We start from the raw sequence: 113,772 nt of genomic DNA on the forward strand, positions 1-113,772 counted from the left end.
CCCTCTCTTGCCTGGGATTATGTACCATAACCCACTAAAACCATCAGGCAAGGCCCCTACGAATTCCATTCAAAGCCCAAATATTTGTCCAAGTCCAAAGATTTGAGGTTATTGAGTAAGGTGATGACCTGGAAGAACTTCAGCCTAAGGCGTGGTCTCTTATATGACACATTTAGTATAACGAATACAAATCTTAGCATTTACAGAAGAGTCCATCTCTAACCCTGGGTATGTTTAAAATGCGGGTCTACCCTTATATCCAAACGTGCCTTACAGTTTCTAATTCTACTGTAGTTTCTAATAAGAAAATCTTTACAATACTCAGCAAAGACAGACTTTTAACATTTATATTTGAAAGTGAAAATGTACTTTGGGGACCTTCAAAGTTCAGGATGAAAACAACATATGCAGGGTTTGCAGATGTAGTTACATAGGCTACTAGTTTAAAATGTAACTTACAGAACAAAATAAAGTCTGAGACAGGGTTCAGAATCTTTTACCCAAATAAAATCAAGTGAGAAAATTCTGTATGTGAAGCAATAGCTTCCACTTCAACATTTGCAGAGTAAGAAATTATGGTAGCAAATGATGGATTAAAATTTAATTGCTAATATGATTTGTACTTGAGATGCAACTGAGGAGGTAAAAATCCTTTTGCTACTGATAAGTATGTCAACTTAAAAATGGAAATAAATGAAAGGATATAATTTTTTAAAAAATCTAATATTGTGCCCACACACACATGATTTGGGTCATCAAGAAAGATGCATGAGGGTAATGTCATCATTCACAGTACCTATATATTTAAAAAAAAATTTTTTTAGTTGTCAATGGACCTTTATTTTATTTATTTATATGCAGTGCTGAGAAACGAACCCAGTGCCTCACACATGTAGGCAAACGCTCTACCACTGAGCCACCACCCCAGCCCCAGTACCTATATTTTTAAATCTTAAAGCACTGGAGTATCTGAGAAGGTTACAGTTTAGTTAGATAATGAAAAACTAGTTATAGTATTAACCTCTGTGGCTGCAGGGAGCAGCGGCAGTGGTGGGTGCCAGGCACTAGGGGGCGATATCAAGGCTCTGACAGTCAATAAAAGCTGAAAGTAGACATTTCCAATATCGGAGGTTGATCTAAATCCAGCAAAACTTTGGAGACATTTTAAACGAATAGCATTAAATTTAAAATGAATGATTAAGTTTAATAGGTAATGTGGGCATATGGCAAAAAAAATTTTTTTAAGTCCCTAGCTACTGTTGCCAGTTAAAACATCTTCTCTGGAGATGACCACTATTACCTGTTAACTATCTTTCCAGAGGAATTCCAAGCCTGAGTGTTTGCATGCATATAAAAAACTGTACTTGAACATAGGAAACTTTAGTTATTTAAACACTTATTCACCCTCACTTTTTCCAAGATGATTTATAGACAGCTATCAAAGTACTTTTGTTTTTTCCTCAGTGTTATGGTTTGGATCTGGAATGTTCCCTACATTGTGTTGAATGCAAAGCAACGGATGTCTAGAGATGGGTCTTTGAGGAGATGATTGGATCTCAAGGTCTCTAACCTCATCTGTGAATTAATGCAGTTGATGGATTAATACTTTGAATAGACTACTGGGTGGTAACTGTAGGCAGATGGATCATGGTTGGAGGAAATCAGCCCTAGGGGACATGTTCTTGGGAACTGTATCTTGTCCCAGGTCCCTTCATTTTCCCCTCTCCCTCTATCCCTCCCCGCCCCTGGTTTTCAGCTGCCATCAGCTGAGCAGCTTTCCTCTGTCACATCCTTCCTTCCACCATGATGCTCTGCTTCCCCTCAACACCAAAGCAATGCAGCTGGCAGACTATGGACTAAAACCTCCAAAAGCAGAAGCCAAAATAACTTTACTTCCTTGAAGTTGTAATTGTCAGATATTTTGGTCATAGCAACAAAAAGCTAACATACTTAGCCCTCTCAGTTTGTTGTCCTAATTCCTAACTTTCTTCCCAATTCCCAAATTAGGCCCATTTAAAAAAAAATAATTTGTCTACTGTTTCCATAATAGATAATAAAAGCCATAGTATTGGAGTGCTTTCTATGTGCCAGGCACTGATTATGCCTTTTCCATACACAGTATCATTTACTCCTTACAACTCTGTGAGGCTGGTGCCCCTCTCTGTGCTCAAGAATCATGGAGGCTGGCAGTTAGAAGGGTTATCAGCATGAGCTCTGGAGTTCCTTTGCCCAGATCCCAGAGAACCAAGTCCGCTTGGATACCACCTAGGACACAAATTCCATAATAAGCTGTTCTTGGGAGGCTGCCCATGCTCTTTGATCTCTGCTCAAGCAACAAGATAAGGGAGGTCCTACCACTGAAGTCTTTGGCTTTGTACAAAAGATGTCCACAAGGTTAAAAATAAATCCTGAAGGGAGGAGGGGAGGATTAGAGCTAGAGATCCACCCCCTTAGTTTTATAACCTCAAAAGAGAGGTATTGTTTTATTTCCAGTTAGTGTTTTGCTCTGCTTATAACTGCATGCAATCATTCCACAAACATTTATTAAGTGCCACTAATACAGTGTTGGTGCTTGAGATGAAGGATGTCTTCCCTCATTTTATTTTCAATAGGGAAGATAGACACCATCTCATATAAATATGAGTATATCCCTTTTATCAATATGTAGATGGGAAAAATCTCATATAAATATGTAGATGGGAAAAATCTCAGGATTTTGCATTTTCATTCAGCTGGGATCACTTTAAAGTGAAACTGTCCTTTCACAGATCTTTTTGGACTAAAACTCTTTCATTGAAGCTGTTTTACATTTTAACACTGTGGAGAACTGTGTTTGCAAATCGGTGACATGGCAGTGAGGCTGAGCTCTGTGTTTCCTTTGGCAAAGTCAGTGTTTTTAAAAAAACTGAGTGTGAATTCCTGTACCTGGAGCAGTCACCCTTCCCGTTTGCAGGGCTGGACTGCACCCAGTTGCCCTACGCTCCTGTGTTTACTTCATCTTTAGCTTTCAGCTTCTGTTGTATGTAGAAGACACATTTGATGGGATCAGATACATGATCCCCACATATTCCCTGAATGGAAGGTTTTACTTGCCTCCTATTTTCCTACTGTCACTAACCTCAGTTTCCTTTTGTTGCCACTTTTGGGTTCATCATTAAGAGATGGTGGGGTGGCTTTTTCTCTGAAAACTCTCTTCCCTGGGTGCACTTCACCCCCCACCCACCCCAGTCTGTTGCAATGGCCACATTCACACATTTATGCCAACACTCCAGGCATATCATACCCCATCACACAACCATCCCAACTACTTCTTGGAAGGGGTTTGATTTCCTCGGATGTAAACCTAGAAGTTGAAGTGAGGTCAGTTTTCAGACTCATTTTTGAATTGGTTTGGCATAAACTTAGAGCACAAAACATCTCTTTTCCCAGGGTGTTTTTGTGCTTTCTTTGTCTTTCCCTTGTGATAGTAAGCACTTTTTTTTTCTTTTTCCCTTCAAGACAGGCCTTGCTGAGTTGCCAAGGGTAACCTTGAACTCAGGGCTCAAGTGAGCCTCATCACTGTGCCTCGCCAGCAAGCACTTCCTCAGCCTGGCTCTGAGAGTGTGTCTGGCTTCTGCAGAAGCCTCTAACTTCTGCCCATGGTTGAGCTTTCATTTTTGATTCCCTGATTTCTGGAGAATAGCAGAGATTTTTTTGTTTTTGCTGGACTGTTCGGGACTTCTTTCTGCCACAGGTAAAAGTGCTTCCCTCAGCACTCACATATTGGCCGGCCTCTCCTGGCTCTCCACAGAGGAGTCCTCTGACCAGTGTTCCTGTTAATTCCACACACCCCTAGTTCCCAGAACTGTTCTTTGAGCATGGAACTTGTGCCCCAGATTCCCTTTCTAGCTCTGAATTTCCCCTCTTCAGTCTTTCCTCTAACTTTGTTTTTAAAGTATTGGTGCTTTGTAAGTATACATAATAGTGGGATTTATTGTTACCCATTCATATGTATAATGCCTTTGAATAAGAGATAAGCCTGTCACATAGCCTTTTGCTGCTTTTATTTTTAAAAAGGAAACAGACAACTATAACTTCATGAGAACTTACTATGTAGAGTAAGCCATGCTAAATGCTTCTTTGGTGTTATGTAACCTCCACAAACACTCCATGAGGAGGAACTTGGCCATCCTGACTTTACTGATGACAATACTGAGGCACACAGAGGTCAAATGAACACTTTCCCAAGATCATGTCAACAGTCAGCCTAAAGCTACCAGGACTTCAGCCCAGGTCGAATGAAGCCAGAGATCACATTCTTTGGAGCTACTCTGTCCTTTCTTTTCAGTAAACAGTTTTCCTAACTAAAAATCTCCTCAAACTTTTATTTTTTTCTTTCTTTTTTTGGAGGGATAGGGAGTGATGGTAGGTACAGGAGATTGAACCCAGGGGCATTTTACCACGAGCCACATCCTCAGTCCTTTAGAAACAGGGTCTCACTATGATGCTCAGGCTACCTTGGAACCTGCAACCCTCCTTGCCTCAGCTTCCAGAGTCTCTGAGGTTACAGGCATGTGCTAGTGCAAACAGCTTCCTCATCCATCTCATGGCCACTCCCACTCACCTGGCCTAACATGGAAGTCCCTTCTCCTGGTCAGCAGAAAATCAGATTAACTGAATGTACCATCAGTTATTTTTAGAAGACAGTATGCCCTGTCCAGCCCATACCCCCCAAGATACACCATGACTTTTGGATGTAGAACCCCTGGGTTGTGCAGCATTCTCAAACTATTGTTGTTATAGCTGGGTATTAGAAAACAAAAGCAACAAGTTCCTGGAATAGTCACTCAACTCTTGGTACCCCCATCCTTATGGGTTGCTGAAAGATGAACAAAGACATCTATTATATCTTTCTTGTTTGTTTGTTTGAGGTGGGGTCTAAATATATGGTCCAGACTGGTCTCAAATTCCTGGGCTCAAGTGATCCTCCCACCTCAATCTATTACCTCTTTGAAGGGGAAAATGTTGAAGTAGAGATTAAGGATCTCCTTTTTCACTGTGCCAGCAGCATGCCTGTCATTCCAACTACTTGGGAGGCCGAGACAGGAGGATCACAAGTTTGAGGCCAGCCTGGACAACTTACTGAGAGCCTATCTCAAAATAAAAAATAAAAGAGGTAGAAATGTAGCTCAGTGATAGAGTGCCACTGTGTTCACTTCCCCAGTAACATGGGGAGCAGGTGAGCTCGTTTTCCCAAGGGCCAGAGCACAATGTCTGTGTGGGTTCATCAGCTCCACCACATAACTCCTGATTTGGAAAGTCATACCCCCAGGGAGGGAAGATGGCCGCTGCGTAAGGGGGTAGCTGAAGTGCTGAGCCTGGTGCTCAGAACAGCGGCGTTAATAGAGACTTCGCCCAGCTTGTTAGAGCGCCTTTCACCATTAATCTGTAGTGGACCACCCGGCCAAGCAGCAGAAAAAACAAAGAGATTGAAAAAGAGACGCTTGGCTCCCGGACGCTTTCCTGCTCAAAACCGCGGGCGCTTTGCGCCCATCTGCTTCCTCTTTCACTTAGCTCCCGGCAGAGAAGCTGAAGGGGCAATCAGCAGTGGATTGTAAGTACCTGAGGCAAAGAAAGCTCAGTACACCCTGCCCTTTTTTTTTTTTTTTTTTTTTTTTAATATTGTCTATACAGGGAGAGTTAGTGGATTGGAATTGTTGGCGGGGCTGTAGTTTCGGGGCCGAAAATCCACTCCGCGGGAGCCGCCATTTGCTTTCTGCACGCTGTCTTGATGGCTCTGTCTACATAGCCCAGCTGCTGCAGCTAGAGACTGGAACTGGGCTGCGTGCCGAACCCTGTCCTCCGAAGGCTGGACCACGGCCTCAAGTGCCTCGGTCGCCTGTTCCCTGCTGCACCTTGGGGCATAGCCTGCTCTGGGGTCATTCGGCATCCCTCTGCAAGGGGACAGGCGCGGCGGCAGCAGCTTGGGCCCTCCGCGGTGCCAGCCGCTTGGGCCCCCCGCGGCGGCAGCCGCTTGGGCCCTCTGCGGCGGTGCTGCTAAGGTCGCAGACAAGCGCGACGCCAAAGAGCGCGGACCAGAGGTGGAGGCGACGGCAGCAGGATTTCAGTTCTAGAAAACTGGACTGGAAACAGTAGCAGCAGTTTGTATAACCCCAAGATCTTGCTTATGCCAGGAAACTGTAAGGGTAACATGAATATCATTGAGGAGGTCTAACATGACGGCAGACGCAGAGGGATCAAGTCTCTGACCTCTTCAACTGCGAGGGCATAGGGAGATGTAAATTATCTAAAGCCTATTTGCTCAGGATTACTAGACAATGCTGAGCTGACGTGGAGCTAGGGTGCACACTTTGGGCCCCTCAGAAAACACACACTGAGCACGAATTGGCTGCATTTAAGCCCCGGATCGCCTGCTTCTCGTGACTCAGCACTAACGATCCTGCTGAAATAACTAGTCTGCCCACCTGATCTCACAGAGGTAAAAGCCAACTGAGCACCATAGCCAGACCCAGGGAATCAGGAGTGAAGTGGGACTAGCGGCATAGAACCCCCAGCTATCGCTCCCACCAGGGCTGACAACATAGGTCCCTTGCACCAGCTACCAGGGGAGTTGCTACCTAAGGGCAAACAAATTTGCTGGGGGTCCTCAGCTCCAAGACCTACAAACTTAGGGTCCGAGGGAGGCAAACAGAAAGGGTGTGCCCAGGCATCAGTGAAAACAGGGCTCCCAGGAGCAGCAGACCCGGCGTGTAGCCAGTATTGTGGTGAGCGTCACAGGTGAGCGGGGCCTGGCTTGAGGAACCACAAGAGAAGGACCTAGACACTCAGGACTGGAGACTCGCACAGTCTGGGAAGAAGAGCTGAGGCACAGTGATTGGTTCCCACCTATCACGAGGAGAAGCCTGGCCCAGTGGGCATAGCTCCACCTACTGGAAGAGAAGTTAATCGAGCTCTATGACTGCATTTATTATTATTACTATTTTTTTTTAATGATTATTATTAGTAATTTTTTTTTATTCTCACTTTTTGTAGTTGATATTGTTGTTGTTCTTTAACTTTCTTATTAATGGTTTCAATTTTTTTAATTCTTTTTATTCTATTATTATTATTATTTTTTAAACTCCAATTTCCATTTTTCTATTATCATTATAATTTTTTTTTGTTTGTTTTAAAATTTTTATTTTTTCGTTTTTTCTTTCTTTCTTTTCACTTTCTTTTCTTTTGTCTTTTCATTTCTTTTCAATTTTCTTATTCCCCCTCTCTTGAATTCCACCTGCCTACACTCACTCTATTTAGTAACTTCTTCCCTTCCCTTCTAATACCTCTCCTCCCAAGCATCAAATAAATTTATAAGAGTAAACAGTAACTCAGCAGTCAAACAGAACAAGAAGTATCATGAGCATAAAAAAGCAAGGAAGAAAAGGAGTACAAACAATGAAAGACAGCCTAAATATTCAGGAGGACCTGGAGTCATCAGAAAAATGGCCATATAAAGAACTCAAGGAACACCTTAGACAGATGGAAAGGAACCTTAAAGAGCACATTGAAAAGGAATTACATAAACAGATAAAAGAAGAAGTTAAGCATCTTTATCAGGAGATAGAGATTATAAAAAAAATCAAACAATAATTCTAGAAATGAAGGAAACGATAAACCAAATTAAAAACTCAATCGAGAGTATCACTAACAGAGTGGAGCAAGTAGAAGCCAGAACGTCAGATAATGAAGACAAAATATATCATCTTGAAAAGAGTCTAGCCGACTCAGATAGACTGGTAAAAAATCACGAGAAAAACATCCAAGAGATTTGGGATAATTTAAAAAAATCAAACTTACGAATCATCGGGATAGAGGAAGGCACAGAGATTCATGCCAAGGGAATGAGTAACGTGCTGAAGGAAATAATTACAGAAAACTTCCCAGAAATAAAAAAGGAAACAGATATACAAATTGTAGATGCATACAGGACACCAAGCACACAAAATCACAGTAGACCAACACCAAGACACATTGTTATGAAGCTATCCAATATACAGAACAAAGAGATAATATTAAAAGCTACAAGAGAAAAGAGGCAGATTACATTTAGGGGTAAACCAATAAGGTTGACAACGGATTTTTCATCACAGACGCTGAAAGCGAGAAGATCCTGGAACAACGTATTTCAAACACTGAAAGACAATGGATGCCAACCAAGAATTCTGTATCCAGCAAAATTAAGCTTCAGATACGACAACGAGATAAAAATCTTTCATGACAAACAAAAGCTAAAAGAATTTGTAGCCAGAAAACCAGCATTGCAAGGCATCTTGAGCAAAACTCTACACGAGGAAGAAATGGAAAACGATAACCAAAACCATCAGCGGGAAGTGCCTCGGTAAAGACAGAGGACGGGGGGAAAGCTAACCATGGAGAAACAATCTAAATTAGGGGAAAAAAAAGAGATAAATAATCAAACATGGCAGGAAGTACTAACCATATATCAATAGTAACTCTAAACGTTAATGGCTTAAACTCTCCAATAAAGCGACATAGGCTGGTAACATGGATTAAAAAAACAAATCCAACAATATGCTGCCTCCAGGAGACACATCTGATTGGAAAAGACATACACAGGCTCAAGGTAAAAGGTTGGGAAAAAATATACCATGCACACGCTCCTCGTAAGAAAGCAGGGGTGGCCATTCTCATATCGAATAAAATCGACTTCAAGACTAAGTTAATCAAAAGGGATAAGGAAGGACATTATATACTGTTAAAAGGAACCATTGACCAACAAGACATAACAATTATCAATATTTATGCACCAAATAATGGCGCTGCGACGTTCATAAAACAAACTCTCCTCAAGTTCAAGAATCGAATAGACCACAACACAATAATCATGGGTGACTTCAACACACCTCTCTCACCATTGGACAGATCCTCCAAACAAAAGTTGAATAAAGAAACTATTGACCTCAATATCACAATCAATAACCTAGACTTAACTGACATATATAGAATATATCAACCATCATCAAGTGGATATACTTTTTTCTCAGCAGCACATGGAACCTTCTCAAAAATAGATCATATATTATGCCATAGGGCAACCCTCAGTAAATATAAAGGGGTTGAGATAATACCATGCACTTTATCAGATCATAATGGAATGAAACTGGAAATCAATGATAAAAGAAGGAAGGAAAAATCCTACATCACATGGACAATGAACAATACATTACTGAATGATCAATGGGTTACAGAAGACATAAAGGAGGAAATCAAAAAATTCTTAGAGATAAATGAAAATACAGACACAACATATCGGAATCTATGGGACACAATGAAAGCAGTTTTGAGAGGGAAATTCATCGCCTGGAGGTCATTCCTCAAAAAAAGGAAAAACCAACAAATAAATGAGCTCACACTTCATCTCAAAGCCCTAGAAAAGGAAGAGCAAAACAATAGCAAATGTAGCAGAAGGCAAGAATTAATTAAAATCAGAGCAGAAATCAATGAAATTGAAACAAAAGAAACTATTGAAAAAATTAACAAAACAAAAAGTTGGTTCTTTGAAAAAATAAATAAGATCGACAGACCCCTAGCCATACTAACAAAGAGAAGAAGAGAGAGAACTCAAATTACTAACATACGGGATGAAAAAGGCAATATTACAACAGACGCTTCAGAAATACAGAAAACAATTAGAAATTATTTTGAAAACCTATATTCCAATAAAATAGAAGATAGTGAAGACATCGATAAATTCCTTAAGTCATATGATTTGCCCAGACTGAGTCAGGAGGAAACTCACAACTTAAACAGACCAATATCAATAGACGAAATAGAAGAAGCAATCAAAAGACTTCCTACCAAGAAAAGCCCAGGACCGGATGGGTATACAGCGGAGTTCTACAAAACCTTTAAAGAAGAATTAATACCAATACTTTTCAAATTATTTCAGGAAATAGAAAAAGAGGGAGCTCTTCCAAATTCATTCTATGAGGCCAACATCACCCTGATTCCGAAACCAGAAAAAGACACCTCAAAGAAAGAAAACTACAGACCAATATCTCTAATGAACCTAGATGCAAAAATCCTCAATAAAATTCTGGCGAATCGAATACAAAAACACATCAAAAAAATTGTGCACCATGATCAAGTAGGATTCATCCCTGGGATGCAAGGATGGTTCAATATACGGAAATCAATAAATGTTATTCACCACATCAATAGACTTAAAGATAAGAACCATATGATCATCTCGATAGATGCAGAAAAAGCATTTGACAAAGTACAGCATCCCTTTATGTTCAAAACATTAGAAAAACTAGGGATAACAGGAACTTACCTTGACATTGTAAAAGCTATCTATGCTAAGCCTCAGGCTAGCATCATTCTGAATGGAGAAAAATTGAAGGCATTCCCTCTAAAATCTGGAACAAGACAGGGATGCCCCCTATCACCACTTCTATTCAATATAGTTCTCGAAACACTGGCCAGAGCAATTAGACAGACGAAAGAAATTAAAGGCATAAAAATAGGATAAGAAGAACTTAAATTATCACTATTTGCAGATGACATGATTCTATACCTAGAAGACCCAAAAGGGTCTACAAAAAAACTACTAGAACTAATAAATGAATTCAGCAAAGTGGCAGGGTATAAAATCAACACACATAAATCAAAGGCATTTCTGTATATCAGCGACAAATCCTCTGAAATGGAAATGAGGACAACCACTCCATTCACAATATCCTCAAAAATAATAAAATACTTGGGAATCAACCTAACAAAAGAGGTGAAAGACTTATACAATGAAAACTACAGAACCCTAAAGAGAGAAATTGAAGAAGATCTTAGAAGATGGAAAAATATACCCTGTTCCTGGATAGGCAGAACTAACATCATCAAAATGGCGATATTACCAAAAGTTCTCTATAGGTTTAATGCAATGCCAATCAAAATCCCAATGGCATTTCTTGTAGAAATAGATAAAGCAATCATGAAATTCATATGGAAAAATAAAAGACCCAGAATAGCAAAAACAATTCTAAGCAGGAAGTGTGAATCAGGCAGTATAGCGATACCAGATTTCAAACTATATTACAGAGCAATAGTAATAAAAACAGCATGGTACTGGTACCAGAACAGGTGGGTGGACCAATGGTACAGAATAGAGGACACAGAGATTAATCCACAAAGCTACAACTATCTTATATTTGATAAAGGAGCTAAAAACATGCAATGGAGAAAGGATAGCATCTTCAACAAATGGTGTTGGGAAAACTGGAAATCCATATGCAACAAAATGAAACTGAATCCCCTACTCTCGCCATGCACAAAAGTCAACTCAAAGTGGATAAAGGAGCTAGATATCAAATTAGAGACTCTCCGTCTGATAGAAGAAAAAGTTGGCTCCGATCTGCAGATTGTGGGGACGGGCTCAAAATTCCTTAACAGGACACCCATAGCACAAGAGTTAATAACAAGAATCAACAAATGGGACTTTCTTAAACTGAAAAGTTTTTTCTCAGCAAGAAAAACAATAAGAGAGGTAAATAGGGAGCCCACATCATGGGAACAAATTTTTACTCCTCACACTTCAGATAGAGCCCTAATATCCAGAGTATACAAAGAACTCAAAAAATTAGACAATAAGAAAACAAACAACCCAATCAACAAATGGGCCAAGGACATGAACAAACACTTCACAGAGGAGGACATACAATCAATCAACAAGTACATGAAAAAATGCTCACCATCTCTAGCAGTCAAGGAAATGCAAATCAAAACCACCCTAAGATACCACCTCACCCCAGTAAGATTGGCAGCCACTATGAATCAAACAACAATGAGTGCTGGCGAGGATGTGGGGAAAAGGGTACTCTTGTACACTGCTGGTGGGACTGCAAACGGGTGCGGCCAATTTGGAAAGCAGTTTGGAGATTCCTGGGAAAGCTGGGAATGGAACCACCATTTGACCCAGCTATTGCCCTTCTCGGACTATTTCCTGAAGACCTTAAAAGAGCACACTACAGGGATACTGCCACATCGATGTTCATAGCAGCACAATTCACAATTGCCAGACTGTGGAATCAATCCAGATGCCCTTCAATAGATGAATGGATAAAAAAAATGTGGCATTTATACACCATGGAGTATTACGCAGCACTAAAAAATGACAAAATCACGGAATTTGCAGGGAAATGGATGGCACTAGAGCAGATTATTCTTAGTGAAGCTAGCCAATCCCTAAAAAACAAATACCAAATGTCTTCTTTGATATAATGAGAGCAACTAAGAACAGAACAGGGAGGAAGAGCAGGAAGAAAAGTTTAACATTAAACAGAGACATGAGGCGGGAGGGAAAGGGAAAAAAAAAGGGAAATCACATGGAAATGGAGGGAGACCCTCATTGTTTTACAAAATTATATATAAGAGGTTATGAGGGGAATGGGATAACAAACATGGAAGGAAATGAATTACCGTAGATGGGGTAGAGAGAGAAGATGGGAGGGGAGGGGAGGGGGGATAGTAGAGGATAGGAAAGGTAGCAGAATACAACAGTCACTAATATGGCACTATGTAAAAATGTGATGTGTAACCGATGTGATTCTGCAATCTGTATTTGGGATAAAAATGGGAGTTCATAACCCACTTGATTCTAATGTATGAAATATGATTTGTCAAGAGCTTTGTAATGTTGTGAACATCCAATAAAAAAAAAAAAAAAAAGTCATACCCCCGACCAGCAACACCCCCATAACTTGGTCTAGATGCTGCAGGGAAGAGCACATCAGGCTGGTGTGTGGTATAAGAAGGGAGAAATGGAAACAAATGACCATCAGCAGCTCCTGGGAAATCTGGTGAAAGCAGGATGAGAATGTTTTCTCAATCAGGGAAACTTAGATGCCAGCAGCAAACACAGGAGCTTGCATTTCCTAAGAAACCCACTACTAGGCTGAAATCAAAGACCCCCACCCCACCCAACACAAATGCTTCTTGCTTCCATTTCCTGTTGATTGTACATGAATGTTTTACTAGTCCAGTACTTCTAAAGAGGATTTAGTGAGGCTTTTAGCTTAGTGCTGAAAATAGAAAGTTTTGTGCAGTAAAGTATTCCAGAGGTCTGTTACATAACTTCAGTCTACGTTAAGATTATTACCAGCAACACAACCCTCTGTTGACTGTGAAAACTAATAACACATTTTTTTTGAGTAGCAAAACTCTTTCCACTCACTACCTTCTGAACCTCAAGAATATAGGAAAATATATTTTTTTTGCAAGTTAATAGGTGCACATAATAAGAACCCCAAATAGTACAAAAAGATATATGTAAAAACCAATGTGCTCTTTAATTTCCACTTCCCTAGTTTCAACTTCTTGGTATTTGAAGTCTACCCAACTTAAAAAAATTCCAAAAGAAGTTGGTACTTCTAAAAACAAGCTTCTGGTGTGATTTCGTACATCTACCAGAAAAACTAACATGAACAATATAAAATACTGGGGAGGATGGCGAGCAATTAGAATTCTCATTACTGCTGCTGGGAGTGTATGTTGTCTAGAAAAATTAGCAGCCTCTGTTGGAGCTGCACATATCTGTGTCAAGCAAGTTAATACGTTAATTCTACTCCTGGGTAGAAATGGGTACAAATGTCCCCCAAAAAGATATGTATAAGAGTGTTCATAGTGACCTGTTTATGAATGCTCCAAAATATCAACTACCCAAATGCCCCTCAATGATAGGATGAATAAATAAACAGTGGCAAAGTTAAGCAGTAGAACGCTCTGCACAATGAGGGTGAACAACTTGTAACTATGTGCAACAACGTGGATGAATCACAGTATTGAGTAAAAGAAATCAGATATGAAAAGGTGTATCGTGAGAGTACTTTTTATCATGCACAAAAACAGGCAATACTAAATTATACTGTCAGGAGTCAGACTGATTATCCTAGGAGAGGGGAGAGTGAGTGACAAGAAAGAAATAGGGTGCTTTTGGGGTGCCCATAATAATCACAGTAATGTGTACATGAGGGTCTTCAGCTCATGAATATTCATCAAACTGTACATTTACTGCTTGTATACTTTTTATGTCTATCTTATACCCCAGTAAAAATATAAATAAATAAAAATAAACACAACAAAATGCCATAAAACAGCTTCTTGGCCTTTTGTGGATTCTAGGAAAGGCTCAAAAACAAAGCCAAACCCAAACAAACCAAGTCTATATTATTTATGTTTAAATAACTTATTTATTCTTGTGGGGTTGGGGATGGAATCTGGGACTTTGCACATGCTAGGCAAGGGCTCTACCACTGAGCTCTACCCCCAGCACCAGTATAGATTCTGAATACAGTCATTTATTTCATGGTTGGTAAGTGATGAACCAAGGAAATGGTGTTTATTCTAATAATTTTCTTTTTATAAAAATATTCTATTTTGTGGATGGAGTTGGAGAATAACATTCTAAGCGAAATAAGACAATCTCAAAAAACCGAGGGCCCAGTGTTTTCTCTGATAAGTAGATGCTAATCCATAGGGGGAGCATGGGATAAGTGGATGGGGCAAAGGGGAGCGGGGGAGGGTGCAAAGGGATAGGAAAGAGGTGGAATGAGACAGACATCATTACCCTAGGTACATGTATGACTGTACAAATGGTGTGACTCCATGCACAACCAGAGAAGTGAAAAATTCTGCTCCATTTGTGTACAATGAATTGAAGAGCTTTCTACTGTCATGTGTAACTGATTAGAACTAATAAATAAGTATTCCATTTTGAAAAATAATTTAAATATATATATATACAATATCCAAAATTTAAAAAGTCACTAATTGTTAAGGAGATTAACTATGCAGTCATAATCTCAAATAAGAAATGAAAAAGAAAAATTAAATCAGGCCAGGTGACCGACACTTGTAATATGTTATAGTTAAAGTTTTGTCCCAGGGTTTCATAAACTGACTTCCAGAGCACTCACGTATAATCGAATCAAGCCTTTATTAAAGCACACCGGTGGCGGCTGACCAGAACATAAAGCTGTTCCCCTGATCAGCCCCGAACAATTGCAAGGGCACTCCTCATAAGCCTGAAAACCGCAAAAGGGATATTTGGGGGGGGGGGGAGGTCTAGCCAATGCAAGAAGCCAGGTTACAGAAGCAGGACAGTGCAGTCAAGTGGAGGGAAGCCTAACCAATCACAGTTAGCCCAGTCACCCCAGTTGCAGAAACAGAGCCCCATTACCCTAGTTACAGAAACAATGCCCCATTAGGTAGTTACATGTTCTTAAAGGTTTCTATAGCAAAAGGAAAAGAACATCTTGCTCCAGTTATGACTCTTCTACTTGGCATGGTTGTTTTACAGGATGAAGTCATAAAACAAAATGGAGTCACATTTGCTTCTACTATCACATTCCCCTCTGGTTTTAGTAGGTTTGATGTCAATCTTGCACATCATTTGGCCTCAGTTTTTGTTTCAACCTTCTGTGTCTAAGGGACTAAACTGGGCTCGCAAGATCATAAGTCTGACCTCACCTACATTTTTTTGTATATGGTTTAGGAGGGATTTTAAGAGGCAGGGTCCTACAATAATACCAATCAGGAGAAGGACTAGGGGCCCAACTATGGCTGAAATGATGGTAGTCAATCAAGGGGACCATAAGAATAGGTTTTGAAACCAGTTGCCTGAAGTTTTTAGTGTTTCATCTCTTTCATTTAACCTGTTTTTTACAAGTGTCAAACTGTTCTTTATTATCCCAGAATGGTTTGCATAGAGACAAGTTTCTCTTGGAGCCATACAAAGTCCTCCTTGTTTCAGAAAGAGACCATCTAGACCTCATCTGTTTTGTAAGACTATTTCTGTCAGAGAGTCTAGTGAAACCTTTAGTTTGGAGATTGACCTTTTTAGTTTTCCTAAATCTATATCTATTTGACAGCTGAGGGACTTCCAAAACCAGTCAGGAGGGGAACTACAATGGGGGTAGCCAGTCTATGTTGATAAATCAGTGGGGCCTGGCCTTTTAATAAGTCCAGGTGTTCTTTTCTCTTTACTCCACCAAAATAGTAGGTTACATAGTTCAGAGTTATTGACAGGTTGGAGATTTAGGCAAGGAATTCGAAATGGGACCCAGGAAGCACAATTTTTGGGGAACGAGGAGTTGTTCCACTTATAAGTTGGGTTGTGGAAGCAAGTGTCTCTTTCTGGGAGATCACCCAGTGTAATCTTGGGAGTAGTTTTCCAGGTACATCTTTCTGAGCTAGACATATTGCAAACATCTATATTGACCGTAATTTTTCCCCTAATATTAGGGACCTCCAACTGCTGTAAGGGAAAAGGGCGATGACCATTCTTGCTACTTCCAGCTGAAAGGGGGGCGATGTGCAGTGGGCAAGCAGTTTGGAGTCCCTTTTTAGAAACTGAGTGGGTCAAGGAGTCCATGGTAAAAATCTGGCTCAGGAAGAACAGGATGTAAATTCACCTGGGGTGGGCACTTCTATGAGAGAAACAAAAAGACATGAGTGCTGAAGTAAGATTAATACAAAATAGCAGTTGTAGCATCTGGAACCTGTCCATGAATATCATGAAACTGACAGAAATTAATAATTGTTTACCAGGAGGCAGAAGACCTGAGAAAATGTCCCCATAACAAGGCCTAACAAAGCCTAATAAGGCACTTTTTTAGGGAACATAAATCTTTAACATTGTCAGAATTATCAGGAATGTAGACACAACATTTAGTTAAATTAGTTAATGTCATCTGATTTTTGTAAAAATACCTTTTGGGCATGACCTCTGTGTTCAGTAAAGATCCTTTTGTTACTTAGGGCTAGATAATTATATTAATAAACATTGGTTACATCTACCTGTGTAAGAAGTTAGGAAGATCTGTAAGCCTTAAACTGACTAAAAACTTCTGGCAGTTTTTTATTGATAGTTATCAGGCATTTTTGCCTAAGAATTTTTCTTTTGTTGCCTCCAGTCTTACTTATTCTTGGGGATGCTAACACTAGGGTACATTTTAAGTTACATTAAAATAACTGTTGTGTCCAGGAATAGCTGTGCTTTGGTTTTAACTGTTTTTGCTAGGTGTTCAAGACCAAGCTGGTCAGACTGACCTTGTTCCTATCTATTGGTAAGAGTCAGCTGAGTTTCCTTGGAGGACATTTTTGGGGAACGTGTGAGTAGCACATATGAGTCGCACAGCCAAAAGAGCAAGCAAAGGTAGGCCAGTCCTCCCATATGCTCAAATGCACACAGCTCACACACACAGCCCATGGATGGCTTGAGACATGAGCCCTACTTTATCTTAGGTCCTGTTCTTTGTAGAGAGGAGAAGAGACAAGATTTCATGCTGTCTAGAGATTACTTTGTGGTATGGTGTGGAGTGGGGACAGAAGACAGATAATACACAAGTAAATAAATAACATGTATGTGTTAGGTGAGAAAGGAAGTGGAGAAGAGGGATGGTTTGGGCCATGAAGGCTGCAACTTTAAACAGGGTTGAAGGCCACTGTGAGGACTTTGCTATTTATCCTGCAAGAGCTCGGGGTTATTGGAGGAGTTGTCCCTCCTTTATATGTATTTAAAATAACCTTTAAATTTTGGAATAGTTGGAAAGATAGCACAGGTAGTTGAACTTTTCACCTGCTATGCAGGGCCTCATAGGACCCTGCACCAGTTTACAGCTTAACTATAGAGATTTCTAAGAGTGAGCTGCCCTATCCAGGTTGTTTCCCCTGTTGTTATTGTCTTACATTACTGTGGTACAGTCTCTAAATTAAAAAATCAAAATTGGCATGTTTCTATTAATACACTCCAGACTTACTTAAAAAAATTTTTTTTGCCAGTTTTTACATTTATATCCTTTATCAGTTCTAAAATTGGGTCCAAGATATGACCTTGTAGTTAGTCCTTGTGTCTCTCTGATCTGTGAGTTTTTCCAGTCTCTCCTTGGTTTTCATTACCTTGACAGTGTCGAGGAGTATTGATCGGGTATTTTTCACAGTGTTCCTCAGCTTAGATTTGTTTGATATGTTCCCTATGTGGATTTCTGGTAAGAATCCCCAGAAGTGAAGTGCCCTTCTCATCACATCACAACAGGACCACATGACATCCACCTTTCAAGGTGATGTTAACTTGAATCATGTGATTATAATGGGGTCTGTTGGTTTTCTCTGCTGTAAAGGTTCCTGCCCACCCCCAACTTCAGCACTGGAGTTTAGGCCAAGGGACCCTCTACAATGGATTCATGTAGCCAGTTCTTTTTTTTATTTTTTTATTTTGAGATAAAGTCTCACTAAGTCTCCCCAGCTGACTTCAAACCGTGATCCTCCTGCCTCAGTCTCCCAGCTAACTGGAATTATACGAGTGCACCTAGTTTAGAGTAAATATTTCCCCCTTTCCATGCTCTTATTCTTTGGAAGCTAGTCAGTTGAGTCCACTACACATTTAGCTCACATTTTAAAAGCCCCATTCTGGTTGATGAGGTGAGATTGCATTGTAGGAGACAAGGGAAGAAGCAGGACTCCAGATGAGCTAGGGGAGCCACGGTGGGGGCAGGAAGAAGTGTCTGGCTATCATTTTTATACTCTCTAGCAGGGAAGCCCAGAGCAGTTCTTTAGCAATGTGAGGATAAATATGGATGTAGCAGTAGATTACCCTGCAATCACTTCATTCTTGCCCCTTGGGGCTGTTTGGGGCATTTTATTTCCTGCTCTTTGCATCTTACTTAAGGAAGATTCTGGATGGAGATGAGAGAAGGGGAAGTTAGTTTACTAACTAAACTTAGATAATTAAGGTAAAACATCAGCGAAATTGAACTTCTGCTACTTTTATACTTAATTGTTTTAAATTTATTGTTCAACAATTACTAATCAAGAGTCTAAAGGCTGGGGATATAGCTCCGTTGATAAAATGCTTGCCTCGAATGTACAAGGCCCTGGGTTCAATCCCGAGTGCCACAAAAAAAGAGTCTATTATCTGTTCCTAGAGATCAGTAAATAATAATTATTAGGTAAAAACACAGCTCAGTGTCTGAGTCTCAGTAAATACTTGTTTGAATGATCCAGAAGAAGTGAGGCAACAAGAGATTTCCAAAGGAATGGCCACTCACCTGGCGGGACCACAGGAGCTCCTCTCTGCCCCATTGAGCCGCCGCTTGGCATTTCCTCTCTTCTTTCTCTTTCTCCTTGGAATAACTGCTTTCAAGGATCAGCTCTTCCCCTCATCTTGACCCCAAGCCTGGTAATTTCCTTCTAAAGTTCTTTTAAGCCATAGAAAGAGAAAAGCCCTAGAGAAATTAAATCTGCCGACAGCCTTGTTCACCCAGCCTTATTTCCTTCTGAAACAAGATGAATGCTACTTATTTTGCTTTTCTGCTTTGAGTGTCTGGCAACCTGCCTTTAGCACCGCAGGGAGTGATGGAAGAGTTACTCTTTTGATCCCGACCTGCTTTTAGAAGTCCCTGTAGTTAAATTATAATAGTTGCTGTGTGCTCATCTTAGGCCTTACACAGTTGGGGTGAGAAGCTGAAACGATTCTGCAGTTCTTCCAATTGCAATGTGCGTCTTTCCTTGTCTCTCTTTTTGTCCCTTAGAATGCATGTCAAAGTCCTCCCTGGTAAATCTTTCCTTGACCACTCCTTTCTTACTTCATCTCAGAATAGGAATTCTGGGCTGGTTGGGGACTCCAATCCCCTTCTGTTAAGGTGTGAATGTTTATGTCTCTCCCTGCCAAATTTATATGTTGAAATTCTAACTTCCAAGGTGATCATATTAGGAGACAGTGACTTTGGAGGTGATCAGGTCATGAGGGTGGAGCCATCATGAATGGGATTAGTGCCTGTGATGGCTTGCTTGGGTGTGGTCTGAGTGTTCTGGAGAGTCCATTGTGATTACTGCTTGCTCACCAAGGTGGCACTATTACCAGGTGTGGTGGAGACTTTAGGACGTGGTGCCCAGTGAGTCCTTAGGTCACTGGGGTGTCTCCTTGGGAAGGATGATGGGATGCCAGTCCCTCTCTGATTTTCCATTGGGCCCTGTGAGCTCTGCCGCACACACAGAGGAAAAAACAGCAGTGTTTTCTACAATGTGGACCCAATGGAAATTGGTTTTATTTCTCTTATTCTTCATGCCTGAGGCATCAGCATACCCAGAGGAGGCAGAAATAAATCTTTCCAGAACATAGCCAGCTGAAGTAGCCCTTCTGGCTGGATATTCAAGGGAGCAAACACTTAGACCCTTCTGACCAAATTATTCTGCCTAGTGACTATATTGTGGGAGAGGATTCTTGGGAAAACAATGAAACTATTAGGATTTTCAACATGATTGGTTTTTCAACAATGACCTTGAGTAAATCTTTCTGAGTCTCTGTTTTCTTACATCAACATTAATGGAGTTGAACTAGCAAATATATTCTCCTTGGGCTTTTAAATGCTATATATCTATTTTGGTATCCAATCTGAAAGAAAATCTGTAAAAAATAAGTTGAGTAGGTCTAATAGTTAAATATAAATACTCTGTATTAAGCCAGATCCTGTAGTCATTAAAATTTCTGAAAAAATTAATGGATTTTTCCTCTCTATTTTTTATTTCAGTCATTATGTCTAACTTGTATTCTCATCTTGGGACCTCAAATGTATATGAAATATGATATATATCTCATGTGTGATGCGATTCTAAAGTAAGGATCTTTTCAGTCAATTTAGTATTTGATGTTATCTGCTACTTACCAACATTTGAATGTTCTTCTGGAGTCTTGAAGAATTTCCCATTTTAAGAGTTCTATCATTCTAAGGTAGATACCCTCAAGCTTACTTTCCCACTTTTCCTAATTGTTGGGAGGTGGCAGGCCTGTGACTTAGGTTCCACTAATGAGACACACAAACTTGGGACTGAGTGAGAAGCAAACAGTGTGTGAAGCCAAGAGGAACCAGTAAAGAATTCTTTTCTGGCAGGGGCTGCGTTGCAGGCACAGTTTGGAGAGAAGTGCTCATGTCTAGTGTCAGCAGGGTGTCAGAACCCAGCAGTGGGGTCACCCATAGGCTGATTTGGGTGTTGTTCATTCATATCAGCTTGACTCTGGCTGCCCTGGGGGTTCTGTGAACTTTCAAATAAATTTTAATAAGTCCTTTATCCACCTAAACTAGATTAAGTTCTGTTGCTGGCATATAAGAACACTGACTGATAAGAGTTCATTTCCCAAATTATCCGTTATGCATTCAGGAGCTAAGAATTTACTTGTTCAAAGCAAAATTTCATCCTCCATTTGTCTCTTCTTAACTCAGACTTTTTTGGAATCCATAAAATACTATAACTGGTGCCTTAGTAACACTCATTTATTTAACAAATCATGTGCTCAGAGCTGAAAAGGATCCAGTGAGGCACAAGCTGGTTCTAAAGTCCACATCTGCTTTAAGACTGAGCATCTAATTCTAGATGACTTAGTAGTAATGCCAAACATTAATGAGGACTCACCCTGCTTTAAATACAAGTATTAGCTCATTAAATCCTCCCTACAACCCTGTTGTTTCTACAGAGGAAGAAAGCAAGGAGCTTGCCCAAGCTTGGGCACTAGACCAAGGCACCTAGCTACCAAGCAGCAGAGCTGAGATTCAAACCCAGGCAGTCTGGCCCCAGACCCACACCCTTAATACCCCTCTACCGCAGTGCATTCATGTCACTGTGACCATGTCGATTCAGTTGAGGTCATTTATGTTCTTCATGCTTGAACTGCTTCCCTCTCACTGTAAAGCTGAAAGCCAACAGCCACAATTGAACCAGGAAAGAGTAAAGACTCCTCCCCTCATTTTAAAGATAAAACTGAGCCCAAAACACACAGCCTGGCTGAGAGGGACTAGAGCTTTTGAAAGAATTACTTTAAATGCTTAACCTCTCTGCTCCTGTCCCTAACCTTTTGTTGGTTTATTCCAAACACAATAGTCAAGTTGATCTTGTCCCTTCCCTGTTTAAAACTGCCAGAGTCAGGCTGGGGACTTAGCTCAGTGGCAGAGTACTCGCCTAGCATGCACAAAACCCTGGGTTTGCTTCCCAGCACTACAAAACAAAACAAGAACATCACAAAATCTAGTATCCTCTCATGTTGCTGAGAATAAAAGCCAAAGTCCTTGCTAAGACATAAGCCCATGATCATCTGATTCCCCTTATTTCTGGATGTCATCTTCTCTTATTCCCTACCTGCCTCCTTGTGTGTGTCCCTTGCAACCTTGGCTTCTTGGCTGGTCCTTGAATTGGCCAAAGAAACCCCTGCCTCAAGTTTTGGACTCTCTGAGCTGCTTTTCTCCAGGATATCCACATGGCTATTGTCCTTACCAACTCTAGGTCCTTTCATGAAAGTAACCTTTTTTTTTTTTTTTTTTAACAATCTGGCACTCTTTTAATTGTGTTTATTCCAAACAGTTTCCACATCAAAATGAATGTTTAAAACAAATAAATTTGATATAGTGAAGTAGTCCATCTTTGGTCCTGATGTTTATTAAATAGAAAGACTCAAAAATCATCCAATTATTCTTGGAAAATGTGCATGAATGTATGGTATTTGGAACTCTATTTTAGAACCCAAATGTCATAGACACCTTGACACACAAATTATGCATGAGAGAGGTTTAGAAATGAGTTACTAATTATTTGGGGGGGGCATATTTGATTTTAATTTCTCACTTTGCAAAATGGCTATAGATTGAGTTTTATTTTATTTTATTTTATTGGTTGCTCAAAACATTACAATGATCTTGACATATCATATTTCATACATTTGGTTCAAGTGGGTTATGAATTCTTGGTGTTTCCTGGGGTCAGGCTACCTATTGTTAACCTCACTTCACTGATACAGGTTCTAAGATGAACAAGGACATCCTGGGATGGAGGGTGTAGCAGGACACATGACTTTCACTGCAGAAACTGGGTTAGTCCTGGAGCAACTGGGACAGTTAATGCCAGCACCTGTGATGGTGCCCTTCTCTTAATAGCCTTAAACATTTGTTGAACAGAATGAATGAAGGAGTAGGTAAGAGAAAGACTCTGGCAAGTAGGTAAGAGAAACATTTTTAGACAGGGACAGGTGGTTTATTGCCCTTAAAATCAGAACATGTAGATAGGTGTACCTGTTCACTATAGCAGCTTATAAGGCTTCCTCGGGATGGAAAGAGGCCCAACTTCCATGAAAGTGGAATTAATCTTTCTTTTTTTTTAATTATCAATGCATCATAATTTTACATAATAGTGGGTTTCATTGTGATACATTCCTACATGCACATGAGGATTAATTTTTCTTAATCTCCTGCTCAGTATGATTTACCAACTTTGCTGTTATTGAAAATGATTAAGGATCATGTGTCTGCACAATCTTAAGTGAACAGATAGAATGATTGTATCAGCTTTGCTTTTCTTAGACTTAAAAATAGTTCTCAGATTTTAAATGGTGATGATGCATTTTTAAAGGTGCATCTTTTTCCATTGCTCATGATCTTCAGTCCCAACTCTCTCCTCTGTCCTCAAGGCTTCCTCCCTCTATTCCAGTGTGGATCTTCCCCAGGCTGCCCCTGAGCCGTTCTGCTTGCACAGCTGCCATTCCCAATGCCCCTCTCTTCCTTCTACCAGACACCTAACTTCAGCTTCTTTGATCAGGCGAAATCTGATACTGGTCTGTCACACATCATGCTCTCACCTACCTTCTTCTCTGCACCAACCAAATAAGGAGGCTATACGTGAAACCTGACTGCGAGAGTGCCAGCAATTCCATGATCAACGTGCCCCATCTGTTTCTCTAAGACCCTTTAATAAAACAACCCGAAGTTAGGCAGATTGGCACCTTTCTAAAACTCTTCAGCATTTTCATTATTGATTAAATAAAGTATGTGCCTGTCTTCAAGACAGCTGACTGTACAGCCAAGATGGGTTGCTTAACTTTGTGGTTTTGTGGAAGGTGTCAAATTCATGGCTGTGATCATTGCGAAGTAGTAATTGTTTTTCTGATCAAACTTCACCTTTCGTTTCCCTGATCAACCTTCACCTTTAGCTTCCCTGATCAATCTTCACCTTTAGTTTTCCTGTTCCTGTTCTATCTCTTTCAGGTGGTTTTCGTGCCAGCTATTTGCTGATCTGCACTACTGATTCTACCCACAGCAGGGTTTATCTGAGGCCATCTGCTATTCTTGATAATTCTCTAGTACAGCAAACAGCTACTGTGCAACTGGAAAGAACTAGCTCAAACCAGCTTTTCTTAGTTTCACTGATAACTTTTATTTATTTATTTATTTATTTACAATTACCTTCTTGATTTCTTCCTACTTAACGGAAACTATGGAAATTTTGCCATTAAAAAAAAACAAGCAGAACAAAACACTCATTTTTATAAGTTAACATATTTTAAGTAAATTATAAATAGTATTTTAACATTTAGTAAGCATTTTTTTAAATTATATTTTTTCCTCCAAAAATTAAGAACATGTTCCTGTACAGCTAAAATTAATTCTGATTTTGAACATTAGTTTATGTTCAAATTTCCCCAGTTGATCCCACAAGATGTTTGATAGCCAATTTTCTTCAAACAAAATTCAATTCAGGACCATACATTGAATTGGTTTGTTATACAGTCATCCAGTCATCTCTTGGTATCCACAGGGAAGTGATTCTAGGACTCCATGTATACCAAAATCTGCAGATGCTCAACTCCCTTGTATGAAGTGGCATAATATTTGCACAATAACCTACACACACCCTTCCATATACTTTAAATCATTTTTAGATTTCTTACAATACTTAATACTATATATATGCTGTGTAAATAAGGACTATAATGTATTATTTAGGGAAAAATGACAAGAAAAATAATCTATACATGCTCATTATGTATGCAATTTTTCCCAAATATTTTTTAAAAAATTTTTTTTAGTGTAAGTGGACATAATAGCTTTTTTTAAAAATTTAGTTTGGTTTTTTTTTTTTTTTTTTTTTTTTTTTTTTTTTTTTTTTTAGTGTGGTGCTGGGCAAGCCCTCGACCATTGAGACACAACCCCAGTCCTTCCCAAATATTTTTGATCTGAGGTTAGTTGACTGTATGGATGAAAACCCATGGATAGGAGGGACTGACTATATAGAGATGAGCAGTTCCAAGACACTGACTTGTGGAAGAAACCAGGTAGATGTCCTATAGAATAAATTATTGTTTTTTGTGGTGGTGTTAATCTTGTTCCTATACCCCTATGCTCTGATTTGGATGTCCCTTTCAAACTTATTCTGAAAATTCCTAAAGTTGTACCTAATGGCATTTGGGGGCAGGGCCTTTGAGGTCATGAGGTTGGGGACCCAGAAATGCCATTAGTGGCTTAGTTAGGAGACGAAAGACATTAGCTAGTGCACTTGCTCTGTCTTACCATGTGATGTCCTCTATGATGCAACAAGGAGACCCTTACCAGAGGGCAGTTAAATGCTCTTCAACTTCCCAGCCTCCAGAACCAAGAGCTAAATAAACCTTTATGATTTTTAAATTGCCTGCTTTGTGGTGTTCAGTTACAGCAATAGAAAAATGGACTAAGATACCTTATATTTCCTCTAAATTGGCAGTGAAATGCAAAGGCTTAATTAGATTCCACTCAGGCTCATTTCTCAATTTATATCACAACAGGAAACTCATGATATCTGTTTTTCCCCCTTGCAATAAAAATTCTTAACATAAAATTTCAAGCTGGTTTATTTACTCCATGGGAAAAGTAATGGTTACCCATGTAAACAAATACAGACACTAGAAAAGAGTATTAAAGAAAAGAAAGTTCTTTTCCTATATTACAATCACTAATCTTTCTTCCATAGAAGGGAAGTATTCCTTCCAGGAAAATTCTGTGCACATACAAAGGGAACAAACATACTTTCACTTAACAACACATCTAGTGGATCCTTCCATTTCACAACTTATTGATCTAATGCATTATTTTAAATAACTCTGTGCTTAAACATTCTGTAGATACTTGATAATTCACTTAGATGTCATTGTTGGATATTTAGATGGTTTCCAGACAGACACACACCTTTGTTCACATATGAAAATAACTCTTATTTACATGCCTAGAAGTGAAATGGCTTATCCAAGGCTGTGTGAATTCTTAATTTTCACAGATAGAGCCAAATTGTTTTCCAAATAATTTGTACCAGTTTGCATTTGTACAAAAAGTGTATGTATGAGAGTGTCTTTCCCCTGCATCAGCAGCACAAAGTATTTTTAACTCTTTTGTGGGGGGCCATCCACTCATAAGCTGAGCATGCTCTCTCATCTTTGAGTAAGTGGGGTGTTTGATTTGGTACCATAAGCAGCCTTCACCTTCTCTCTGCAAAGAAGTTTGCTTCAGCTCTGGACCTCAGCGTTACCCAATGGGATTGGACAAGCCTCCTTTGAAGCCTTATCCCCTGCTTTATTTGGTGAAGAACATTCCATCCAAACCCCTTTATGTGTCCCCCCTATAAAAATAAAGAGATTCCAGTGCATGCTCTCTTTCCTTCCAATGGAAGAGGACCCTTGAGGTCGCAGAGGAGTCCCGCCCTCCACCTGAGAAACTCATGTCCATGTGTTGTGTGATTTCTTTGCTTAATGTTGCAGCCAGCTCCTTTGAACCCAGTTCATCTCGTCAGCACAGGTCGCTGGCGAGACTCTTTGGTCTTTGTCAATGGTGGATGAAGAAAGGAATCTCACCATTTTGCTGTGCATTTATCTAATTTTGACTATATTGCTTATCTTTTTCCGTATTTAAAGATTTGGGGAATCTATTTCCTAATTTCTAGATTAAGGAAAGTTTCCTTTAGTTTATAAAATGTATGCAAATATTTGTCACAGGATATTAGTATTCAGATTGCTTCAATCTGTAAATTTATTTTTCTGCCCTTCCTTTTCCCCTGGCACTGGAAAGATATAAAGCAAATATTTTTCTAATATCCATATGGGTATGTTTGAGGGAAAGAGAGTTTCATTTTTCCGTTGTTTTTGGTTTGATATCTATTGTAACAGCAGGTCAAGAGGAAAGGAGGGTTTTCCAGAAAATCTTAAATGGGTGTGAGCCTTGAGGGAGGGAGGTGGGGCAGAAGAAGTATGAGGCCCTTGTGGGAGGCACGGGCTGAGAGCTCATTCCCAGCAGTTGCTTGAGAAGGGAGAGGACCTGCTGCCTGGGAAAGAACAAGTCAAGTTGTGCTTGGCAGGTTCCAGGTTTATTATCTCAGTAATGTGTGACTGACTTCTCAGAAGCTGCCTGGACACTCTATCTGTGCCTGCAGATCCAATTACCCAGCCTCTCACCTGATTCACAGCATTGAACCCTAAACCATGACATCAGGCAGAGGTGCTGACTCAGGGCTTTGTCTGATCCCCAGATGCTTATATCTCCCTCACAATAATACCTATAAGCCCAAGAAAATGAAGCGAAATGGGGTTCTGAATGTTGTTGAGCCCCCTTGTAATATCTACATGAGTTGGGGATGGTTGGGCTAGCTAAGACCCCCCTTCCTGGAAGAGTGCTAACTGGCTCCCATTACAAGCTTTTCCCATTTGACTTCACCTTAGAGTATTTCATGCATTTAAATCTTTTATGTGATTGATTTTGCTGGGGTGGGGGAGGGGACTGGGGTTTGACTCCAGGACAATGGGCTTGCTAGGCGAGAGCTCTTTCACTGACTTTTTCATTTATCACCTTTTTATTTTGGGACAGTCTCACTAAGTGGCTGAGACTTCACACCTTGTTTTTTTTTTTTTTTTTGAAGGTGGTACTGGGAATTGACCACTGAGCCACATCTCCAGCCCTATTTTGTATTTTATTTAGAGACAGGATCTCACTGAGTTGCTTAGCACCTTGTTTTTGCTGAGTCTGGCTTTGAACTCGCAATCTTCCACCTCAGCCTCCTGAGCTGCTGGGATTATAGGCATATGCCACTGTGCACGGAGCCTCAAACTTTTAATCATTTTACCTCAAACTCCCAAGCAGCGGGATTACTGTGTCCAGCTATATAATAGAATTTATTAGTTTTTTCTTTTATAGCTTTTTTTTTTTTTTTTTTTTTTGCATCTGTGATCAGAATTCTGACTGACTCTGAGCTTAAGAGATCCACCTTTCCTTTCCCAGGGATTGACTGATTGTCCATCATTATTAAATAATTCAGCTTTTACTCAATGACCTGAAATGCATGATAGAGGTATCATGCATTAACTTTGTGTGTACTGTATTTATATTACTCTGTTCCACTGACTTTTTAAATATCAAAACCCAGTGGTTTTAAGTACTCTATTACATTTAGTGATCCTCTGGCAGGGCCATACCTTCCTTTCTTTCCCTCTCAATTTTTTTCATAATTTCTATACACCCCCCATATGAACTTGAGAGTTTGCATGTCTCTTTCTCCTCAGTCTTGATGGTGCTTTGCATTAGGGTTATATTATACTTGTCAATAAATTTAAAGTAATGTGATATCTTAAAATATTGGGTCTTTCTATGACCATGTGCATGTTTTTGCCATATTCTATATTCTATAGTAGCATCTCCAAATTTCCTTCAATAGCTCTTACATATTTCTTGTTAATTTTGTTCCTAGATATTTAATCATTTTGTTTAAAATATGAAATATATCTTTTTATCATTATACCTTCAAAATAGTTTTCAAAACTACATAAAAAAGCAATAAATTTTGTATATAAAATTTTCAATTATCACATTATTGAATTCTTCCATTGTCTGTGATAGCCTTTGGGGTGATCTTGAGATTTCTAACTGTATAACCACTTCATATACACCAAATAATGATTTCTCCCCCTCCCCCTCTCTTTTGTCTGTTGCTATACTGGGGATTGAACACAGGGCCTTAAGCATGCTAAGCAAATAGTATACCACTAAGCTGCATTCCTATCTCTTAAATAATAATTATATATTTGCTTTTTCAACATTTTAAATTACCTAAATGAGTTGCCTAGTATTGCCAGAACAAGATCTAATCAGAGAAAAAGAAAGGAGATACTATGTATACTTTCCAGGCTTTATTTTTTTAGGGGGGGGGCATAATTATTAAATTGTAGTTGAAATATTTTCCTAATGTTTTTATTATTATTTAGAATGTGATCCAATCACTATATAAAATTTGGAGTCTTTCAATGTAAGAAATCTGTCTTTAAAATTTTTGTACTTGGTAGCTGGGTATGTAGCTCACTGGTAGAGAGTGCACTTAGCACATGTAAGGCCCTGACCTCAACACCAAAACAACAGCAGCAACAACAAAAACTTTATTGTTTTATCTGTTTATCTCTGGGAAACTTGAAGCTTTATCAACTTTAGTCTCATCAACATTCTATTCAAGGCCATCGATCGTACTTACCACACCTTAAGTGAAAGCTTCATGTTTAACAAACTAGAATGACTTTTGTCCTGTCAATAATGCTCCAGCCATAAGTCATCAAAGCAAAGCAGCACACACAATGGAGTTATTAAATATTGCTCCTGAACACAGTTTTCAGTGGCTGCACACTCTTTCATCAAGTGGATGTAACATACATTATTGCTGTGGCCAATCTTTATGCCACCTCTCACCTTAACTTCTTACTTGGGGTCTGCAATCTTATTCAAATTCATTTTTCCTTATTATTATCCTTATTCACATCTTTCAGTCCCTGTCACTCCTGAGACTGTCACATTCTGAAGAATATATTTTAATTATGTTTTTGCATATATTACAACTATCCATCTGGAAAGCTGATGAAGGCCTTTACTCTTTCTAGAAGTCTAAATGAGCTGCTTTTTGTTAATAGGAGCCTCAACTGATTTTCATTTTTCATGGGCCAATGGATTTAGATTTAAAAACACTTCCTTACCACCTACCATATATAATTCATTTTTATTTATTGCACCACTTTCAGACTGTACGAAACTGGATGCAAGTCTTAGTTTGTGCTGGTGCAGACCCAACAAAGGGACTCTGGGGAGGATGACCCCTCCCAAAGCAGCCGTTCCACTCTTACTGTTCTCGCAATGCCAGGTACTGCCCTCTTCACATGATTTTAATGTGCTAAGCAGGTGACTGTTGGGTAGAAGTCCACTCTAGAGCAATGAAAACCAGAGGCTTTGTCACAGAGTGTGCCCAGTAGAGAGCTACAATGAGGATGGGGGGATTGGAAACCAACTCACATAATTACATTGCACTGTATGATGTGCAATAAGTATCTACCATATTCCCAGTGTTGTTTTTTTTTTAATATTTTTATTTGTATATGGACACAATATATTTATTTCATTTATTTATTTTTATGTGGTACTGAGGATCAGACCCAGTGCCTCATATGTACAAGGCAAGTGCTCCACCTCTGAGCCCCAGCCACAGCCCCCAGTGCTGCTTTTAAGCATTTTGTTGTCTCATTTAATTTGCAAAGCCCCCCAATGAAAACGCTTCTTTTGTTACCCTTTTTTCACAGAGGAGGAAATTAAGGCAGAAAAGGTTAAGTTACTATCTAATGTCATGCAAATGGTGTATGGCAAAGTACATTTTAAAAGCCTCAGTCTTTCAGTTTGGAGGAAATGAGGAAGAGTGGTTATAGGAAAGTTATAATAGCTATCTTAAAAAATCTGAAGATCTGGGTCTGGGGATATAGCTCAGTTGGTAGAGTACTAGCCTAGCCTTCATAAGGCCCTGGGTTCAATCCCCACCACCACCAAAAAATAAAAAACAAATATTTTTAAGAGTTAACATATGGAAGAAACCTTAAGTTTGCTTTGGGTATTCAGATTTCAATATCTGAATCCACAGGTGGAGGATTTTGATAAGTGGATTGCTGGTTAATATATGGGATAACTGTCCATGAAAGAGCTGTATCTTAAAAAGAAATAAGTGATCTTGAAAGAGTGAGTCACTATTGAGCTACATCCCCAGTTCTTTTATTTAATACTTTGAGACAGGGGTCTCAGTAAGTTGCTGAGGGTCTTGCTAAATTAAGGAGCCTGGTCTAGAACTTACAATCTTCCTACCTCAGCCTGCTGAGTCACTGAAAATACAGGTGTGAGCCCATGCATGGTACTCTCTCAGTTTTAATCCCTGTGTGTGAGGAAATACACACACACACACAAATATATATATAATACATATATATGTATTCATACATATATATGTGATACATGAGAGAGTCTGTAACATAATAAATAATAAATATTTGTTATGATTCCAAATCATGTCCATCTAATTTATATATTCCAACTGTATAAAAGGTAAATTATTTTAAATTTTATTCATCATCTCAAATTGATACAAAATTGTAAAGAGAAATAGATACACAGTAAATAATGTAAACATAAGTCAAGAAAAGATTAGAACAAGATGAATTCGAACCTTGTCTTTAAAAAAAATGTTCTAAAACCGTTTATCTCTTTTTACTTTTTTTTAGAAAATCAGCAATAAGTACTTCATCGAGTATCTATGATTATGCCTAACACGATGTTAAATAAGAACACATATAGGAAGTGCATTTCATGATTCTTTTCTTATATAGTTTATAATCTAGCCATATATAATTACAAACACATTTTAAAAATTTTTGGAAACTAATACCTTTCAGTAAAGATTACCTTTGAAAGTAATCACTTTGGAAGGTTATACACTTATTTTAGTAATCCTGTTATTGTGAAAAACATTTTTTGTATCTTTTATTCTGTGATTGCCTTTGAAACCATCATACAAATCAATAAAGAAAAGCAGAATCTTGCTTTAGAGCATTCCTCTGCCTTCCTCAAGCGCCTAGTTCAGGCACATGAATTATTCACCAGGCTTGCTTCTCAGTGACTTCTGGTTATTTTAAATGTCAAATTCACCCTCAAAGAAAATTTGTCTGTTTTTGATGATGTTCCAAAGAAAGCACCACAGCATTACTGGACTGTAGGTACTTGGGGACACGGGATCTTCTTACTCTGCATTTCCTGCAGCACCCTGCTCAAGACATCCATTGAACAGAAGCTCCATTGTCGCAGTAACCTGAACTGAAAGGACTACAGTGCTGTGGCTGCTGGGCAGCTGGGATGGCAGGGCAGGCTGAGGTCCGGGGGGCTTGAGGCCATTTCCATCTGTTCTGTTATTTCAGTGTTTTCTTTCTCTTCTCTTTAAATGTCTGGCTTTGATAGTGAAGGACAGAAAGGTCGACCTGAAGCTGGCAGCAGATTCTCCCAATACTCCCTCCTAGCCCTGCATTTTAAAATATATATTATTAATTAAGAGATCCATACTTATTTTATAAGTCCAGTATGTCCTATATATAAATGCATATAGATGTACATTTGTGCACATATATGCATATATACATACATGTATATATTTTTAAAACTTTAAATTTGGCTATGATCAGGCTAAAGTAGAACTTTTGTTTCTACAGACAGAAAAATGATGTCCATTAATGCCATGGCCCTTTCCCACATGTCCATCCTCATAAAAATCATTAGGTTTCATACCACCTTTCAGGAAAAGGCAATGTATTTTAACTTTACATGTTTTGATGAATTATATTCATTCAAAATTTCTAAAAGAGGTCTTATAAATCAATATTTTAATGCAATGAGAAGTGAGACAGTTTTTAATGTAATGAGCAAAGTCGGATTCTTCAAAAAAGTAACTAGGAACAGAATTCACACCACTTTGTCATTGTTTGTTCCTTGCTCTTAGACAAAGAAAGAAGAGTACAAGGTTCCTGGTCACAGACCTTGGTGTTAAATATATTTTTAGTGTTTTTTTTCCACTTTACTTGCAAAACAATGAAAAAATCAATATTTTCAGAAGGTTGAAATTTCAGAAATCAGGGGTTTATATGGCTTTCTGTGAAATCATAAACTTCTACAAATATCATCAGTAGGTTTGGAGTTCATGGTGCAGGAATGTCTTGCTTTAGTTTACAGAATAATGTTTTAATTTCAATGGCTAACTAATTTTAAGGGTCCCTAGGGGATGATAAAATAAACTGTTCTTCGCTTATTTAAACTATTTTAATAACTACCAAAGTATGCTTTTCACCTTTAACTATATTTACATTTTGTATATTTTTCTAAATATGATACCTATAGAAAACATGTTCTCTGATAAATATATCTCACAGAAAAAAGTTTCAGCTAAGCGATGTCTTGCCCATTTTTATACTCTAAATAATTTACATTAGGAAAATTGTTCCAGTTCAAAAATGGATACCATTTCAAATCTCACTGAAATGAATAAAGAAGTACAAAATGGATTAAATTTTTAACAGCACTGAGTAAAGAGAAGACAGCAGAAGCTATGACTGGTTTCTAAAAAATGGAAAAGAGATGGTATTACAATGACAATCTTCATATATTTTGTGCATTTTATGTGATATATATGTAATATTTATGGGAGAGAGAGAGAGAAAGTACATACATGAGAGAAAGTGAGAACGAGTTAGACAGACAAAACAGAACAGTAATTTAGGGGTGCCCCAAGAAAAATGTCTTTAATAATAAAACGATTGACTGTAACAAATATTATAATTTAGAAACTGGAAGACCTCAGAGAAGGTGAAGGCCTATAATTTTTCCCTCAGCAATGAAAAAGAAAGATTATTAGAAATTCCTAGAAAACCAAATGTACAAGTACAAAGAAAGTCAACTATGAAGCAAATTGAAGTATGGTATGATCTGGACAACAGATGAAAGAGAAGAGGATCCATTTGACTTTGATGCTTGGAACATTCTCCAAGTAGCTAAAGTTTTATAAAACAGGATTATTCCTCTTTCTCTGTGGTCTCATGTATATCTCTTAGTTCTGCAGTGAATGTAAAATCACCCCTGTAACAGGGTATTAGATCGGAAGTCTTACGATATGATAGGTAACTGGTATTAAAGGTAGTTGCAAAATAGACACTCCATAGATGCATCAAGGTAAGTGGCCACAAACCTGTCTGATGACTCACCTACACTGGGAAATCTAGATCACAAAAGAACATGGGGCTAGCTATTTTGCTTGTGAGCAAAGAGGGTGCTGGGGTTGTTAAATTGGCATCAGACTATATTTTCAGAGATTGTCTGTTTAAAGGAAGGTGGGAGCCATTTGAACCTGATGAAAGTGAGAGAGCCATTCTAGACCTAGCTAAAATCTAGTTTCAAGAGAATCACCAGGAAGGACAATGGGATCCCAAAAGGAATATATCTGGAGTGACTTGCTGGACAGCCAGTCTGAGGAGGAAGTAGCAGTTGGAGGCAAATGCCTATGGCATGAGAATATAGACCCCAGTTTCTAGTGGAAGGTTCTGAAGAACCACAAAAGCATTCAAGGAGATGGGCCAGACTCTGAGAATGCAGTCTCTATTAGGGTGTCAATCAAATGATGACAGGGGTAACCCCTTTACATTCTTCTTCCTTTTACTCCAAATCTGAAGAAGTCAGAAACCATGGTTAGCAGATGGAAAGGGAGGTTTGGAAGCATAAGGCAGAAGGACCCACCTTGGCCTTTCTTGTCTTCCTGCCTGTCAAGGCTTCTGACAGACAGTGTTTGCCACCACTCCCCCACCCTGCCTTGCTGGGGATTGAACCCAGAGCCCCCGTGCTCTACCACTGAGCAAGACCCCCAGGCCCCAAAGAAGTTTTAAGTTTGAAAGCTGATTCCTAGTTTTGATTCCACATGGAACTGAACACTCTTTAATTACAGAGTTGAGGCGGTGTCTGTTAAATAATGTGATGATGGGGATTTCTATTGCCTAGGACTACTCAGAGAATTCCTGGGGCATGTCAGTATTTTCCATTGTGTGTGACAAAGGAAAGAGTTCACCTGTTGATCAAGTTTAAAGAAAAAGGGGAGATAAAAATAAATTTCAATCCTGCTATTTAGCATGACAAGTATGGTTAATATTGTAAATGTTATTCACTGGCTTTACATTTTGGAGTCAACCTACAGACAAGCCTTGGAAGACTTTATATAATTACAGAACAGAACATAATGGTTATAAGCCTTGATGATGTAAAAGTACTGGTATAACTTAAAGGAGCTAAAATATAGATGGGGAAACTAGAGAGAAGTAGAAGGAAATCAATTCTTATGTTATAGAGTGGAGTGAAGAGAGCCTGCCTTATAATGATGGATTAAAAATAGGTGGCTAATATAATTTTAATTTAACAAGACAATCAAAAGAAGAAACAAAAATATAATGAATCAAAATTGGAAAGGAGAGAATTGGGGGAAGGGGTAGATTATGTGACTTAGATTCTTCAGCTTTCATAGAGGGTTATCAAGAATTACCACTTAAAATTGATAAAACAAGAAAGCAGAGGTACAAGACTTCAGAAAACAAAAGACAAGCAGGCTACCTGTGTGCTTACAGGTCTGAATGTTTGTGTCCCCCCTGCTCCAAATTCATATATTGAAATCTAATCATCAATGTGATCACATCAGAAGGTGCACTCTTTGGGAAATGATCAGGTTATAAGAATTGAGTTCCCACAAATGGGATTAGTACTTTCATGAAAGAGACCCCAGACAGCTTGCCTTTCCCTCCCTACCATGTAAGGACCCAACAAGAAGGCACAATCTATGGGAAAGCAGGCCCTCACCAAACACTGGATATTCTGAGACCTTCATTTTGTATTTCTCAGCCTCTGGAACTGTGAAATAAAATTCTGTGGTTTATAAGCCACATAGTCTATGGTATTTTGTTAGGCCAGCTGCAACAGAGTAGGACGACTTTGGAAAAGGTAATGGCATCAGGGTGGAGGATATCTTCTTTTTAATTTTAAACATTCATATACTTTTTGAATTTTCATTACTATGTGTATACACAGTCTTAACAACAATAAATAAAATGAGATTTTAAAACAATAATAAGGTTAATTTAAAAGAATCCTACCTTGCTCTAATCCAGGGTTTGGTGTGCATATTGAGACCACTCCCCCAGCTGTCATGTTTTTCTGATGCTGGTGGCAGAAATCCTCTTTCTGGGGCCAGCTCCTCTGCAATTGCCCTGATGTGGTAGGGTTCAAATCCACAGCACCCACCGATGTACCTGACCCCGAGGTTGTAGGCCTCTCTGGCATATTTTTGAATGTCCCATCTGGTTGCAACTCTGGGCTCCAGGGCTGTAATACAACAGTTATACTATTTCTGTTATTCTCCCCATTTTTAAATGATAGATGCTCTGTTGAGCATTTTTTTTCCCAATTAAAAAGCTATAAGCTTTAGCTGGATGCAGTGGCGTGCACCTGTAATCCCAGTGTCTCTGAAGGCTGAGGCAGGAGGATGGAGAGTTCAAAGCCAGTCTCAGCAAAAGTGAGTTGCTAAGCAACTCAGAAAGACCCTGTCTCTAAATAAAATACAAAATAGGGCTGGGGATGTGGCTCATTGGTTCAGTGCCCCTGAGTTCAATCCCCAGAACTCCACCTCTCCCAGAAAAAAACTCATATTTGATTAACATCAAATATTTTTGCCTTATGCAGTCTTATAAAACTATAGCATAGTTTTTATTCTATTAATTTGAATTTTATCACAAGAAATACAAGGACCTCTATTCGTGCTTGAGCTTACCAAAAGGATATTCTGGGAGATCCACAAACCCTCCTTTGCCACAGTCGGGTGTGTGGAACCCCAGGGACTGTATCATCAAGTGGGCTTTCAGCCCTTCAGCCCCAAGGCCCTCCTTCATGAGCTTTATCGTCCGCAAGCTGGTCCAGGGCCCAAATCGGCAGTTCACACCAATGATGTTAGCCCCTGTGTGAGGAAATAGAAGAACTTTTACATTTTATTATTTATTTGTCTATTTTTTTTAATAGTTAGAAGCTACCTTAGAGATCAGCTGTCCCAAGACAGCTAAAGAAACTGATTCCAGCTAATCCTTTTATTTCCTTTTCAGTCTTTTATTACTCTCAATATAATAAGCAAACACTGTTAAATTTCACAAACAACAACTGAGTTGCCTATCACATCATAGGTCCAAGTTACCTGCCTTCCCCAGCTTCACGGCACATTCTCCGGGTGTCACATCATGCATGTCTCCCTCTGGGCCTATGCACATGGTAACTGCCACAGGTTTCCCCAATTCTTTTAAGACTTCCACAGCCCACACAGCTTCTTCAACATGCTCAAAATACTAAGAGAAATGTCACTTTTTCTATTAGTCAAAACTAAAGCAGATTTTGAATTGTAGAACACATATGTTGCAAAATGGTTATAAAAATGATCAAATATGTGCAATAAAACTTGCTAAGGAATATGTTTACGGCACACTAGCTAAAGAATATCTTTCCGAGTAAGTATTTTAATTCCTTCAATAATGATATATAGATTTTCATTCAGGGATAATTATTCAGTGAAATGATGACCATAAGTAAAACACGCACACAAGCCAGGTGTGGGGGCTCATGGTTGTAATCCCAGTGACTAGGGAAGCTGAGACAGGAGGATTGCAAGTTTGAGGCCAACTTTGGCAATTTAGCAAGGCCCTAAGCAACTTAGTGAGACCCTGTCACAAAATAAATAAATAAAGTAAAGGTATTGTGTCCAATTACTTTATTACTTTATTTATTTATTTATTAAAGGGGCTGGGGATGTGGCTCAGTGATTAAGCACCTCTGGTACCAATTGCTGATACCAAAACAAACAAACAATCAGAAAACCAAAACAACCCACACAATCATAAGGTTTTTTAAAAAATAATGATTTTGAAGAAAAAAAATTTTTACTTAAAAATTTTGGGCTTGTCTTTTATGGAACTGGAATAATCTCTGAAAAATAAATAGCTTATCATATATTATAATTAAAATACTTTCAGATTCACTTCTAGTTATATATTCATAAGTGTTCAGAAAGTAGGAAAGGAATTATTGTCCACCGATGAGAAGATCAAACGCAGAGTGGAAGAGAGAACTACTCTATTTCCTTGCCATTGGTGGCCACGCCATTTCTGGTAAACCCACATCGGTTGTAGGAACCCCCTTCAGTGTCACAATCCCCAAAATGAGCTTTAGGTAACTGGAGAAAAGCTAATTGAAAACCTCCTGTTCCTTCCCTATTGGCTTAGAAACACAGTCTGCAGAAGTATTGTATGAGGAATGATAGAATCAAAAGACAGGTTCTTAAATCAGCAAGTTGTGTTCCCACCCATCTGGAGAACCTCTAGGGCAGTTTTCGAGTCTCTGCAGATTCCATGTGGCTCAGGCTTGGGTGACACTGGGCTTGGGGAGATTGATGAGGCAGGGTTTTCCCTAGAGTGAGTGGAGTTATGGGGGAAGTGATTGCTGGGTTGCTGTTTTCTTGTACGGGGTAAAGAACTGGGTTGAGGGCTTGACTCCAGGCAGTAGTAGTTGTGTAGGGAAATGGGGAAAGAGGGCTTTCTTTTTAGAGGTGAAAGGAAGAGAAGGTTCTGGACCTTCCAATCCATGATCAATGCCTACTGATTCTGTCTTCAAAGTGTCACTCACATCTTATAGGTTGAAGGGAAGCAGAGAGGCAGAGAGAGCAAGGCATGGATGGAGGGGGCAAAGAAAGCTTCTCAGTGTTGAGAACTGATGGTGGGGCCTGGATAACCCCGAGCAGCCAAATGCCTCTGTAGCTTTTCTCCCTTGCTGTCTTTAGTCCCCCACAAGTCACCTTTCAGCCTGGCCTTGTCCTTGGGAGTCACTGTCCTCTTCCTCTTTCCCAGACTGTAGGGTGCCCTAAATTAGCCACTGCAACCACTTATACTTTAGAGAACCAAAGGCTCTGGTCAGAGGATATAGCCTTGGCCTCACAGAGGACCTGGCATACAAGTAAGAGAATGTTGGCCTGGGCCACAGTGAATTTCAACAGACCTTTGACCATCCACATGGAGGAAATGAGACCATAAGGTTGTCCAATTCCCTCAGGGAAGTTAAAGGTTACATAGTTACACACACGAAAAAACAGGTTTAATCTTCTTCCAACACTAGATTACCTCTGCAATCAAGAAGTCCACATTTTTCCTGGCAAAAACATCTAGCTGTTGTCGAAAAAGCTTCTTAATTCTACCTTCGTCCTTGTGCTGTTTGTACACTGATGTTTGGCAGATCCCCCCAGCCACCAGAGCGTCACCTTTGTCAGCCACTTCCCTGGCGAGGTCACAGGCTTCAGCATTTACAGCTTCCCACTGGCGTTAGAGAGCATTTGAAATGTAAAATATAATGAACAATAAAGGTTGAGTACAAGCTTATCAACTAATTATTTAAACTGGAATATGAGAAGATAAGCAGAGTGGGGTGCAATCTCCTCTGTAACTGGTGCCCTTATATTTCCATTATTGTACTTACAGCACTGAATTTGAAGAACTGTTTACTTGTTCACCTCCCACACTTGATCACAAGCCTCTCTAGAATATGGTCCATGCTTTTGTATCATCTTTGTAACTAGCATAGAAACTGGACCATAACAATAGTACTTGGACTACAACCATCGGCTATAACTCTTATTGGTAGCCAATAAGTGTTGGTTTGTTAAATGAATGAGGGAATGTTAACATTTGCAACTATTAACAGTTTACATTTGCAGACTGTTTCACTGTACTTCCACCCCCTTCATCCCATCTACTCTTCCCCACAGGTGTATGAACATAAGCTCTATTTTTATTCCCATTGTGCAGAGAGAAAGTCAATTATCACAAAAAGTCACACAGCTAATAGGTGGCAAGGTTGGACATCAAACTCAATTTTTCTCATTCCTAGGCCAGTGCAGTATTCTTCAGGAGGCCTGTCTCCAGAGAGACGAGGCAGAAACGAACATCATTGAAATGAGGTGAATGACTCATCTACAAAGTGTTCTTTCTCCAAAAAAGACAGGACGGCTCTGATCTTCCAATGGCCTGTTCTGTCTGGTCCCGTTCCCTCCTTCACCAAAATGGGCCGAAAAAACTTCTTTATTTCATATAAATGTGTATACAATAATGAATTACTAGATCTTGCCTGTGGATTTTGTAATGGAGTGTGGTAATACATCAGGTCAATTCCCATGAATAGGTTGTGCTTATTGGAGAAGCTCCCTCCCTTCTATATCCCAGTTAGAATTTACCTTACTTTCCATATTGTCCTCACTGGCAGAAAAGGTGAACGTCTGCATGACATTCGAGCCTGCTCTCAAGAATTCCATGTGAAGCTGACGAACTACAAAGTAATTGTTTTTTTTTAAAAAATTGAAATTAAAAAAATGAAAGCTACAGAAGCTCTCATTTTCAGCAGCTGCTATAGTGCACTCACCCCCATCTCTTTCAACCAGACCCAGTTTCAAACCCAGAACCGATAAAAAGCTGAAGATTAAGTTAGTGAATTCTAGGACTGGATCATGAAAAGAAGCCCTATACTCTCCAGTTGATCGACCTCAAGGCCTGGTGCAGTCACTTGTAGAGATGAAGCCCTGGTTGGCCCATGATCCCTTGGTCCCTTGATCTCTTGGTCTCGAGGGGTTTATTCGGACACCAGTGTTGTGAAGGATGCTGCTGTTCTATTGCAGTCAGTGCTGGTGGCCCAAAGTACAACCAGGAAACTCAGAGAGAGCCGAATGGGTATGTTGCACCTACCACAGGCCAAGTCAACAGCGAGCACTGGGGGGACCCCTGAAAGCCTGAATAATTTCCTGGGCTTCCCAGAAAATCATCTCTTTCTCTATCTTTCCTGTCTTTGCCCCCTCTCCATATCCTTATCTTGGCTATTTCAATACTTTCTTCCTGATTTAGCAAAAAGACCTTCCAAAATTAAGAACAAGTTCTTGGGTCAGAAAACTTCACTTTCTGGAAACATCTGTGAAATAATGGGAATGGCCATTGGGTACTGAAGATACACTGGGCATTTCATATGGGTTAACTCCTTAGTCCTCATCACTAGTCCATGTCCTGTACCCATGTGACAGAGGAAGAAACAGATCCTTGGAGAGGTCAAGGGACTTGTCTAAGTCTATGACCTTAGACAAGTCCCTTGACTTGTGGGTGGTCAGTGAAAGAACCAACACAGGACCCTAGGTTTTTCTGCATATATGCATTAAATCAGAGCAACTCACAAATTTCATTTCCAGCTTTTATTCTTTTTTTTTTTTTTCATGTTTCATTCTTTGCCCTAATTTTCCAACCTTAATTTAGGAGAACAAAAAACAAAACAACAATAGCAACATCAAAACACACACAAGTTCTAATTTGGCATAATCAACCAATCCCATCACAGTTTCTACCTCTATCTCTCTCTTTTTTTTTTTTTTTTCACTTTCTTTAGCTAGGAAAATAGTGTAAAACTTTGCCCTTTCATCTCTAGAACCTGGTTGTCTGTCCTCTGTTAAGCTGGTTAACTGCCATTAACCATTCTTACTATATATACACTGTTAAAGTATGCACATCAGTTGGGAGGATGAATCTGAAGCAGAAACAACTTTTGCTATTTAAGAAAGCTTTTAAATATCTACAAGGTAAATATCATAGAATAACTACTAAAATATGTATTTAAGCACTGCCTGTACAATAAGATGTAAATGAGTGAGTGTGGGCATGAATGTATGCATGAGAAAGAGGAGGGAGAGAGAGAGGGAACAATTGAGGGACAGAGGGAGAGACTGGCCATTTTCTTCTATGTGTTTAGACAACATACTACCAATGTCTCCACATCTTGGAGACAATTTTGCACCAGAAACAGTCCTCAGAAACACTGGTTATTGGTTCTTAATTTTTCTCTCAATCAGATTTAAACAAAATGTCACTCAGATAAACACTCTTGGGTGATGTGTGCACTGACCTGCATCTGGATGTTCTACCACTGCTTCGGGAGTCCAGAGCCCAGCCTTCACGTAGCCTCTCTTCTCCAGAGTTATGAGAAAGCTGCCATCCCCAATCACAACCTCCCCATCATCCAGACGTTCTAAAATACCCTGCGGAAGAGAACCAGAAATCACCTAAGCTCTCCCTGTCTCACCCACCCCCCTCTTGAAAAAAGAAGCAATTTCTAATTTTAAAAAGGTGGTATTGTGTTCTTTGAGCTCTAGTTATGCTAAAATGATATCTCATAGTGCTTCAAAAAGATTGAGTATACTATCCAAATAATTATTTTGTGCAAAGGACTGTGAATGTTTTTTTCTCAGCATGTATTCTGGTTCAAATTATCCTGAAGTGCCAATTCCCTGATAGTTATTTTGTTTTTTCAGCACGTTTGTGGTGACACTGGTTGTTTCCTAATTAATGTACATTCTCTCTCTTCCTTGCTAATGTATTTTGTGGTGGGGGGGAGACAATGTCCTCAACTGAAAAAAAAAAAAATCCCAGCTCCCTTGATGTTGGGCGTGGCCTGGTGATACAGAAATGGCTAATGAGACATAGGTAGAAAACAGATAAGGATTTCTGGGAAATTTCTGCTTTCCTGATATCGATGCCTACTCTCTTCCATCTTGTCTCTTTCTCTTTCCTGACAGACTATCAATATAATGCCTGGGGCTACAGCTATCTTGAACCCTTGCTGCTGAAAGCTACATGCTAAGGCTGGTGGATCCAACGCGTGGTGCAAGCCTGGCTTTTTAACAACATCCTTGAGTAGCTGCAGCAGCCATGGATTGCCCATCTTTATACCTCTTCCAGGGGGTGAGAAAAATAAACCTCTGGGTTAACCAAGTTAAGAATTAAATTTAATATTGCAACTAAACACTTCTAGAGGGGAAGAACATTATTCTGATGTCACAGGTTAGTCTCCCACAAGGTTAAAACAAGTATATCTATAAAGCATTTCTATACCCATCGTGTCAGCCATTTGATTACTGAAATGGTCTCTCATGCAATCCACTCCACCTGAAACAGTCTTCCATTGCTGCCTGAGCAGAGCCTCACCAGACCAGTCCTGTTTGTGATTGCCCTTCCCTGTGTCCTACCTAACTTTGGTATCTTCTATCCCTGAATCCTTCTGAGCTGCAACATCTGGTTACTTGCCTGTTTCCTACTTTGTTTGTGTGATGCATGAGGACAGGTGGCATATCTTTTTTGTCTATGTCCTTACTACCTCTTCTAGCACTTAACAAAGAGGAGATCCTTAATCAGTGGTGCTGACTATTTACTAGAGAGACAGGGCTATTTTGAAAATGTCAGCTGTTTCACATATGCCAGAATTTTGGCCCTGAAGACAAAAAGACAGTCACACTTTAACAGAAAAATTAGTTAGGGCTTTAAGAAAATTATAGTACATATTTTTACTGTCTTTAAGATACTGAGTCAAGGAAAAACATTTTCATCTGTTATCTAGGTGTGTTTGTCCAATACTTTAAATTTGCTATTTTTTTTTCTATAGAGCCATAGCAAAATAACTAAATCATCAAGATTTGAATCCAGAACATTTTAGCCTTCCTTTCTCTGTTATCCTTACCACCTCAATTTATTAGTATACCAGTATAGTCTAGAGACAGCTTTAAGAATGACAAGAACAGAACTATGTAAAATTAAGAGCACTGTCAATTTTGCAGTGCATTTCTGTTTTCAATTCATCCTTCAGTTTGGCAGTGAGCCCACTTTGAATCTGAGAGTGAGCTCTGGGGTGCATTTATGTGTGTCTTTTGCAGATATTAATACCTATGATTTAAGATCTGCTTCAAGGTTATTCATATTCAGAGGAGGAAACCAACTTAACCCTGTGGTAGAGGGTGGCCAGAAGACCCAATCTGCCTACAATATCAGCCCCATCTGCCTGGAATCACCAGCAGGACTGCTCTTTTTGTTTCAAGAATTAAAAGAATTCTCTGTGGCAATTAAATGGATTCTCCTCACTCATTAGCTGAGCAGAGCGCAGATATAAGTCCCTTCCCAGGTATACATTAATGTAGATTAGCAAGTGATAATCTTTGTTGTTGCAGGAATAGAGAGCTTGAAGGAATTGAATAGGGACCCTTTTAAGAAAATGAACTGCAAAAATGAACAAGGCATTAGGAAAGAGAAAAAAATCAGCACGATGTTCTTGGCTTCTTTGTCTTTTCATTAACATTATTTCCCTCGATGCCCATATTTTAATTTTTATAATCAGAACACATCAGTTTCTACATCTTGCATAACTGTTATCATTGTTGTGTCCTCCCTGACAGCTTTTACGTAGTTGAGACTGGTCTGTGATATACCTTCCTAACAACATTGTCAAAGCACTCTTCCTGTCTCAGACTTGCTTGTTTCATTAGCTGCCTGGTATTTTGTTAAGTGACTGAATTTCAATTTACTTGGAGTCCCCTATTCCAGGGCATGTTGGCCTATTTTTTTTTTTTTTTTTTTTTTTTTGGTGGTTGGGGGGGGGGAGTACGGGAGATTGAACTCAGGGGCACTCCACCACTGAGCCACATCCTCAGCCCTATTTTGTATTTTATTTAGAGATAGGGTCTTACTGAATTGCTTAGTGCCTCACTTTTGCTGAGGCTGGCTTTGGACAAGAAATCCTCCTGCCTCAGGCTTTAGAGCTGCTGGGATTACAGGCATGCACCACCACACCCGGCCCAATTTTTTTTTTTTTTTTTTTAATATTAGTAAGCCAGGGCTTACTAATTCCCAGGGCTATGTGATATTCCCAGGGCTATGTGATCCTCCTGCATTCTGAATTATTCTGCTCAGGTGGGTCGCTTTGAAGGATCCTGGGCATACCCTTCTTCCAAGTTAATACCCTTTATAATTTTTTTTAGTCGTCCTCTCCCTCCCCACACATTCCCAACATTGTCAGGGAATAAAGTCAACATCCGCCAACCACATCCTGAAAGGGGCCAGGAGCTGGGGACCCCACACAGCCCACCTGCTACTAGCATGGTGTCCTTCCACAGGGGTGGTTTCAGGACAGCGAGTGACTGGCAGGGTCAGGTTGATGCCTTTGCCAAAATGTAAGGGAAACTCCAAGGAGGTCTGGGACGGGTGACCCCAGAAGGGTTAGTGAGTGGGTGCAGGTCCCTTGAGGGAGGAAAACGTGCACCTTCTCAGTTAGACTTCAAATCCCCCTCCAACATCAGTGACCTTGAGCTAGTCGTCTGAGTCCCTGCGTCTCAGTTTCCTCACCAGTAAAACAGGGCTAATTGGGAAGACGCAGAGACACTCTGTAAAGCACTCTCCGTAGGGCCCGAAACCCAGAAAAATCTCCGTAAGTGTTAATCGCCTGGCGATCGGGTAAACTGAGGCTCGGAGCCGTCTAGACTGGCGCTGGGCCGGGGACGGGGAGGGGTTTGTATGAGTCACTCCGAGTCAGCAGCCAGGGGCTCCGCGAGTAAGAAATAAGGACACTTACCTTCTTGGCCCGGGGAACTCCGGCTGGTGCCATCCTGCCAGGACTCTGCGGCGCCGGGTCTCCCTGTGCGCGGCCGTCAGGAGCCCGCCCCTTCCCCGGGGGAGGGTCCGACCGCCGGCGCCTGCCCTAGCGGAGCTTGGTGGCTTCGCACCAGGTGCCCTGTACCCTCAGCCTCAGCTCTGCCTGGGCCTCATCATGTTCCGCCCCAGCGCGCAGCGGCTTTGGGGCCTCCAGCTGTTGGGCTGCGGGTTGCGGGACTCCCCCGGACGCCCGCGCTGGGTCTCCCGCCGGGAAGGGTGAGTGGGGCTCCGCCTGCACCAAAGCCGGTGGCTGGGAGGCTGCTGGGGTGGGAGCCAGGGGCCAAGGCAGTGTCTGAAGTTTGGAGGGTTTTGACTTCCAAGAAATGGGTTTGGGGATTTCTCCTTGAATTATCTATTCGTTACAAAGTGAAACAGTATCAGAAAGTATCTGTGCAAAGTCTTTCCTGCCTTAGTTGCTCGACCCAGCCAATAGCTGTTAATGTTAACCAGAGATGGTCTCTGTGTAGGCAAAAGTCAGTGCGTGTGTATTCTTTGGTTTACTCATACCCTTTTACAATTATCACTATGTCTTGGGAATTGTTCTAGATCAGTTCATAATGGTTTCCATATTCTTTTTTAATGGCTGCATAGTTTTCCATTCTGTTGATATTCTGTAATATGATTAAGCAATCTATTTGCTAATAGACTGTTTCCAGTTTTATTACTGCAAGTAAAATACATGTGAAACTTCTTAATTTTGAACACTTGTGAGAATCCATGTATAGAACTGATTTTTTAAAGTGAAATTGTTAGGGAAAGGGTTATGTACATTTGAAAGATGGAAAGATAGCAACAGATTCTCCAAATAGGGGACAAGAATGTACCTACCCTCTACCATTGTGTGTTTGTTCACTACATCTTCCTTGGTTCTTATAGTAGCATTTTTTTTTTTTGTCCTCGCTAAATCTGGTATGTACATGACAATGGTATTTTCTTATTTTAATTGATCTGTATTTAAACAGAGTGATGCTGAGCATCTTTTGACTTCCTTATGTTGACAGATTGTTCATGGCTTCAAGATGGTTCTGCTCACTAGTATCACTTAAAAGTTGATGAAACTTTTATTTTACATCCTATGATCTGAAATTCTGGAATCAAAAGACTTGCTTTTGAGTTTCATTCCTCCATCTTTTCATTCAACAAGTGTTCCCTGGGTATCTGTGATGTGCTAGACTTGTCCCTGATGCTTGGAATACAATAGCCACCAAGTCACATTTCCTGCGCTTCCAGTGACACAGCATGTGATCTCACTCTTTGAATTTCAGTTTCCTCATCTATAAAGTGGGATAACATTTGCCCTGCCTAACTCACAGAACTGCTGCAAATTTTAAATAATTTGCATGTGAAAGTGCCTTGTAAACTGTAAAACATCACAAAAGTACTTATAATAATGATGATACTTTATCTAGTGCAAAAGAAAATAGAAATTTAACAAGTTGATCTGTTTAAAACAGATTAGATAAAATGTATTATTCAAGACTATCTAAAATGTATTTTGCTGTATCCATTAGCAACATATAGTTTTATATTCAACAAATCAAAATTTAGATGATTTTATTTCTATTGCATGTTCTTTATACCCAGTCCCAAACTATTAAGAAGATGGTTGATTTTTTTGCCTGGTTTCCACTTTAATGTTTGATTTTGAGTTTATTTGTAACCATCTCTAATTATTTCAGAAGAAATTTAAGATTTATTTAAGCTATAATTTAAAAATACTCTACATAGTCTGACTCCATTATGGAATGCTGGGCAGAAAGAATATTATAAATCCGATAACACTTTGTCGTATATTGCCAAACTGAACTTTCATAGCCTCATTTTGCAGATGAGGGAATATTGAGATCCTTGTCTAAATTTTTCTAAAATAGCTAGGATTTGGGAGCTCAAACCCAGGTTTTCTGATCTTAAGTTTTTTATTCTTTTTGTTTCAAATGGCTACTGTCCTAAAAGAAATTATATTCTTTCTTTTGAACACACAAAAAAGAACCTCTGAAATTATTATTGTTTGTCACTACTATAATGGCTTCAACTCAACTACAAGATACCTCCAGGCTATTTAAAAATGTACTTATATGCAAAGTAGTCAGGTCATATGTGCATACTTTTTATTTTTACACAAAAAATTATAAGTCATTTAAAAACCACCTACACAAAAGTATTGGGACATATTTTGGCACCAGAAAATAAGGAAGTACTCCAGGAATAATGCAGTCATGTCAAAAGGACCTGAGAACCTTTTTTTTTTTTAAATGAAATCTGGGACAATTGGCATTAAAATAAATGGTAAATAGCAATAGATTAAAGCCCACTGAATGTAATGAATATTCATAAATTCACATTAATATAAACAACAAAGAAACAGGGGCCCAAGGAAAGCACTTCCTTGCAGTAGAAGGCCCATGGATAAATATAACAGGAATGATGGAGTTAGGAAATAATCAAGAGATGCTAAAACCAATCTCTCTCCCACTATGTTGTGAACTTCAGAGCACAGAGGCAATGTCCCATCTGGCTCATCATTGCTATGGAGCAGAGTGCCCTGTTCATGCAGGAACTTAGGAAGTACTAGATGAATGAATAAGAGAAAAACAAATGGAAAAAAATATATGTAACAAAATCATAAACGGTGGCAACAATGAATAAATCCTTTTATGCTAATGAGGACTACCTTTACTAGAATTGCACTCTTTTGGGCACTTATACGGGAACAGCATGGTCAATAGAAGATTCAGACTCAACCACCACAGTTATTGTATATATTCATTCCACACACATATTAGATGTGGGTGCTGTGCAGGGGCTGGCATCAATGAGGAACATGACATGATTACTTCCTTCAAGAAGCTCATGGTCCAGCTAGGAGGACAGATATGCAAATACATATGTTAAACACTGAGCAATAAAGACACAGGGGCTTGCCGCAGTCTGGCTGGGCACAATTCAGGAGCCACTTGTCAAAAGAAACGAACTTTATTTTTAGAACTACAAACACCAAACAAAACAGCTCCTCAGGAAAAAACCCTCAGAGCCCAACAGCCACCACCTGCTTCCACAAGCCTCTCACCCACACAAGCCTCACCACCTCCCACAATCCTCCTGCTCTTGAGGCTGATTGGCTGGGTCGCGTGGGCGGAGCCAAAGAAGTCCCCCAATGAGCAGCTCCGTGGTCTGAAAGGGCAGGGAAACAGCCCAATAAACATCACCGCACAGGAGCCAATCAGCTAGATGTTGCTGGGGCCGCTGTGAGCCAATCATCAGCTTTGCAGTCTGAAGGGCGGGGAAACAGCCCAATGAACATCACCGCAGAGGAGCCAATCAGCTAGATGTTGCTGGGGCTGCCGTGAACCAATCAGCCGGCAGCTGGAAGTTTGCGGGCAGCTGGAAGTTTGCTGGGGCCCCTTTGGCTGTGACTCTCAACATCTCCCCCTCTCTGTTTAAACAACAAGCATGTGGCTTAGGGACCGTGCCTGCCTTAGGTTGGCCAATACTACATATGGTCCTTACCCGTCTTCGGATGAGCTGACCTCAGGGCGTCAGCCTCCTGTCTTAGGTTGGTACCATTGTAATTGGATCTTACCCGTCATTGACTACCGGTCCAGTATACAGCCACACCTGTGGAGAGGTCTTTGTCTTTTTTTTTTTTTTTTTAAAGCATCCTGGTTCTGTTGCAGATGTACGAATAGCCAAACTGGAGTTTTGGATATCAGCTGTTATGGATTTGAGCCAAATCATCTTCTTTTTGGTCTGTAGAAATCGCTTTAGTTAATCTCTCTGGAATCCAAATCGGCTGCTGTTCTCCCTGTGGAAACACACAAACAGACCCCCGACTCCAGACAATTATTGGGTCAGGAGCTTTCCATTGTCCTGTTAGAATATCTTTCCAAAGTACCTTGGGCTTATGTACATTTTTTGGACACATATGCCTTTCTGCAGCACTAAGTCCTGATGAATCCAAATTTTAAAAGTTTAGAGTAAAAAGGGTTATTTTAAGTTTATCTTTGGGGAATATATACCCCTTCCCAATTCCGTCTTTTTGCTTTAATAAGTACATTTTAATAGTTTGATGAGCTCTTTCAACTATGCCTTGTCCCTGTGGATTGTATGGGATTCCTGTTATATGAGTAATGCCAAATGATGAGCAAAATTGTTTAAAAGAGGTAGAAGTATAACCAGGGGCATTATCTGTTTTTAACTGTTTTGGAATGCCCACAGTGGCAAAATTTTGTAAGCAATGAGCTATAACATCTTTAGTTTTTTCTCTGGCATGAAGGGAGCCCATCAAAAATCCAGAAGAAGTATCAACTATAACATGCAAATATTTTAATTTTCCAAATTCTGGCAAATGTGTGATGTCCATCTGCCAAATATGGTTAGGTATCAATCCTCTAGGATTGACTCCAAGATTAACTTGTGGTAAAAAGGTCACACAATTTTGACATTGTTTTATTATTTGTCTAGCTTGTTCCTTAGTTATTTTAAAACGCTTTCGTAAAGTATTAGCATTGACATGGAACCTTTTATGAAAATTTATAGCTTCTTCTAGTGTAGAGAAAATATGTATGTCATGTGTAGTTTTATCTGCTAAATCATTGCCCAAACTAAGGGCTCCAGGCAATCCTGTATGTGCCCTGATATGTCCTATAAAGAATGGCTCTTTTCTGTCCCAGATTAAACTTTGTATAGTGGAAAACAAAGAGAAAACAGTAGAAGAAGGGGAAATCCTACCAGCATCTTCAAGAGATACTATAGCATTAACTATATACTGACTATCAGAAAATAAATTAAATACAGAATCTTTTTTTTTTAAATTTATTTATTTTTTTAATTTTATTTTTTTTATTGGTTGTTCACAACATTACAAAGCTCTTGACATAACATATTTCATACATTAGATTGAAGTGGGTTATGAACTCCCAATTTTACCCCAAATGCAGATTGCAGAATCACGTCGGTTACACATCCACATTTTTACATACTGCCATATTAGTGACTGTTGTATTCTGCTACCTTTCTTATCCCCTACTATCCCCCCTCCCCGTCCCTCACATCTTCTCTCTCTACCCCATCTACTGTAATTCATTTCTCTCCTTGTTAATTTTCCCATTCCCCTCACAACCTCTTATATGTAATTTTGTATAGCAATGAGGGTCTCCCTTCATTTCCATGCAATTTCCCTTTTCTCTCTCTTTCCCTCCCATCTCATGTCTCTGTTTAAAGATAATCTTTTCTTCCTGTTCTTCCTCCCTACTCTGTTCATAGTTGCTCTCATTATATCAAAGAGGACATTTGGTATTTGTTTTTTAGGGATTATCTAGCTTCACTAAGCATAATCTGCTCTAGTGCCATCCATTTCCCTTCAAATTCTATGATTTTGTCATTTTTTATTGCTGCGTAGTACTCCATTGTGTATAGATGCCACATTTTTTTTATCCATTCATCTATTGAAGGGCATCTGGGTTGGTTCCACAGTCTAGCTATTGTGAATTGTGTTGCTATGAACATCAATGTGGCAGTATCCCTGTAGCATGCTCTTTTAAGGTCTTCAGGGAATAGTCCAAGAAGGGCAATAGCAGGGTCAAATGGTGGTTCCATTCCCAGCTTTCCCAGGAATCTCCATACTGCTTTACAAATTGGCTGCACCAATTTGCAGTCCCACCAACAATGTACAAGTGTACCCTTTTCTCCACATCCTCGCCAGCACTTGTTGTTGTTTGATTCATAGTGGCTGCCAATCTTACTGGAGTGAGATGGTATCTTAGGGTGGTTTTGATTTGCATTCCTCTGACTGCTAGAGATGGAGAGCATTTTTTCATGTACTTGTTGATTGATTGTATATCCTCCTCTGAGAAGTGTCTGTTCAGGTCCTTGGCCCATTTGTTGATTGGGTTATTTATTATCTTATTGTCTAATTTTTTGAGTTCTTTGTATACTCTGGATATTAGGGCTCTATCTGAAGTGTGAGGATAAAAATTTGTTCCCAGGATGTAGGCTCCCTATTTACCTCTCTTATTGTTTCTCTTGCTGAGAAAAAACTTTTTAGTTTAAGTAAGTCCCATTTGTTGATTCTTGTTATTAACTCTTGTGCTATGGGTGTCCTATTAAGGAATTTGGAGCCCGACCCCACAATATGTAGATCGGAGCCAACTTTTTCTTCTATCAGACCCAGAGTCTCTGATTTGATATCAAGCTCCTTGATCCATTTTGAGTTAACTTTTGTGCATGGCGAGAGAAAGGGATTCAGTTTCATTTTGTTGCATATGGATTTCCAGTTTTCCCAGCACCATTTGTTGAAGATGCTATCCTTCCTCCATTGCATGCTTTTAGCCCCTTTATCAAATATAAGATAGTTGTAACTTTGTGGATTAGTCTCTGTGTCCTCTATTCTATACCATTGGTCCACCCACCTGTTTTGGTACCAGTACCATGCTGTTTTTGTCACTATTGCTCTGTAATATAGTTTGAAATCTGGTATCGTTATACCGCCTGATTCACACTTCCTGCTTAGAATTGCTTTTGCTATTCTGGGTCTTTTATTTTTCCATATGAATTTCATGATTGCTTTATCTATTTCTACAAGAAATGCTGTTGGGATTTTGATTGGTATTGCATTAAACCTATAGAGAACTTTTGGTAATATCGCCATTTTGATAATGTTCGTTCTGCCTATCCATGAACAGGGTATATTTTTCCATCTTCTAAGATCTTCTTCTACTTCTCTCTTTAGGGTTCTGTAGTTTTCATTGTATAAATCTTTCACCTCTTTTGTTAGGTTGATTCCCAAGTATTTTTTTTTTTTTGAGGATATTGTGAATGGAGTGTTTTTCCTCATTTCCGTTTCAGAAGTTTTATCGCTGATATACAGGAATGCCTTTGATTTATGCGTGTTGATTTTATATCCTGCCACTTTGCTGAATTCATTTATTGGTTCTAGTAGTTTCTTTGTAGATCCTTTTGGGTCTTCAAGGTATAGAATCATGTCATCTGCAAATAGTGATAATTTAAGTTCTTCTTTTCCTATTTTTATGCCTTTAATTTCTTTTGTCTGTCTAATTGCTCTGGCTAGTATTTCAAGGACTAAATTAAATAGAAGTGGTGAGAGAGGGCATCCCTGTCTTGTTCCAGATTTTAGAGGGAATGCCTTCAACTTTTGTCCATTCAGAATGATGCTAGCCTGAGGCTTAGCATAGATAGCTTTTACAATGTCAAGGTAAGTTCCTGTTATCCCTAGTTTTTCTAATGTTTTGAACATAAAGGGATGCTGTACTTTGTCAAATGCTTTCTCTGCGTCTATCGAGATGATCATATGGTTCTTATCTTTAAGTCTATTGATGTGGTGAATAACATTTATTGATTTCCGTATATTGAACCATCCTTGCATCCCAGGGATGAATCCTACTTGATCATGGTGCACAATTTTTTTGATGTGTTTTTGTATTCGATTCGCCAGAATTTTATTGAGGATTTTTGCATCTAGGTTCATTAGAGATATTGGTCTGTAGTTTTCTTTCTTTGAGGTGTCTTTGTCTGGTTTCAGAATCAGGGTGATGTTGGCCTCATAGAATGAATTTGGAAGAGCTCCCTCTTTTTCTATTTCCTGAAATAACTTGAAAAGTATTGGTATTAATTCTTCTTTAAAGGTTTTGTAAAATTCCGCTGTATACCCATCTGGTTCTGGGCTTTTCTTAGTTGGTAGTCTATTGATGGTTTCTTCTAGTTCCTCAATTGTTATTGGTCTGTTTAGGTTGTCTATATCCTCCTGACTCAATCTGGGCAGATCATATGACTTAAGAAATTTATCGATGTCTTCACTATCTTCTATTTTATTAGAATATAGGGTTTCAAAATACTTTCTAATTATCTTCTGTATTTCTGTAGCATCTGTTGTGATATTGCCTTTTTCATCCTGTATGTTAGTAATTTGAGTTCTCTCTCTTCTTCTCTTCGTTAGCATGGCTAAAGGTCTGTCGATCTTATTTATTTTTTCGAAGAACCAACTTTTAGTTTTGTTAATTTTTTCAATTGTTTCTTTTGTTTCGATTTCATTAATTTCAGCTCTGATTTTAATTATTTCTTGCCTTCTACTTCTTTTGCTATTGTTTTGCTCTTCCTTTTCTAGGGCTTTGAGATGAAGTGTGAGCTCATTTATTTGTTGGTTTTTTCTTTTTTTGAGGAATGACCACCAGGCGATGAATTTTCCTCTTAAAACTGCTTTCATTGTGTCCCATAGATTCCGATATGTTGTGTTTGTACTTTCATTTATCTCTAAGAATTTTTTTTATTTCCTCCTTTAACCCATTGATCATTCAGTAACATATTGTTCATTTTCCATGTGATGTAGGATTTTTCCTTCCTTCTTTTATCATTGATTTCCGGTTTCATTCCATTATGATCAGATAAAATGCAAGGTATTATCTCCACCCCTTTATATTTACTGAGGGTTGCCCTATGGCATAATATATGGTGTATTTTTGAGAAGGATCCATGTGCTGCTGAGAAAAAAGTATATCCATTTGATGATGGTTGATATATTCTATATATGTCAGTTAAGTCTAGGTTATTGATTGTGATATTGAGTTCTATAGTTTCTTTATTCAACTTTTGTTTGGAGGATCTGTCCAATGGTGAGAGAGGTGTGTTGAAGTCACCCATAATTATTGTGTTGTGGTCTATTTGATTCTTGAACTTGAGGATTGGCTGGGTCCTGTGGGCGGAGCCAAAGAAGTCCCCCAATGAGCAGCTCCGTGGTCTGAAAGGGCAGGGAAACAGCCCAATGAGCATCACCGCAGAGGAGCCAATCAGCTAGATGTTGCTGGGGCCGCTGTGAACCAATCAGCCGGTAGCTGGAAGTTTGCTGGCAGCTGGAAGTTTGCTGGGGCCCCTTTGGCTGTGGCTCTCAACAGGGGCTCATGCATGGTGAGAGGACATCTAATGATGCAGATCGCTTTTCTCCATCTGGCTCTTTTCAGCCTGGGAGGGAGGAGGTAATCCAAGATTTATAGGTGTAAACTTCAGGGTGATTATAGTTTTTCATATAATAAAATGTGTGGTTTTTTAAAATAAGAAAATTTATTCTCTAGATTCTCTGGTGGAGAGAAGCTACCTGTTCATTTCTTTGGTTCTGTTATATACCTACAGTGTTCTAGAATTATTACATGGAATGGGACCCAAATGTCCCCTTCTCCCTCACCCAATTAGGTTGCCTACTCCAGGTTTAGATGTTACAGATTTGTTAAATGAGGACATTCACTAGGTGTTCATGAGGTGAATCACAGTACTAGGGAAAGCCTAGACCCAAACTACAGCTACTGTAGGCTGAGTAAAATTACTGTTTTTAAACAATTGTTTTTCAGAGAGGAAAATCCACCTTTGCCTACCGAAACAAAATGGAAAGACAGAGCAGAAACAGTGATAATTGGAGGTGGCTGTGTTGGTGTGAGTCTGGCTTATCACCTGGCCAAAGCAGGGATGAAGGATGTGGTCCTGCTGGAGAAATCGGAGCTCACAGCTGGATCTACCTGGCATGCAGTAAGAAAATCACCCTGAAATTGTCCTGTGTTTTGAATGGTGTACCCATCAGTCCACATGCTTCCCAGTCACAACTCCCCACTGTGAGCTCTCAAGAGTGAGTTCCCTGATGGGAACAGTGGTGCACCCCTATAATCCCAGAAGCTCAGGAGGCTGAGGCAGGAGGATCTCAGTTCAAAGCCAGCCTCAGCGAAAGCGAGGTACTAAGCAACTCAGTGAGACCCTGTCTCTAAATAAAATACAAAATAGGGCTGGGATGAACATCGATGTAGCAGTGTCCCTGTAGCATGCTCTTATTAGGTCTTTAGGGAATAGACAATTCACGATAGCAAGATTGTGGAACCAACCTAGATGACCTTCAATAGATGAATGGATAAAAAAATGTGGCATTTATACACAATGGAGTATTACTCTGCTTTAAAAAATGACAAAATCATAGAATTTGGAGGGAAATGGATGGCATTAAAGCAGATTATGCTAAGTGAAGCTAGCCAATCCCTAAAAAACAAATGCCAAATGTCTTCTTTGATATAAGGGGAGTAACCAAGGTCAGGGTAGGGACGAAGAGCTTGAGAAGAAGATTAACATTAAACAGGGATGAGAGGTGGGAGGGAAAGGGAGTGAGAAGGGAAATCGCATGGAAATGGAAGGTGATCCTCAGGGTTATACAAAATTACATATAAGAGGAAAGGAGGGGTAAGAGAAAAATAATACAAGTGGAAGAAATGATTTACAGTAGAGGGGGTAGAGAGAGAAAAGGGGAGGGGAGGGGAGGGGAGGGGGGATAGTAGAGAATAGGATAGACAGCAGAACACATCAGTCACTAGAATGGCAATATGTAAATCAATGGAAGTGTAACTGATGTGATACAGCAATCTGTATACGGGGTAAAAATGGGAGTTCATAACCCACTTGAATCAAACTGTGAAATATGATATATTAAGAACTATGTAATGTTTTGAACGACCAACAATTGAAAAAAAAAAACAAAAAACAAAATAGGGCTGGGAGTGTGGCTCAGTGGTTCAGTGCCCAGGTTCAATCCCTGGTAAGCCCTCTCCCCAAAGAGTTCCTTCTCCATAGAGCTGGAAAGTGCAACTGCAGCTTAGCTGGTGTATGCACATCAGCGTTTATTTAGATCATATTTCTGTCTTGAACACATGGCCTCTGGATTCAAATCCTGGCAGTGCCATTTTCTACCTACATGGTTTCCAGCAAATTACTTCTGAGGTGTAAATTGAGAATATTAATGGTGACTACTTGTGGGGTTATGTTGAAGATTGAGTTAACATGGGTAAAGTTTCTAAATACACGGTCAATGTTTGATAATAAATGCTGGCTTTTGTGTAGAAGGATACTGGTGGGGTGATGCTGAATATAGGCCCAAGGCCTTTATCCATACTCCTCTCACCTGTATTTGACAGTCCTTTGATTTGTATTTATTTATGATGCTAATTTTGTTTTTGGCCTCATGAGGACTTTAAACATGAGGGCTGTGAATGTGCACTAAGCTTTTGTGTTAAGTAAAACACTGGACCAAGTTGTCTGCTCACTTCATGGTAAATGCAATTGTTCCGTTCTTGAACCATAATTGGGCATAACTAGAAAGCTGCCCAAGAAAAGATCCTGGATTGACATTGCTCTGGTCCTGTCAAACCAATTCTTTCTGAAGTAGGCTAAAGAGAGGACAGGAAGATTTTTTTGATTGCTCTGCAATTTTCTTTTGGATGAAGATTTGGTTAGTATTAGTGTTGGCATTCATAATTAGTTTTCCTCTGCTAAAAAGAACAGAAAGAAAAAGGAGACTCTTCTTTGAGGGGCTTTTTGATATTTAGCACCTACTCCTACTATGGGGCTGAGAGACTAGAATAACAGAGTTGCACACCACTGGCTGAATCTGAGGGAGAGCACTGCAGGGATTGAAACTCCACTGGTCCCAGAGTCCGAATGGTCACAGTCAGATTGCACACACGGGTTGACCAAAGGCTCCCTTCAGCCCCCTCATCCCTCAGTCTGGGAGGAAGGCTGGGGTGCCAGGTTTCTGTTCTCGAGACTAAAAGGCTCAGGGGTCACTCTAGTTGAACTGGGCTAACTGGGCTGCACGAAATAACCACACAAGAGACACAAATACCTTTTTCTTTGGGGTCGCTGTGACGGCTCCTCTGACCTTAAGGGTCTGCAGAAAGAGAGAGACCCCTTTTATTGAGGAGAAGCTATTCAAATGAGGCAAGGGGTCAGGTTTCAGGGGGCTGAGTCTATCTTCAAGATGTCCACTATCAGCAGGTTGACTGACACCTGGGTAGGCCACACCCAAGGGCACAGTAAGAGGAGGGGACACACACAAGGCACTTCCATGGAAGATTCTATCCTAAACAGGGCAAGGGGTTATATTACAAAGGAACAGGTGAGCATAGCTTCACCCATGGGGCTGTAGCAAGACACACCCATTTCTGTGACTGAGCGCCTCAGCACCCAGCTGGGGAGTGTAACTCAGTCACCCGTAAGGTTGGCCTCCCACACTGGGGTACCCCATCCTCTGTGCAATTTCAGTTTTCCCAGCATACTTTTCTCCTCTCAACATTTCTCCTTCAGCTTGCTTCCTCCTATCTACAGAGAGGCTGCCAGTGAAGCCACTAGCTCTCCTGGCCTTTCTCCCCTCCACAAACTAGAAAGGCACACCTGCCTTTCTCCTGTGGCTCGCCTCTATCTTTAGTGTGCTTTCCGTCACCCACACAACAGTGTTTATGAAGAGCCCATATTGGGCTGGGCCAGCACTGCTCTAGCAGGTGAGGACACAGGAAGGAACAAAACACAGCCCCCTGCTTCCTGGAGCTCACATTCTGGGGGTCAGACAGAAAGGCCATAGCAATGCTAGAGAGGGATCAGCCCCATGAAGAAAAGTGACTCAGTTAAGGGGAACAGAATGACAGGGGAGAGGTGAGTAGGGGTTAGGGAGGCTCCTTCCAAGAGGTGACAGGAAAGCAAAGACCCAGAAGCAGTGAGTGAGGGGGGCCAAGGGGTCCTGAGGTTATCCAGGTAAGAACATCAGGCAGAGGGAAATTTAGGCAAATGGAAAGAAACATCCTGGCACAGAGGCTCACATCCCCAACAGCACTCCAGATTTCTAAGGAGGCAAGCACTTTAATGTTTGAATGATTTGCTCATTTGCATACTGATTTGATGGGGTTTTCATTTTAGAATAGATTATAGGATTTCCTGGGATTTTACTTCCTAGATGTCCCAGGAATTAAAAGCAATATATCCTTAATCCAACTTCTTTAAAAATAAATGAATAAAATACAAGTATGCAGTGTTTTTGAGGTGATAGTTTCTTGTTAAACGTTAACCATGTAAAATAATTCCCCCTTAAGCAAGGAGTGACAAAAGCCAGTGGAAAAGGCATTCTCTTGCTTTGAAGGCAAGGTATTATGTTTACAAAATGAGGATTCATGCAAGTGTGTGCTCAAGGTGGAATGGGGCATAAGAAATCAGGTTATTCGGCCCCCTTGGCATAAATAAAAAGAAAAGAGCTGTCCTAGAAAGCTGATTCTGGAACTTTTTGTAAGACAAAGAGGCCTCCCTCTGAGGAGCAACAGGAAGAAATCCCACACACCAGGAATTGTTAACACAGAGAGGTTTTTGGAGCAGATGTGAGACTATAGAGGGTTGGGAAGCCAGCAACAGGGGCAGACTACAAAAATAAAATCAGTCTCACTGAGAGACAGTATATTTTCAATATGAAAACCATCTGGAAGGTGAGGGGATCAAGTGCTGGAGGAGGAAGGCACAGCTTGCCAAATGAATATTCAAAATGGAATCATAAATCCAGAGAGCCAGAGGTTTTACTCTCTCACCAAGACTACTTCTTGGTAAGATGATCCATGTGGGGTGTAGGAAGATGATATTAGAATATTTTAAACTACAAATGCAAGAAAGAAATTAAGGCTTCACAATATTTGTAAATAGCCCTCGCACTGATGTGGGCAGGCAGCATGTTGTGTAGGATTCCAGGGTTGAAGGGGGGGGGGGTGCGGCTGGCACTGCACAGTGGGAGCATCCTCCTTTCTTTTGTCCTCAGTGTGTCATGACACAGTGCAAGTTGCTGCTATAGGACATCATCACTGTGATTTTTAGCTTTATAAAAACAGAGCCTCAAGTATAAAATTTGTAAGGAAAGGGAGTGGGGATGAACTTGAGAATGTACTACTACTAAGAGGCATGTTGGTTATCTCCTGGCAATAATTAAAAGAGTTTGAAATGTAAAGATAAATTTTTCTTTCACAAAAAGACAGGCGCCCCAAACTTGTTGACCTTTGCAGTATTCAAAAGGCTGCCCAGTGCTTCTACATAGAAGTTACATGTATTTTAAAAATAGGGCTAGGGTATGACCCAGGGGTAGAGTGGGTTTGATCCCAAGCCCTGCAAATCAACTCAAAAACACAGAAGATAGAGTGTCTCTTTGGTGTAAGAATGATGCTGTCAGTAAGTGTGAAAGAAGTGCCTTTGGAATACAATCCTGTTGAGAAGACAGCATTTTGAAAGGGATATTTGAAAAACATTAGCTTTCCTGGCCCAAATGAGTAACACCACCTAGAACAAAACTCTCATCTATGCAAGAGGTACATTTTAACCCATTCAGAATTTTTCTGAATGAGAAATTTTCAATGAGATTCATCCCCATTTATTTGAAATTTAAAAAATGTAATACACTACAGTTAGTTTATAACAACAACTGATGGATAAGAGAACATGAAAGATTATAGTCAAATATCAACAGAGACTTTTGTTCAGGTGTTGCCTGGGACCAGAGAAGGGGTGTCACGATGCAGAGAGCAGAGCCAAAGGAGGGCTGCTCCCACTTGGGTCTGTGTACCACTGAGAGGGATCTGTTTCTGCTATCTCAGCCACTAAAACAGCCTCAAAATAAAGCAAACCTAGAATCAGGCCATTACACTGCTGGATTTCAAATGTTACTCTAGTAGATACAGTTTAATAATAAAGTTTATTGATCACATAGCTCTTGCTGAAATGTGACTAATAAGCTTAATATTCAAAAGCTTTTTCTACACCATAAATAAAATTATTTAAAATGTTTCACCCATTCCAAATTGTTATTGTTTATTTTATGATCTCTATTAATACAGTGATCCATATTTACATATTGTATTTAAATAAAGCAGTATACTTATTTTAGTGGTTATGCTAAAAATTTTTATTGGATATCAGTATATGAATAAATATTTGGAGCCACTGGGATGTAGGTGTGTTGAGATCTGTCACTGGGCTTTTTGTTGTTGTTTTTCACATTTTCACTGCCTGTGGGCAATGAATATTTTTTTTCTTAATTAGTTATATACTACAGTAGAATGCACTTGGCACATCATATATAAATGGAGTATAACTTCTCACTCTTCTGGTTGTACATGAAGTAGAATCACACCAGTTAGGTAATCATATATGCACACAGGGTAATAATGTCGGATTCATTCTACTATCCTTCCTGCCCCTATAAACCTCCTCTCCCTTTACTCCCTTGTGCCTAATCCAAAATAACTCTATTGTTCCCTACCTCCCCCACCACATTATTGTGAATTAGCATCCCCATATCAGAGAAAATTTTTATCCTTTTGTTTTTTGAGATTGGCTTATTTTGCTTAGCTCCATCCATTTACTGGCAAACGCCATCATTTTATTCTTCTTTAAGGCTGGTAATATTCCATTGTGTATATATATATACCACACTTTTTTTATCCATTCATCTGCTGAAGGACACCTAGGTTGGCTCCATACTTTAGCTGTTGTGAGTTGAGCTGCTATTGAACACTGATATGGCTGCGTCATTGTAGTACGTTGATCTTAAGTCCTTTGGGTATAAACCGGGGAGTGGAATAGCTGGGTCAAATGGTGCTTCCATTCCAAGTTTTCTGAGGAATCTCCATTTGCTTTCCACAGTGGTTGCACCAATTTGCAGTCCCACCAGCAGTATAGGAGTGTACCTTTTCCCCCACATCCTCACCAACATTTATTGTTGCTTGTATTCAGAATACAGTCAACAGTCACTGGGCCTTTTGAGGCAGTAGAGGCTTCTGAAAGAGTGGAAGAACTACTGATTCAGGGAGAGCACCCCTCATAGCATCCATTATGTACCCATTATTTAGCATCCACTGATGATTTTTCTAATTCCGTTATTCCTTTTATTATTATCAGTACACTATAAGGAAGAGCTTTCCCATCTTACTTATGTATTTAAGTCACCAAGGATTCGTAAATCTACACTTATTCAGAGGGTTATAATTCTTAGTGATGACCTCTGTTTCATCTTCCCTCCTTTACCTTCTCCGCCAACTACTATAATTTTCTTTCTTTAAATAGAAGATGCGTCCCTTTCCTGGAGACCTCTGTGAACTTCCCAATGTCTTCTCTTCCCTTAGTTCTCGTAGTTCTTATGTCCCTCACTGTGGGGTCTGACACTCAATCATATGCCTTTGATTTAATTGTTTCATTATGAAAGTTTCACGATCTCAATGAGCCTATAATATCCTGAAGGATAAGAACAATATTCTCTCCTTCCTCAAACTTCTCACTTCCTATGTCTGTAGAAATCACAGAAGACAGAAACATTATGCCCTCCTTACATCCAATCTCACAAGACTGGTGCTTAAATCAATAGTACATGCTATGCAAGAATATTCAAATAACTGAAGGGCAGTAGAAGCACTGATGTGGGTAATTCTAAATTTTAAACACAGATTAAAAGACAAAAGCCAATGTATAAAAGAGGATACAAAAGTTAGATAATCTTTTGTCTAAGACAGTCACATCCATACCTTCCTTCTGATTGTCCTCATAGCAAAGAAAAGAGGGAAGCATGAATTATTCAATAAAAATAAGTATCCGTAGTATTTCAATAATGGAGACCAAATTTTTCTTGACCATGAATTTTTGAAGAATGTGTTCTCTAAACCAAGTAACAAAAATGAACTAACAAAAATGAACTCATGAGACTCTTTCAGATCAAAGAACATTAGATCCTAATTTCTGGGGTGGGGAAGAAGAGGGTTATATAGTGTAGGCAGATGGAAGAACTTTCTGGTGGTCTGACTTCACTCAGGTGCAAGGCTTAGAGGATCCTGAGGATTGTGTGATGGATGTTTGACAATGAAGTCAAAGAGCCTGACTTGTACTTCCACTGTAGAGGAAGCCCTTCTCTACTATTTTTTTAAAATTTTTTTGGTGTTCTTGTACCTTTTATTTATTTATTTGTTTGCTTGCTTGTTTATTTATTTATTTATTTATTTATTTATTTATTTATTTATTTATTTATGTATTTGTGGTGCTGAGGCTCGAACCCAGTGCCTCACACATGTTAGGCAAGCACTCTATCATTGAGCCACAACCCCAGCCCTTCTCTACTCTCATATGGAACTGTGCTATAGGATGATCTAGAAGCTGGGCTAAGATTTTTTTTTTTTTTTGGCCTAAAGCATAGCTGTCCATATGTCCAGGTACTTGAACAAGTACAGAGAGAAGCCCTAAGGTTCTTGTCCATAAAGGATGATTGACAAATTTTAAAGGGGGTGTTTTTGAACTCAAAAGAACCAAATGCCCACTATTATCCTAGAATGTTTACCTTATAAATATTTCTAAATAAATCTGATTTTGAACAGATTGTATCCTGCTAAGCTTTCCAGGATAAATTAGCCGTACAATGAGGCCCCAGATACTTAATTAAGACAACTTGTTTCATGCAATTGCCTAGAATTCTTTGGATACTACATTGTATCTGCCAACGCTGATAAAAGGGTTTTGGCACATCCAATATTTAGATATATTTTTCAGAGAGTAATTTGTCTGTATTTATTTAACAAATATTTATGGTGTTCTAACTTTGTGCTTATCAAACAGTTTAAGCTTCAAAAAAAAAAAAAAATCTATTCACCTACTCACCAGACTCTAATTGCCAGGAATTTTCTAATTCTTGAATTTTGCAACTTCAGGAAAGGCACAGGATGGCTGCTCCATTCAAGGGGCAGATGGGAAAACCCTTGGATGATGTAGTCCTGCCTCAAGAACACACCCAGGATTTGCTGGCTTGAGTTCATGTTGTATGCCTTCCCCCATATGCTTTCTAATACAAATCCAAAATCCTGAAACACAAAATGCTTCATAATTCAAAAATTTTTGAGCAACCAACATGACAGAATCATGGGAAATTCCATATGTGGTCTCTGATGGTTCAATATATGTAAACTTTGTTTTATGCACAACATTATTTAAAATATTGTATATGTATGTATAAGGTGAATATGAAACCTAAGCAAACTTCTTGTTTGGAGAGACTTGGGTCCCATCCCCAATATAGCTCATTAGGTTTTATGGAAATTTTTTTTTTTTAAATCCAGAATCCAAAGTGACTCTGGTCCCAAGCATTTTGGATAAAGGGTATCCAATCATAGCATATGTTCCTAAACTTTCCATCTAAATCATCTCACTTATGATTCTTTTTTTCTTAGTAACTTTTATGAACTTCACATATATGTCTGTTGGCTGGCTCTCACTTTACTTACATGGTTCAAATTTCTTTTTATAACCTATCATGAGCCTTCTGCTCTGAAGCTCTCAAATTTCTCGTTCCCAAGGACTGATGGGTGCTTCTCAATTCCTCGCCAGCATTAAATTGCTGCATAGCAAATACACTATCAGTGTTTTGAGGCTGTTATTTTTTTTTCTCAGTATTTCCTTTCCTTCCTACTTTTAAGGCAGGTTTAACAACTTACTTCCATCCTGGAATAAACTTGAAGAAGATACATTATGATAGCATCAAACTTTATGAGACACTGGAAGAAGAAACTGGGCAGGTAAATGCATTTAACTCAAAATTGTCTGGTAGGCCAGGTCTCTCAGAAATAGATTTCTGAAGGATCTGATGTGTCATCATGTATTGCTGTGTGCAGTGACATCAAAGGCACATGCAATGTTGGGGTAGAGAAATAGGATGAGAATTCAAGGAAAGAACCTTGAGAATTTGCTTTAAAATTGATTTCTTAAGTATATTATCCATGTAACTAACCATTTTTTTTGTTTTTTAAATGAAGAAAGAATTAAAAGCAGCTTCCAAAAATATCTTTTGCCAGTTGCTATATCCAGAAACTAAAAAATCAGACCCTCTCAGCAATTGGACTGCAAAGGATCTGACAAGAGTGTGTGCCAGATTGTCACATGGTTTGAAAAGTATTTCACTCAGAGCCCCTCACTTTTATTCTTATCCCCTCTCAGATTGACTCATGCTCTCAAAATAAAAAATGAGTTTCTGTAGACTTAAGATTAAAGTCCACTTAAATTCTCCATTGCTGAAAACCATCAAGTGGATTTCCACATTCTACAGGACGTGGGCCAAAGGCTTAGCATGGCCTCAGGAGCGTGACCTTCATCAGGAGTTGACTCCTTCCTGCCTTTCCACATATTCTGTTCATACGCTTCTGCTAGTCCCAATGACATATAATTCTAAAATGTGCTGAGCTCTCTCAAATCACTGTTTTGTTGTTGTTGTTGTTTGGGTTTCCTTCCTTCCTTCCTTCCTTCCTTCCTTCCTTCCTTCCTTCCTTCCTTCCTTCCTTCCTTCCTTCCTTCCTTCCTTCCTTCCTTCCTTCTCCTATTGCTTACTCTGCCTGAACAACATTCCCTCAGTCTTTCCCAAGCTGGGTGGGGCATCTCTTGATTCTAAGAACATTTATGTACATTGCTCTTATTACACACATCTCTCCTTATTGTAATTGCAATTTTACTGTTTTTTTTTCCCTACAGATTATGACAAAAATTGTTTCTGTTATCATCCATGTAACTCAGGGCTTTGTTGAGGCTTGGCAAACTGGGGGACTTCAATATATGTTAAATAAATGTTTGATTCAACTAACAATCTCATCATTGCAATACTTTGACTCTTCATAATTCTTCTTGAATCCTTTGTCTTTCTCTTTTTCACATAATGTTCTTTTGGTATGTACAGTAGCATTTATCCCAAGTTATTGTATTGTGCATTTAATTGTCTAATCTTCTCCTGCAGACCATCGGTTCCCTCTAGGCAGGGTCTTTGCCTCTCTTGTTCACCCCAACATCTCTGGGGTTTAGAATAGTGCCTGGTAGAAGGCAGTACTTAGAAAATAGTAAATGAATAAATGTCTTTTCATAAGATACAAATATTTTATGTCATTATCTCTTTCACTGCATACTAAATCTCTTTGCTTATACACCTGCATTTTCATTGTGCTGGGAAGTTGTGTTTGAGTGCCAAAGAAGAACTTATTTATTGGAATTGTTGTCACAGGCAGTAGGATTCCATCAGCCAGGTAGCATCCGAATTGCTACAACTCCCGTAAGGGTTGATGAATTTAAATATCAAATGACACGGACTGGCTGGCATGCAACAGAACAGTACATTATTGAACCTGAAAAGATTCAAGAGATGTTCCCTTTACTCAACATGAATAAGGTATTTATCTGAGGGTTATTTTCACCATTTGTTGATTTGAATTAAAATTAGAAGAAGGTGTTTTAAGAAGTTAAAAATATAAATACTTGGTGCATACATTTTGAATGGCAAAATTAGATGATCAATCTGTATTTGGGGAAAGTTACTAGGGGGACTGTTATGTAAGCTTGGTAAAATAAGGTAATGAAAAATCTTATTGGTCTTCTACCTGTGACAACTAAGGAAACATTTTCAATACTTTCCTATTATTGTATCCCCCATTCAAAGGGTTTCCATAATAATCCTTCCATTTGAGAACTGCCAAAGGAATGATAACATGATTTGATCCTTCTAGTAAAATAGTTATTAATGTATTTTTTTAAAAAAAAATCAACTTAAGAAGTTCCATGCTCTGCTATTCCACAAATATCACTTCACTCATGATTGTACTTCTCTTATAGACTTTGTGCCAGGTGTGGATGGATCTAGATTTATACCATAGTTTCATGAGAGAATCTACCTGACAGGGAATTTAGTGTTTCCCTATGGGTAATCATCCCTTTCCAATAGTAATAACACTGAAAGAAAGAGTGTTTTCCTTTATGAATATAGATGCAAAAATCCTCAACAAAATACTAGCAAACCAAATTCAGCAACATAATGAAAGGATTATAGAGCATGACCAAATGGAATTTATCCCAGGAATGCAGGGTTGGTTTAATATCTGTAAAGTCAATCAACATAATCACATTGTATTAATAGAATAAAGAACAAAATCCACATAATCATTTCAATAGATGCAGAAAAAATATGTGTCAAAAACTCCTTGTTCATATTTGGTGCTAAGTAGATTTTTTAAAAAAATATTTTTTAGTTGTAGATGGACATAATATCTTTATTTTATTTACTTATTAATTTTTATGTGGTGCCTCACATGTGCAAGGCAAGTGCTCTACCACTAAGCTACAACTCCAGCCTATGATTTTTGTTGAATAGATGAGACCTAATTACAATATATCACTCTGTTCACTCTATCAACTCATTTTATTTAATTTTCATTCCTTTTTGTTTCCCACACAATATCTGGTCTGAAGCTCTAATACAAAATATGTGTGCAAGAATTAGTAGTTGAATTTTAAATCAAGTATAACACCAGATATATATTTAACATGTGAATTGATAACACCATCAAATGATTAAATATAAATTATAATTGATATGTCAGTTAGAACTAGATTTGGCTTCAAATGTCAGAAACTAAACTAATAATGCTTAAATAAGATGTAAGTTTATTTCTCTCTCATGTAAATAGTCCAAGACTCGAATGGTGGCTCTTTTTCATGAGGACTTTAAGAACCCAGTCACCTTCTAGATCATTACTCTGTCATTCCTGGGATATGACTTTTGTGTTACTATTCCAAGATGGCAACTGAAGCTCCAGCCATCATGTCTATATTGCAAATAGAAGGATAAATAAGGGGCAAAGAATGACAAGTGCCAGTTGTCTTTTTTTTAATGGCTTATGGAAGTTTTCCTGACTTATTTGCATTTCCATTGACCAGAACTTAGTCTTAATTTTAGCTATCAACTGGAGCTAATAGCTGCCATGAAAGTTGGAAACTGTACTCTTTGTTCTTAGTGGCCATATGTCCAAATAAACATTTGGGTTCCATTGCTATTGGAGACAAGGAGAAACATTATTGGAGACAGTGGCAAGCCTCTATCACTATGTAACCTTTAGTGTAAATCCCGCCTATGTCTAAACAAAATTTAGGAAAAAGATGTACAGAGTGATTGGTCTGATGCCAAGATGTACTTTTAAAGTCTAGTTTTATTGAACACTTGCTGGTGCTATATAGTTGCACTGAGTAATATAAGTTTATTTGTCTGAATATTGACTTCTTTATGATTGATTTAGGTTTTAGCTGGTCTGTATAATCCTGGAGATGGTCACATTGATCCTTATTCTCTAACAATGGCCTTGGCTGCTGGAGCTAGGAAATATGGTGCCCTTTTAAAATACCCTGCACCGGTGACTTCTCTAACATCCAGGTCAGATGGAACATGGGATGTTGAAACGTCACAGGGATCCCTGAGAGCAAACAGAATTGTGAATGCTGCAGGTAAGCACTGTACTTTGTTTTAAAAACTAGTGTTTTTAAGTGGCAAAGAAATAAATATGTAGCCATAAAGAAGTGGTTTATACCGTGACCATTGTTGTGGAGCACAGTGCTCTCACGTTGGTTTCTGAGCCACAGAGCCCTCCCTCATCACTCTGTCCTTGATGTGTGGAATATCATTCTTTCCTTTGTGAGTCATCAACAGTTGGTCTTTTTATCCATTCTCCATTTCTTCTGCTCCAGATTATGTTTTGCCCAATTGTGCTTCTTTTTCCTTTCTATGTTTACTGTTTAGTAACCAAATTCTACTGCTCAAATTTCAGAGCACCCTCCTTGATCTCAATTTACTTTTTTGGGCAGATTTCATCATTTCTGTTCTCTCCCATCATTTCTAATGACTTTTGGTTCTGGTCAAAAACAAAAACAAAAAACAAATAACCCTTCATCTTTTTCTTTTAGAACATATGAAACATACTTCATAATTTTTTAGGCTTTTTTTTAACAGTTTAGTCTCATAGAGTAGTGAACCCCAGGAGGGATATTGAGATGATCTAGCAACCTACTCATTTTCCATTTGTAGAGGCCATAGTCCAGCAGGGTCAAGGTACTTGGCCAAGTGACTTGGCTGGTTCTGTCAGAGCCAGGAGTGAAACCTGGTTTTTTGATTCTTGAGTTGATACCCTTGCTAAAAGGTTGGTTGCATGTGAAGTTATTTTTAAGTATCTCACAAACAAAAACAGATCCTAATGAAAATGCTTGTGCAGTCTAATTGGGATTTATAGAATATATTTTCCTGTAGTTCATCATGGTTCATTAAAACCTAAAATAAGCGTGAAGGAGTAACTGACTTTCTCTGAGCAATTGCATAAATTATAAAATGAAAATATCTTCATTGAGCAGATCAAATGATATGCCATGAAGACATGTCGGAAACACATACCTTTCTAATTACTTCCTTTAAATTAAACTTATCATTCACGCTATTTTTTAACAAAATATTTTGGTGGTCCTAGAAAGTCATGTCTTCAATAGGAAAGATTCTAAATTACTATCTCAGAATCTTCCTAACTCCTGCCTCCCATTTGAAAAACAAAAATCGCATACTTTCTTTAGGCTGAGATTAAAGGTAAAGTAAAAGGACTTGTCTAAAAAAATAAAAACAATATTATAAAAAGTTGCCTTGTTTTGAGCCTCACTTGCCCCTTCAATATCCATCCTTTCAATATCCACTCCTTTCTCCCACTATCCTTGGGAACCTCCAGAGTCATGGTTCAGATCTGGTGTTTTCCAGAGGCTCATGTGTGAGACAATGCAAGGTTGGAGGAGGAATAATTGGATTTTAGCCTTAACATAATCAGTGAATCAATCCCTGATGGGATTAACTGAGTCATAATAGAGGCAGGTGGGGTGTGGCTGGAGGAAGTGGTTCATTGGGGGGTGTTGGTATGGTATATATTTTTTATCTGGAGCATGGAGTCAGTCTCTCTCTCTCTCTCTCTCTCTCTCTCTCTCTCTCTCTCTCTCTGCTTTGTGATCATCATGTGAGCTGTTTCACTGTGCCACACTCTCTGCCATGATGTTCAGCCTCACCTCAACCCCCAAGGAATGGAGCCAGTCTTCTATGGACTAAGACTTCTGAAAACATGAGCCCTCAAACTTTCCCTCCTTTAAAATTATTCTGATCAGATCTTCACAGCAGTGAAAAAGCTGACTACAATATCCAGTCTAAATTTTGTTGGAAGATCTTAGACACTGAAATCATTCATACTTCTTTCCAAGTAGAAAGGATTTTTTTTGTAAGTTTGCAACATTTTTAATGGTTGCATGAATTCAGCCCCTAAAAACATTTGGCCGTTTTCATACTCAGATCCCCATATCCAGCACCTGAGGCAGACATTGCTAATCAACGACTGCACTAGCTTCAGATAGTCTTGCACAAAGCCCCACCATTTTTATTAGTCCAGTGCTACAGGAAAACACGCATTCCCAAAGGATCTTTTGAGAAAAAGTTTGGAAGATCTTAATTTAAGACATTTATCCATTGTTTTTCTAAAATGAATAAACTTTTATTTACATAATAAATTGCCATTGTAATAATTTTTTTAAGCCACATACTGTGAGGAAGAAGGAATCTCTGGAGAGGAAGATAGGATGAGTTCCAAAGAGATCTGACCTATGACCAGATGGAGTTTTCTATGCAGCTGAGGAATCCTGAGAGGCAATGGGGTAGAAGAAAGCAGTGATAGGAGGCCCTTGAGAATGGCTGCCTCTGGCCATCCTGGGAAAGCGTACACGTCCCTGGAATGATGTCTAGAACGTGGCCCTGTGTGGGGTGGTGATGCACCTCATCATTATTTGCTCTTGAAGGTCTTTGCTTTCTTCAAACAACTGAGATTTTCTTGCAGGCCAGGTGCAGTGGCGCATGCCTGTAACCCCAGCGTCTGGGGAGGCTAATGCAGGAGGATTCCAAGTTCAAAGCCAGCCTCAGCAACTTAGCGAGGCTCTAAGCAATTCAGCAAGACCCTGTCTCTAAATAAAATACAAAAAAGAGCTGGGATGTGGCTCATGGTTAAGTGCCCCTGGGTTCAATCCCTAATACAAAAAAAAAAAAAAAAAAAAAAAAGAGTCATTGCTTGAATCTATAGGTTGGAGTGTTGACTCTACATTTTCTTCTATCAGCTTCAGAGTTTCTGGCCTAATTACTAGGTCTTTGATCATTTTGAGTTGCCTTTTGGGCAGAGTGAAAGATAGGGATCTGGTTTTATTCTTCTACATATGGATATCCAGTTTTAGGAAGCTGTATTTTAAACTGTACTGTCTACACCAGATGATTTGCAAAACATCTTTATAGAAACACTACTAGATAGGCATTCTTACACTAGAGAGAATGTAGACTATAATCTTGAGCGAACAGTTGAGGAAGTCTTTGATGCTTTCAACCTCTTGGTATGCAGTGGTCTAACTTGTCTTTCAAAATAGGCATCATTCTACCTTCATTCTGCCCTCTCCTCAGGTGCAGCTCAGATGTTCTGTTAGGAGGCAAGCCTTTTTCTACATGGTGATGAATGTTTCTCTTGACCTCATTTCCAGTTGATCCATTAAGCCTGAGATAACTTTGTAAGATTTACTTAAGAATTTTCTGGGCTGGGGTTGTGGCTCAGCAGTAGAGTGCATGCGTAGCATGTGTGAGATACTGGGTTCAATCCTCAGCACCACATAAAAATAAATAAAATAAAAGTATTGTGTCCAACTATAACTAAAAAAAATTTTTAAAAAGAATTTTCCTAGTAAGGCAAATCAAAAATGTGACTGAATCACACTAACATGAAGCCCAGTGTTCAGCCAAAAAGAATTGCTTAATTTTGCCTGTTTCTCTGCATCAAAGAGTGAAGTCACCAACTGTCCATCCTGTAAAAGTTAACTTTGTTCAGGAATCTTCACCCTTCCTTGTAACCCTATTTCTATTAGACATTGTATTTTTCTAAAAAAAAAAAAAAAAAAAAAGAGGCCATTTCCAATGTCCATTTTTGTTGACTCTCCAGTTTTTTTCAAGTGATAATGGTAGAAGGAGTCCTCCTTGCTTAACTCTCCCTTTTGAACTTGGTGCTGGGTGATCTAGCACTGGGTTGAAGTATAATCTTGGCTAGATTTAGGCTAATTTATTAACAAAGAGAGGAAGAGAGTGCCAACAGGCACCAGCACTGTAGGGTAACATAGCAAAGAGATTGCTACTGGATTTGAAGTAATACAGTTCTATGAGACTTATGCATACATTTTCACTTTATTTTAATGATGAAGTACATTAATAAGCAAGAGACTGGTCTCAGAAGTTCATAAATATGTTTGAGTAGGACAGAATTTATTGTCTTCAATTTATGTTTTTAATTGAACAAAGTAGTTCAATTAAAGACAGTAGTTTAAATTGCTAGAATAAATATTTTGATCTTTTATATTTTAAAACTGCTTTAGTATATGTAACTGGAATCTGTGGTTTTACTATATTTTCCTGCAAAGTCCTGATATTAGTAACTCATATTTTCCTACTAGCAAGAATAAATTAAGTCTCTAAAGTATTAAAGACCAACAAATAACTGTCATGCCTAGAAGACAGATTTCTAATTTACAAATAGGAACCACTTCAAGGGTTATAATCAAGGGTGACCAAGTTAGCTGTTAGGCTAAAGCAAAATGACAGAGTACGGAGCAATGTTTTGATGGTGAAGTATGAGCAAACTTTGGCACATAGAAGAACATAACCTGGGTTCCCAGACAGACTTAGAAATGATTCTGTGTCTAGCTCTGAAACTAATAGAGATTTCAGAACTGTTTCGGAAATAAAAATGGTTAAAAATTTAGGAAGTGTAACCTCGAAAGCAATAACTTAAATAGGATTCTCTTTTTTATATATTTATTTTTTAGCTTTTTTTTAGGTGGACATAATATTTTTATTTTATTTTTACGTGGTGCCTTGTGCATGCCAGGTGAGCGTGCTACCACTTGAACCACAAACCCAGCCCCTTAAACAGGATTCTCTAATTACTTGAATGGCTATGCAAAATCTTTATGAAACAAATAAGCAAATAGAACTCCTTTCCCCAGAAACAATCCATTGATGGGTCAGGCAACAACATATTCCTGCCAAGTAATAATCACTTTTATAATTTTAGAGTCTAAAATACCTTAATACAAGTGAAAGTGTCTTTGATTTTTCAAATAAAGTCTTTCTGCAGGAAGAAAACCAGTAAGATGTGATGACTATTGGATCTCCTGGCGTGACCTTGGGCATGCCTCCCCTAACTGGGCATTGGTGCCACGTCTGTGGCCTGAAGGGTCAGCCTGAGAAAGAATCAAGTCCTTCTGTCACAAATTATCCTGTCTTTGGCATAAAATGTGAAGTAAAAAACATTTGTTTTGGAGACTCCCCACTACTGAGGAGCCCAGTCTCCTCTCTGCTGTGGCTCCTCTTACCACCCTGGTTTTGCTTTTGTTTTGCTCTTGCTTATTGGTTGTTTTTGTCTTTGTGGTATTGAGGGTTGAACCCAGGGCCTGGTGCATGCTAGGCAAGTGCTCTATCACTTAGCTACCCCAAACTCTCTGTGGTTTCAACTCTTATGTGCTCTTTATAAGAAAGGGTGTTACAAACTTATGAAAAAGAACCTTTTAAATAACATATAAAAGTTAGTTTTCTACCTCTCCCCAAATAGATACAGATTCAGATTTTAAGTTAACCAAGAGATTCTGTATTTGTGGAATTTCATCCATCAGTAGTTTGGAGAGTAGGGTTTGGGGAGGTATAGGAGCTGATTTGCGGGGCTTTATTATGAACTCTTAATTCTTATTAGGTTGATCACATCAACTCAGTGGCCTCTTCCTGGGCCTGAGCATCCCTGTCCACGGGTAGGATCAGTCTATTATACCATCTTTCTTATCAATATTTGTACTTTTTATATGTCTGGGTTGCTTGTTTTTTTTTTTTTTCTTTCAAATCATTTTATGGGAGCGGTTTGCAGTCTAACTTTGCCTTTTCAGGATTAGAGTTCCCTAACATTATAAATATCTTCAAAACTCTGGACAGTGCCCAACATTGTCTTGTCTTGTCTTCCCCATTCAATTTTACAATGATAAAAAATGTAAGGAGCTGTGGGTATAACTCAGTTAGCATGTGTGAGGCCCTGGGTTTGATCCCCAGCATGGCAAGAAAAAAATTTTTAAAGATTGTTATGACATTCTTTAGATTTTGCCATGAGAATCCAAGCCTTCTAAATATTTTTAATATAAATGCCACATCAGCATCATATATCCTATGTTTATATATGTAGTTGCTGCGATACGTGACTGAATCACCTGAGTCACTCCAGGTGAGTTATGCTGGCTAATAAATAACCACATAGAGACAGAAAATACCTTTTTTTGGGTCCAGTGAGGGTTCCTTGACCTCAGCTTCCACAAAGGAGGCAAGAGAAGCAGGCAAAAGAGAGAGAGAGCGCACACCTGAAACCCTCTTATTTATTGAGGGGAAGACATTCCAGGAAGTTCAACCCAAATAAGGCAAGGGATTGGGTTTCAGGGGGTTGCTTGGTGGTGTCTTGCAGTCAGCAGTTTGACTGACAGCTTGGAAAGCCACACCCACCTCAGGGGCTGTGTGGGGATCATAGGCAGAAGGAGCAAAAAGGACAAATATGTTGCACAGTCAGAGCAGCAACGTCAGTCCAGTCCCCTCATGTACTCAAATGCGCATGCTCTCACACACAGCCCATGGCTGGCTCAGGGTATGTAGTGACATTTTTAAATGATTTTTTTTAAAGTCAGTTGATTTATTTTTTATTTGTATATGACAGCAGAATGCATTACAGTTCATATTACACATATAGAACACAATTTTTCATATCTCTGGTTGTATACAAAGTATATTCACACCAATTTGTGTCCTCATACATGTACTTTGGATAATAATGATCAGCACATTCCACCATCATTTTTAATCTCATGCCCCCTCCCTTCTTCTCCCACCCCTCGGCCCCATCTAGAGTTCATCTGTTCCTCCCATTCTCCCTCTCCCTACTACTACGAATCAGCCTCCTCGGTCTATACCCAAAGGACTTAAAAACAGCATACTACAGGGACACAGCTATATCAATGTTTATAGCAGCACAATTCACAATAGCTAAACTGTGGAACCAACCTAGATGCCCTTAAGTAGATGACTGGATAAAGAAAATGTGGTATATATACACAATGGAATATTAATCAGCAATAGAAGATAATAAAATCATGGCATTTGCAGGTAAATGGATGGAGTTAGAGAAGATAATGCTAAGTGAAGTTAGCCAATCCCAAAAACCCAAATGCTGAATGTATTCTCTGATGTAAGGAGGCTGATTTTTTTTTTAACTAAAGGATTTTGGGCTCGTGAAGTAGGCCAAATGATCGGACTAGAACACCCCCTCATACCAGTTCAACATCAGTATGTTGTTACATCGAGTATACCTGAAGTGAAAGCTTTGAAACGAGAACTCCCTGTGCTCCGTGATCTGGAAGGATCCTACTACCTCCGACAGGAAAGGGATGGGCTTCTGTTTGGTCCATATGAAAGTCAGGAGAAAATGAAGGTCCAGGACTCTTGGGTCACCAGTGGAGTCCCTCCAGGTGAGTTCAGCAAATGAAAATGAGGGCAGGTCTGATATATACGGTTCATCCTCTTCATAGCTGGGGTCAGTTGTGAAATAAGACATGCCATAGTACTTACTGCACAATCAGATACCTGGGACATTGGAGGAGACATTGGAGGAGTTTGAGGTGTCTGTTCTCTTATCCTTTTGAACAATCAGTAGGAAGTGAGAAAAGAGAGAAGATGCAGTTGGTAGTGGAAAAGCTAAAGAAACCTGCTTGAGCTGCTTTGAAAGGCTCCAGGTGAATTTTTACCTGCCCACCCCAACTTCCTGCCTCTTTTCCTTTTTCCTTCATTTGCTACTTGGTTTAGTTTCAAGATTTGAAGAGAGCTGCTATTGTGCTTTGACAATTGGATACATGGCAGGAATCAGAAATAGGCTGTCCATCCTACAAAGAAAGAAGGCCTAGGAGTCTCTAACCCTGTAGAGCAAGCAGCAGAGGCTGGTACTGCAAAGTGAGGCCCCTACCATGCAACATACTGGACATGAAAAAGGTTTCAGCCTTCAGGCTAACACAGAGGTGCTATAGCCTCTCTTTTAAGTTTTTCAAAGGAGAAGTGTCAGGATTTGTGGTGTGTGTGTGTGTGTGTGTGTGTGTGTGTGTGTGTGTGTGTAATATTTTTACAGAGGCAATTGAAGAACTGGGTCACCAAAAGAGGTACCTCTGGTTTTAATCTATAAAGAGAGCTAACATATCATTGTGGGTACTGAAATATTACAAGGAACATAAGCAAATAGAGGAAATTGTGCTTTCTAGAATTAAGCTTTGATAAGCAACTTGGGATAGAGAATGAATTCTTCCCACTTTTTCCTCAAGGAATAGGCCCATGTAACAGAAAATGATTAGTAAAACACCTTGCACAGGAGCTGGGCCAGCTTACTTCACAGGGATTTCGTTTTGCTGAATGGACTCTGCACATTTGGGTCTAGGGAGAATGGTTCCCTGGTGCCCCTACCCCGTTAGTCTCCCTCTCAGGCTTCACCATGCCAGCAGCCTGTCCTCCAAATAAACACTGAATAATTACTTAAATAATTCCAGTTGGAAGGAGAGCCAGATTGTTAGCTACCCTTGAGCACTAGGGCCCATGTGTCCTAGACCAACCCTGGTGGCCTGCAGGCCTCCGTGAGAATGCCCGTGTGCAGTCCCTGGGGGGAGCGAGAAGTTGGCTGGATACTGTGCAGAAAATCACCAGAATGGGCAGAGGCATTCTTCTTGGAACTTGATCTGTGGCCCTGGTTTCCATAACAGTGACTTTTAGGACAAGAAGATGACTGTCCTCCAAGACTCTGCCTTTTTTTCAGAGAACTCCAGCCCCATGGATGCATGTGGGAGCAGGATGGAGGACAGAGGTCTCCTGCAGAAAGGAGAGTTAAAAGGAGTCCAAAATCCATTATGCTAGATTCTGGAGCACCATTCCACTTTCCCAGTGTCCTGGCAGGAGTTTGTAAACTCCCATTTGCCCTCCTTGGGGGGATGAACAGGCTCTCATGGTTAATTGAAGGATAAAGATCTCTCCTGACAAACCAAATTATTGTTGTTGGGCATTGGATTCAATCCATATTGGAAACTTAATATGCATAACTTTAGAAATTGATTAATTCAAAAGGTGATTTTTTTTTTAATTTGAAGAACAGTAGCATTATTGTTCTCAGTAATATCATGGTTATCCACCTGTGGATAGGGATAGTGAATGTCAAGTTTAGATTTACAAAAAAAATAAATAAATAAGAAGAAAAAAAGGAAGTACCTTCCAAAGAGGCCATCTGAAAGTGTAGGCTGTTTCAGAGACCCAGGGCACTTTAGAGCACTTGGCAGTGTGGCTATGGCATCCTGACCACAGTGGCGTGCATTTCCAGGCTTTGGAAAGGAACTCTTTGAGTCTGATCTAGACCGAATCATAGAACATGTTGAAGCTGCCATGGAAATGGTTCCAGTCTTGAAAACGGCCGACATCATCAATGTTGTCAACGGTCCTATTACCTATTCTCCTGACATTCTTCCCATGGTGGGGCCCCATCAAGGCGTCCGAAACTACTGGGTGGCTATAGGCTTTGGGTGAGTAGTTCCATGTAATTTGATATTTACTGCAGAATCACTTATTTTAGATAAGTCTGGTTCCATCATTTGGGGCCAAAAAAGAAAAATGCAGGAGGGGGGGAATATTTTCTCCTTTTCATGACCAAGAAATAAAAATATTTCAGTTTTAAAGCACTGCTTTTTAATGTAATGGTTTAATCACTTGTTTTAAAGATGACCATACAGAAAGGCCATAATTTCCTGAAGCTTTCTCTTTGTGTATTTCCTGCCATTTCCATTATCCGTGTCTCTTTTCATGCTGTTATCTCCAGATAGGTCAATTTGCCCTAATTTTACAAGGATGTTTTCATAACACAATGTGACAAAGATAATTCAAAATATCAAATGTAAAATGTATGATGCATTTTCACCATAATTTGTGTTTGTTCAACAAGATTTGATTGTCTATATTCCTCGGGTTGCTTCCTATTTATGACTCCATTGCCTCTTTGATGTTTCATTTCTAATATTTGTCCCATTAATTTGGTGACTATTGATGTCAAATCCACTTTACTATCATATCACAGCTTCTAATATTCTATTTTTCTTCCCCGTTTTATTTGTCCATTTACTCAACTAATGTTTAATGATTGCCAGCTCTTTTCGGGGTCTACTGCTATGCTGCCCAGAGAAGTGTACGTTGTTGCCTTTTCATTCTCCTTGAGAAATGGCCTTATAAATCTTGAGGCATTCATTTTTCAAAATAGCAAAATTGGCGTCTTGTGATGGGGAAGTTAGTTAGCATTTCCAGTCTTGGCTGCCGTTTCCCCATACTCTTAAGACCCGTAGTTTTGTGAACTTACTATACTTTGGGGACTGGGGTCCTCACATCTTAAGTCTACTCATGTAGCTCCTTTCCTGGGTTCTCTCCCCATGACTCCTGGCCCAATTTCTCAGAAGCTTCTCTTGACTTAATCCCAGGTAAAGCCACAGTGATGGCCTCAGTTAGATAAGAGTCTGTGTGTGGCACTGCAAGTGGCCTATGTAAAACCGTGGTCCCTCCATTCTGATATCCCAAAAACTCTATTTGGCCACAGTCATGTTCTAGGTTTTAAAGCACCTTCTTATGAAATAGAAAACAGAACCACTCTCTAGTTCCAGAATATAGGGACCAGTGCTCCTTTCTACCTCTTCCTCACAGGTGACTTAAGTAAGTGCCTCCAAGATAATGGCCCAAGTTCCTTGTATGAAGTCACTGCCTAAGGGGGGTCAGAACTAAATTGAGTCCTTGAAGAGATCATTGAGGCAAAGATTTTTCCCACAAAATTTCCTCCCAGTCAGGAGGATCACAGCTCCAGAGGGTATTTGAGGCACCAACCACATCTGCTTCTTGGCCCCCTTGCTTACCCACATCCCTGCTTTCTTAAAGGGAGCATTTTTTTTTTTTTGCTAAGAGTTATGAAATATTTTCCAGGTGCACATCTCCTAAAACTATGGGAAAAAACTAGCTCTCAAGTCAGGCACATCTTATTTGGAGCCTAAACACACATTTCTTCATTTTTAAGGCAAAAATGGATGGCATAATGATTATGTTATTTATATGTTCTGATAGCACAGAGCATTGCAAACTTGAGGCCTGTGAAATATTTGGACATGTTTTATCATTTGAAAATAACATGCATTAGTAACAGGAGTGTCTATTTCTGTATTTGAAAGATATGGCATAATCCATGCTGGTGGGGTAGGGAAATATCTGAGTGACTGGATTCTGCATGGAGAACCTCCTTTTGACCTGATAGAATTGGACCCCAATCGCTATGGCAAATGGACAACAACACAGTACACTGAAGCCAAGGCCAGAGAATCATATGGATTCAACAACATTGGTAAAGTACAAATTCACCATTGTCTATAAAGGGTTAACAGAACTGACTTGCAGCACCTCTGACTTTAGATGCTCTTTATTCTGTTTGATGACATGGGGGTAATCCGGGACTAAGACACAACAAAGAATATAGATGAATGTATATATCTAATGCGTGGCACGCAATCCTGATTTTAAATTTTAAGCACATTTTTATTTTGCCTTTCATGTTATTTTCTGTCACTGTGACAAAATCCCTAATAAAAATCACTTATAAGGAGGAGAAGTTTACTTTGGTTCATTGTTTCAGAGGTTTCAGTTCATGGTTGCTTGATCCGATTGCTTTGGGGCCTGTGGTGAGGCAGTACATATGGTGGAAGTGGATGGCAGAGGACACCGGTTTTGCCTCCTGGTTTCCAGAAAGCAAACAGTGCAGGAGGAACAGGCTGGGAATTCATCTGCCCTTTGAGGACATACTCCCAGTGACCTAACTTCTTCCACAGGTCCTACTTCCTAAAGGTTCCACCACTTCCCAACAGCTCCATCAGCAGGGGACTAAGCCTTTAACACATGAGTCTTTGGGGGGACATTCAAGTTCCAAACCATAACTCCCTTGATGATCAATATAAACGAGAGCTTTGTATTTAACATAAAAGTGTGTGTGTGTGTGTGTGTGTGACCAACTAACCGGGCTGGCGATGTATGCTGGGTTTCCAAAAGCTGGCTGCACCAATAACTTAAGAAAACTGTGAAGAAAACATGCAAGCACACAGAAATACATACCTTTTCAAAATCCGTGACGGCTCTCCTACCTTAGGGGTCCATTGGAAAAAGAGAGAACATGCTTGGAACCCTGTTTTTTTTTTTTTAAAGGGGGAGGCTCTTTGAAACAATATTCCATCCAAATAAGGCAGAGGGGTAATGTTACAAGGGGCAGCCCACTCCCATTGAGTAAGGCCCACTTCCATTGCCTCGCTCCCCTGCTGAGCAAAGATGGGGATCCACCTGCTTCCGCGCTCAGCAGAAACCAGTCTCCTCATTTCCACTGCTTAAAGCTAGGGGGCGCTCAGCTCCTACGTGGCAGCTCCAAGCACTCTACGCGCTCCCGAGCGCGTGTGTGTATGTTTATGGGTGTGCACACATGCTCTTCTGGGTTTCAAGTCCTATATTTCCATTTTCTGAATATCTTCAATGTATTCTATCATTTTGACTATAAGCCATTTTAAGTATCAATTTCCCTTTTTCAGTTGGTTATCCTAAAGAAGAACGCTTTGCTGGGAGGCCAACTCAGCGAGTCAGTGGTCTCTATAAAACCCTGGAATCTAAGTGTTCTATGGGGTTCCATGCGGGCTGGGAGCAGCCACACTGGTTCTACAAACCAGGCCAGGACAATCAGTACAGGTAGGTGAATGACAGCTTGTCTGTGGTCTGACCAAGGCATAACTACAGAGGTGGAGTGAGAAACAGCAGTGAAGTACGATTCCCCCTTATCCCAATCACTGTACCCCATTCCAATGAGCCCTTCCTACTTAATTATTTTCTGACAGTGAAGGTATTAATCTAGCTCATATGACATTGGCCCATATCTAGGGCCATATATCTCTCAGAGTCCTGTAACCAGACCTCACAAAACCTCGTCCACTTGGCATTTACCAGAAGCTCAGAGCAACCTTCCTCACCTCTGTCCAAACTCCCACATGGCTTTGGTTGGCCCTTAAAGGTTTGCCAAGTGGCTTGGAATGCTTTGTTAAATCACACAGAATATAACCTCAAAATGAAAAAGACCTGCGGTTTTGGATTTTCTATTCATCACAAAATAGCTCAAAGCACCAGCTCTCTAGTGTGTGTGCACTGAACCATGCAAATTACATACACAGTTGATAAATTAGGGAAAAAAGTACAATTTGCTTAGCATTTCAGGTTAAGCTAAAAAAAAAAGCATGCCACTAAAACAGGTCTCTAAACTCAGGTGAAGTGTTATATGCCATTGTTGTTCTTGGGATTAATAGCAATTATGTATATATATTTTCTCATGAGAACCCATAAACCTTGGGAAAACAAATTGCAAGTCTAGAAGTTAAGTTTCCTTTGTTTTTGAGCTGTTATTTTGCTTATTTAAACAGGTTTTGATGTCTTTTTTTAAGACCAGGATCTAAATGGTGCAAAGCATAGTGGAGGGCTGCTAGCTCCTGATGAATGAATTTGGGCTCCATAGGCAGCCAATTCAGATTATTTGGTGACCAAATACTGGTTTGCTTTTTCCTAAATTACTCAGATAAATACCAGCTCTATTCTTGACTTTGTGAGGTTTGGATCTGACCTAAGTTTCTTTTACTCTTTTAATTATTAAACTACTGAAAATTCATTTTGCAAACTTAGCTTTTTGCTCTAAAGTTAAAATACCATGTTAGAGGTCCACCTCATAAAATAGAAAGGACTTTCACAAGTCAGGAGGGAGACCTTTGTTCCAGGCCCAGTTCTATCATTAATGAATGCAAAGGTCTTAGAAGTCAGTTTGTGCCTTTCCTCTGAAAGATGAAGGTGTTGGACCAGACCCTTGCTTTTTCCAGGAGTGAACTAACAGCATGAGCACTGCCTGGGAGCCTATTAGAATGTAGACCATGGGGCCCCACCCGGGGTTATAGCATCAGAATATGGATTTTAACAAGTGCAAGTGATTGTTTTTGCATTAATATTTGAGAAGCACTGGACTAGATAGTCTCACCCCCATCCCAATATTCTGATTTAATTAGGCCCAACCACTGGTATTATTACAAAGCTCCTTAGGCATGCTGTAATGTGCAACCAGGGTTCAAAATCCCTAGGCTGATTGACCTCTACACTCTCTTCCAAAGCTGAAAAACCATGAGTTCTATCTTGTTTTCTAGTTAATATTTCATTCATTATAAAATGAGCCAAAGGAGCTGTGAGCAGTGGCACATGCTTATAATCCCAGCAACTTGGGAGACTGAGGCAAGAGTATTGAAAGTTTGAGGTCAGCTTCAGCCATTTAGTGAGATCCAGTCTCAAAAACAAGAAGGGGGTGTGACTGAGTGGTAGAGTGTCCCTGGTCAATCTCCAGTACCAAAAACAAAACAAAACCTAAAGAAAACCCCAGACCAAAAATCGAACAAAGGGATCAATAAGTAACTTTAACAGGTCAGATTCTAACACTTACATATGAGTTGCAGAATAGAATTTTAGTTCGTATCTCTTCCTTAATCCCACACCTCACATCACCCCCAATAGGCTTTAAAATTTTTTTAAAATTTGTTTTAATTAGCTATACATGACAGTAGAATGCATTTATATACTTTGATATATCATACATAGATGGGATATAATTTCTCATTTTTCTGAGTGTACATGTTGTAGAATCATATTGGTCATGCAGTCTCATATATACATAAAGTAATAATGTCTGTTTCATTCTACTATCTTTCCTATCCCCACATCCCCTCCCCTGCCCTCCCTTCACTTCCCTCTACCTAATCCAAGGTAATGCTATTCTTCTCTAGTGCCCCTGCCCACCTCCTCCTTATTGTGAATTAGCATCCGCATATTAAAGAAAACATTTGGCATTTGTTTTGGGGGGGGGATTGGCTTATTTCACTTAACATGATATTTTCCAACTCCACCCATTTACTGGCAAATGCCATAATTTCATTCTTCTTTAAAACTGAGTAATATTCTATTGAATGTGTATACCACGTTTTCTTTATCCGTTAATCTATTGAAGGACACCTAGGTTGGTTCCATAGTTTAGCTATTGTGAATTGAGCTGCTATAAACATTGATATGGCTGCATTACTATAGTATGCTGATTTTAAGACCTTTAGGTATAATCCAAGGAATGGGACAGCTGGGTCAAATGGTGGTTCTATTCCAAGTTTTCTGAGGAATCTCCATACTATTTTCCATAGTGGTTGCACCAGTTTGTAGTCTCACCAGCAATGTATGAGTGTACCTTTTCCCCCACATCCTCACCAACATTTATTTGTATTCTTGCTGATTGCCATTCTGACAGGAGTGAGATGAAATCTTAGTGTAGTTTTGATTTGCATTTCTCTGATTGCTAGAGATGCTGAACCCTTTTTCATATACGTGTTGATCTATTCTATTTCTTCTTCAGTGAAGGGTCTACTCAGTTCTTTAGCTCATTTATTGATTGGGTTTTTGGTTTTTTTGGTGTTAAGTTTTTTGAATTCTTCATATATATGCTAGAGATTAATGCTTTACTGGAGTTGCATGTGGTAAATATTTTCTCCCAATCTGTAGGCTCTCTCCTCACATTATTGGTTATTTCCTTTGCTGAGAAGAAGCTTTTTAATTTGAATCTATCCCACCCAATAAGCATTTTTAGCTGGGTAAAGTTTATTAAAATATTCTGTAATTTTTGGACAATGGATAACAATTGTTTTATAATACTAAATACTGTGTTTCAGGCCAAGTTTTCGCCGAACAAACTGGTTTGAGCCTGTGGGCTGTGAATATAAACAGGTTATGCAAAGAGTAGGGGTGATTGACCTATCACCATTTGGCAAGTTTAACATCAAAGGCCAAGACTCCATTAGATTGTTGGACCATCTCTTTGCAAATGTCATTCCAAAGGTAAATAGACAAGGTCCAGGATTCTGACCCATTTAATTCTCTGTCCCCTCTTTTTTTTCCTCCCCAACGTCAAAATCCAATATGTTCTTTGAGCTCCCTAATATCTGTATGAACACTAGAACTCTTCAACTAATCAAGAATATAAGAACTAATTTTCAAATTTAAAATTTTGTTGTGTGAATTATCATCCACGGACCTAATGGCTTTGCTTAATTATGTCATTTAGAACTTAAAATTGACTTCAATTAAATGAAGTGTTATTTTATGGAAAATAGCTTTAAGTGATTGTTTGTTGAGAACTGTAAATTAATCTTGGGTTTGGATAGTTCATACAATTAAAATAAATGATAAGAGTAGGAGGATTTTCATTATCAACGCCCATATTTTTTATTTACAAGTGGACTAAAAGAAGGCATAAGTTTTTTTTAATTCATCCTAATCCTAAATAAATTTAATTTTTTTTGTGTGTGTGTGTGTGTAGGTGGGTTTTACAAATATAAGTCACATGTTAACACCGAAAGGTCGAGTGTATGCTGAGTTGACTGTTTCTCACCAGTCTCCAGGGGAGTTTCTGTTAATAACTGGTTCTGGATCAGAACTTCATGATCTTAGGTAAGTGTGGGTCTGGTAAGAAAATGTACCTATTATTTCTTGACTCACTCTTGAGAAAAACCAGTGAGTTTTTCTTTAACTAGTACTTGAAGTACAACTTAATTTTTCTTAAACCTGATCATTTTGAATTTTGTTGGAAGATCTTTGAAGGGAAGTTCCTTCTCCCCCTCCAAAGAATCCATCCAGCAAGTTTACTGCTTTTAATAATATTAACTCCCATTCATTAGGCATTATCAATGTGCCAGAACCCCTTCAGACATTACCTCAATTAATTCTCTCAAAAATTTTTTTTATTTATTTTTTATTTTTTTATTTTCAAAATTTTTTTAAGTATATTTTCCTGCCATTTTCAGATGAGGAAGCTGAGCAAAAAGTAATTTGCTCAAGCCAATCCTTTTTTGTCTGATGATCACATTTGATCCACTTCAGTGAACTGCCTCCCTGAGTTCTTCTCTACCTTTGTGATGCTTTGTGCTTTCTGGTCCACAGCTAAAATTGTTGACCTGACAAATCAAGCTTTTGCATAAATTTTTGGTCAACTACAAAGTCTGTGGTCTTTAATGTAATATTGCAAAAATACTTGGAATATTGTTATTTAATAAATGTCTTATTCTGGCAGATTTTTCACCTTAGTCGGAAAAGGATATAAATTATATACTCTAGTGTAAGATGTATTTGTACCACATTAGTAGCTTAGCTCTGCCTAAATCCAGATGAACACTTTATAATAGACTTGCATAGCTCCAGACACTGCCTAATAAATTATAAATCAATCCTATAGTTGGGTTCTAATAACTCATCAAGACTTAGAAATTGAAGCCAGAGTTTTTATCTTTTCCTCATGATTGTCAGAGCAATTATGTGTCTGGTGGCAGGCATATTATTAACCTTTTGCAGCACAAGTATGTCTCCTGTGTACAGGTATTAGAGCAAATTTGGGTTCAAATTAATTTTTGAAGACTGAATCATTAGCTGAAATGCAACGGAGCTGTCACCGTTTAAAAGAACTGTGTGGTAGAGCTCATCTAAACTGAATACTCCTTCTGTACTGTAAAAAATTACCCCCAAATTTGTAAGTGGGTGATTTAAAGAGAATCACTTAATATCTCAGGGACTCAGTTTTCTCAACTTTAAAAAAAATCAGGTAATTGTATACAATGACCCTCTAGGGGACTTTTCAGACATGTCTTCATGAGACATGTCTTCAAGCATGTTTTTAGAGAAATAATATGAGCAAAATACATTGTTCAAGCATTATTTAGCATAATCTTCATGACTCAAACGCAGATGGATTGAAGAAGCAGCTGTCAAAGGTGGATATGATGTTGAAATTAAAAACATAACTGATGAGCTTGGAGTCCTTGGAGTTGCAGGGCCACGTGCAAGGAAGGTCCTTCAGAAACTGACTCCTGAAGATCTTAGTGATGATGCTTTCAAATTTCTCCAAACCAAGACCCTAAAGGTTTCCAACATTCCTGTTACTGCCATTAGGATATCTTATACTGGTAAGATTTGGAGAATGACTTAAAGTAAGTCTCGAAATTTAAAAGAAGATGCTACCAGAAATGGGTGTGTACATGTATGTACACACACACATACACACACACACTTTTATCAGTGTGACTTTGGAGGAAGATTTCTTCTACCCAACTCTGAGATAAGTCTGTCCATTCACTCCTTGTCTTTAGGGTGGATCCATAGATTTCCAATTGTTCCTCCCATTTGAAAGGGTAGATAAGAAAGCTGGAAAAGATGGCCATGGGAACAGTTGGAATATCCAGGCCAGCAGACTTTATCTGGGAACAAATGGTCTGCCAGAGATGGAATCTCCCTAGAGACCATTCTCAATGTGTCAATCTTTGTATTAGGGCATTGTCAATGATCCAGCTGTCCTTCCAGACTGTTCTCTAGGAACCCTGTACCAACATCTAGCCTTGCAGATGGCAGATATTTGATGCAGAACAATCTTCAGCTTCCCAGTGGGGCTCTGGGCTCATTTCTAGCTTCCTCTAGACCTCCTTGTTCCTTCAGTGAAGGAATACTTTGTGCCCAAGCATTCCCTGAATCACATATTAATCCTGTGCTGGTGGTGCCCTGTAAGAGCACATCACCATCAGCCTCGATGATGGGGAACAAGGAGAATGCACAATATGAAAGGTACAACTCTTCCCTGGGCTTCTGTTCAACTTTTCCCACCCTTCTTCCACCAGACCTTGGCAAAAGTGGTGAACAAATGAAAAATACAGGACTGGGTTGGATTCCTTCCTTCTTCCTTTCCTTCCTTCATTCCTTTCTTCCTTTTGTCCACAGTTCTATGAATGAAATACCAAGTGGGGAAGAAATAAGATGCAAAGGGAGTCAGACTGTGGCTCTCCCATAGTAAAGATAATTGGAATCATTCTCAGTTGATGGTACTTTTAAGCCTGTGATTCTTGGGCAAGGAGTTGGGGTTTCTAAACCTTGAACCCCTTATCCTGATAAAAATACCATGCTAATTATTTACCAAACATTGTTGTCCCCAAAATAGTCAAGCCTCATTCTGAAGCTGGGGTCAAGAATGGAGAGTAAGTTCTGTCTGATGGTCTTTGTGGGTCATGAGAAGAGGTACCCTGCATCCTGTGCTCCATGTGGAGTCAGAATTGCACACAAAGGCACCTGTAACCCCGTAGGCTCCTCTGCAGAGGGGTCTTATGGCAACTTTTGTGAACTGCTCTTTTAAAAACTAACAATGTCTCTGTTGCATGAGTGGAATTTCTCTGGCATGTATGTGTGTTAGCTAATGCACATTAAACCTAGTGGTCACTGTTGTGGCCCCTGTGGGTTTATTTCAGGTGAACTGGGTTGGGAGCTATACCACAGACAAGAAGATTCTGCAGCACTTTATGATGCTATCATGAATGCTGGCCAGGAGGAGGGAATCGACAATTTTGGAACCTATGCCATGAATGCCTTAAGACTGGAGAAAGCCTTCAGAGCCTGGGGGTCCGAGGTTTGAAATGCTAGCATCTTATTACAAGTTTATGTTTATTGTGTCTGATGTTTATGTGAGGGCTAGTTCTAACTGCATTAACTTTCGTTCTGGCTGTAAGAGAAATGACTTATTCTTAAGACAACTTTATTTGATTAGAGGGAAAGGGTTTGATAGTTGAAAGTTCAGTGGAACTCTGACATGATGCTTATTCTGCCTTAATTCTTCCTTCCTGGCAGAGAGCCCTAGATACCTATCTCTGACTATGGGGAGCAGACCTACACCTCAATATTTGAGCATCACCTTTTAAATTCTCTCTTCCTTCTTTGTGTTCTGACCCATTCTCATTTTCTTCTTATCTTGCACTTTTTGGTGATGTAACTTTCTTTCTCTCTGAGGGGCAGGGTGATGGTCCAGCATGTGCTGGTCATGGTGCGGGGAACTAAGATCTTCTATTTGTCAAGTGCAATTTCCCAGCATTTTCACTTGCATGATTTTATTTCCCTTCTTAATGCTCCAGGAGGTTATTATCATTACTCCTATTTTACATGCATTCACACTAGTTTCAGTGAGCCATTTGGTCCAGATTATACAATAAGTGGCCTAACTGGGGTTCAAACTGTCCTCTCTGGAATGGCAGTCTACCTCTGGAACCTTAATTTTTTTAAGATTTGCTGTTTGATTCCTTGGGAGACATTGTAGTTTTAGACCTGAGAGGTGAGATAAGGGACAGCGGTAAAGGTAAACTTCAGAATAGGGGCTCTTGGATTTAAACTGATCCTCTTACCACCTACTAGCTATGGGATTAACCCATCAGAACCTCTGTTTTATTATAAAGTGGAATATTTATCCTTTAGAATTGTCATAGATATTATATATGGTCTACAAATGTCCCAGCACAAAATAAAATTCATTTAGTCTCAAATTTAATCCAAAAGCACAGATAGGGACCCTTGGACAGATACTATGGGCAAAAGCAAGTGGGCCTGGAGTCGGAGTGACAGCCTACTGGAAGGCTGAAAGAGTTTGGGTGCTTGGGCAAGTTCTACATGAAAGACAATCTATTTGGGGACTCTTAACCTACAACTGGGCCGGAGATGAGGCTGGCTGCCAGGAGAGAAAAGGAGGACCGCTCTGTCCCTGTGTTCCCAAGCAGAAGCATCCCTATGGCAGCTAAACATTTCTCTGTCCTTTTCCCTCTTGCTTCCCACCCCAGAACCCTCCTCAGGGGAACTTGTCTCCATCTTAAGGCTCCGAGTTTCCCAGCAGTGCCAGAGCGCCCTCTAGTGTTGTGATAGCAATAATTTTTCTCTGCTGTTTTTATTTTTTTCTCTAAGAAATTGCTCAACTTTGAGCAGATAAGAAATAGTTTAGCTCAAATTGATTAAGAAATATGATAAAAAATGTTACCTGAGATAAACATAATAATTTGGTTTATGTAAATTCTATGTTGTCTTTCAAAAAGTTTGACTCCTTTTAAAGGATTTAGACTAGTTCTCTCACAGTCAAGAGAACAACAAAGCAAACAAACAAAACCATTAACTTTGGTTCTATTACCAAATAATTGGCTTTAGCTCTGAGTTGGTGTATAAAGATCCAGCCACATTGAGGAGACTGAGATTCAGCTGCATTTTTTTCCTTTTTTCTTTCCTGAACTCTGTGGCAGCCATTTTCTCCCATCTGCTTTTCCCTCTTCTTACCCGGTTTCTTGGCTAATTGCAAGAGAAGTAAATCACTTTGTATTTTTTCAAAACCTAGTTATGCAAAATTATTACCAAAAAGACTTGTGAAAGTCTTGTTTATGGAAGGAATATCATGTGTTATCCTTCATGTATTTATTAAAATAAAAGAGCTATGGAAACCAACTGTTTTTGTTTCTATATTTGCTATATTCAAATGACAGTATTTGTTGAAAGGCTATATTTGAATTTTGGATTTGAAAAAACAACAACTGTTTGAGAGCTCAGTCCATAATTTGCCTTTCTCAGAAACTCTATTCAAAAATCAAAAAAAGTATTCTCTTTCCTTAAAGAATAATATACGAAAGTCATACTGAAATGATTTGTACTCACCTAAGATCTGAAATGTGTGTTTCCCTCTTAGATGAACTGTGATACAAATCCCCTGGAAGCTGGACTGGAATATTTTGTCAAGTTAAACAAGGTATTTACATTCCAAATTATGCTTAAAGTCAATTTTAAAAATTTGATGTGGTTTTGTGACAGAGCCATGCTTTAAAACTTAACCAGGTATAATTATGGGGGGAAATGAGTTGAACATAAATACTAAGCATTGCTCAAAAACTGCATATTAATCATTTGTTGAAATCTGCTGTTTTCAAAGTATTGACGTGTACTTGTAGGTTTAACATAACAGGCTCCATCATCTTTGAGGGACAAATTCAAATTCTAAGATAAAAATTAGTAAAGATAAGATGATTATCAGTTGGATTTCAGCAGGCAGTCTTGTAGAAACTGCACCATCACATTGTACATGTTTCAGTAACTCCTGGTGACCTGGGAAGTTGCACAGTTAACTAATCAAACATACTGCATCAGCCACTCTCCCTGGATGCTTATGAAGCAGCCTCACCTCCACAGATCTTCCCAAGTGCTTATAAAGTGTCTTTGTATGTCTCTGCAGCATCTGAATCTAAGCAAATGACACATTTCAAATGTGTGCTGCATAAAATGGATATTTACTGAAAAGCCAATTCAGGCCCAAAGATTCATAAAGGGAACCATGCAGTGGTTCTCAAAGTGAGGTCCAGGGACTAATAGCATCAACACCTCCTGGAAGTTATTAGAAATGCAAATTCTCAGGTCCAACCATGGATCTACTCCCAGAATCTCTGGGAGTCAGGACAACAAAGTATGTTTTAACAAGCTGGACAGGGGATTCTGACACACCTAGGATTTGAGATGCACTGTCTTACATAATTATAGTGGAAAAGCATATCATGAGGCCAGTTTATAATAACCTAGCTCAACTATGTAAGTCCTGCAAATATAACTGGTTTACCCCACTGAGCAGTGTCTAGGAGTTATTATAAAAGAACTTAATGGAACATGCTGCTGTTGGTCATATTGAGGGAAAGGGACAACAGCTGCTGCTGATTGGGGTAACAGTTAGGATTCCCCAAATAAGCTGTTCTGCCCTTGGTGCTTATAAACAAAGGCTGGTTTCCAGTCCCATGGAATATGTGAACATGCTGTATACACAAATCAGGCTAAGGAAACTTTTTAAAGCTCCTGCATCAGTTCCCAAATTCTGAGATCAAATATTAACATAAAACATGTATATTTATAGTATTTGATTTTAGGGGAAAAAAACCCAAAAATCTCCTAAAGGGTTTTAAAGGGATTATCTTTGTGTACATTTTTTCCATGTCTTTTATTTTTATGATGTACCATCTGCCTCTAGACCAGCGAAAGCAGGTGCTTGGAATTTGGGCAGATCCTAGCAGCAGATTGCTCCTTCTGATAACAGAAGTCTTAGTTTGGCTGTTTAAAATATGAATAAAAATGCCTGACTCTTGAAAGCACTAAAGTTCTGCTGTTGGTCACCAATAAGTAGGTAAAAAATGGATTCTTTTACTTCAATGTTTGGATATTATTGTTTGGGGATAAGGCCTAGATAAATGATCTTTTCATTGAGTTGTTAAAACAGCCTTTATGATTATTAGCAGGTGTAGATTGTGTTTTTTTTTTTAAAGAGAGAGAGAGAGAGAGAGAATTTTTAATATTTATTTTTTAGTTCTCGGCGGACACAACATCTTTGTTGGTATGTGGTGCTGAGGATCGAACCCGGGCCGCACGCATGCCAGGCGAGCGCGCTACCGCTTGAGCCACATCCCCAGCCCCTAGATTGTGTTTTTAGTAGCTCTTTTAAGCTAATCAAATAACCAAAGCTCATCTCCAAAGAAAGCTGTTTAAGAGATACTAATTTTGATTGAGGGCATGTTTTTATGATTTCTGAATTGTTGGTTCTCAGTCAGGTGTTACAGAGTTAATTCTTAGAGATTTTATTGTGTAAAGGTCCACATAGCCCAAGGCCCTGGTCCTAACTGAACTGGTCTTTTGCAGTTATGTTGGTTCAGGTGGTTAGTTGGTATCAGTCTAATTATAGTGATGCATACTAATTTCTAAGCCAGGTGAATAGATTGGATCAATTTTGTTTAGATCCTATTTGGTGGTTTTACAACTTCCTCATGGCTTTGTGGCAGCCTCTAACGTTCCTTAAAAGCCTTTTAACATTTCAAACTAAGATATGTAACTTGATAACTTGAGTCTCATGCCTAAAAACCAAAATATTACCCAGACATTACTGTACAGAAAGACAGTCATTTAAAACCCCTTTGAAAAGCTTCATGTAACTTAAAACATTTTTATTGTAGTTGTGTATGGACAGAATGCCTTTATTTTATTTGTTTATTTTTATGTGGTGCTGAGGATCAAACCCAAGCACTCGGCCACTGAGCTACAGTCCCAGCCCTAGAAGGCTTCATAAAACTTTTTAAAGAATAACCTACTTTGAGTTCATATTGCTTTGGAAAATTGATGCTATATGAAAAGAGAAGCTGAAGCTGGTACAGAGGGATATTTATTATATTTGATACTAAAACAAAACAAAACAACCCCCGGGGAATTTTATAATTGTTCAAAGTCAATTCTTTCCTTCCTTTCCCTTCAAAGCAAAGAGAATTCTCTGCTTGATTCTAAAGTAGTCACAAAACAATTAAGTCATAATGTGATGAAAAGATATAGAGAGGCAGACTGTCAAAGCCACAAGGGTCTCTGGAGACCACCCCTCCTCACTTGAGGGCCAGGAAAGTGAGGGACAGAAGGGTGAAGTGACCTGGGGAAGGCCCTCTCTCTAGCCCAGGTTGAATGCAGTTCTCTGACTCCAGTGTGAAGCTCTCACACACTGCTTTGCCCAGCAAGCTCCCTTTTCCATAATGGGCTAAAGGAACTTGACAAAGTGTCCAGGGATTTCTTTTTCTAGTAATGTGTATTACATAGAATGTGCATGGATACCTCTTATAAATTGATGTCTCCCACTGTCATGGTTTTGTTATAACGTGTGTGTGTGTGTGTGTGTGTGTGTGTGTGTGTGTGTGTGTGTGTATTTTATGGTTGGATCAGCATAGCTGCTTTGCTCATTTTAAGAAGGAAAATGACTGGGTGAGGCAATGGGCCGTCAATCAGTTGGTCTAAAATAGTCATTACTATCCTGAAGAAATTTTAGAAGTTACTTGTGAATTGTGTTCTTATCAAAGAAAGTAGGAAAAAGAAAACTGGAATAGTGAAGAAATCTTCCATTACAAAGGAAGGTGGTGGAGTGGGGTGGGTGCATGACTCTAATCCCAGCTACATGGGAATGTGAGGCAGGAGCATCACAAGTTTGAGGCCAGCCTCCACAACTTAGTGAGACCCTGTCTTGAAATAAAAACAAAAAGGGCTGGGGATGTAGCTCAGTGGTAGAGCACCTCTGGGTTCAATCCCAGCACCTCAAAAACAAACAAGGAAGATAATGGGACAGCTCCGGCTTCCTGCCCCCAGCCCTGGCATTGGTTTATGGGAAGTAGAGACACATTTGGACACACAGTTCATTTAGTAAACTCCTACTAATACTGTTTATTAAACAAGTGCTGAGCCACAGGTCTAAAAGCTAAAGATATATTTCCGATGGCACACAGATCTCATGAAGTTTGAAGATACAGCATTTCAGGAAGTAAAGCTGCAGGACAAGTTCTTAACCCTGATATTGTCATTTTGCACGAGGTCCTAGTACACAGCCGTCTTGTGGACGTGAGCTGTAGGGCCCAGAGAGTGAGCATTGCAAAACGGCAGTACAGGTAAAAAATAATTGACTAGGTACTTTTTAAAGTCTCCTAACTAAACCTCTGTACTGAAAAAACTCGTACCATTGTTCTCAATGGTATCTTGATTGGTTCCAAGAGAAGTTAATTTGGGGAAAATCAGTGGCACTTGGTTTTAGTTGGTTGGGGAAGAAATGCACTCATCAAGAGCAAGAGGAAAATCAGCTGCCTTAAGATGGAGTCATAGCTATTCTTGGAATTTTCCTCTTGGAATTCCTGAATCTTTGTTCATTTCTGGAGAACCCCCAGCAAGATTCATAGAGAATTAAGTACCAAATGTAATTAAGCAGATCAGAAGAAAACTATTTGTTTCTTCCTGCTCCTCTTCCTCTATTCCTGTCTTAAGCTTCTAACTATTAGAAGCAGAATAAAATGTGATAAATACAGACTATGAATTAGAAGATAATGTTGATTCTAGAAAATACAGGATCTCTCTTTGAGCAAATGTTATTTAAAGCATAACTATTCGGTAAGCAGAAACAAAAACAAACAAAACCCAAAAAGAGGTGTACAGCACTTACGATCAGGTTGACTATATCCTAAGTATTCAATAAATATTAGCTATTATTAAAACATCAAAGTGGAAAGAAACCATTGCTCACAGGCAGCAAGTCAGAAAGGAATTCCTAATATGCTATAGCAGTCACAGAATCCAGCCCTTAGGGGAATTTTAGGTAAATGTTAATAGGAATCAAAGAGACAAAAAAAAAATGTTCTTTGACATTCAGTCTTGGCTGGACATTGAAATCGTCTAACATGTGATTCTTTTAAATAATATGTTGCTTTAAAAAAAAATCTTAAGGCCCCTATACCAGATGGATTAAAAAAGGGATTCAGCCATCAATTTTTGCTTTTAATTCCCCAGAGGATTCCAGATAATATTAAGAATGACTGTTTTAGGAGCTGGGGTTGTGGCTCAATGGTAGAACCCTTGCCTAGCATGTGTAAGGCACTAGGTTCAATTATTAGCACCATATATAAACTAACAAAATAAAGGTCCACTGACAACTAAAAAATATCTAAAAATTTTTTTAAAAAGAATGACTATTTTAGACCAACTGACTGAACATTGCTATCCTGAAAAAATTTTAGAAATTACTTGATGCTCTACTCCAGTGATTCTTAAAGTATGGTCCACAGACCAGCAGTCAATGCTCCCTCAGCAGAACATTGACCTGCCCTAGGCCATCAGATCAACTCTGCACATAGGGGTTTTTTAAAACATATTTCTTTAAAAAATTTTTTAGTTGTAGATGAACACAATACCTTTATTTTTTTAAGAGAGAGAGAGAGAGAGAGAGAGAGAGAGAGAGAGAGAGAGAATTTTTTTTCTTAATATTTATTTTTTTAGTTTTCGGCGGACACAACATCTTTATTTTATTTTTATGTGGTGCTGAGGATCGAACCCAGGGCCGCGCGCATGCCAGGCAAGCGCACTACCACTTGAGCCACATCCCCAGCCCACAATACCTTTATTTTACTTATTTATTTTTATGTGGTGCTGAGGATTGAACCCAGTGTCTCACATGTACTAGGCAAGTGCTCTACCACTGAGCTACAACCCCAGCCCCTGCACATAGGTCTTCAAGTCCTACCGGTGACTTTTTTTTTTTTAAACAATGAAAATCAAGAATCAGTGTCTCGGTGTTTTAAAAATTTTATACCAGCTATGGTCTTGAGGATAGACAGGCAAGCAGAAAGACAGATATACTGATAAGTGCATGTGTTGTAGAATCTGCAGTGGATCAGAAGTAAGTTAGCAGATTTGTAACCCATTCTGGTTAAGCTACAGGTTGATGATATTGGGTCCTGCATCTTTGGTGTTTCTTTTAGAACTGGGAAGTGAATTTTTTTTTCTTTTTTGATGCTGGAGATCAAACCCAGGGCCTCCTGATTGCTAGGCAAATGCTCCACCACTAAGCTAAACCCAAGTCCTGAATTTTTTAGTCACCAAATCCTAGCTGCATGGCCTGGGAAAGCCACTTAACTTCATTTTGCACTTGAAAGTTCTAATCTGTAAAATGAAGATTCCTTTTTTGCAAGTCTAAAATTCTACAAAATGCCACTGAGCATAGTAATTGAAGACATTGGTGTTACATTATCTTATGAATCATCTAACTGTGTCCTTCTCATTAAGCCATCCTTATTCTCTTACCCATTTTCATTGCTTAATGATAGGGGAAGGGAAGAGAAGGGGTTGCCTAGGCTGAAGTATAGTTTATCATTTCTGAACACCTGCCAGAGTGTATTGAACTCATAGCTGTTGAATCATTATCCTCCTATGTATACAGTTTCTGTTATGAAACATTATTTTGCGACTATCCTAAAAGCTTAAGTGTGCTATAAAATATGGAAATCCAAGAAAAGGCAGGTCATAGAATAAATTTAATAGATTGCTTGTATTTTATTTTTATTATTTTTAATTTAACAGCATAATTGAACATGCAATAATTTGACATATTTAAAGTAAACAATTTGTAATATTTAAAATATACACATGTCGATGAAACCATCACAACAATGGAAGATAGTGAATATATCTCTTGTCCCCAGCAGGTTGCTCATGGCCCTTAGTAATCCCTACCTTCCAATCCTCCCCACAGTCCCGCCTTCTCCAGGAAAGCATTTATGTGCCTTCTATCACTATCAATATTCTGTAACTTCTAGAATAAATGCAAAATCTAACTAAATGGAATCATACAATGCATACTCTTTTTTTGCATATGGATTCTTTTTACTCAGTGTAATTAGTTAGATTCATCCTTGTCATTAGATATATCATAGTTCATTGATTTTTATAGTAGTAAGTAGTATCCCATTTTATGGATATATCACAGGGTTTTTTAAAAGTTTTTTTAAAATGTATTTTCAGTTGTAGAGGGACACCATATATTTATTTATTTATTTATTTATTTATTTTTATGTTATGCTGAGGCTCAAACCCAGTGCCTCACATGTGCGAGGCAAGTGCTCTACCACTGAGCTACAGCTCCAGCCCTCACAGTTTGTTTTAACACTCATTTGTTGATGGACATTTAGGTAATTTCCAGTTTAGGCTATTACAAATAAAGCTGCTGTAAACATTTGTGTATAAGAATGTGTTGCTTTCTTACCCTGGATAAATATTGAGGATTGGAATGGCTGGGTTAAATAGCAAATATATGTTAACATCTTTATGTTAACTTTTTAAAAAACCGTGTTAAACATGTAAGGTAGTGTACCATTTTATATTTCCACCAGTATAATGTACAAGTTCCAGTTCCTCTATATTCTTGTCAAAAGTTTGTCATGGCCAACCTTTTTAACAACAGCTATTCTAAGAGATGTGTAATTTCATCATGGTGAATTTGCTTCTTAATAAATAATGATGTTGGGCTGAGGATGCTGCTTAGCGGTAGTGCACTTGCTTGGCATGTTCGAAGCCCTGGCTTCTGTCCCCAGCACCATAAAAAAATAAAAAGAAAACATTAGTGATGTGCCTGTCCACTATTCTTAGCTCTTCTTTTGTGAAGTGTCTGGTCAAATTTTGACCCATTTTTAATTGGATTTGCGTTTTTAAAAGTATGTATTCTAGGAATAAGTCATTTAGCAGGTCTGTGCTTTGCAAATATTTTTTCTAGTCTATGTTTTGCTTTTTCATTTGTCTAATAATGTCTTTCAAAGATCAGAAGTTTTTGATGTTTTTTATTTAAGTCCTTATCTGTTTGATCTTTTATGGATCATATTTTTGGTTTATATCAATAAATCTTTGCTAACCCAAAGTTACAACAATGTTCTCCTCTATTTTCTTCTAGAAGTTATTTTTTTGTCTAAGCTGTAAAAACGTTATTTTATTTAATTTTTAAAAATTTTTAAATGTTTTTCTTAGTGCATCATATCCACAATATATTATCCACATATCATCATCATATCCACATATCATTATCCACAATACTGGGGTTCTTCTAGAAGTTTTACATCTTGCTTTTTACATTTAGGTCTTGTTTTCTTCTCAAAGATTGACCGTCTTTCCTACTTTTCACATTAAGGTCTAAAGTCCATTTTTAGTTAATTTTTGTCACTGGTCTGACTCATGGATTGAAGTTAATTTTTTGCACGTGGCTCTCCACTTGTTTCCAGTACTATTTGTTGAGAAGCCCCCATGCTGTGTTCTTCATTGCCTTTTCCCTTTTGTGAAACATCATGAGTGGTGGGTCCTTTCCTGGACTCTGTTGTGTTCTGTTGACCTGTCTATCTTGGTGCCCATATCTTGGATTACTATGGCATAAATAAGATTGTGATAACCTTGAAACTTTGTTCTTCTTTTAAAAACTTGTTTTGGCTATTCTAGGTCCTTTGGATTTTCCAGAAATTTTAGAATCAGCTTGTCAATGAATTAAAAATAAATATTTTGGGATTTTTGAATGGAATTGCATCATATTCATAGGTCAGTTCAAGTTTTGAACATACACAAAATTCATCTTTTTTTTAGGTCATCTTTAATTTCTCTTGCAAATGCTTCATAGTTTTCAGTACACAAGTCTTGCACAACTTATTTCTATAGATTTATCATTAAGTGTCTCATATTTTGATACTATATAATACTATTTTAAATTTCAATTTTTTTATTGCTAATATATAAAATACAGTTGGTTTTGTATATCAGTCTTATATTTTGCAACCTTACTAAATCCACTTAGTTTTTCTAATAGCTTCTCTGTAAATTCCATTGGCTTTTCTACATGGCTAATCATGTGTAACAATAAAGCCTTCTTTGTCTTTTCTAATCTGAATGTCTTTTTTTTTTCTTTCTTGCCTTCTTGTGTTACCAATACAAAAAGGCATTAATAAACAAACAAACAAATAAAATAAATAAAAAGAAAAGAAAAAAAATATTTAAGACTGATTGAGGGGCTGGGGTTGTGGCTCAGTGGTAGAGCACTTGTGTGAGGCCCCGGGTTTGATTCTCAGCACCACATATAAATAAATAAATAAATAAATAGAGGTCCATTAACAACTAATAAAAATGCTTTAGAAAAAAAAGACTGATTAAATCTTCAACAAGGTTGAATAGAAGTGGTGATAGCAAATATTGCCCCTGAATCTGGGTGAGAAGCATTCAGTCTTTCATTATTAGATATGATGTTAGTTAATAGGTTTTCATAGATGCTCTTTGTTAGGTGGGGACATTTCCTTCTATTCGAAGTGCTGTTTTAAAATCAGGAATTGATACTGGATTTTTAGCAAATACTTTTTTTTTTCTTTTACATCTATTTAGACCATCGTATTCTGATTTACTTTGTTGTGGAGTGAACTATATTAATATTTTAATGTTAAACCTTTTGCTTTGGGATTAGAATTAAGTTGGAAATGATATATCATCTTTTTCTACATTGCTAGATTTTATTAGATAATTTTTAAAAGAAAATATACAGATATATTCTTATAGGTCTCTGAGTTTCCAATTATTTTATTTACTTTTCTTTTTTCTTTTTTGAACAGTGTGAACTTTTCGAGTACAGGTGCTAGCAATACATGTGTTTTGTCATTTTATGTCCAATACCTAGCTCAGAGCCGGCACATGGCAGATGCCCAGTAAATATTTTGTTGTTACAATCAGTGTTGAGAGATGATGCTAGGAAAGCACTGGAGCCTCATCACAAGGGGTGTCTCATCTGCCAGGCTAAGGGATTTGTGCTAGAGACATTGAGCAGGGATTGAAGAATTGTAAGGAGAGACAGTGGTGATGGGAAACAGATTAAAAGTAAGTTACATTATGACCCTATGTGCATATATGATTACACAACTGGTGTTACTCTACATCATGTACAACCAGAAGAAGAAGTTATACTCCACTTATGTATGATGTGTCAAGATGCAGTCTACTGTTATGTATAACTAATTAGAACAACATCAAGAAAGGAAGTTAGTCTGGTGACTAGGAGATCATTTTCCCAATTATTGAAGGAAACTAGTAGAGAGATGGTGAAAGCTTCAATTGAAACTGTGGTCAGAGTGGAGAATAAAAGTGTGTGTGTGACATTTAGAAGGTAGTATGGACACCACCTGCATCTGACATGAAGGGTACAAAGAAAGATATAATACACTGTTAAAGACCTAGGAAATGCAGAAGGAGTATACTTTAAATCATCTCTAAATTACTGAAAATACCTGTTATGTTTCGGGTATATTGTGTTCCCCAAAGAGTTAAACGTTAAAGACTCATGCATTAGTCAGTCCCCAGTAAAACCATGTTCAGAGGTGGGGCTTTGAGGAAGTGATTGGACCTTGAGGGCTTTAAACATCAGTGGATCAATCCATTGAAATAATCATAATTTGGGGACATTATTGGGAGGTGGTGGAAACTGTAAGAGGTAGGACCTAGTTGAAGGGAGTGGGTCCTTGGGGACTATATCTTGTCCCTGACCTCTCTCTCTTAATCTGATTCCCATCTGCCATGAGGTGAGCATCTTTCTTCCAGCACTCCCTTCTGTTATGATATTAAACCTCATTTCAGACTTAAAACAAAAGACCTGACAACTGTGAACTGAAACTTCTGAAACCACAATCTTTCTGAGCCACAATCTTTCTTCCTTTAAGTTATTTTTCTCAGGTATTTTGTCACGGTGATGAAAACTGAATAACACAGTGCCTGATAAAATGTAACAGAAATACTATGTAAATAGGTGTTAGGCTCTGTTGTTCAGGGAATAATGACAAAAAAGTTCACATTTTCAGTATAGATTGTAGTTTTTTCCCTGAATATTTTTGATCTGTTGTTAATTGAATTCACGGATGTAGAACCCAGGGATATAAAAGGCCCACTGCCTTGTGAACACTCTTATGTGGTAATTGTTGCTGAAGCAGTTAAACAGAAAAGTACACCCGAAAAAGCCACAGGTCTACCTAACAGTTTTCCTTTGAAACATTAGATTCAAACACTGAAATATAAATGTTTTCTTTAAAACTAAATCTAGTAAAACTCATAGAACACGTGTAATGGGGGCTGCTATAGTTTTGAAAATCTTAGCTGGTTTTGAATGCTCATTAACTTTATTATTGACCTGGCTTAGGCATATTTTAAATATTTTCCCCAAGTTTCTATTTCATCTCCTCCTTTCTTACAGTCAATAGGGTTCATTTTCTAGTTTTATTAAAGACTTTTTTAAAGAAGGAACTCTTACCCGTCTAGTAATTTTGGTTATAACGATACTAGATGAGTAGTTTCTTTCAGACTCTAAGGGCAAAGAATGAGAACACTGTATATGTGGGAGTGTTCACTTTTCAGCCAATAATAACAGTCTTTAGTCACAAAAATTAATGGAAATTGTGGTCCTTGTGAACTTACTTGGAACGTTAAGAAGCTCTGCTTAGTGGGAGAGGAACCATGAGTCCAGAAGTCTGACTTTGAGGTTTGGTGCTAATTCACTTTGTCACCTCAGGCAAGAACATTCCCTTTGCTCTTCTTTCATGTTCTTATATGCAAAACAAGATTGAACTAAATTTTTCTGCTTTTAAAAAGACTTCTGGGACTATAATTCTGTGAATATGAAAGGAATAATACTGTAATTTGTCTTGATGTGTGGGGGTAAGTCACTCATTTCCTCAGATGAATGAACCCAGCATCCAGCTTTCTCAATATTCTGAGACACCCAGGTTCACAGAGCACTGAAAGTTCAGGTTCACATACACTGTAGGTGAGTAATGGCCACGTGTCTTACAAAGGGATTCCCACCAGGATGGTTTTAGATGGTGAGCCAAAGCTCCTTTTAAATGAGAAGCTTTTCAGGAAAGTATTGAGGGACAGCAGCAGAAGACTGTCATTGGATTTTTGTCCCCACTCTGCCCCTCACAGTAGCAGTTGGAGACCAGTGGGGTCTTCCTGCAGTCCTCTCCACATCTGTAAAACAGGTGTGAGTTGGTGCTGTGCCTGATTTTTAAGGTTTTATGGACACCTAGGTGTCTTTAGAACTTTTAATACTTAAATTAAAAGGATTTTGTCTAAAAATTCAATCAAAGTAATGGCTTCCTTGATTTTTTCTAAAGGGGTTCTAGTCCATGTACATGGAAAAGAAAAGATCTAAGACTTTGATTTTATCATCTTTCCTTGGTCTATTACAGGCCATTCCGCTGACTCTTCTTTTACTGCTGCAGCCAAATTTGACTTTATGTGTCTGCAAGTTCTCTATTGCCCTGAGAATCACTGCCTGAAACATATTGATTTAATGTATTCATTTTACACTGGCTTTCAGATGATATGCGTGCCTTTAATAGGGCTAGTAAGAGATGAGTAATTACTTTCCCCTTAAAATCTACTTAATGTTTTCATAATGTGGATGTTATATTTAGTACATATTTCAGGTGGTTCTTTTAATGGCTCTTATCATTATCTAAAATTAATTAATTAAAAAACATAAGCCAAGACTTCTTTTTAAAGCTGTAGTCTCAAGGACCCAGAAATTTATGCACTTCTCAAAGACGCTAATGGCTATTTATATAGTTAATTTGGCATTGACTCATTACAGAAATGTATTTCTGTTCTTGGGTCATTTTGAAAGCACCAATTTAAATTACAGCATAACCTTCAGACACATTTTCTTCTCATTTATAATTAATAACTATGTAGCAGAGTAAATGCTACAATCTTGAGAGGCAAGCCAAGTTAAACAAGGACGCAAGGCCATCACCCCACTTTAAATCTTCCCAAGTTCAGAGCCCGGGAGTTTGGGGACGGATCATGTCAAGGGACAGGTGCATCCCCTGTCTGTGCTGTAAGCATGTTCGCCTTTCTGCAAGGGTTTTGTTGCTGCTGTCTGTCAGAAGATTGTTTTCATTCATGTCTGAGGACAATATTGCTGACAAGATCACTTCCTAATTCAGGGATATAAACTATAAATGTCAAATTTCATTAGAATTAACCTTCAGGGTGTTGTCAAAGACTTTACACAATATAATGAATGTCATTCAAAACAGGTTCTGGCAACCTAGGAGAAATTTTTTTAAAAATTCTTCATTTAGAATATTTATATCAACTGTGCTTTCCAGTGGTAGACCCCAGATACTGCTGTTTTTAAAAATATGAATAAAATCTGAAGGTGATGATTTATGTTGCCATGTAAATGAAACAGTTTATTCACTTGAAAACTGGGGTTAACATGCCTATCTTCATGGGGTTCCATGAGGAATAAATGAGCTCACACGCATAAAGCCCTCAACCTAGTGTCTGACACATTGCCAAGTGCCTAACTTCTGTGACCCGCCACTAAATCATTCAGGGTCGTTCCCGGTGAATTTGGGTTGGCATGAAATAATCAGACAGACAGACAGAATACCTGTTTCTTTGGGTTCAGCAATGGTTCCTCTGCTCCAGCTCCCACCAGGGAGGCAAGGGAAGGCAGACAAAAGAGAAGGAGCAGGTTCTGAAGCTCCTTTTATTGAGGGAAGACACTGGAGAAAGTTCCACCCTAAATGAGGCAAGGGTCAAGTTTTAGGGGTTTAGTCTAGTTACGTGACATCCTGCTGTCAGCAGATTGACTGATATCTTGGAAGGCCACACCCACCTCAGGTGCTGTGTGGGATCAAAGGCAGAGCAAGCAAAAAGGACCCACGTGTGCACAGCCCAGCCAGAGCCGCCACGTCAGTCCAGTTCGCTCATGCACTCAAAATGCTCACAGCTCACACAGCCCATGGCTGGCCCGCAACACCTAACAAATTGTGAATGTTCCTTATTAATAATATTTGTTAACCGAATTTACTATTGTAATTTTCTTCTAAAGAAAGTTTTCTGTTCCTGCCTCCTGTTTCTGTCGTGCAGAGCTGGTACCTGAAGTTCCCACTTAGCCTTTGGAAGAATTGTGAATTTAGTAAAGGTAGTTCTGACCCATGTTGTCCCTATCCTGGCACCTGCCCCTATAACTCTCCTCCAGCACCCCAAGGGACCTATTTCTGATGACTTTGGGCATGCCCAGCTGTCCCCAATTCTTCAGAGGTGCAGCAGGCATTGCTTTAGACAAGGATTCCTTCAGTGGCTCAGTGAAGGCCATTCAGAGTAGAGGAAAAGAACAGCACTCGCTGGGCCTTCTGAGGTCTTGGTTCTTAACCAATCTGCTGATGGCTGTCTTTGGCTGAGTTCATCTATTTATTTTAGACCCCAAATTTGCCATCTGTGGATTGTTGTGAAGGTCAAATTATAACATATGTACAAGCATTTTTGGAAAAAGTTTATGCAGAGCATAGTTACTATGAAAACTACTCATCTTTCAAAACTTAACTTGAGCAACTTCCTCTATGAAATTGTTACCGATGGAATACTGTCCCCAGCCCCACTCTCCACCCCAGGTGGAGTTGGTCAGAATCTTCTTTGGCCCCACTGTACATACTTCTGTCACCGTGTCTGTCTTTTTGCATTTTGCCTCCACGTATTAGATGCTCTTTGCTTTAAACTTACAAAACACTTGTGATGTGCATATTCTTGTAGAACATGCAGAACCACCCATGAATCATGTTCCAAAATTGATATTGCTGATTACTATCGTCTGTCATGTTCCACTACATTACAAATCATCTCTAATTGACTTTGTCCTCTCATATGTTAAAAAATTGAAGAGATAGACTAATTTCAGGTTGGGCATGTTTTGATGTGGAGGGAAGGGGGTGACATTTCCCCAGGGGCCTCCTGAAGCTACAGGACCTTGTTCTATTAAGCTGTGAATACTCCATGCCTAACAAGTATCGGATACACAGTGGAGGCTTAATGACAGATGAATTATAATTGCAAAAAATTCTGTAACCAGAAACCTTCAAGACCTAAATGAATCCCTCATCATGAAGATTCAGATTCCATGACAGGAGGTGAGGAATGATTCAGGATCTACAGGCACACCACAAATCACACTGGATAAAGTGTTGGCCACTCGTGTTACTCTAAGTGCTTTTCCACCCAATAAGGCATGAGGGATTTTTTTTGTTTTTGTTTTTGTTTTTACTGTAGTTATTGAATCCTATGTAGACAAAGATTCCAAAAAAGCACCCATTATCATTTTGTATCCATCATAGCAAGTCTCCTTTTAAAAATATAGCCAAAAATATTGTCCACATATAAATTTACCACAATGAATCCTGCATATATATATGCGTCTATAGGTGTGAGGACATATGTAATGCATTAATAAAAATAACAATAGCAATAATAGAAGGGAGATGAGTAGAGAAGAGCATGCAGATCTGGGGAGGGGAGAGCAGAGGGAAAGGGAAGGCACCCGGGAATGAGATTGATCAAATTATGTTATGTGCACATATGCATATAACACCATGAATCCTACTGTTATGCATAATTACAATTCACCAACAAAAATGCAGAAAAAGCAAAAAGTTTAGTCACTATTATAGAGTTCTTTCTGTATTTAGATATGCATATTTTAACTATAGTGCACTTGGTTGGTTATGATTTTGTTACCATGAATTTATTTTACGTATGAATCAAATAAATCACTCTCTTCCTGTATCCCCTCCCCCGTTAATCCTGTCTTCAATAATACAGGCTTCAGGGGCTGGGGCTGGGGCTCAGTGGTAGAGCATTCGCCTAGCACGTTCGAGGCCCTGGGTTCTAGCCTCAGCACCACATATAAATAAATAAATAAAATAAAGATATTGTGTCCAACTACAACTAAGTAAGTAAATAAATGTTTAAAAATTAATAATAATACAGGGCCCAGTATTCTTGAACTTGTTGTGCTTCTGGCTTTACCATTTTCACCCTCTGAGTCACATTGGGGAAAGAGTGAGAATTGGACTTTCATTTTGCATGTCATTTTAACCTTGGCTGATGGGAGCTTCCTTCAGCTTCTTGTGCAGGTCAGCAACTTAAAATTGCAGTATCCATAGAAATAACACTGTGTTGTGGCTTCACCCTTGAAGCTCTGGATCAGCAAAAGAGTGAACTGGAGGCATCAGGCAGATAATGTGCTAGGACTTGTTTTAGCTTTTTCATTACTGTGACTACAGGATCTGACCAGAACAATCGTAGAGGAGGTGAAAGAGACCTTTTTTTTCAGCTTCTCTGGGAAGTTACGGGGTTTTTATTGCACTCAGTTCTAAGAGCTGTGTAAATCCTAAATATTGGCAGTGGAGGACATCTTTGGCATTAAATATTGGTTTTTTTTCCCTCTTATGGCCAATGAAGAAATTAAAAGTTTGTGGTTGTTAACTTTCTTTCTCAGTGGTTAGTCTATATATGAGAGCTGTTTTGATATTCTCATTTTTAGTGTAATCTCTAATTCTTATTTGGCAGAGATAAGCTTTGTGTATTAAACATTTTCTTTTTGTTCCATAAGAGATGCTTGTTTGGGCTCATTATGTAGAAGACTTACTAATGTCCCACTTGGAGGTCGACCCGCCCGCCCTCCTGGGCACTCTCCTTGCTCATAGCCTCTGACCAGTTTATCTCACTTATCAAGGGTCCCCTGGCATTCTGGTTGGGTAGAATAGTGTCCCCACTGAGGAGTCATTGCTCACCAGTATGTCCTACTCAGTCGTAAGGTATATTACTTATAATGGGAAAAGTCTTCAAATTTGCCTGATTTCACTTTTCTTCCCCCCAACACATCAGAATGGATTCAAGGTTATCTCCATAACAATGTCACTCTCATTCAATGGCATTGGATTGGGAATAACCCTGAGTGTGCCCAGGGGAGAGTAATAAGAATAGGAATGTCATCTGTTATGTGTTGCATGGAATATGGCAAAAAGGTTGAAAAGCACAATATTCAAGAATAAGCTCTTTGATCAAAACGTCGGTGTGTAACTCATTTTATATCCACAGAGAAACTGGCTTGATGTTTCACACATAGTAGGGTTTCGATAAATGTTTCCTGCATGAAGTGGTGAATGCAACCCACCGGTTAAAACATTTCAGGGATCATTATTTTGAAGTGTGTATGTAGGGGTGCAGATACAACATTTTAGCTTCACATTTCAAAAAAGCATGTTTCCTTCCTGTAAAAACATCTAGTAGGTAGAAATTGAGTTGCACACTGACAGCCTGTAAAACTGTCCAGACCCATTAGATACAAGGGCCACTTTCATAACCCACCATTGCAGTATAATGCCTTATGTTTTCCTGCCTACGTGGTTCTGGTAAAATTGTCATCACGGTTAGTACCTTTAAGTTTAACATAGTCTGAAGGGATAGGTGGCTGATACTATTGTTTGAGGACTAAGAAATATTTGTCTAGGTGTTTGATCCAATCTGTTTTTTTTATTTAATGTGTAATTGGCGAGAAAATAGCAAAGACAAATTTAAATGCTTGCATCTCTAACCTTGTCACAGTGTCTGAGCATTCATTCATCATCATTATCTTGGATTCCTGCAGCCAGCAGACTTCATAGGAAAGCAAGCACTGAAACAGATTAAAGCCAAGGGGCTGAAACGAAGACTGGTCTGCCTCACCTTGGCAACGGATGATGTGGATCCAGAGGGAAATGAAAGCATCTGGTACCATGGCAAGGTGAGCGGGGAGGACCTGGCTGCCAGGGGCCACCGCGTCGTCCACAGCAGAAGTGCTCTTTGTTCCTGTTCATTTGTAGAGGTTTTGCTAATTTATTTATTTATTGGAAGGATGACACGCTTTTGATTTCTGAGCTGACATTCAAGAAACAGAAAGCAATTAACTGAAAGGAAAATGAAACGCTGCTCAATTTGAAAGCATGAGATTCTATACACTCTGTTTTAGAAAAGAAAAAACAGAAAAAACCCCAAGAACTTCTAATATGTTGGACAATGAGGAAGGTCTGAGTCAGGGGGCAAAATCATCTATTTGTAAACCATGTTCTTTTCTATGAGTGCAGAAGATGGGTTTTATAAAGACTTTGGCATTTTGATTTAGCTTCTCAGGGATCCTGCAGAAGGGGGTGATTAGTATAGTAGCAGAAAAACAATTCCGAGTGAAAACATCTGTGAAATTGGGGATTGGGCCTTAGAAAGTTAAGTGGAAAAAAAAAAAGAGCTAAGTGAAGAGTGGCAACCATTTGGTTCTTCAGGAAGAGTAAACTTACTGTCTTTCCACTTTGGAATGTGCGTGTTGCTCTGTTTGTATTCTGCAAAAACAGGGTGGAACTTATCCATGGAACTGAATTTCCTCCACTTTCTATGGTCGCTCATAAAATACAGTTTGGTTCGACATGTGCGTGTGTTTTGACTGGTGTTAGCAGTCAGGTCTAAACCATGTGGAGGACACAGAGCCTCAAGTCTCATCCAGGAAGCTGCTCCATATTGAGCAGGGGCAGCTTGGTCAATAACGGAGACTCAGAGATCCTGTGCCTGTTTTTTTTTTTTCCTCATTCTCTGCAGCTTACTTGATATTTGTTGTCATTTTCTCCATATCTTCAGTGACAAGTTGATAGAGGTGGTATCAAATCATAGCCTTGGCCAGGTGCAACGGTACATGCCTGTAATCCCAGAAGCTCAGGAGGTTGAGGCAGGAGAATCGTGAGTTCAAAGGCAGCCTCAGCAACTTAGTGAGGCCCTAAGTAACTCAGCAAGACCCTGTCTCTAAATAAAATAAAAACTAGGTCTTGGGATGTAGCTCAGTTGTTGAATGCCCCTGAGTTTAATCCCCAATATCCAAAAAAAAAAAAAAAAAAAAAATCATAGCCTTTGGCTTACTAAAGAAATGGCAATGTATGCTAAGCCATGGGTCATTTGTCATACATGTTACCATGTTACATCTACTGAGCTCCTATGATATGCCATGTATTTTTCATGTACTCTCTCATTTATATTTACAATATCCCTATCAGATATATATATATATATATATATATATATATATATATATATATATATATATATATATATATGATTGTCTCTGTTTTAAAGATGAGGCTTTGGGACTCACAGAGGTTAAACAACTTTCTTGAGGTCACACAGCTAGTAACGGATGGAGCTGATTTCCCACCCTGCCTTGGGCCTTGAATTTCTGTTCTTTCTTCTAAGGCATGCTGAATACTCTGGTGTGCTCTACTTTCTGTCTCTGCTGATGTCTCTGGGAGTCTCTTTAGACCTTATTTACACACCCACAGTTTTTTTTTTTTTTTAAAGAGAGAGTGAGAGAGGGAGAGAGAGAGAGAGAGAGAGAGAGAGAGAGAGAGAGAGAGAGAGAGAGAGAATTTTAATATTTATTTTTTATAGTTATCGGCAGACACAACATCTTTGTTTGTATGTGGTGCTGAGAATCGAACCCGGGCCCTACACACTTAACAAGCTGAACTTCACTTTCTTCTTATGTTGGGCTGTTTTAATTGTTTCTACTCTCCTCATTATTTCCCTTTCCTCTTTGTGTTCTAAATCTTTGATGTAGCCTCTAAAATATATTTTTCTCTCCAATCTCAAATTTGCGCACAATTCACATGATTTCTACTGATCACCAGCTCTGCTATTAGCCAGGGGGTTGGCCTGACCCTGAACTGGCCTCTGGGCCTCAGTTTTCTCACCTATAACTTGAAGCCACTGGATGAGATAACATCTCAGGTTCTTACCACCCCTGCTAAATTCTCCCCACCCGTCTTCCCTTTGTTTGACATTTTCCGCTCATTTCTGCCCACCTTTCTCCATACTTCCTGATGTAGCCTGCTCTGATCCTCACCGGCATTCTGCGACACTCTCCACGGGATGATAGTGAGATGGCGCTGGGATTCTCTATCTGCAACCCCACCCCAACCCCAACCAACCCCGAGTTTTAGCCATATTAAATATAAGGATACCCAAATTGAAGTTAAAAAAATAAAAATCCCAAACTCCATTTAGAATTTTTATTTCCTTTGCCAAGCATATACACTGAGTTTACATGCTACATCTTTTGTCTTTCTTACCACATACCATCTACTTAGAGAGCTGATGACCTAATAATAAGATTATATCTCAACTTTCATAATATGCCTGTGTGCTCTTTGATAATTTGTAGAGTCATCATTGTATCACACAGATAGCCCCCCCTTATCTTCTTTTTCAAAGGCCTTCCTTTTTTCAAAAAATGTATTTCATTTTTAGCTGACACATGGTAATTATACATATTTATGGGGTAGAGTATGACATTTCAGTGCATGTGTACACTGTATAGTGATCAGATCAGGGTAGGAACATTTAAAATCCTATTACCTATTGTTAGATATTCAATTAATTGTCGTCAATCATAGTTATCCTACCATGCTATTGAATAGTAGAGATCAATCTTTCAATCAAAGGCCTTTCTTTGATCCTCTTTGCATGAGATATTTTTTGCTTTTTATTTCTTGACTTTGTTCAGACTTATGTTGCTTTTGGTATTCTGTATTTTCTTCTTTTTCTTAAAATTTATTTTTTATTAGTTTTAATCAGTTATATATGACAGCAGAAAGCTTTTCAATTTATTGTACACAAATGGAACACAACTTTTCATTTCTCTGATTGTACACGATGTAGTTGCACCATATGTGCAATCATACATGTACTAGGGTAACGATGTTCATCTCATTCCACCATATTTCCTACCCCATGCCCCATCCCCTTCCCTCCCTTTCCTTAGCCCAAAGTTCCTCCATTCTTCCCCCTACACACTCATTATGGATCAGCATCCACTTATCAGAGAGAACATTTGGACTTTGGTTTTTTGGGATTGGTTTACTTCATTTAGCATAATATTCTCCATTTACCTGAAAATGCCACAATTTTATTCTCTTTTAATGCTAAGTGATATTCCCTTGTGTATATATATCACAGTTTCTTTATCCATTTATCTATTAAAGGGCATCTAGGTTGCTTCCACAGTTTAGCTATTGTGAATTGTGCCAATATAAACATGGAAGTGGCTGCAATGCCGTAGTATGCTGTTTTTAAGTCCTTTGGGTATAGACTGAGGAGTGGGATATCTGGGTCAAATGGTGGTTCCATTTCAAGTTTTCTAAGGAATCTCCCTACTACTTTTCCAGGTTGGTTGCACCAATTTTCAGTCCCACCAGCAATGTATGATTGTGCCTTTTCACCCACATCCTCACCAATGGTATTTTATTCTTGCAAATATTTCCAGTGTTGAAGACAGGGTACACGTTTGTTGGCTTATTCAACAAATTTTTATTAGTTATGTACTATGTGCCAGCAACATTCCAGGCACAGCAATAAGCAAAACAGACAAAAATCTCTGTCCTCTGGAGCTTACATTCCAGGGAGAAAGAGGAAGACAATGAGCAAAATTTAAAAAAATATATATGGCATGACAGATGTTGGTGAGTGCCCTGGGTAAAAGTAAAGTCAGCTTGGAGACCAGCCTGGGCAATTTAGTGGCTCTGAGTCTCAAAATAGAACATGAAAAGGGCTGGGGATGTAATTCAGTGATAGAGCAGCATCTTTGAACCCCTGGGTCTAATCCCCAATAATACACATACTCACACACAAGCTGAGCTTGGAGGAAGTTTTGAAGAATTCAGTGTCTCTCCGTCTCTCTAAGTACCAGGGATTGAACCCAGGGGTGCTTAAACACTGAGCCACATCCTCAGTCCTTTTTTATATTTTATTTAGAGACAGGGTCTCACTGAGTTGCTTAGGGCCTTAAGTTGCCAAGGTGATTTTGAACTTGTAATCTTCCTGCACCACTAAGATTAGAAGTGTGCACCACTGCGTGAGCCACTAGGTTTCTCTTTTTTTTGTTCATTCCCCCTCCCCGCTCTCCCTGCTCCTCCTCCTCCTCCTTCTTTCTCCTCCTCTTTCTCTTCCTACTCTTCTTCCTCCTCCTCCTCTTCTTCATAAACAAACACACGGATAATGAAACAATGCATCATCCAACTTAAACTATATTACCTCCTTAAAGCCAAATACCATATTATCTTCTCTAAGACAGAAACTTCTAATTTAAGGGAGGAATTAGAAAGTCTAAAAAGATTATAAAGAATTATTTACATTTGTAAAAAGAAGGTCAATGTTCTATTAAACAAAGAATAAAAATCTGTTAGGCAGGGGCTGTAGACTAGTAGTGCTTCAAATTCACTGAGTAAAAAAAAAAAAAAAGAAATGGATCTAATGGAACCTGGAAGATTTAGAGTAGATCTCTTTATAATTTATGCTAGGGAAACCCTCTCCTTGAAAGTTAAGTAATAAGAGGAAAGGCCAGACTTTGAAAATATCCTGGGCTACTAATCCTTGTATTAGAGAGAAATGAAAGTAAATCAAGCAGAAAATAAAGCATATTTAAAAAATAGCACTTACAAAATAAATATTCCATTTTCTTAGGTTACTATGCAGAAATGACCACAAGGCAATCACTACAGGGAGATTAGGAGACATAAGGGCTAAAGAGAGTCTCTGAAGAGTGATTGTGAACTTTTGACCCAATCAAGGAACTGTACTGAGTGACTTGCTCAGGTCTCTTCCTGTTTTTTAAGTTGCCTAAGCAAACCATGTTAACTCTCCCAGTTCCAAATATAAATCTCTATTTTACAGACTAGGAAGTGAAACCCTTGTTACCAACATAGTCTTTCAAAAAGCAGTGATTCACCTGGGTGTGGTGATTCACACCTGTAATCCTAGCAACTCAGGAGGCTGAGGCAGGAGGATCATCAAGTTCAAGGCCAGCCTCAGCAACTAAGCAAGGCCCTATGCAACTTAGATCATTTCAAAGTTGAAAAAAAAAAGTGGGGGTGGGGGGTAGAGGTGGCTGGGGATATAGCTCAGCAGTAAAAAGCCCTTGGGTTCAATCCCCAGTAATGGGGGCACGGGATGGGAAGCATAGATTCAAACCCTAACTGCCCTGACCCAAATTTCTGCCTTAAATTAGTTAACTATGACCCAAAGGAGGAATGCAATTTAAAGAATGTGCCTTTGGCCAGCATCAACCAGTTTTCAACATAATAAATTCAGAAATCATATGGAGGGCTTCTGATTTGGGGCTTCAAAGAGAGCATTAAAAACTGGGACTACAGAGATAAAGGTACATTTCAAGTTCTAAAATGTGCTAAGATCTAAAAGACTAGATATGCTACAGTAGGACTGTTGATTGTAGTGAGCTCCTGGCCGAGGCAGCGGAATTATCAGCGGCTAACGCATGCCCAGGTTCTGGCCAACAGCCATGAGCACTGGACAGTTGGACCATAAGGGTGATGTGATGTTATGTGGTCAGGAGAAATCAGTTTGAGCAGGGCCATACATCATATTTTGCTTTTGGTGTCTTCCTTTTACTTTTCTTTCATGTAGGGTTTTGATTTGACAGTTTTTCAATTTATATTTTCTGCTTTTACTTTCATTCTTTCCTTTAGATCTGGTTTCCACTAACCTTCTTATCTTCTCATTAGGCTTGTTATCTAGATTTTTTATTCTTTAATAGCATAATTTCTTATTTAGTATTGCTCCTTGGTTTGCCATTCCTAGTCACCTAATTCAGCCTCTTTATTTTGATATTTTACTTCATTGCTCATTTCCAACTCCACATCTTTCTTCATCCTGGAAGGGTTTATCCTACACCTCTGCAACTTAATCCCACCCCCTTTCAAAGTATAAATATCTTTCCTTCCATGGTTTCCTGGTTATATTTTCTTGTACCTTCATGTTAATTCCCTAATTAACCTGTAAGCTCTTGAGGGTAGGTACCAGGATCCTACATATTCCTTCAGTGCCTTAAAAATATTTTGTGCTAACATGTTAAAATTGCCACTTACTTAAATGCCTTACAATTGACGAGAATTGTTAAATAATATATATGCATATGAATATACACACACCGGATATATTCTCCTATATAGAAGGTTGATTTCATATTGACTTCGGATAGATTAATAAGTAGCTTAATTAGTGCTATTTTCGAAAGCCATTTTTAAAACTCTAACAGGGTGGTTAACTAAGTTTGCATTTGGATTTTTAGATTTCTTCCCCTTTCTACTACAATACTAGTTTAATGATAAGAGAATTTTCTTTTGAAGCTTAAAATGAAAACATTCCACTCTTCCTCCTTTCAGAACCCTTAGTCTGAAATTGAGCAAAATAATGATGGATATTTAAAAATTTATGCATTATTACTTTAAAAACGAAAAATTTCAGAGCAATGCAGATGTGTGCTTTGAGAATTATTTTTCATAATTTCTAAATTTTCATTAATCTTCTTAAAAAAAGGTGACTTTCCTATGTCCCTGGTATTATCCCTCAGGCAGCATTTCCACACAGTGAATGGACTATAGTTTAGGTTATTTCATCTGGATATGGGGGCACAAAGCTGTGACTGAGATGCTAAGCACTACTGGGTCTTGTTTTTCAGGTGATTGGCAACACAACATCTGGAAGCTACAGTTACAGCATCCAGAAGAGTCTAGCTTTTGCTTACGTCCCCATAGAGCTAAGTGAAGTGGGACAAGAAGTGGAAGTTGAACTATTGGGTAAAAATTACCCAGCAGTCATCATACAAGAACCCGTGGTATTAACAGAACCAGCCAGAAACCGGCTTCAGAAAAAAATATAGAAAGGACAAAACTTGAAAAAGACCTTTACCAGCCAGTTGAGTTATAGTTGCTGAATGACTACACTTGACATTATTATAATTAGTTCCCAGGGGAATAGAGGAAACCAAGAATTCATGTCAAAACCATCAACATCTAGATTTAGAATCCTAATAAAACTTTCTCTTGTTTTCTAAGTAAGATAGACTAATGAATTAGTGATTTACATTGTCATTTCAAATGGAAAAACTTGAAATAGATGCTTTTTATTATCTCATATTTTTTATGAAATCCAATTAGTAAAAAAAGATGTTTGTTAATATACAATTATCATTATAACTGAATTAAAGAACTTAATATAATTTTAGAAACAGAGTATATGGTTGATAACTGAAAACATTAATAAATTATCTTTTACATAAAAATAAACACAATGCTATTGATGGATTTATTTCATTGATAATTTTTTCCTCAGGTGAATAAATGATAGTTTTAATTTTTCATAATATATCTATGATGAAAACACTAAAATTTAATATCAATATATCACTAACATTTTTACTCACTTCCCCGAAATATTTATTATTTTCTTAATGGCTTCTCTGAAAGCAGCTTTATAAGACATTATTATTGTCCTTTCAAAGGTTGTTTCAGAAGATTAATTGCAAAAAAAGAACAGAATCTTTCAAAGGAAGCAGTACTTGTAAACCTTCAGAAATGAAGCTGAAATCTAAATAGATTGTGCCAGTACAAACACTGTTTGAATACTGAATACCTCTCTTTGAGAAAGAATTAATGCAAGTTGACATCACTTGGTGCCATTCTGA

General features: G+C 38.9%; 2 protein-coding genes across 3 annotated transcripts; one reads left to right on the forward strand and one right to left on the reverse strand.

Moving 5' to 3' along the window:
- Nucleotides 1-31,840: 31,840 nt before the first annotated feature.
- On the reverse strand, nt 31,841-45,356 carry BHMT2 (betaine--homocysteine S-methyltransferase 2). Of its 2 annotated transcripts, XM_081308263.1 has the most exons (8): nt 45,201-45,356; nt 41,712-41,844; nt 40,009-40,100; nt 38,903-39,094; nt 36,934-37,081; nt 36,520-36,702; nt 35,846-36,074; nt 31,841-32,190 (listed from the first exon to the last, which is right to left on the reverse strand). In XM_081308263.1, exons 1-8 carry the CDS (start codon nt 45,231-45,233, stop codon nt 32,109-32,111), a joined length of 1,092 nt encoding a protein of 363 aa, XP_081164389.1. In that variant the 5' UTR covers nt 45,234-45,356; the 3' UTR covers nt 31,841-32,108. The 2 variants fall into 2 exon arrangements, with proteins under 2 accessions (XP_081164389.1, XP_081164390.1); XM_081308264.1 differs by lacking the exon at nt 38,903-39,094.
- Nucleotides 45,357-45,395: 39 nt separating this feature from the next.
- Nucleotides 45,396-112,968, forward strand: DMGDH (dimethylglycine dehydrogenase; the record flags this gene model as incomplete). Its single annotated transcript, XM_081302425.1, has 16 exons — nt 45,396-45,496; nt 54,634-54,808; nt 63,568-63,666; nt 65,133-65,297; nt 67,195-67,399; nt 74,294-74,542; nt 76,423-76,621; nt 78,299-78,468; nt 79,694-79,847; nt 82,892-83,057; nt 83,539-83,669; nt 84,957-85,174; nt 86,501-86,658; nt 88,741-88,800; nt 105,868-106,002; nt 112,768-112,968. 16 exons carry the CDS (start codon nt 45,396-45,398, stop codon nt 112,966-112,968), a joined length of 2,586 nt encoding a protein of 861 aa, XP_081158551.1.
- Nucleotides 112,969-113,772: the final 804 nt, after the last annotated feature.

This window comes from Spermophilus citellus, assembly GCF_964194105.1.
Source record: "Spermophilus citellus genome assembly, chromosome: 1".
NCBI lineage: Eukaryota > Metazoa > Chordata > Mammalia > Rodentia > Sciuridae > Spermophilus > Spermophilus citellus.

What these genes read in the sequence shown, in the direction of transcription:
- BHMT2 (XM_081308263.1), bottom strand. Translation starts at nt 45,233, where the DNA reads ATGGCACCAGCCGGAGTTCCCCGGGCCAAGAAG. An exon ending in GAGTTCCCCGGGCCAAGAAG is followed by an intron (nt 41,845 to 45,200) that starts GTAAGTGTCCTT and finishes TCTCTTCCGCAG; the next exon opens with GGTATTTTAGAACGTCTGGA. An exon ending in GGTAGAACATCCAGATGCAG is followed by an intron (nt 40,101 to 41,711) that starts GTCAGTGCACAC and finishes ATTACTTTGTAG; the next exon opens with TTCGTCAGCTTCACATGGAA.